Genomic DNA, 128,461 nt, shown 5'->3' with positions numbered 1-128,461 from the left:
GTCTCAGAGAATGTGTTCCATGCAAAGAGGACCTGTGAGTCCAGGGTGGGCCTCGGTATATATATATTAACAATAATCACTAGCACTGACCACTGAGGGCTTACCATGTGCCAGGCATTGTGGCCAAGCCCTTTGTATGGATCATCTCAATCCTTCCAGCAACCCTTTAAGGTCAGCAGGAACCTGCTGTTTGGTGAGATGTGCTGCTGCTCTCCTTGTTACCCCCCCCCTCATAATCCCCCACCATTAGCTCAGAAAAGAGGGCAGCCTCCCAATTACCCCTACCCCCGGCTCCAACAGCCAACTCAAGCCTTAGGAAGTCATGGGTAGCTTTTGAACCATCCCTTGCTCTGAGAAACAGGTGGGCCAATTTTTCTCTCAACTTGAAGAACGTAATGCACACACTATACATTTCTGATTCCTCCAAACTGTATTTGAAGAGACATCGTATTCTAAGAAGAACTTTTTTGTGCTCTTTTATGCTGCATGGAACACTTTGGTCCTGGCAAATCTAATGTGGCATGTTGATGGCAGCATTTTTATCTGCTAAAGGACAGACTTGGTGCACAAAAAGGAAGAGAGGACTTGAAGGTCACTGCCTGCATGAGAAGCCAAGCCAAGAATAGCAGGCAACTGTCCTTGCTCCAGACTTAATGGTGTCATTTGTCGTGTCCACTGAGAAAGCCCATCCCTCATGTTCACAGAGCTACTTCTAAGCTCTTCAGACCTCAGGAGCTGAAAGAGCTACAAGAAAAATTGTAGTCCAAAAATGGTTTGAACCATTTATGAGTCCTGCCAGGCCCCCCAGAGCTTCCAGAACAAAGTCCCTTTGGATCAGCTCACAAGAGCTTCAGCATCTGGTCCCTGGTGATTTCTCCAGGCTCATCTCTTGCTAGGTCCCCTACCCACTCCCTTAGCTCTGGTCATTCTGGATGACCTGACAGCACCTGATACACTATGTTCTTCTTTTAATCTTACTGCAGAGGTTGCATGTAGAAAACAAAGCCAAAGGACCATCAGAGGAGGCACCCAGGTCCAGAGTTTATAAGCAGAAAGAACTGGAAAATGATGAAAAAACTTTTGGAGAAAGACAATTATTTAAAGTACCAGCCTGGCACATTCAAGATCATCTTGACTTACCAAGTCTTAACATTAAAAAGGAACCTAGAGACTGTCCAGTCACTAGTTTTCAACTGGGCTTCAAGAAATCCAAACTGTTCCTTAGAGGTAGGTACCCTGGGAGTGTAGTCCTTACCCCCAACTCAACTAAAGAGGCAGTGTTTTATTTATGGGCTTCCTATAAACTATCATTTGAAGAAACAGTTCCCAAGAAAGATTTTGAAAGCCCTGATCAAATTTAACCTCCCACCTACTGCAGCAGCCCCCTCTACAGCTTCCCCAAGCCATTGGGCAACAGTTTAGAAACTTCCAGGGCCTTGAGCTCTCTACCCTGCTTAGCTGACCTGTGCTGTCTCCACACAGCTTGAGTCATAGCAAGTTCTTCCCAGCCAGAACTTAAATCTAGCCACCTTTCACTCCCCTCACTGAGCTTTGTTCTGCCACCATTGCTAAAACCTTCCAAAAAAGTCTATCCACTCTTCTATCTCACAGCCTTGGTGATTTAGGATGACAGTTCTCAAGTTGGATTGGAGTTTTTTCAGCAGATTAAACAATCTTCTGTCTTTCCTTATATGACTCAAAGCTCCAGCCCCTGCTTCTGGACAGACTAACTCACTGGTGTCTGCCATATAGTTGAGGCCTGAAGTTGAACCCAAGATAGCCTTGTGGAGCAACCAGAGTAGGTTTAGGATGGCAATCCTTTGGGAGCTGGCAAGGCTCACTGGCAGTCATCTCTCCACATGACCACTCACAAGATTGCCTTAGTAACTCCTCCAACTTGACCTTTCCTCACCCTGTCCTCATTCCCACCTTTAGCTACCTGGCTTATGACCTGCTGTCAAACATGGCTTTTCCCACTTGGAACTCTTAACTTTGGGGCCTCTATATATAGATCCCAATTTCATTTCCCAGTGTTCCCATCACATCTTGACTTGAATTGACTCTGTTACCCAAAACCTGTATCTCTCCCAAAAGATATGATACTCACTTTTCCTTGGTCTTCTGCATCTGCCATGGCAGTAATCAGAGGTGTTGTCTCCTCAAGTAATTCACTTACAGTCTCCTACCCCAAAAAATCCTTGCCTTCATTTGAAGCATCTCTATTGAGTCATATTTGACTTTTGGTCCACTATGATCCCCAGATCACTTTTGTGGTTGCTGTTATTGTACCCACATTTATCATGTGGCATGAATCCCCACCTTGCATTCTTATTTCTTCAACCTGTGCTTAATCTTTCATTTTGCCTCTGGTCAGGTGGGAAGTAGCTGACAGATCTTATATTTTCACTCGGATTTTGTCAGGCAAGGGAAGAAGCCGAGCGGTGTTTTGATGAGCCTTGCTAGTTGAATGAGCCTTCCTTGTTGTTTTTCCATTTGCACCATGATACTGTAAGGATAACATTACTTTCATTTTACAAATGTGGACCCTTAAGAGAGAGCATCATACATGTAAGAGTAAGGTCTAAATTAGAATACCATTTCTGCCTTTGGAAAGTGTAACTCGATCTCTCTGAGCCTTTGTGTCCTCATTGTGAAATTTAAAAAATAGTCCCATCTCAAAAGTTAAGAAAAGGATTAAATGATATAGTATAAATAAGGTGCTTAGCACTATGCTTCACACATAATAAAAGAGCAAAATAGTAGCTGCTAGATTAAGTATTTTACCTGTCCAAGGCACAAATCTCCTATATAGAGGAGATGGGAACTTCTGCTTCTAGAACATACATCTACTTCTAGGCCTTATTCCTTCTACTTCTAGAACAAAATTTTCTATTGTGATATTTTCCTGTACAATTTGTTGCCATGTTCAGAAATTCTCTACCAAGAATTTAAAGAGACTTGAACAATAGTAATCATGCCAGAGAAAATGCAGTAGGAAATGGAAACTCTCAAGACTGAATTCACAAGCTAGTGTAGGTGCAAGGTGGGAGAGGCTGGTTAAGTCCAGACCAAAGCACACAGGTTGGAGTGAGCACTGTCTCTCTCTCTCTAACCACCAGCTGGCTGGCCCCACTGCCCACACCTGAGCAAGGGAAGGGAGGAGTGAGGGCAGATGCAGAGCCTGGGTGCTGACATCTGGTCAGGAGCCAGGTGACACTTGGAGTTCCAGGCCAAGGTTCAGGGCCTGCCTGACTATTTGTGGATGGCTTATCTGAGACCAAGATTATAGACCTCTACTTATTTAGTTCCTTGTTGACTCATTAGATGGAACAGTTTATAGCTTGAAGGGACTAAAGCCTGTAATTTTCCCACCTGGATGAAACCCTGAAGAACTTGTCAAAGATGTCAATTCTTAGGTCCCACCACTGAAATATGGATTCTTTTGGTCTGGAGTGAAGTTGGGACACCATAAAATAAATTTTTTAAAATCTGCAGGTAATTCTGAGGCTCATCCTGTTTTGCAAACCCCTATAATAGTTAGTGACTTTACAGAGGAAAAATGACTTCCCTAATGTCACAGGGGGTGTTGGTAGCAACATTCCATCTATCTCTTCTATCTCTGTTGAAAATTTTCTCTGCCCTTTGGTCCCAGGCAACCCAACTGGAATATATCTGAAAACAGGGGTTTGATTATTGTCTGCTTCTAGGGAAGATTTCTGGTCTCAGGTGAGGACCTTCGAGGACAATAGAGGAAAGCAGAGGCCTTCTCAGACTCTTAGAGTCCAATGGCTTCCTTGTTTGTGAGAACTGAGAGCTACCCAAGCTCATGATTTCTGGAGCCAAATGCTGGATTAGTTATTGCCCTGGATAATCTGTGCATGAAGCTGGCCCCACAGCTGCATGAAGAATTGTGGGTTGCCGGTCCAGGCTGTACTCTCCATCCATCCTGTGTGCATTTGCTCTTGCCTTTGGTGAGGATGCAGAGGGGGATGATGTATGCACAACTGGGCAGGGAGCAATATATGAATGGGAACTCAGCTACAGAGCTCTGTTGGGAGACTCACACCCCACTGGAGCTGGGATTGATTGGCCTGGAACTTTCTTGTGCTTCTCAGTTTGTCTCAGAGCCAGCAGCGTGCACTGTGTCCTCTGGGTGCCCCTGAGGAAACAGCATTGCTGTCAAGGTCAGGGAAGCTCTTGGTGTCTCAGTGATGGTCTACCATGTGCCTTCTTCCCAGAGGCAGGTGATCCTCCACTCTAGAAACTAAGTGATCCTCAGATTGCCCTCTGTTGTCTGAACCCCTTCTCCTCTTTGTATGGGGTCTCCTTCCTCTCTTTCTCCTCTTCCACCCTCAGCTCACACTAAATGACTTTCTCTCATGGGTGCTGTCTGTAGAGTGTGTGGAATATGATCTGTACCTGCAAATTTTGCAAGGGTTTCAAAAAAGTGAGCGAGAAGCCTAAGGTGGTGTCAAGGGTACCGAGGACGGGTGACGAACTTCATGCTGGTAATTGCTTCAACATGGATCCAGGCACAAACATCTGTGCTCTCATCTACTTTCCTAGGAGAACATTTTCACAAAAGTGTCTAGCCCCTTTTCAAACTGATTTTTTCTCCTTTCCCTAACTTACTGGATGGGTCGCATGAGATAGATAGCTTTCAAGCAGAACATCTGCTAAATGCTTAGGCTGTGTGAGGCACGGGGCTGGACTGTGATCGGGCTGAGGAGGCTTGAGTTTGAGTCTCAGCTCTGCCATTTTCAGGCTGTGCCTCTTGGCCAAGTCCTTCTACCTTTTGGAGCCAATGGTTGCCTCCCACTGTTGCTGCAGAACTCAAAAGTGACCAGAGCAGTGAGAGAACTTTGTAAACCAAAAACTTCCTTACAACTGTCAGTTGTTGCTACAAGATTCCATGGGAGGAGGGAAAATAAAAACGAGCCCACTTCTCAGAGTTTACAGTCCACAGGGAAGACAATCTCATGGGCTCAACTGAGTAGCCTATCTGCAAAGCACTAAGAACTTCCTGGGCCCATGGTCCCCCCAGAGGAGGGCTGGGTGCGGGCAGCTAGCGTACAACAGACTCGCAGACCCCAGGAGAAGAGCACGCCCTTAGTTTCCTTACCCTTAGGCAAAGCTGTGCTCCTACAGCTGCTTCTTGAAAAACTTCCTAATGCAGCCCCTTGACAAGCAGGATTACAACTGTGGGAATTCACAGGCTGTACTTGCTGTGGAATCCAGACCCTGTGTGGTACAGGTGAGTCTCCACTAAGCAGGGGACCCCACCACTGCCTGAATTGCTGCCTCCAGGCTGTGGGGGACACAATGTTCCCCACCGCCAGGAAATGAAGCCAAGGTGGGACCTAAGCATCCTCCCAGAGAGAAGAGGCAGAGCAAGACAGACTTGGGTGTCATCCTAATGTGTCCAATGCCATCTTACCCCTTAGAGGAACTGTTTCTTTCTTGCCCCTCCATCCCTCCCTCTGGAGGCAAGGACAACTTAATAGCTCCTGAAAGACAAACATACATCCTTCCCAGGGATGATGAGAAGAAGAAATGAGAAAATTCATCTCAAACATAAGTATAAAGAAGGTTCACTGAATGGCTTGTTTTATCATTATTTACCTTTGGGCCCATCCCTTTCACTCCCTGTGCCTGAGTTTTACCCTGTGCTCTGAAGAGATTAGACTGATAACCTAGGACCCTTCCCCTTTAAGAGCCACTGCCTCTCTACCACATTTCTTGTAATGATCTTCTGCAGCCTCAGTTTCACGAGCTATGAAGTGGGGAGCCTGGGCCTAGTGGAAGTTCCTCAGAAGACTGAGGCCTTTGTCATGACTCACAAAGGGTAAGGGCTGCACCCAAACACAGTGCCTGACATCTAATGGGCCTTCGGTAAATACTTATGGAATGAATGAATGAACAAATGAGTGAAACTGAAGTACTGTTTCCACCTCACCAGGCTGTCTCTGTGAGATACAAGAACTATACTAATTTACACCCATTATTTCTAGAAGACATACCCCCAACCCTCAGGGAGGTCCCCCATTTTTATCACAACCCACAGGTAATATGGAAAACAGGAAGAGGTTGTCTTAGTCCATTTGGGCCGCTGTAACAGAATACCGTAGACTGGGTGATTTACATACAACAGGAATTTATTTTTCATGCTTCTGGAGGCTGGGATGTCCAAGATCAAGGCATCTACAGATTTAGTGAGGATCTGCTTCCTGGTTCATAGATAGCCATCTTTTTGCTGTGTCCTCACATTGGTAGAAGGGGCAAGGGAATTTTTCAGGGTGACTTTTATAAGGGCACAGAATCCCATTCGTGAGGGCACCACCCTCATGGCCTCATCGCTTTCCAAAGTCCCCCCTCCAAACACCGTCACACTGGGGATTAGGTTTCAGCATATAAGAATTGTGAGGTGATACAGGCATTCAGTCTATAGCACAGCTTCTCAAATCTTAGTCCTCTGTATAACTATCTCTTGGGGGCTTGCTAGGAGTGGGTACATAAACCCATCTCAGAGATACTGAAACAAAATCTCTGTGAGAAAGGCCCAGACATCTGCCCTTTGTGTGGTTTCTTTTTAAAAAACTTTCATTGTTGAAATGTTCAAATATGTGCAAAAGTAGAGCCAATAGTTTAATGAACCCAAGTCCCTATGATCCAACATAAAAAAATTTCAACACATGACAATCTGGTTTCATTTATGGCCCCACCCCTTTCCCTTCAAATCCTGGACCTCACTTTCCTACATCCCTACATACTTCTGTTTATAGTTCTTTAAAAAATACATTTAAATACAAAATACTTTTAAATACTCTTTTAAAAAGTTCCTCACATAAATAACAAAATTGCTTAATATCATCAAAAGCACAAGTATATTCAGATTTCCCCAGTTGGCTCATAACTTTCTTTTTACAGTTTGTTCAAATCAGGATCCAAACAAGATCCATAACTTGTGACTGGATGTCTTTTTTAAGTCAGTTTTTAGAAAAAAATTTTTATTTCTTAGTAATTTAAACTCACATAGAAGTTGCAAAAATGACAGAGCTCCTGGGTATCCTTTTACAAGCTTCCCCCAATGATAACATCTTACCTAACCATAGTATAATTAGCAAAACCAGGAATTTGACATTAGTACAATACTATTAAAACTAGACTTTATTTGGACTTCACCAGTTTTTATATGCACTCAGTTTTCATTTTTTTCCTTTTGCATATAGTTCTATGAAATTTTATCACATGTATCAGTTTGTGGAACCACAATCAAGATACAGAACTGTCACCAAGAGAAAGTCTCTTGTACTAAACAACTCTGAACTCCTAGCAACCACTGATCTGTTATCCAGCACTATAATTTTGTCATTTTTGAGAACTTCTATAAATGAAATCATATAACATGTAACTTTTTTAAATTGAATTCTTTTCTCTCAGCATAATGCCCTTGAAATCTATTCAAGCTGTTACAAGTGTCAGTACTTTGTTTTTACTGCTGAGTAATGTTCTGTAGTAAGTCACTTTTAACTTACAGGTTTCCCCTCATCGCTTTTATTGTCTTGCCATTTATTTAACAATCTGTCCTATAGAATTTTTCTCATTCTGGATTTTGCTGATTTCATACCCACCATGTCACTTCACTTGCTCCTCTCTTCCCAGTCCTTCCTGTAACTGATAGGTCTCCAGGCCTAGTCAGAATGAGCTGGTGCTCTGTAAGGAACCCCATCCCCACTGGCAATACTGAGGCAGGTGTTAGGAACACACCTGGAGAAAGGAGGCTGCGGAGGATGGCAGGGAGAGCTGTGCAGACTGGGGCAGCCTAAGGAGGCTTCCTGCAGGAGAAGGGCTTTGAACTGGGATGATGCTCCAGGCAGGCAGTGCCAGAGGTTGAATATGAGTCACCACAGTGGCAGAGGAGGGGGTAGGATTAGGCAGAGCTTCCTGTGCAGGCTTCATGCTGGGTTCCGTGGAAGGCGAACCCAGGACACTGGTGAAACCTCCCCACCCCCATACCCCACAGCCCACACTACGGCCCTCTCTCACCTTCACTCCTGGGACACTCCTGAGCTGGGAACTAACCCAAGTGATTGGAGGGTGTGCACCTGGGGGAGGAGACAACACCTACCAGGCTATGTTAGGGGTCAGGTTGGAGGGCTGTGAAATTGTCCTAAAGCCCTTATGCACACCAGGAGTCCAGCACAGCCTCCAGAGGTCTCCTTCCCAAGATGGAAGACCTGAAAGCTGGAGAGGTGAGGGGTATGCCTCCAAATGAAGGGGTGGGCAGGGAGCCGGGAAGGAGGAGGACCTTGGAGCCCAGACACCTGAATCTGTGGTTCTCAGGGTCAAGAGGACTCTCCTGCTTTTCACAGGGACTGAAACTCTCTGAAGCCTGTGTCCCGGGATCTGTGCCACTTTTGCCTGCACGCTTCCCTCTCGGAAGTGAGTTCAGCCACCCAGGCTGCATGGACAGCTCTGATGTGCCAAGCATCTCATATTGTCCTGAGGCTCTGCCCGCTGCCCCCCAGAGCCAGAGGAACACCAAGCCTTCTGCATGTACAAGGGCCATCACGTCTGATCTTCACAGCTCTTCTGTGAGGCACATATAGTTGTTCTTATTTTACAGAAGGAGGCATGGGCTCAGAGAGAATAAATGCCTTGTCCAAGGTCGCACAGAATGTTAATGTACATCCTTTTCAACCTTGTCTTCCCCTGTCACATTCCCTTGAACCTTTTCTTCTTCAAGTGAAAGAATATCTAACCTCAATTTCTCTTACCTCCATGAGGGTGTCCTTTGTTTTTTCCTCAATGTGCAAGGGTGAAAGACACAAGATGGGAGATCCTGCCTTCTGGGAATGGAGGGGCAAAAGTAGAAATAGAAACTTTTTCTTGAGAGAGTGAGGAGAAGGTAGGCCCCATCAGGCTAGAGGAGCTGCCAGAAATCTGGTGGGGAGAGCTAGGGCACTGTAGTTCATTCTGGGAGGAATGTGGGGATGGGGGCCCTTTCCTGGCATAGGAGGTGCTGTGGAGTTCCCAGAGACAGGTCACTCTGGGTCAGCAGAATCACTGGATACAGGCCTACAGGGACAGAGGCGGGAAGCTGGTCCCAATTAGGCACTTGGAATAGTATGGCTGGAAGAAACTTTTGTGGTGCAGATGGGGAAGCTGAGGCCCAGAGAAGGGAAGAGGCTTTCCCAGAGACACACAGCAGTGCAGGAGCCCAGGTCTGAGCACCACCCAGCTGCCAATTGGAGCTCCCATCAAGGAGTCATGTGCCAGGCTGTGCACTGGAAGAGGGTTTATCCTCAGCTAGGTCCTTGCTGGCTCCCACCAAGCTTCAGAGACAAGGCCTTATTTGAGTCACTTATATGCAGGACAGAGTGGCATGGAACAGGGCTTGCCCTGTGTAGGCATGCAGTGCTATAGGGTTAAGCATGCCATCCGAGAAGGCAGGAGTAACCTAAGGTCACACAACTAATATATGGTAAAGCCAGGATCTTGTTCTCCGAGGTCTGGGTCTTCTCAGTCCCAACAGAGCCTCCTGGGAGAACCTGACCTCTCCAGCCTGTTGTGGGAAACACCAAGAAATGACTACCAGTTGACCTATGAGCTGGACCCAAGCAATTAGAGACTCCCCCCCCACTTCCCCTGGCCTCAGAATGTGGGCTCCTTTGCCTTCCTGGCTCCCAGAGGCTGCCCCAAGGACACAGCCACCAGATAGTGGTGTGGTGTTGAGACTATCTGGATGTGGTTGAACCCAGTTAAGGCATCTTTATAAACGTCTAAGATTTGATGGTAAGGTACAGAGATCTACTCGTCTTGTGACCACCCAAGACAAGGTGCACATCTACGTTCCCTTATTTATTAAACCCGCCACCTGCCACTCAGGAGTGGTCTGCCTTTTTTTTCAGTCTCTCCCTACTGTTCACATAGCGGCGCCAGCTTCAGATTGCTCCTGGGAAGCTCTCTACGAGTTTGCCATCCAACATAATCCAGACTGAATGCTTCAGGAAGGGGATACAGGTGTTTGAGGGATCTGGGTTATCTCTGGTTTCTCCCAGTCCTTCCATTGCCTTCCATCCCACCAGCCAGCCTGTCAGCTTGTATTGAGGCAGACACCTGGGGGCTCTGTGAAGGTGCTAGGAACTTCAAAGGTCTTTCAAAATGGATCATCTATATTTCCCCCAACATAAGAGTCTGTGCTTTTCACTCATTACCAAACTCTTGCCCATCCTATAAAACCCAGCTCGGAGGTAAAGCAAATGACCATGTACAAAGCCACAGAGAGAGTCGCATCACATTCCAAAGAATCTTACAGACCATGATCTTTGACCACAAAGTAATATAATTAGAAGTCAACAAGAAAAATATAAACCTCTCATGGGTTAGGACACTAAAAACCACACTTCTAAATCATCCATGAGTGAAAGAGGAAATGACACTGAAATTATGAATATTTAGAACTTAACGATAAGGAAAGCAGGAGCAGTTCTGTTTCCTTTGTGAAGTCAACGTCCCCAAGCCCATGTGCCAGTAGCCTGCCTCCCTTGCCCCTCAAGATACACTCTCCACCCTCGTCCATCCAGCTATAGGCTCCAGGAGGCCTAATCTACAGGCTACATCAACAGGTTGCTTTGTCCCTGGCTTCTGGTTGGAACGGGCAAACAGGGAAACCTGGCCAGAGATTGGAGGGAGGGAAGGAATAAGGCCCTTTTTTAGCCCCGCTCCTTACAGTATGATTGCTGTGGGCTGGGTGTGTCCCTCCTCGAAGCTCCCACTTTTACCACTCCTTCCCGGCACCCCTCAGCTAAGGGTGACAGCATCAGCCCAGGGTAGACAGTGGAGGGCTGTTCTCGCCCTTTGGTGATAGGCTATCCCTGTGGTTTCCCTACCCCTCCCGACTACATCTCTAAATAGCACCTTCTTTAAACTCTTCTCAAGTGCCCAGTTGGGCTCTTCCATGTGTTTCCTGCAGATAAACCTACCTTTACAGCCTGCTCACCATCGACCATAACCGTGTTCACACTTCTAGACAATGGAGCTCTGACCTCGTGTTATCTCCATGTCACCCCCCTGCTGACCTGTCGTGACTGGGTGAGTTTCATCACTTGGTCCCCTGCTCTCAGTAAACAGTCATGTTCAGGAAAGGGTATTAATTAGGATATCAAGCAAATGAATTTGTTTTTAATTCCTTTTGCATACACTAGAGCATACAAATGTTTGCTTATAGGGAATTTGGGGCAGAGTTATGACTTAGACATTAAAAAAAAAGAACTCTAGACCAGGGCAAAAATAGGTGCTCAACAAAAACTGAATCCTCAGTTTTACAAGCTGGGATTTTTTTTTTTTGGTGGTCATTGTTATTTTTTTCTTTTTTTTTATTAAGGTATCATTGATATACATACAATCCTATGAAGGTTTCACATGAGCAACATTGTAGTTTTGACATTCACCTATAGTATCAAGTCCCCGACACACAACCCATTGCAGTCACTGTCCATCAGCATAGTAAGATGTTAGAAAGTCATTACTTGTCTTTTCTGATATATTGCCCTCCCCGTAACCTACCTATATATATGTTATGAGCTGGGATTCTTAAGGATCTGGTGTTCTCATGCCATTAAGCAAGCAGGAGATCTAGACACAAGAGGAGCCCAGTGAGGCATCTATGGGTAAATGGCCCACCTCCTGTCTCCACCCCTCCTCTTCCCCTGCCTACTCACCTTCTGCACCTGTGCAAAGTGACTTCTGCAGCCTGTCTGTCTGCCTTAGCCCTCCCCACCTGGAAGGCCTGCAACCTTCCCTCCCATCCCATGACAGAGCCAGCCAACTGGTCCCTGGGTCAGAGACTAGCTAGTGAGACTAGCTCACTGGCCAGGACCCCAGAGTTGCTGTGAGGGTATGGGGGAGGCTCAGTGTGTTGGGGTAATGGGAATTAGGTTGGTCTAATTGGTAGGAACATGCCTCCCCTTCTTCCTTCACTCCCCTCCATGACCCCTCCACAAGATCAGCAACCAGCCAGGGCAGGAAAATGGCCCTTTACAATTTGTCTTGGGCTAAGTCCCACTCTATCCCACTTCCCAGTTCTGCCAGTGGAGATTCCCTGTCTGTAACTTGCTATGTGAAGCCTATCTCCTCAAGTCCTCTTTCTGGGCCTTATTTTCCCCATCTGTACAAGAAGCATGTTGAGTCAGCTGATTTCTCAGGGCTATTTCAACCCTAAGATCTTGATGCATTGAGTGCTTGTGGGGTATCTGTCTGCTCTCGGAGGCGGGGGGGGGGGGGGGGGAGGGGGACCCACACAAAAAAGTGAGAAGAGCAGATCAGTCTCCAAGGGTTTGTATTTGGTTGGCAGGAAGGAGGGGAAAATGATATTCCAAAGGGGAACAGCTGATGGGGGAAATGGGGTGACTTTGGGTGAGGAGGAAGGAGAATCTGCCCAGCCTAAGCAAAGCCCCCAGCCATGATGTGAACACTCTTTTGGGACATTCCTTTAGTGCTGGGGTGAGCGACTCAGCTGATTCCTAAGGCATTCATTCATTCATTCAGCAACTGGGTATTCAGTGCCTGCTATGTGCCAAGCACTGTGCCAGAAGTTGAGAGTATGGGAGTGGACGGGGCAGACCTGATCCCTTATTGAGCTCTGGGACGAGTGAGACCGAGGGCAAGAAACAATTATCTAGCAGCTCTTTTGCTTCTGCTCCAGACAAAAGCCGGGCTTGTCCCCATTTTACAGTCGAGGAAGCCGAGGCTGCCTCCTTGGCAGAAGTCCAAAAAGACGCTGAGAGGGCCGGCTGCTCAGTTAGTCTTTCGCCCAAGGGGAAGCTGGAACACGGCAGGCACTTTCCGGAAGGCTGGAGTGCGAGCCCCAGGAGGGGGTCCCCTTTCCCCGCCCCTTCCCCGCCCCTTGGCCGCAGCGTGGCGGGGCCCAAGAGGGCCGGGGCGGAGCTGGCGTCGCCTCGGGGGCGGGAGGGCGACCGCGGCCCGGCTGGGAAGACTGGAGGACAGGCAAGAATCGGCACACCAGAAGGACGGGAGAAGGAAGCGACCCTGAGCGCTGGGGATGTGACCCCACGGACAGGGGAGGACCGTTGCTAACCCTCGAGGCGGACGCCGTGAGTGAGCGCCCGCCCCCCCCCCCCCCCACCCCGCGCACTGGGCCCAGTCTTGCTTCCACTTCCATTTCTTGGGCTGTCCGACGTGGCACTGTCCAGAGGGGACCTCTGTTCGAAGGCAGGCTGACAGCATTCCTCTGTCCGGGGTCCGAGGCTCGGAGCTGAGAAAGCTGGAGCCGGGGGTGGTGGCGGTGTTTGAGGGGGGCGTGTCTTCGGGAGCGGAAATGTCAGCCCTGTGCCTCTGGGTCCTTCCACCGGTTGGTCGCGGCTGCTGGGTGAGAGCGAGGAGGGAGTCTGGGAGCAAAGGGTAAGGTCAAGGGCTGGGCTTGGGTGGCCGAGCGTCGCGGGAAAGAGCGTGCAGAACCCGCCTCTACTTTTTTCTTGGACCTCTGCCCTCAGGGCACCCCCACATCGCACAGCCCTAGGTTGGATTCCAAGTTCATACTGGGGCCAGCTGCCAGCCAAGATCCTGGGCCAGGCCCCGAGGAGTGGTAGGTGTGGCTTTGGCAGGGGGCTGAAAGTCAGAAACAGGCGTGGTCTTCATGTGAGAAGCCCAGACGCCCATCCCGGGAGTGAGCCATCCCTGGGCACTTTAGGAGCAAACAGATACCCAGAGTTAGGAAACGGGCTAGGAGGCAGTGTGGCCTTGGTTCCAGGAGGGGATAGAGGTCCTGTGAGGGATGGGATGGAAGGGCATGAGAATGGGAAGTGGAAAGCGGCATGGATAGATGCCACCCAAGCTTACACTTTCCTGGGAAAAGACCCAGACCTTGAAAGTGAGACTAGCTCACTGGCCAGGACCCCGGAGTTGCTGTGAGGGCATGGGGGAGGCTCAGTGTGTTTGGGGTAATGGGAATTAGGTTGGTCTAATTGGTAGGAACATGCCTCCCCTTCTTCCTTCACTCCCCTCCACGACCCCTCCACAAGATCAGCAACCAGCCAGGGCAGGAAAATGGCCCTTTACAATTTGTCTTGGGCTAAGTCCCACTCTATCCCACTTCCCAGTTCTGCCAGTGGAGATTCCCTGTCTGTAACTTGCTATGTGAAGCCTATCTCCTCAAGTCCTCTTTCTGGGCCTTATTTTCCCCATCTGTACAAGAAGCATGTTGAGTCAGCTGATTTCTCAGGGCTATTTCAGACCTAAGATCTTGATTCTAAGCTTTCCTTAAAGCCTGAGTATCTGTTATGTCCAGGTCCTGACCTAGGCTGGGGAGTGGTATGGTAGGGACAGCAATGACCAAGAAGCAGCCTCCACCCCAGGAGAAAGAGATCTGAATTCAGTAGACAGGCCTGTGGGAGGAGGTAGCATTCAGCCTGACCATGTATAGGCAGGCAGAGAGAACAGTGTAAGAAAACACACAGAGTTGGGAGAGTGGGGGGCCTGTTCAGAGGTCAAGAAGCAGCCCAGGGTGGTTGCCCAGGGCAGAGGCACAGGAAAGGTAGGGTGACGTATGGAATGCCAGAGTGAGGGTTTGCTGGTAACTGCAGTGAAGGAGGCCATATGATGGTGGAGAGCCAGGAACCCCACCTAAAGCAGTATGAGTGGTTTTGGAAGCACCTTCCCCAAGCAAAATTCAGAACGCAGCAACAGCAGCAAATGAAGCATGGAAATCTCTTCTTGGGTCAGGAAATTCAGGTCCCACACTTGGGACTTGGGGCTAGAAGTTGAGGGGCAGGGGGTAGATGAGAAGAACTGCCACATCTTGGAGGGTTTTTCCCAAGAGGACAAGATCCTGCTGGGAGACCTGCCCCTACTTCTCTGAACTCTCCTCATTTTACTTGACTGTCCCCATCCTGGCCTGCCGGTTATGGGTACGAGGAAGAGCCCTTGTTCTAAACTTCTCCTCTACTAGCTTGACTTGTTGCCTGAGGTGACACCTCCCTCCAGCCCACATGTGCTGTGCCTTTGGTCACACCCACTGTCGCCTTGTTCCCATCCTCCTTCCCCAATCCTGTCTCAGCATTACTAGAGACTTGAGTAAGGAAAATGTTCCAGTGCAAGCTTTGAGGTCAAGCCGGGCTTTGTGGCTTATTTCAAGCCTCAACCTAGGGCTAGAGTCAGGATTCAAATTGACTAGGGTCAGGGCTCAGTCAGAGTTCAGCCTGGAGCCAGAACTCAGTGCTTAACCCACACCTTAATGCTCAGCCTGGGGTCAGTGTCAGTGCTCCATCTGTGGCTAAATTTCAGACTCAACAGGTACCTAGGTCTGCATTTTCCAAGAGGCCCCACACTCACAGGGGAGAAGAGATGACTACCCTGAGAGTCCCAGAAATCTGGCTTGTATCAGAGAGCCCTAGGAAGTTGCATGGGCCAACTCCATGCCTACTAAAAGGGTCACGCAGTTGCAGTAGAGTTGGTACTAGAACCAGGATATATGCCCCCAAGCCTGGGGCTCTGATTGTTGCCCCCAAAGTCTGTTCAGAGTCTGGGATCCTTCAATTCTAGGAGGCAAATCAAATTTGTTTGAGTTCTAGATGGGCCCAGCTGGGATCTGGCTACATTCTCCTACTTCCTGATGTCAGGCACATGGTGGGCGCTCTGGGAACTCTGCTGAGTGTCATGTGCAGGGGGAGGAGCCAGTGGCTTGTTCGGGTTTGGGGCTGGAGTAGCCTGGCTTAGGAGGAAGGATCTCCAGCCACTGTTGGAGGAAGTGACACCGTTCTAGGCCTACCATCTCCTCCTTTCCAACAGCACCTGCAGTCATATTCAGGGGCCACCCAGCTGGCTATATGAGGGCCCTTTCCTCTTTCAGGGTAATAAAAGGAAAGTACATTTTCGGTAGAAAAGTCCCTCCTGCTCCCTGGGAATCCCCCGTGGCGGGATGGATCATGGGATATCCCAGAGGAAGCCGAAGGCGGGGCCCTCCGCCTCCCCGTAGACAATGCAGCCAGGTTCTCCCACGCTGCACCAGCTGGCCTGTGGGGCCCCCTAAGGTCATTTTATCCAGGCCCCTGCCTTCTGGTGGGCGTGCCTGCAGGAAGCCTTTGCCACCTCTCTAATGGTCCACAGCAAGTCTGAAAAGCGCTCCAGGCCTCTGAGATGCAGTGAAAGTGGAGAGGATGGGAGGGCTATGGGAGCTTGACAGGGGGAGGTAGGGTAGCCTGGAAATAGAGCAGGGCTGCTGGACCTAGGGATGATTTCGATGCCAGGCAGGGGTAGCAGAGGTTGGCCAAAAGCTGAGAGGTGAGACGAATGATATGTTGGGAAGTCAAAGCCCATTTGACTGACCACTGTGTTTTCCCATACCCTTGGCTCTGGCATCCAAGTCCGTACCCCTGGACACCTGGCCTTGGATCCAGCCTGGCCATGGCGCTGTGCCTGAAGCAGGTGTTCGCCAAGGACAAGACATTCCGTCCTCGCAAGCGCTTTGAGCCCGGCACACAGCGCTTTGAGCTGTATAAGAAGGCTCAGGCATCACTCAAGTCGGGCCTGGACCTGCGCAGTGTGGTGAGGCTGCCACCTGGTGAAAACATCGACGACTGGATCGCCGTGCACGTGGTGGACTTCTTCAATCGCATCAACCTCATCTATGGCACCATGGCCGAACGCTGCAGCGAGACCAGCTGTCCAGTCATGGCAGGAGGGCCCCGCTATGAGTACCGCTGGCAGGATGAGCGCCAGTACCGGCGACCTGCCAAGCTCTCTGCACCACGCTATATGGCCTTGCTCATGGACTGGATTGAGGGCCTCATCAATGATGAGGATGTCTTTCCCACACGTGTTGGTGAGTACCGCCCAGCTGGCACATCAGGCCTAGCCAGGGAGGGAGGGAGCCGCTGAGCCCATTCCACAGCCCAGGCATTTAAATGATTTAGCAATTCTGTAAGGGGGCAGGGATTTTCATCCCCATTTTGTAGAAAAGAAAACTGAAGTTCAGAGAGGTTAAGGGAGTGCTCAAGATCAGGCATCTGATCCTGACTCCCAGTTTGGGGCTCTTCTTGTCTAAAGCTTGAGTGTCCCTCCAGGGACCATCCTGGCAAGACCTCTGTGATTCTCAGAACCTTCCAGAGCAGGCACCTCAAGGGGCTCCTAGCAGGCGCTCTGATTGGGCTGATCCGACTTGCAGCCTCCTGGGAGCTCCCTCTTACTCCAAGCCCCAGGAAACGGAAGGAGGTGAAGATGGTATCTCCTCCTCAGGGGTCTCTGAGGGCAGAATTTTCCCTGGTCGGGCCCAAGCCATTAGGCCTTTTCTTACCTCAGCTGGGCAGCCTGGACGTGTGAAGGTGGAGAGGAGAGATGAGTGATGTCACCCTAGCCCTGCTTCCCCACCCAAGGGCAGCAGGAGTGGATGTTGGCCCAGAAGCTGAGCAGGCATGACACTGTATTCATCACAGCAGCCCCACCCCCACCTGGCCTCACATTCATGGTGTTACAGTTAAAGGAATCAGAGGTGGGTGGGGTAGTGTAGCCCAGCCCAGAGGAAAGAAGTCTGAATGCGAAGTGAAGCTGGGTACTGAGTCACAATTCAGTGCCCACAGCTCCTCCCCAGAAGGTGGCCTGCCATTTCCTGCACCATCATGCCCTCCACATGGGGGGAAACTGGGCCAAGAGACAGACAGTGTGTGGAATCAGGGATTCAGAACTGCAGCTCAGGTCTCTTGGGGCCCTGGGCCCCACATCTAGATGGGCAGGACAAGTGTAGGGCACCTGGGCTGGGCCTGGAAGGGCCCACAGGGAGGTGGGACTCAACCCCACTTGAGAGCAGTGAGGAAAGAGGGCTCTTTGGAGTGAGTGGACTGGTGGGGGTCTGCACCAAGCTCTTATTCCTTTCTTGCCTTACTGCCCAGGCCTGTGAAACCCCAGGTATCTGTCCTTATCCCTGGGATGGCTCTGCCACAGCAGAGAAGAGTGGGTAGCCATCGGGTCTCCACCTCACTGAGCATGGGGGCTGTGCCGGAACTGTGCCTTCTCTACAGGTCCTGGGGCTTCTCTTGTGGGGGATCTATGGTATTTATCTCTGAGGGGCACTGCAGTGCTGTGCAGAGAAGGTTTGAACCCTGCCTCCAATCTGTTCCAATTAATAGTTACATGGCCTTGGGCAAGCGACTCCACCTTTATGCACATTTTATCCTGTCTAGAATGGATGTCATACCAGGCAAAAGGCACAAAGGACCCAGCACAGGGCCTGGCTCATAAATGGAAGGTTCTTTCTGTTATTGAATATTTGAAGGAATGAGAGTTACCTGAACTAGTTCTTGAAGATTTAGTAATTCTCAGGATTGGGGATCTGGGGGCCTGCTGTGTGAATTAACTGTAGAGAGGAAGGAGTTGGTGTGGGCCTGGAGAGGGAGATCAGGATCAGATCATGAAAGGCCTTCAGTAGGTGCCATGCTGGGAAGATAGGACTCAATCCTGTAGGCCCATGCTTTAAAAAATGGACCCCAGTTTTTGAACTCTCCTTGAAATTGTATCCAAGGATATCACGTGAGTACACCTGCTGATGCATATATTTTTGGGGAGAGTTTGGGCATAACTTTTATCATAGTCTAAGAAGGGTTGGTCATAACCCCAATAAGTTTGCAGAGCCCTGCTCAGGGTGATGGGAGAGGGTTGAAGATTATTTGTATTTCAGCAAGGGAGATTTATGCATCCTTCAAAAGGGAGGTAAGAGAGAAAGCAAACCACGATCTCTCTCTTGCACAGGGAGGGGTCCTAGACCATCTGCAGCAAAGGCTGCCTGTGTCGGGGAGGGCAGGGCTTCATCACCAGGGTGCTGATCCCCCCACTTCTGCCTTTCCCTACCCCCTAGGAGTTCCCTTCCCCAAGAACTTCCAGCAGGTCTGCACCAAGATCCTGACCCGCCTCTTCCGCGTCTTTGTCCATGTCTACATCCACCACTTTGACAGCATCCTTAGCATGGGGGCCGAGGCGCACGTCAACACCTGCTACAAGCACTTCTACTACTTTATCCGCGAATTCAGCCTGGTGGACCAGCGAGAGCTGGAGCCACTGGTGAGGCCAAGCCCCCACCACCCTCCCCGACCAGGGCTAGCCTCTATGAATTTTCAGATCAGAAGGCTACTTGCTTTAAGAAAATCCAATAGCCAAGTGGATGAATTAGGAGAAGGCAATTCATTTACAATGGATTCTGTACTTTTAGAGAATTCATTCAAGTGTCAACTTACAAACCCAAATCTTCAGCCTGTAGTTGGGGTGGGGGTGCTGGAAGAGGCTAGGTTCAGGCAGAAGAGCAGCCAGCCCTATGGTTTGGGAAGGGGCTACCTGGCCAGTTGAGCCCTGACTGACCCCTTCCCACCTGTGTTTCTGCAGAGGGAGATGACAGAGCGGATCTGTCACTGAGCCCAGGCCTGGACGTTGTTGCCTGTCAGATGGACCATCTGAACACAGAGTGGCTAGGGGAGGGGACCCGCAGGAATCTGATGGCAGAGGAGGCTGACAGTCCTGGGACCCCTCCGCACCCAAAGTCCCTGAACTTCCAGGTCTAGGGAGTCTGCACACATGTTCCCCTGACTGCTGATGAATGAAGAATGAGAGACCTAAGGGAGAAACAGAAGGAAAGGAGGAATTAAGGCTCTGGCAGGAAGCCTAGGGCTGGGGTAGGCTAAAGGGTTTCTGCTCTGATACTTGACCCATCCATGGTGTTCCCAAGCCTACCAGGGGGATGTGGATGTGGCTGAGGTGATGGCAAGAAAGATAGAAAAGAGTGAGCAGCCTGTTTGTGAGTAAGCGCATATGTCAGGGTGTATGTGTGTGTGATTTTAACTGTGGGGTGGGTCTGTGAGAGCTAGCTGCCTTAGACCCTCCCTGGCACACAGGAGGCCCTCCGTAAATGATAGGTAAATGGTTACTGCACAGAATGGTTGGGTGTTTGGGACCATCAGACCATGACCACTGTATAAGTGATGGTAGGTCAGTGTCCCCTCTCAGTGCGTCTGACCGAGTAAGTGCACAAATTGTGGTTATGGATGTAGTGCTATGTTTGAACCTTTCAGGCTACTGTCTTCCATAAGCATGAATTCTAGGGAGCTGGAGAGAGGTTGGAAGGGGAGCCTTGCCCTGGGTACCTACCCCTCACCCGTGACAAGAGACAGGTTCTGATTTGCTCAGCCAGAGACCCAGGAGTTGTCATTTCAGCTCATTCCTCTGCCTCCAGGAAGGCCTGATTATAGACAGCCTGGTGGTTGGGGATGATCCCTTATGTCCGCAAAGGTCCCTGGTCTTTAAACTGAGAATCATACACTCCAATCTAGCTCCCAGAATCTATAGACTTGGCTCCCAGGATTGAAGCCCAGCATAAGGTAATCCTCCAACCCAAAGAGCTAGTGGAGCTTGAATCAGGAAGCTCTGGAGCCTTGTCTCCCATCCCAGGACACTGAGGCCCATGAAACTAGCAAATGGACTCTTCCAGGCTTGGAGAACCACCATCTTGCAAGGATCTGCCTGCTTCCCTACCATCCCTTAGACATCCTAGCTGACTGAATCTCAAAGCATAGCTGTCCACAGAGAAACTGAGAAGCTCATTCAGCACTCCATTACTCAGCACCCCCATGCCCAGCTGTGTTCCAGACCCATGGGTGGGGAAACTGAGGCAAGGACAGGTCTGTTACCTCCCAGAGCCACCATGCTGGGAGGCCAGGACGGAGAGCCAGAAAGGATTTGAGGATCATCTGGTCTCACTCACAGAATCATCCATGTACATAGGAGGAAACTGAAGCCAGAAAGAGGGGAAGGACAAACTGTCCAGGGCCTCACAGCAAGACTTCGTGGAGCTGGAATAGAAACCAGGAGTCCTGACTCCCACCACAGGGTCAGTGTATTGCTTCACAAGGAGATGAGATGCAAGTGAAAAGAGGGTTTGACGGCCCTTCTCTGGAACACAATTGTTCCTGCTTAAAGTAAAGATTTCTGGCCTGATTCTAGAGTGTCCCACCAACTCTCAGGTGTGCTGGAATTGTCTGAACCAAGCCTCCAGAATAATGCCCTGTCCTTGGCCTAGCAGCTGCCTGATCTCCGGAGAAGCAGATGGGACCCCTGACGCCAGCCAGCTGGACCTAGGGCTGCTGCCTACAGAGAAGTTCCCAAGAGGAACATACAGGCCCAGTGGATTTGCCAGAGACTCTGGGGGTGGGGTTGTCCGAGATTCCCCCACGGAGGACAACAGATTGGATAGTGCATTATAAACTGTGGCCAGTGCTGAGGGCGGTGGGTTGGGGGTGGAGGAATCTATTTTTGTGAAACAGAGCTAAGACTTTATTGTTATTTTTTTTGTAAAATAAAGGAGGCAAAACAAAAAATAGCTGTACTGGTGGGAAGCTGAGGTCTGGGTGCCACATGGCTCCTAGGCAGGCTGTGGAAGGAACTGGGCCAGAATGGGGCAGGGAGGGCTTTGCGTTCTGAGACTGCGAGCCATGTGAAGGGCTGGCCAGTGTGGTCATGTCTGGCCCAGCTCTCTAGAGTGAGATGCCAAGGTTTTCCCAGAGCTCTAGGAATTCTGTGCCCAAACTTCCTAGGCTACTCTAGGACCCTTGGAGTAGGGAGGGCTGGCCCTTGCCTTTGGAAGAACTCAATCTCTAGGGAGAGGCTTTAAGCTCAGGTTACCTGGCACTGGCTATTCTTACCCCACCCCCTTTATCTGGGTAGTTTATTGTAGCTAATGGATTGAGGGACAGGGCAGAAATACAGGCATACCTCAGAAATATTGTAGGTTCAGCTCCAGACCACTGCAATAGAGTATTTCAATAAAGTGAGTCATATGCATTATTTGGTTTCCCAGTGCATATAAAAGTTATGTTTATACTATAATGTAGTTTACTAAGTGTGAAATAGCATTATTTCTAAGAAAACAATATACATACCTTAATTAAAACATACTTTATTGCTAAAAAAATGCTAACCATCATCTGAACTTTCAGTGAGTTGTAATCTTTTTGCTGGTGAGGGTCCTGCCTTGATGCTGATGGCTGCTGACTGATAAGTATGATGGTTGCTGAAGGCTGGAGTGGCTTTGGCAATTTCTTAAAATAAGAAAACAGTGAAGTTTGGTGCATTGATCAACTCTTCCTTTCATGAATGATTTTTCTGTTGCATTCAATGTTGTTTGATAGCATTTTACCCACAGTAGAATTTCTTTCAAAGTTGGAGTCAATACTCTCAAACCTGGCTTCCACTTTACGAACTAAGTTTATGGAATATTCTAAGTCCTTTGTTGTTATTTCAACAACCTGCATAGCATCTTTACAAGGGGTAGATTCCACCTCAAGAAACCACTGTCTTTGTTCCTCCATAACAACAACTCATCTGTTGCAAGTTTTATCATGAGATTGCAGCAATAATCAGTCTTCAGGCTCCACTTCTAATTCGTTTTCCATTATTTCCACCACATCTGCAGTTACTTTCTCCACTGAAGTCTTGAGCACCTTAAAGTCATTCTTGAGGGTTGAAATCAACTTCTTCCAAACTCCTGTTAATGTTGGTATTTTGACCTCTTTCCGTGAATCACAAATGTTCTTAATGGCATCTAGAATGGTGAATCCTTTCCAGGTTTTCAGTTGACTTTGCCCAGACCCATCAGAAGAATCATTATCTATGGCAGCTTTGCCCAGACCCATCAGAAGAATAATTATCTATGGCAGCTATAACCAATACGAAATGTATTTCTTCAATAATAAAGACTTGGGAGTCAAAATGACTCCTTAATCCATGGGCTGCAGAATGGATGTTGTGTTAGCAGGCCTGAAAACATTCATCTCATACATCTCCATCAGAGATCTTGGGTGACCACGTGCATTGTCAATGAACAGTAATATTTTGAAAGGAATGTTTCTGAGCAGCAGGTCTCAACAGTGGGTTTAAAATATTCAGTAGACCATGTTGTAAATAGATATGCTTACATATCCAGGCTTTGTTTTTCCATTTTCAGAGCACAGGAGTAGATTTTAGCAAATTCTTGAGGGTCCTAGGATTTGGGGTATGGTCAATGAGCATTGACTTCAATTTAAAGTCACCAGCTGCATTAGCCCCTAAGAAGAGAGTCAGCCTGTCCCTAGAAGCTTTGAAGCCAGGCACTGACTTCTCTCTAGCTATGAATGGCATATAGCTAAGGTGGAATCTTCTTCCAATATAAGGCTGTTTCATCTACATTGAAAATCTGTTTTGTGTGGCCACATTCATTATCTTAGCTAGATCTGGATACTTACTGCAGCTTCTAAGTCAGCCCTTGCTGCTTCACCTTGCACTTTGATATTACAGAGACAGCTTTTCTTAAATCTCATGAACCAATCTTTGCTAGCTTCCAACTTTTCTTCTGCCGCTTTCTCACCTCTCTCAGCCTTCATAGATTTGAAGAGAAATAGGGCCCTGCTCTGGATTAGTCTTTGGCTTACGGGAATGTTGTGACTGGTTTGATCTTCTATCCAGATCACTAAAACTTACTCCATATCAGCAATAAGGCTGTTTTGCTTTCTTATCATCCATGTGTTCACTAGCGTACCACTTTTAATTTCCTTCAAGAACTTTCCCTTTGCATTCACAGCATGGCTAACCAGTGTAAGAGGCCTAGTTTTTGGTCTGTCTTGGCTTTCAACAGGCCCTGCTCAGTAAGGTCAATCATTTCTGGCTTTTGAATTAAAGGAAGAGACAAGTGACTCTTCCTTTCACTTGAACATTTTGAGGCCATAGTAGGTTTATTAATTGGCCTAATCTCAATATTGTTGTGTCTCAGGGAATAGGGAGGCCCAAGGAGAAGGAGAGAGACAGGGGAATGGCCCCTGGAGGAGTCAGACCACACACATTTATCCATTAAGTTCACTGCTTTTTGTGGGCATGGTTCATGTACCCCAAAACAATTAAAATCATAGCATCAAAGATCACAGATCACAGATCACCATAGCAAATATAACAATAATGAAAACGTTTGAAATACTGAGAGAATTACCAAAATTTAACATGGAGACATGAAGTGAACATGTGGGGGACATTGCAGTTTTGAGAAACCTGGGTTGGAACATAGGCCTGAGTAACTCAAGACAAGTTGGCTATTTAGACATTCAGGGACACAGAGGGGAACAGGCCAGTATGGTTTCTAAGGACATGAACTTTGGGTGGAGCCTAGTGGTAATAGGTGGGAGAGGTCAGGATATACAGGAGCCTTCAGGTTGTGCTGAGGGATTCTGGAAGTGAGAAGAACCCGGAAGCTTGGGAGAAGGCCTCCCTCTTTAGCCTTCACCCAGACTATGAAATCTAGAAAAGCCCTGAATATCCCCCCAATGTTGCAGATTTCCTTCCATCATTGATGAAACCACTGAGCCCAAAAGAAGAAAGGGAACAAATGTTTGTCAGGTGGATGATAAAAAGGAAGTCCAAGAGACTCTTTAACCAGCATTGCTCACCAGACCCACACAACAATCCAGACAGGCAGGGGTTGGTGTCTGTCTACTTCCATTTATCCAAGGAGGAAACAGACTCAGAGTCAGGACCTGAATTAAAACCAAGTCCATTCCCTTGCTACACTTACGGCCTGGGGGTTGGGCCAGGGGGTGGTTGAAATGATAATTTATTCGCAATTGGTGTTCTCCAAGAAACGTAACTTTTAAATGTTTTTAAACTACTGCTTTACTCAAGGAGAAACTCCGTGAAATTACAGGCAATCTCAGGCAAACCTTTTAAGAAATCTTACAGAATTAGCTCTAGTTTTAGAAAAGACTGGCAGCATTTTCCCATAGTAAAATGAATTTTAAAAATTCCTCCCTGGCATGCAGAAGCTCTGGGCAAGTTAATTACACTTGGCACTCTCCCAGCTTTCCACCTTTACTTGTAAAATACACGGTCGAAGGCGCTAACCCCAAATGTCCCACTATCACGTCTGCGCAGTTCCTAAGCTCTTCCCCATCCCTGACTTATCGAGCCGGAGCAGGCGCAGGCGTAGCTCCACCTCCTGATGCCCCGCTCCCGTCGGGCCCGCCCCTCGGTTTTAGTACCGCCTCTTCCGCGTTCCCGGCAGAGTGATCTGTAGATGGGGGTGCGCGCGACCGGTGCCGCCGGGAGTCGGCTGAAGTAAAGGAGACGCGGTGAGGTTTCCCTCCGAGCAAAACGGGGCGGGGGTCTGTGGGTGAGTCAGTGTGTCAAGCAAGGTAGTCAGGGCCTCAGAGCGGCCCGAGGTGACGACCCGCCCCTCCTGCGGAAGGACGCTGAAGTGGACGCTTCTTTAGGGTTCTCCTCAGAGCTCTGTCTGTGACCTGAGCCCAGGACTCCGCCTGTGCCTAGGGTCGGGGCTGGAGTAGTGACAGGTGTCCGAGGTCGGAGCTCAGTCGGTGGCCAGTTTGAGGATCAGGCTCCACTAGGCTTATGGCTGGGCTCAACGCTCAGGCAGTCCATCATGAACAGTTTTCCATGTGAGGGATTTATAATTGTATATTACGTTATTTTAAAGTTAACTGTTTTCATGTTACAGCTCCTGACATGTGTTGGTCGCTGTACGGTGAGAGATAATCGTGTCAGGTGCAGTCTCTCTCCTTCGGGAGTTTTCTGTGATATGGTGGTAGCAGATCCAAGGCCAGTGCGGTGACAGGAATGAAGTGTTTGAAATGCTTGACTTTGGGTCAGGCAACCTTGGGTTTAGATCTCTCTTCTGCCACTTCCTAGCTGTGTGTGCTTGGGAGAGTCATTTCCCCTCTCAGAGCTTTTCTGTATAAAAAGGGCATAATTAGGGCCATTGTGAGGGTTGAATAAGATTATATGTGTCACCTGGCATGGCACTGTCACAAAATGGGTGCCGAATACATGGTAACTGTGACATGTAGAAACTAGGTCATTTTGGACTAGAGTACATTAAAGAGGTCCTGGGGGAAGAGTTGAGGTGACCTAGCCTCTGTGGGGTTTATGGGTGGAACTGACCTTGCAGGATGGGAAGAGAACTAACGTTTTTTGACTGTTGACAGTGTGCCAAGTGCCAAGCTGAGCAGTTAGTGTATATTGCTCAAATCCTTAGCCATTAGCCAGGTGCTTTGAGACCCGCTGCCTTAGCTTCAGCCCCTCTAGAGAGGGCTAGGCTGGAAGTGATATAAAGAGGAGATCCAGGGTTGGGTTTTTATAGAGAGCTGAGCCAGCAGGAGGCTTTGGTACCCCTTTCTCCAATTTCTCCCACCTCAGCTCTTAACTTTCTGTAATCCAGAGGGTTAATCAGGTTCTTGACTTTGTTTGGACACCTGTTACTCTAGTGCTGTAGAAGATTTTGATGGTTAGAGGGCCTGGCAAGAGAGCCCCTCTTAAACTCAGATTACATGAAGCTGAACCATAGCAGAGAGAAGCTATGTAAACAGCTTTTAGGGTTCCAGCACATGCTTAGGAAGTGCACGTGGTCTCCTGTTATGTGGTCCCATAGTGATTTAGTTACATGGTTCCCTTTGCATCCTCTTCATGGGTGCCCATGTGATCTTCCTGAGGTGACATCTTTGCTTAGAAATCTTCACAGGCTTCAATGGCTACTATATAGTAGAGTTTATATTCCTCAGCCTCACAGACAAGTTCCTCCATAAACTGTTCCCAACCTCTCCCCTGCCCTGTTTCCCTTTGTTCACTCAAACCTGCACCCTGTGCCCCAGTCAAAATCAGTTTTTGTTCCTCAAACATTCCCTGCACGTTTCTTTGTTTGTATTCCCTCCTCTTTCTCATCTTTCAAGGCCCATGTCTCATGTGACCTCATTAGTGAAGCATCTTTGATTCCCCCATGGATTAGTTGTCCCTTTCCATCTTCTGTAGCAGAAACTGAATCTTGAATATAGCTCCGATCACAGTCTACCTTGAAGTTTGTCACCCCATATGTACTCTGATCACACTGATGGCAAGGGACCATGTTTGTTTCATCCCTCCTCTGCCTGGCACATAGTAGGTCCCTGCAGTGTTTGTGGTCGAGTGAGTCAGTGATGTTTTTTATTTACTCACTTTGGTTCTTGTTTTATAAGCTTCCAGGTTCAGAGTGGGCCTTGTGTTTCCCTTATCTTTGTGCCTAAGGAGAACCTTTGTTTAGATTGGTGGTACCCTAATTACAAACAACAAAGGCAAGAATTCTGCACAAGGTAAGATTCTTCATTGCTGCTAGTGTTTTCAGGCTGTTTTGCCTTTGCTTTGAGTTTATTTGGAAGGGAGGCAGTGCTCTGTTCAGGGACCTGCACTGAGTGTGATACAGTTCACGCCAGGGAAAGCTCACAGGTGGTTTACTAGTCAGTTATCCTACCCTTGGCCTTGGCTCTGTCCGTTGGAAACCAGCAGCTGCAAATTCACATTTTTCCATGCCGAAACTTCAGCATATGGAGCAGACGGCTCTTTGTTGATCACAGAAAATTATACATCATTGAAGGTAGAAGGAGCTTGAGAACCACCTCTTTCTACCTCTGTAATTTAACAGATGGGGAAAGACCCAGAGAGGGGAAAAGATTTGATCAAGATTGCACAAAGAATCAGTCAGTGATAGAGTACTAGAAGTGAAAAGTCATGACTGTTTTTTCCTGCTTGTTAATATAGTATCTAACATTTATTAACATTTACAGTGTGGCAGATAATGTTTTAAGTGTTTTGTATGTAATGTCTCAAAATCTGTTTTATAGACTTAGAAACTGAGGCAGATAGACATCATTCAGATATACTTTCAGATTCCACAACTCTATCTTTCAACATGGTTTTAGCGGCAGTCATCTAACGAGTGGAGTGGAACCATTTTCCAAAGTGCTTGCTCCCATATTACCCTACCTCTGTGAGAGACATACTTGAGAGTATGTTTTCGTGTATATATATATATATATCAGTAACAATATTATACACAGTAGTAATAGTAGTATAACTCCATTTGAGTTCTTGGACCCGGATCCAATGTGTGTTAAGTATGTGGCAGGGGGTCTTCCCACACATAACACCAAGCAATTTTTGAACAGCAGCAGGGTGTCCAAGAACTCAACTCAATCAATTCTGATGCTATCTGCCCAGAGACAGCACCAGATTCCCCAGGTTAAGGGCTCTGTCCCACAAGACTGCCCTCCACCCCCAACTCCAGATGCCAGTGGCAAGCCCCAGGCAGTTAACCTGTGCTTCTGACCTACTAGCTACAGATTGGAGGTTCCCACGACTTCCGCCTTGGGTTCAATTAATTTGCTAGAGCAGCTCACAGAACTCAGGAACTCTGACGCTTACCAGTTTAATAAAGGATACCGTAAAGGATACAAGTTAACAGCCAGTGAAACATGCAAAGGGCAAGGTCCCAAATAAAGGAACGTCTATCCTGGAGTTTGGGGCCTGGCTCCGTGGCATGTGGAGGTGTTCTTGTTCCCCAACCACAGAAGCTCTTCCCGACTGAGAAGCAGGATCCAACCGAGCAGAGATCAACAGTAAGTTCTTCTCAGGGTTTTGTGTGAGGGCTTCATTGCATAGTCATGATTGATAGTTATTCGCCATTGGCTGATCCAACCTCCAGCCCCTGCCCTTGGGTGGGGGTCCAAAAAAATCTCTCATTAACATAACAAAACACCCGTTTCACCTTTAAGACTGTGCTGTTTTCGGGAACTGTGGTTGACGATCAGTATACCTGACCAAATATGTATTTCTTATGACTTATGACAAAGATGTATTTCATATAAATGACCAAGTATGTATTTCTTATGACTCATTATATTGCAGTACTCCAGTCATGTCTCCCTATATCCTGGAGAGATATCTTGAGAGGAGTCCAGAGTGTGTTGAAAGAATGGACAAAGGAATGAAGCAAGACAACATGAGGATTAGTGGATCTCAGTTTAAGAATACTAGTATACTTTAAAAATTGCATGTTTATCAGTCTAGGATATTTCCGTGAAGATTCCCAGTCAAGGATAAGATTCAATTCAAGGAACACATGTTGAGCTCTTGCTATGTACAAGACCCTGGACTGAGAAATAGACACAGTGGAAAACAGCACATTTCCTGTCCCTTATAAGTAATTGTCTTCTCAGAGCCTTCTCCTTCCTGTGTATTTGGTAAGATAGATAAGTACATAAATAACAAATCAGACTATGGTAAATGTAGTAAAGAATGTAAACAAAGTGGGTGTTTGGGAAGAGGAGAAATCAATCCCAGCATGACCAAAGTGGGTCTATAGAAGGATTCTTGAAAGTGGAAAATTTATGCTGGGACTTGGAGGAAGTTCATTCTTATGAGAATCTCCAGCTTGAGCAGTGGTTTAGAGATGAAAATGAACAGGGGTGTGTTTGTGTGTGTAGAGGAATGGAGTTGGTGAAGAAGGGAAATAAGCTGAAATGGTGGATTTGGGACATTTCTGCCAAAATGTAGAGAGGGAAGTGAGGAGAACATTAGCATTTATCAAGTGTCTGCTCTGCTTTATGACTTGCAATATGCTAGATGCTTTACATATTATAATTTTTTAAATCTTCACAGTCCTGTAATATGGGAATATTTGTCCCCAATTTAAAGATGAAGAAGCCAGACCTCAGAAAGATTAAAGTGACATTCCCAAGTTCAGATAGCTAATAAGTGGCGGAGCTCAGTCTAAACCTACTAGGGTTGGATTCAAAGATACACATTCTTTCTACTATGCCGCAAGGCTCTGAAAGCTATGACTAGGCTTTACTATGGCTGCAGAATGGAGGCTAGTCTGGAGCAAAGAAGATCACAGAAGGGAGACATCAATGTGGAGGTGGTTGGAATAGTCCAGTTCAGGCCTAAAATGTGAACCACTGACCTAATATGTAAGCTGCCTGGTCTGGGTCTGCTTGATTTGTTTAATACGTGAGCATTTTGGCAGCTCTGGCAGTACCATAAATCAGTCAGTGCCTTGCCATCCTAGAATTGGTTTAAGGAGGCTGCAGGCAACCTTGTATTTCACATGTAGGTTCTAATGTGATACAAGCAGTTGATTACAAAATTGTCTGGGGAGGGAACTCTTTTGGCACATACTGTTCCTTCATTTTCTTACCCTCAGTTCAGTAAGAATCTGTAATGGAGGAAAGAGGACTACAGTGGGAGTCAAGAGGCTGGCATTCAAGTCCTGTTTCTGCTCGTTATCATCTGCGAGTCCTTGATCTCAGCTGCTTTCTCTGTAATATGAGGAGTACTTTGGTTCACTTCTGAGATCTTTTCTCTTGCTAGTGGCAAGTGCTGCTTTGTTCTTCCTGGCTTGGGGCAGTATAAGAAGTGGCTGAGACCATGAACTGGATTCAGAGGAACGAGGGTTTAAATTCCAGCTTCTCATCCTTCTTATAGGGAGATAGTAGCTAGGTGTATAGACTCCAGAGTTGGACTGTCTAGGTTTGAGTCTTGGCTCCATTACCTGCTAGCTGTGTGACTTGGGTGAGTTATTTAACCTTTCTGGGTCTGTTTCTTCATCTGTAAAGTCAGGGTCCAAATAATACCGACCTTATGGGGTTATGAGGATAACTTAAACAGTTAGCATAGTGCCTGGCACATAGTAGGGCTCAATAGATGTTACGTTTAATAGTAATACATAAACAATTATTATTAATGTCCAGCTAGGCATTGTTTTTATAGCAAGTATATTTATTAGGGCCGTTTTCCCTATTGTTTTACTCTGACATTGTTGCCTTCTCTTTCCTTCCATTGCCCCATCAGGAAACTTTGAAATACTAGATTGCTCCATTACAGGACTGCAAAGCATAAACATGACACAGTGCCTGTTAAAACTTAGTGCTCATTAGAAAATCTTACCTGACTTGTGTTTTCACACACCTCTCCACAGTAAACAGGAACAGAGCAGCGTATTTATTCTCTTTTGCACAGCCTTTAACAAAAGTGCTAAGCAAGAACCCTCCCATTCCTTGCCATAATGTACAATGACAGTATCCCTGGAAAAGTGGCACCTAGTTTGGTTCTTCTTTCTCTCCAGCTTAAACCTCTATGGCCTTAAGCCATTTCTTCTTGTCCCACTTTGCATGAATATGGAAAAGTTCCTTCTGATCATAAAGGAAGGATGAAATCAAGATTTTCTCATGAGAACTTTTTGTGTGTTTAAAGCCAGAATCCAGTTAGGCTTCATCTTCTCTTCTCCAGGCTGAACAGCTTTGGTTTCTTTTACCTCACTCTTAAAATCTATTTTCTGTTGCTTGGATCACATTGGTCACGCTTCTTTCCTTTGAGGTTTTCTACTTCTTGGCAGTGACCCAAACTTGTGCTTAGTCTGCTAATAAGAGCCCAACTAAAACAGTTTAAGGAGGGAATAACTTCAGGTGTTTCCATTCATTCATTAACACTTATTGAGTGTTTGCCCTGAGCGAGGCCCTATGCTAGTGTAGGGTCTATGAATCAGACATAGTCCCTGTCCTGTCCCTGGCTCTTGGGGGAGATGTAAATAAAATGTTGCAGGTGCTGTGATTTAATTATGCAGAAGTGTGGGAAGCTGTAAATTGCTTAGGGAATCTAGGTAGAAACAGATAATCCATTTTGCATGGACTGTAGGTCAAGACTTTTATGGAAGAGTAGTAAGATATAATGCAGGAAAAGGTGGTCTGGGGAAAGATTGCGACATCCTTGAGTGACAGCACAGAAGCTTAGTTATTCCAGTGGCAGTGGACAGCCATTAGAGGTAATTGAGTAAGGAAATGACAGGCTCACATCTGGCTTTATGGACCAAGGACAGAGATACCACAAGCCTTAGTCTGATCTGTCCCTGACTGATATTTTCTGCTTTGAAAGTAATATGGTGGATCCCTTGTTTGTATACTCATCTTTTTGGCTTTAAAATTTCTATAGAAAGACTAGTTTTGGGTCTCATTGAACAATTTCATTCCCTATACAGCAGAAAATTCATGAAGAATGGGGAGAGAATTGGATATCTAGCCTATATAAGACCCAGTGGCAGGCAAATCTGTGTAGGTTTGATCTGACCACATTTACCCTATCCCAGTCTTAGAGGTGCAGGAATGAAGAGAGGACTCCAGGGGTCATTTGGGTATTTGGTAAAGAATGTTAAGAAGATTCAGTATGGTATTCATTGGTAGTATGAGAGTCAGAAGTTCTTTCAGAAGAGGAAAAGAGGCCCAGAGGAATTTGGAATGTTGCCAGAGGAATCAGGGCCAATCAGGCCCTTAGAATCCTGGGTCATGTACCTGCAAACCTCCACAAGTTCTCTCTGCCTTTGTACTTTGCTATCAGTTTACTCCCTCCTGCTGCCCCATTGTGATTTACAGAGGGCCATAGCTGATCTGGGGAAGCCATAGCCCAAGCTAGAATAGTAATTACAATTTTTTGAGTGCATACTGTATATCAGGCATTTGATATTTGATATTCATTAGCTTGTTTAATACACAAGAATCTTATGATGTAGGTGTTATTTTCCCTATTTTATAGGTAATGACAATGAAGCACAGAGAGATTAAAATTATATTCAAGGCAACCTTATTAATGGATGGTAAGGCCAGAATCTGAATCTAGGACTAATGTTCAAAAGCCCATGCACTTTTTACCTCTCCAACTCTAAAGTAGAATAGTTCCAAGCAGCAGAATAACACAAAGCCTATAAAGGAATTCTGAAGGTTGTTTTTACTATAAGCCTATCATAGGTGGAAATGAACTAGAGGGGTGGGTATATGTGTGTGTGTTAGGGAGAGGAATGGAGTTGGTAAGGAGGACAAATAAGGAAATAAGCTGGATTGACAGACAGACTATGGCCTACAAGCCATATCTAGCTCACCACCTGTTTCTGTATGGACTGTAAGCTAAGAATACTTTCCACATTTTTAAATGGTTGGGGGAAAAAAACTCAAGAGAAGATTAATATTTTGTGACATGAAAGTTATATGAAATTCAAATTTCAGCAACCATAAATAAGCTTGAAAACTTATTTCAATAGTTTTATTGAAGTATAGCCACAACCATTCATTTACATATTGTCTGTCTAGGCTGCTTTCGCTCTACAAAGGCAAAGTTGAGTAATGTGACAGAGACCAGGTGACACAGAAAGCCTAAAATATTTACTATATGGCCCTTTACATAAAAATTTGCCACCCCCCTGCTATAGGCAACAAGAACAGATCAAGGGATTTAAAGCTATGGCAAGACAGAAGGTCTAAGGTGTTCAAGATTGTTCCTGGAAGTGTTGTGGCCATAAGGAGAGAGGGTGTAACCTGAGCTCCTTTGGGCCCTGGAAGTAGTTTCACTGGGCCACAGACATTTGTTTGGGAATAAAAAGCACAATAGGAAGGATTATTATATGTGCTAACATTCTCTGTTGGACAATAAAGAAATATTTTATGGATGAAGTAATTCAATCAGATATTTACTGGAGCCCTTTTTTGAACCAGATACTATGTCACATGCTGGAAATATGAAAATGAAAAAGATTTTGTCCCTGCCTTTGAGGAGCTTATGGCCTAGCAGGAGAGCCACATATGCATGTGTATTGCCAGCTCTATATATTATAATAGTACACTGTGGGTTCCATTAAATGCTGGATGAAGTAGAAAACAGATGGACTGCCTCTATAATTTGTGCTAGTACTTTCAGTTATTTGTGATGAGCCTTAAAGGATGAGTAGAAATTCTTTTTCAAGGAGCTGCATACCAGGCTGGGGGAAAGCCTGACAGTGTGAGTATTTGCAGTTTATGAGGTTGGAGGAGAAAGAGACATTAGAAGTGATATAAAGGTTCTGTGGCTCGGTGACTGCAGGATGATATAATCTGATAGAGAAGAAGGGAAATGAGGAAGGACATGGTGGATGGAGGTTGAAGACAAGTCTGGTTAGGGATTTGAGGTAATGGTGAAACATACCTGGTTTCCAATTAGAAAACCATTTTAGAAATTTGGGCGTGAGGACCCAGAAATTCAGATTTAAACTGCATTTTCAGAACTTCTCCACTGGGAAAATAGGAAGTACATATTAATCTCATAAAGAAATTGACAAATCAACTTTGGCGCATGATAGCTAGAGCCACAAAATTAAAAACAGCAGTAGACATACAGAAAATGAAGACATCAGATGGGAAGCAAGCAATAATTAATCACTTGCTCCCATTCATGCCACCTGCTGCTCTCAGCATCTACCTTATCTTCTGACTCTGTTACCTCCTGCCTGGAGACTTGGACCTGGCCACTGGGAGATGGAGCCAGAGCTCATTCATCTCTAAAGGAGTGGAAAACAGAAAAGCTTTCACCTCCCACTTGGGATTCCTCAGTGAACAGAAGTGTCCATATCTGTTATCCAGGTCTAGTTATGTCTTTTTGGGTCTGGAATCCCACAATAAAAACAGAATCTGAAAACTTTTACTCAGCCCCTTGTTAAATCTACAGATGTTTATTGTCAGCATTTTTCAAGTCCTCAAATGTCTAATTTTAAAGACTGGGAGCATCTGCGATTGCCTTGTGTTTACATGCTGGTGTAAAGTAGAGGTTTGGGGAATACTTAGGTTAATCTTTATCTTCTCTGGTCTTTTTAAAGAAGTCAGCATTTTTAATATCTATTTCTGCTTTTGAAGATTTTCATACTAGATATGATGAAGCAGAGGCCAGTGGAGGACTGAAGGATGTCTGCTCCATACAGAAGCCATTGAGACATTTCCTGTTGCTAAAAGAGAACAATCTTCTGACAGGAGCACTATTTCATTATTTCATTTCAAGTTTACAGAGGATTCACTTCTCAAAAATTGGGCAAACCTATAGGTAAATTTGGATATACATTTTACTTAACCTTTTAGATTGCTTCCAGGTGAAATTATCTGATTATTTGCAGAGGAATAGGGGGGTTCAGACATTTGGGCATTCAGCTGGGCAGCTAGGATTAACTGGCTTGCCTGGCAATGCCTAAGACAGTTACTTAGTAGGGAGGAACATATTTCTACCAGAATAAAATGGCAGAGCAGGTCATGAGGAAAACCATGCAGTAAGTAAAACATATTTACTTACTTCTAATTATAAAACAACCATATTATAACAAAGTCAAATACAACAAAGGTATGAAAAGTAAAATTCTATACCCACCTAATTCATTCTTCCAAAGTAACAATTGAATATTGGCTTGAGATATATCTTTTCAGGTTTTTGTTTTTAACTTACATGTGACATATATGACATTTTGAAGTCTGTTGTATGCCCAAGGTTTCATTGTGCCTGGCCCTTTATAAATAATGCCTCATTTGCAGATTGAGTCAGGTGAGGGCTGGGTGAGAGTGAGCTTAGCCTGACCTGTGAGTTCTCATACTCCTTTGCTGCTATATGTCATCCTTCTTCCTTTGAAGCTTCCCAGTAGCTCACTGTCTCACCCCCCGCCCCATCCACAACCAGCTCCCCTTCCTGAGCCCTCCCCTTCTTCCATGGTACTACTGCTCTATGGTTACCTGACTTTGATTAACAAACAGATTTATAAGCAGGTCCTCCTCTGTGCCTGGTTCCATACCAGGCAATGGAGATGGACCATTAGTCCCCATGCCTTCCTTCAAGGTGGGTAGAAGTTTTTGACTCCACCATCTCCATCGCTTGGCAGGTCTAGAACCAGTACTGTCTCTGTGGCTTCATTCTCTCCTCTCTTTCTCTTTCTTTCTATCTCTGCCTCTAGTTACAGGCCCAGTTTTTGCAGCCTCAGCCTCACTTCACCCTCCAGTCCCTCTCCATCCCAGTCAGTTTCGTGGCCCTGAAGCACACTGCAGTCATATGCAGCCCCTCCCCATTTCTTGGAACAGTAGTTCACAAGTGTGCTCTGCAGAAACCCTTTCAGGGTATGTACAAGGTCAAAACTATTTTCCTAATAGTACCAACATGTTATTTGTTGTTGCAAAGCAACAGTGGGTAAAACTGTTGGTGCCTTAGCACGAATCAAGGCAGTGGCACCGAATTATACCAGCAGCCATTGTATCCTTCATCTTCACTGCTATGCATTCACAGGTTTTTTAAAATGCCATTTTCACTTACAAATGTCCTCGATGAAAAAAAAAAGAATTTCTTTGAGGAAGCAGCAAAAATTATTAATTTTACTGATTCTCAACCCCTGAGTACACATCTTCTTAATATTCTGGGTGACAGAATGGAAACGCTCATAAAGCACTTCTGCATACCAAAGGACAACGGCTGTGTCTCGAGGAAGAGCACTTGTGGGATTGTTGGAATTGCAGCTGAGCTAGCCACTATTTTAATTTCACTTGATAGAATGACTGATGGTTGGTGAGGCTGCAAAGAAGATAGGGACCAGGTATTGGAGGGCCTTGTAGGCTGTATTAATAAGCATGAGTGATCTGACTTCAACCTGCCTATTTCAGTTTTTATACTTTCCTGCTTACACAAATCCAATCCTTTCCTCCTGCTTGCTGTTTCTTAAGCACACACTTCCTTTACCCCTCCACCCTTCCTCTTGTCTTTCCTTCCACCAGGAGATACAATGACAGCTCCTAGGCTGCTTGTGATCCCAGAATCAGAAGAGAGGAAGAAGATGGGCCTTTTGCCTCTGGGAGTCTTACTGTCCCAGCCCGGTTTGAAGCCTGTTGTGAATCACCACCCTGCTGGTAGCCTACTAGCTTTCACCGCAGCCGAGTGAGACATTGCAGTCTGCACACTGCTGGCCAGCCTTACTACACGCAGGACTCTTGGGGAAAGCCTGTGAAATATTTTAGCCCCTTGGAATCGCCCTCACAGACAGACTGTTCTTTGATGGAGCTGATTTCACAGGTGGCTCCTTTCACCCATCGTGCATTAAATTTGACTGGCTTCTGTTTGAGCGTACCCTTTCCTTGACCTCGTCCTGTACCTAATAATGATACCATTAGAAACCAAATCAACCAGCTAATAGAATGTGGTTGGACTGGTTTAGATATATCCTGCATATTATGCCAGAACACAAAATACCATGCTACCTCAGAGCAAGAAGAAACTTCTGATAAATCAGATTTTAGATTAATATAATAATGATAATGTAGTAATAATGCCCTTGTAATTATGTAAGCCAGAGAACTACTGCCTAACCTTTTTGACATCATAGCACATACAGAAAATGATACTGTTCAGCCTGATGAGAGGATCAATATTTCATTCACAGCACATTAGTAGGGAAGCTCTGTGCTAGGTTTCTAAATAAGAGCAGTTCTTATTAGGGCCTGGTTAACTATGATTAGCTCCCCCCGTCTGCCTTTGATCATTAATGTTTAATATTAAGAATATTAATAGATTCAGTAATATTATATATATTATTATTAATAGTGTAATACTTAAAAGTTTGAATCCCAATCAGGACTGTCTATATTTAAACCCCAGCTCTGCCACTTCCTATCTGGGTGACCATGAGCAAATTACTTAGTCTCTTTGTACCTGAGTTTCTTCATCTGTAAAATGTGGGTAATAATTATACTTAACCTCACAGAGTTGTGAAGATTAAGTAAGTCAGCATTTGTAAAATGTGGTATTTGTAAAGTGCTTAGAACATCTCCTGCACATCGTAAGTGGCATGTGAGTGCGTGTGTATACTAGCAGCAGCAATGGGTACTAACTGCTGTCGCTACTGCTTCAGAGTAGTGATGTTCTGGGCTCAGTCTCCCCAGGCCCTCCTCATTGCTGCCTCCTCTGCCTCACATTCCTTAGTCTTGGCTCTCCAATAAGAGTGTCTTCTCCCTTTGTTTCATTTCCTCAGTTCTCCATTTGTTTGGGGGCCCTCCACCACCTGAGGACTAGGAGGACAGCTAAACTGATAACTATGCTCATCAGCTTGCTCCCACCACTATTCCTTGTCTAGAAAGCTCTTGTGATAGGGAAATAACTCTTACAAGTTGAACAGGAGCAAATCATCGACCTTGAAAAGAATTCCAGAGGGGTTGGGAGAGGAATGTGAACTAAGTTTGCCTGGCTGAGTTAGCCAGCAAGGTCTTGTTCTTAGGGGGAGAATGATATTCTTTGATCAGATGCCAGATATAGGAGCTGGTTATTTTCTCTGTAGGCTCTACCACAGCATGGAGAACAGATCTGGTGACTTTGGGGCCAGTGTAGCTCATAAGACTGAAGAAATGAGAGTTTTTTCAGAAGGCGGGCCTTGGGGTCACCTACAGGGAGAATGGTGGATTGGTATTTGCATGTCAGGAATATCTGTTGTTGAGAGACTCCTCAGCCCCTTCTCATCTGCTGTGTGAGTTAACTGGCCATACTGCCTCTCCTCAGGCTTGGCATATGCTCTTCCTCCATCTCTCTCCCTAGCCCTCACCCTAGCCAATTCCCACTCATTCTTCAGGTATCAGCTTAGCTGTCCCTTCCTCTAGTTACCAAACTGTGGGCCTGTCTTCTGCTCCACAGCACCTGGAACTTCCCTATCACAGCACTTGTCCCACTGTATTTAAATTGTTTTACATGTCAGTGGATTTAAATTCCTTAAGGGCAGAGACTGTGTCTTCTCTTATATTCTCCCTGTCTAGCATTGGACAGTCAGTAGGTACCCAATAAATACAGTATTTGCTGAATGAATAAGCAGTCCTTTCACATCTAATTTCTTATTTGACCCTCACAACAGCCTAGTGATGTAGACAGCTCAGGCCTTACTCTGACCTCATGTTGTATATGAAGAAACCCATACTTACAGAGAAGCTAAGCCCCTTGCCACAGTGAGATCCTGATGGAGATCCAGGATTTAAACTGGTGTTTCTCAGGCATGAATGTTCAATACATTGTTTTGTTTTGTTTTTACAAACTTTTTCCTTTTAAAAAATAGCATTAAGTTAAACATTAAAATAGTATTTGTTGTTTTTCAAGATTACAAAAACAATATCTTCAAGGCACCAATATTCCTGCAATGCTTTTTCCTTAGTGAATTTTGAATTTCAATACAGAGAAATCTAGATAAAATGTTAAATGCTGTATAATCAGATTCTAAATTCCAATGTGTATTGCAAAAAAATTATTGTGCATTTTTCTTAAAAAGTAAAACTTGACTAAAAATAATAGCATAAAAAAGTAATAATTTCATTGTATACAGTTTAGAGAATACTGAAAGATGAAAATCACCCCATCACACAGAGAAAACTTCTATAAATTAGAAATGGCCTGAACTTAAAAGGGCAACATTGAGTTTGAATCCTAGTCTAACCACTAACTAGATGTTTGGCATTTGGCAGATTAATTTTGAGCCTATTTCCTCAACTGATATATGATGAAATACTTTGGGGATTATTGTAAGAATTATAGATAACGTACATAAAATACCTAGCACAGTGCCTGAAACATAGTTGGCCCACTTCCAAATTGTAGCAATATTAGCCTTTTTGTGTATTTCTGTCTAGTGTTTCTACTCTGTTGTGTGTGCATACCTACCTGTATATATATATATATATATATATATATATATATATATATATATATGCTTTCTGATATATGTTATATTAAGTTGTCATTGATAGGGTTGCTGGAAAGGGCAGGTATTATTTTTAATCCTATTCTGTAGATGAGGAAACGGAGACTCTAAGAGGGAAAATAACTTCGCCTTGGTGCTGTATCTCATAATACCTGAACAAGGACTTGCACATGGGTCTCCTAATGCCAAGCCCATGTGCCTTCCCTGTCAACAGCACACTTCTTCTCCAGCTCCACCTCCACCAATACACAATGGTAGACCACAGATCCCTGCTCAAGAGGAAGGCAGGGGCTGGAGGCAGTAGAAGTGCAGGGAGCCTCTATACCAGCTGATGTCTGTCTGAAAACTTAAAAGAAGTGCTTATTTCCTCTGAAGTGACAGACATATTGCCCCATCCCTTAGCAAGGACCAGGCTTCTGGCTAGAAAGTTAAGAACTTTGGGGTCAGAGGATTGTTTTTTAGAGGGAGTTTGTCAGGGAACTCAGAACTGAATAGCCTTACTCCATGTTGTATGCAAGGGAAAGGTATACCCACATTTCTTTCAGTGTGTGCATTTGGTACTTAAAGGGCCTGGATGCCATGCATTGCACTAAAGCTAAGTATGAGCATCATTTCATATCATTTTCATCTCAGTGCACATTTTCTGATGGCTGGTGTCTAACAATGTGCCACTACCTATAGGAGATACAGAGATGAACATGTGACAGTCCTGGCCTTTAGAAAGAGCTCAAGGCCAAATAAATCAGTGCTTTTATAGAAAGAGCTTCCAGCAGGGTGTTTAGAAACAGACTATGGAACACTGGATATTAGTTCTGTGCAATACCATCTATTTGCATAGTACCTACCTGATCTACAGTGTTGGCATAAAGCTTAACTCATTCAAAGGTAAGGAGACTTATAAGCTAGATTTTGATGGCTGAGAAGAATTCTTAGGCCAAGGGAGAGAGGTGAGCCAAGGACCACCATGATTGTGGAGCCTTGCTCCCTGAGGAAGCTTTTATCAATAATTGCAGGCATGATAAATTAAGGTCCCACAGACCCTGCTAGTGGACTGTGATAACATATACAGACAGGCTCCACATAGGGAACTAGCAAGCCTTGGTAAGATTATGACACTTTTCGTCACCCCTTACCCCTTAACAGACAGGTTAAATGTGTTTCTTTCACTTCACTGTCTTCCTACATTTTTTTTCCTTCCTAGTTTCAAAAACAACTCTCCTTCAGCAAGTTGTTTCCAGGAAAGTCTTAACCATCTGTCCCTTCTGGCATACCCTCTTCCATTGAAATCCATGCAGAGTAGTCCAGGTACTCTATCTTTTTGTGTGTGAAGCCATTAAATCTAATATTGAGTATGTGGCAGTGCTCAAGGGCATGCTTCTTCCACAAGAGGCTCCCTCAGCCCTGCTGAGGTAAAAACTGAGTATAAATTGCCACTAACAGAGTTTTCCAACTAGAGCCATAAGTACATCTGAGCATCCCCTATACATTATGGTGCCATCAGCTCTCTTGCCACTCCTCTGCACTGCCTGCCTTTTGGCTGTTTTGCTTATCCTTAGGCCCACCATCAGAGTGTGGGCAGGAGAACAAGAAAGGGAAATGAACCCCAAATCAGTCTGCTGTGCACTTAGCTCACAGCACTGATGATAAAATAGACAGGGATGAGGGTTGACACTGGGCAACACACAGGGCAGGCCAAGAGGATCAGTCATATCTTTCTCAGCCCATTGTCCAAAGACTGGGGCCCCCTCCCTGAGCTCCTGAAAATGAGTGGCCCTGTGTTTTCTTTCTGTAGAATTTCTCACAATATTGGATAGCTTTTTTCCTTCAAATTTACCATGGTAAGGATGATATTTGGGTGCTGATATTTAACTTTAATTCTTTGAATTCATAGCATGTTGCAGTCCCCAGATATATCTTGTGCTTGAAGCTATGGGCCAAAGTAATATATTGCGATCCTCAGTGGATTCCTTTTATCCATGTGTTCATCTGTACTCTAAAGTTTAATTGAAAATCTGCTGTCATCAGATCCAAAAATGGAAGGCAGAATGCACCTAAATTGAGGTGTCAGACACTTGGCTGCCTAACTATGCTTTCTGGATTGTGGTGTTGAGAAGCGCTGCCATTCTGTATGCTTTCTCCTAATGGCTGTTGTGTACTTGCTTCTGAGAACAGTGTAAAGACACGCATGGGCTCTAATCAATCTTCCTGAGCAGACTTGCCATTTCTCTGATCGTGTTCAGCTGGGGTCCTCTGAGAAGAGAGTGGGCCTTTCCCCTCAATGGGCAAAGAGCCAGCTTCCATTTCAAAATCTTTCAGAAAAAAAAAAAATCCAACAACCCAGAGCCTGTATTTATTGAAGATTGGTCTAAAAGTCTCTCATATTGTATGCCCCATCAGCACTCAAGTGCCTCTCTTTTAGAAGGATGTAAAGGTTTAATCACTCTGGTGGGGATTTAGACCCAGAGACTTCAGAGAAATCTTATTATTTCTAACTGCAGGCAAAGAGTATTAGGGCTCCACTCTGGATCAGGGGCATGACATGTTCTATAAGTAATTTATCTTTAACGGGAAGGGCCTTCCTTACCAGACTGTCTTAGAAACAGTACTGTGACTGGGCACTAGTTCATTATTCCTCCTTTTCTCTTCCCCTCCTCAGTCTTCTGCTTATTCTTTCTGTCCCTACCCGATCCTATCCAATCTGTCCACCTCACAAATCCTCCCTTTAATATGGGAAGCCAGGTGCTTGCCAATTAGAGTAATGTTTTTGCAATCAGTGACCTCATTCCAGCAGCCTGATGTAGAGCTGTCAGCTGCAAACTTCTGAACGGACCCTACCTGCAGCCTCTCAAATAACTAGCTGAGATGAGGAGAGTTTGCTCTAGGCTCCACATGCACTCAAGTCTGTGCTCTTGGACATGAAGTAATTTAGGGCCATCCTCAAACACATCCCCTGCCCTATTGTACCTTCATAGAGGCAATATTCACAGAAGGCCTTTTGAATCCCTACACAGAGCCACAGGGATGATATTGAGCATATGGTTTCATTTGCATGGACCCTTCCCAGTCCCTGGGTCCTGCCTTCCTGGTGCTGAGGCTGGAGAATGTCACAGGTGGAATTCTGCTTATGGATTCATTGTTTTGCTTGGGGACTATAGTATGGTGGCAGATCAAAATCCATGTTCTAATGAGTTTGGTTAAAGCAGTCTTCTGCTCTTCTCTTTTAATCTGGCCTATCTGAGTTCCTTTCCACAGTTAATGATTCCTATAATGGTTTTGCCTCCTGGGTCAAAATAAATCAATAATCCACAGATATTTAAAAACCATCAGTATAAAGCTCCTGAGTAACCCTTGCCCCTTGTCTTCCTTCTGGGTGAACTTACAGCTTGATCAGTACAGTGATATGTCCCTTACATCTCCTCTTTTCTCCCAGAGATGGGCAGCAGTGAACCCCTTCCCATCGAAGAAAGTGACAAGAGGAAAAAGAAGAAACGGAAGGCCCGGGCCACTGACTCCTTACCAGGAAAGTTTGAAGGTTGGTCACTCAACTCTCTTAGATCTGGACCTGTGGCTCCCCAAGCGTGGGAAGAGCATCCTGGTAGCCCATGGGTCTAGATCCTGGGCTGCATCATCTTAGAGCCAGCTCCTGGCTACCTGTGTGTAGGGATCAAAGATATGGGTGAGAGCTTACACAAAGGAGTAACAGAGAAAGAGAAGGCAGGGATGGGGAAAGACTCTGGATGATGCACAGGCCTCCTCTCAATGGTCTGAGTACTTCATAGGGACAAAAAGACCGATCTGTTGGAACTGTACATGGAATGAGATTGCCTGGTGTGTTTCAGCCCCTTTTCAAATTTGATCTTTCCCTCACCTGTTCCTGGAGGAGCCACTGAGAGGCAGAACAATCATGTATGAGGGAGAAAGAACACCAAGGGCCATGACTGCAAAGAAACTTAAATCAGCAGAGATTTTGGCCCCTAGAGATTGCAGCTACTTGTGCTGTCTGAGTTGGACTCCATTTAAGAGTGCATGTTGTGTTCAGAGGACATGATGTTGGGTCATCAGGCATTTTGAACACGGGGTGAGGCATCAGGCTCGGTCCAGGTCCTGTCGTCGCCAGGCATGTGTTGGGATGAAGTCGGTCCCTGGACACTTTGGCAAAGGACTGGAAGGATCAGTAATTACTCCTAGGAGCGACATGCCCCCTTAATCTATTTCCTTTCTTTCATTGTGAGACCTGAAATTAGCTTCCCCTATGGTCCCTCTTTCCAACATGCAGATACACTAGTTAATTGATTGTTCTGATTGTTCTGTAGAGTGGTTCTTATAACAACCCCTTTATGAATCAGGAATATTGGACCTCTATCCACCAGCCAATCCTGACACATGTAAGAGGCTAATACCAAAGTATGCATATGATAGGAGCATACTTACAAGCAACTGTATGTATTCTTATAAGTAGCCCCAAGACCAAACTGATGGAACCAAGAGAATAGTGTAGGGTTTTGTCTGTGCATTTGTCTTTAACTCAAACAGTAAATGTGTGTGCGTGGGGGTGGAGGAAGGTGGGGAAGGGATAGACAAAAGTCCCAAGGTTTTTAGAATAGTTTCCAAATCAACAGGTCTTTCTCTTTCAATGAAAATGAGAGTATTTCCTGTTATTCAAAGATGGCTTGTGCAATTATAAGGCTTCTCATGCTAAGAGTGATAAAATCTCATTTCATGGTTAAAATATATTCTGGTCAGTCTGTGGGTTTAAATGCTTCGTTGTCTCAAGAGGAGCACGTGAAGAACAGATGCCAAGGGAGGAGGAGGTCAGCTTGGCAGAGCCACGATAGAGCTGTGGCTTCCTTTGGAAGGGGCTCCAGTTGTGCTATTTTGTGAGCTTGTGCTATTTGTGAGCTTGGGTAGGTCACCTAAATGTTCTTTCAACCCAGGCCTGTTACTGTTAGAACAGCTCTGACTCAGCACTCTAAAAACTTCGAGGCATCTGTTTGCATTCTACTTCTGCTTCCTGTGGGTGACTTCTGGAAACTTCTCAAAAACCTCCAATAACTTCCATTGTGTGCAGTACAAACTTAAACAGTGCTTTACTGCCCTTTGTATCACCAATGCCCAGCACAGAGCTGAATACCCAGTATGTGCTAAAAAAATGAGTAAGTTAATGATGTTCATTCAAGTCACACCCCTTCCTTAAGGACCCCCCAGATTCCCTGAACAGATCTAACCTTTCCCTTTCACTGCCCTTTTTTACTGTGTCTTGTCCCTCTGTGACAGTACCTACCACTGCCTTGTTTATTCTGGGGTCACTTGCATATATATCTCTTTTCTCCACTGGACTGTGCCCTCAAAGGGCACGGATTATATTTCATTCCTCAGTCTCTATTCTGAGTCTAACATGCTCTCTGGGACAGTAGTTGGTACTCAAGAAGTGTGTGCCAAATTGAAACCCATACACTGACCTCATCTCTAAAATGAAGAACTGGATGCTTTCGATGTGGTCTGGTTGTTGAGAAACTGAATCCTGAGATGGCTGGCATTGCTAATGGTCCTCCTCATCACTGAGTGCTACAGAGGCATCATGTGCCTGTGTTGTCAGACTAGGGAAGCTGAGTGACAGAAGCTCTTCTTGCCATCTTAGCTTGTGAAATGGCAACTCACCTTGTTATTCCTCTCATCCATTTCACTCCTAGATATGTACAAGCTGACCTCTGAATTGCTTGGAGAGGGAGCCTATGCCAAAGTTCAAGGTGCTGTGAGCCTGCAGAATGGCAAAGAGTATGCTGTCAAAGTGAGTGTCTCGTCTGGATACCAGGCTTTACTTTGCAACTTGTCCTAGCTTGTCCTAGACCAAATAAATTTTATATTCTGCAATGTGATGGCTCAACTAGCATGGGGACTCTGAAGCTGTATGTACTGGATTCAAATCTTGGTTTCCCTACTTGCTTGCCACATAACATTGGCAAATTACTTAACCTGTCTTCCAGTTTCTTCATCTGTAAAATGGGTATAACAATAGACCCTATATAATATTGTGAGGAGTAAATAAGTTAATATGTATAAAGTGGCTTGAACAATGCCTGGCTCATAGTAAGCTGCTTCTCATTCTGACAAATGAAGTCCGCTTTAGTAAGCAGACAACCAGATGTGGAATTAGAAGGCCTACCTGAATCTCTGCGGTGACATACTACTACTGACTTTGGGAAAGTCACTACACCTCCTTAATCCTCAGTTCCCACATCTCTGAAATGAAGATGATAAAACCCACCTCTCTGTCTCATGGCATGAGATGAAGATGAAAATAAAAATGAACTGATAGGAGTAGAAACACTTCACAGATTACAAAATATATCGTGATAATGAGGACTGAGCACTCAGCTTTGGGACAGGAGAGGTGGCTACTTGCTGCATGATCTTGGAATAACTCCTTCACCCCTCTTGCTTCCATTGGCCAACTCCACATGGAAGAGGGATGGCTGTAGAGCAGTGATTCTCAAAGTGTGGTCCCTGCACCAGCAATGTCAGCATTGCTGGGAACTTGCTACAAATACAAATTATCTGGTCTTATCCCAGACGTGCTGCGTCAGAAACTCAGAGTAGGGCCCAGCATGATTTTAATAAGCTCTCAAGGTTGTTCTGATGCTAAACTTTGAAAACCTCTGATATAGGGCAGTTTTAAACATTAGTGTATATCAGAATTACTTGAAGAGCTGACAAACTGTACAGAGATCCAGTTTTCTTGATAGAGATAGGACCTGGGTCTTTGTATTTTTATGATGTTCTCCAGATGATTCTGATACCCACCAAAGTTTGAGAACCAGTGATCTAGAAACAAGGTCTTGTTAAATCCAAGGGGCCAGTTCAAGCTTATTTAAAATCATCCACCTGAGCCACCAGGTCTGTTACCTCATACAGGAAAACTGAGCCAAATTGGCTCCTGAAAGAAGTGTTTCTTCTTTTAATCAACTGGCCATAGTTTCAGCTGTGGATTTAAAAACGCGAACACATCTGCTAAGCTACATTCCGTTTTGCTGGAGTGCTGATTCCTATGGTAGCAAAAGCACTACCTTGATACCTTTTGGAAACATCAGTATACATTACAAGTAATTTTTAAAAATATGCTTAGGTGTGGTAAAAATTCACAAATATAAATTGATTTTCAAAGGTTCAAATACATTTCTAGATGAAAGACCTATTTCTTCAAGGTTGGATTGCAAGAGGAAAACCTAGCCCTTCCTCCATGCCCCCCTAGCATCTTTGGGCAAACACTGGACCCTGGCTTGGCAATTCTTTGGTTTCAGCAGTTCTGCCATGTCTTATATCTCCCCTGTGCTTTGAAAGCTCTGTAGAGATGGGCTACTTCTCCCAGCATGGCTCCACAATACTTGGTTTTTATTAGGACTTTCCCTACAGATGTCCACCTGATGAATCCTAGAGTCTCAGGGTTAGAATGGAATTTCAAGATAATCTGATCCTGAATTTCCTCTAACTCCTCCAGTGGTTGTCTGCATCCTGCTTCTCCATCTCTGGTAGCAGGAGCCCATTACCTCCTTGGAGAAAATTATGCCATTGCTGGATAGTTTGTCTGATACAAAGTTCTTCCAGACTAAGATCTGGAATGCTTGGTGAATGAATGAGTTAAATAGCTTCTGTGTCCCAGCACTGCATCTCTTTGCTCAGAAAATGGGTCCACTTTGGTTTCCTAACAGATGTGGACTTAGAAAATTATATTTGGTCATGGATGTTTGATCAAGCTGCAAAATATTAGAGAAATTTGAAATATTCTACACAGGAGTCTTGGGATGAAGGAATAGGATGTCATCTGTGCCTACTCCGCAAGTGGGACTGTAAAGCACAGCCAGCGTTGCAGAAGACTTGCCCACAGGCTCTACTTCCAGTGGTTTGGGGCTCTGGATAAGTCCCTAGAGATGTTCAGAGTCAGCCAGTGCCTACATAAACTACCTGCTCATCTATTGGTTCACCCATTCCTTCAGTCAGTACTTGCCAAGCATCTCTAGGCATAGGCAGGAGATACACACCTCTAATTCTCTGAGAGAAGCTGTGTAGAATATAGGCAGGTATAGATAGGATAGCAAGGGCTTTGGAGGCAGCTCTAGGTTTGAATTCCAGCCCTGTCATTTATCAGACCTGTGAGCAAAATATCTTACCTCTTCCTATCTTTTGGGATTATGTAATAGATTATGTGCCTAAATTACATACCTATGTATTAGCTGAGATTATGTACCTAAATTATGTAATACAGTACCTGCCAGAAACTAAGTTCTCCAAACTGCGGAGGTGGCATCTGAGCTGGGCCTTGGAGCTTTAGTTCCTTTCCACTTTGTCCTTCATCCCCCTTGCTCTCCTTCTAACACCAGAAGGTCCTTCTGTAAAGTTGTAAACTCTTACCCTTGAAGCAGAAAGGTGCCTTCAGGACAGGAGCTGGGTGGAGGTAGTGCTTTGTCTCACTGGCTGGGTCTCCCTTGCGCAGCTGGGGGCAACAACCTCATAGGCTTCTGTGGTGTTGTATTTGGGAATCACACAGGCCAAGCCAGGCTGGAATGCCCTGGGGCCAGTTTATTGCTTTGCTGATAGAACCACGGTGCCAGTGTCACCAAGGCCTTCTCCACAAACTTGTGTTTAAAACTGGATTGGGCTGAATTTGGTCTTGTATTCTCCCAGAGAGCTCCTGCTGAGGGCTGTTTTGAGGTCAGGTGGGTGTATATGACAGATTTTATTCTTCCCACAGATCATTGAAAAACAAGCAGGGCACAGTCGGAGTAGGGTATTTCGAGAAGTGGAGACGCTGTATCAGTGTCAAGGAAACAAGTGAGTATAGGGGTACGTTATTGGCTTCTTCTCTGTGGGGATGCTTAGCCACAGAAATGGAGGTTTTTTCTTATCATCTCCTGACCCCAGCATTTAGCTCTCACTCCTTCTCGACAACTGCATCTCCTTGTTTTTCAATGTTTAAAAAGAAAGAGGAGAAGCAGAAGCAGCAACAAAGAAGCTATCTTCTGTTTAGACTGAAATGCTGTAAATATCAGCAATTCAGGCATGTTAGAAGAGTGAGCGGTCTGAATTAATGCCTGCAAACAAATGAGGTTTTCCTTCTTTCAAGGGCCTGTGGAGATTATATTGACTGGGAGTTGCCTAGCAGAAATCTTTTGGGACCTGCTTTAATTAAGTAAATGAGGATGATGAGACTATTAAAAATATTTGCTGCTGTTTTCTGCTCCTGCCATATTCACATCTGTGCAGCTACTAGTAAGGGTCCTAAAAGCTAGTCTAACACTCTGCTTGATAACTGGGCCAAGGTAGTCTCTAACCCTTCTTAGTCGGCTCACCACTAGCTCCCAGTGAGTGGTTCTCCCACTGTGGCTTTAAATCAGGGTCACCTCTAAGGCTCTGCTTTCCCCTCTCTCCTTTCCCAGCAAGGTCAGTGGGGAGCCAGTGGCCCAGTATTGATGGCTTTGTCATTAAGCTTGGAGGATGGGGGCTGCTGTTGATTTAACTCCAGGCACTGCCTCTACAATCTTCTTTCAAATTAGGCCATTTTGGCCATCTTATTTGGACGCCTTCACACTAGTAAAAGCTTGGTGTCTCCCAAAGTGGTCAGCATTTTTTTATGAGGGATGGATTTTTATTTTCAGCCCTGCAGCTTCTGAGTTGAGCATTAGAGACTCTACTTGGTTTATTTCTTTCTTCAAAAGAAAAAAGCCCCCAACACCCCCGATACCCAGGCTGGTGACTTCCCTACTGAGCTACAAGACGACCTTGTTGGCAGGGCACGTAATGCTCAGGCAGACAGAGAGTGCTCACCGGGGAAGGCCACAAGTGCTCCGGTGGCCAGGAACGCGGCTGTTTCATTAAGCAGCGCTTAGCAGTTAGGGTCTAGCGGTGCCCACGTTAGGCCCCAAGTCTATTTGACAGATGTTTCCATTTTCTCCAGGCAATGTAAATACTGCCCCGTGATTTATGGGCAAGAGGGAGGGCAAGTAATTATTTGCTGCTTGCCTCCAGGACACACACCTACTATTCAGTGTTATTAGCCGCAATTGCTTCCAGTCGGCTGCAGATTTTATTCAGTTTAATGTGACCGGGACTTTTTTATAACTCTACCTAGTGGGTTTTAGGGTTGGGGTTTGACAGCACAGACTTGGTGAAAACACCAGAGACTGAACATTATGGAAAGATAAGGTGACCTGAATCTTGCTAACACCATTGGCTACTTCTCAAACATGGGTCTTTAATAAGAATTCTCATTTCAAGTTGATTTCTACCCTGCTATAGGACATTGTGTATTTTTTTTCATTGTATTTTGTAAGTGGCCTTTAATATATAATACCTCCCTTTTTTTTCCCTTTCCTCCTATTTTTCCCTATTTAAGGAACATTTTGGAGCTGATTGAGTTCTTTGAAGATGACACAAGGTTTTACTTGGTCTTTGAGAAATTACAAGGAGGTACTTACTGTTGAGTATGTGTTTGGATTTCTGATTAAGACCCAGGGTGTTGATCATCCATCATGAATCCCAGAGACTTCTAAAATGAGCCAAGCTAATAAAAAGGATGAAGGACTTAAAACTGCCCTTGATTTGGGAGAAGGAAGGCCAGAGGGAAAGATGGTAATTAGCATTTTGCAGAGTTTAGAATGTCACCTGTGTGGGCATTCTATGAATGCCTTCTCATTATGATAGGTCTCATATATAGATACATTTAATCATCAATTTATCAATACATTGTTTTGACATGTTCACTATTTAACTAAATTCATTATGGAGTGGAAGCTCTTGCATACATTGTGAAGTCTGGAATGGCTCACCAGAGAGGCAGGTCCCATTATTTAGGACACAGGCCCAGAATAGAGAAGAGGCCTGAGAAAGTGCCATCCTTCTGATGGAAAGATGCCATTCTTGACCATCACCACTACTACCATCACTCACACGCATAATCACAGGAGGTATACTGAAGTTGCTTCTCTGACATAGAGAAGGGGATGGAGAAGCCCTTGCCCTCCCTGTCACTTGCCCAACCCTAGGACACATTTGCAAGGTGAAGGTTAGGGAAGATTTCTGGAGGTTAGGGAGGGCTACATGGAAGGGCTTTGATGGTTAAGGGGTCATGCATTCAAAATCAACAAAGTTAAGTTTAAGTCCAGCTCCATCACTTACTAGCTGTGTGAACTTGGACAAGTCACATAGCCGTTTGTATCTCATCTGTAAAATAGGGATTAATGATATCACCTACCTCCTTGGCTTACTGTGAAGATTAAATGTGATAATTCATGTGAAATGCTTAGCACAGTGAATGATCTATAGGCACTAAGGGTTCAATAAATGTCAGCTATTAATCTTATTTAAACAATTGGGTATGCTGAGGGCTATCTTAGAAGTTTGCAGAATGTTATTCTCCACCTTCCCTTTTAAGAAATTTGGAAACAAGAGACTCACTACAGTAGAGGAAGCCTGAGAGCTAGCCAGGAGCCAATTTTCTGGGAATATTCCCTAGCACATTGGGATCCTTTGATTGTTTAATCTGGCGAGTGAAAGATCTTTCATCTCCCCATACCAAAAACCAGCAATAAGAAGTACACATGTCATTTTTAGGACACAAAGATGATACCTTCAGTCCAGAAATAAAGGCTTCCAGTAGTGAGTGTGTGTGTCACATGGAGCCAAGCCATATGTTCATACCTGTGCCTGCCCTCACCCCACCCAACAACAGTAGGACTGTGAATTACATGTTTGAAATGCTAGATGCAGCTGGGGCCATCCATAACCATAGTGCTTGGAATGCATCTCTACTGAGACCAGACCCCATGGATAACGAGAGCGTAGTTAATGACTTAGGGCAACCATTCCCCCAGCATTCAGACCACAAGTCCTACTGAGGGGAAGTCTGCATAAATTCTGAGGCCAAACTTACTGACTGAGCTTATGTCCTGATGCCAGCACTCCCTGGTATGGGATCTTGAGCAAATTGCTTAACCATTCTTGGCTTTGGGTTCCCCAACTGTAACCTGGAGATAACTGTGGTTTGTATATTTTATACAGTTGTGATGAGGCTAAGATAATTTATTTAAAGAGTATTACATAGTGCTTGGCCACAAGTAACTACTAACCATTGCCAAGAAAATAATAACAATAACAATAATAATAATAAACAGGAAAGGTTAGGGGAAAAATAAGTATTTCTCTTTTTTTAGATCATTACGTATCCCATAAGGGTATGGCATTGCCATTGGAAGGCTTGTGCTCTTGTTTGGACCTGAAATCAGATGGAGAGGAAGAAAAGTTCTACAGAGAGGCCCATGACCCTGTGTGGATTCACTTCTAGTTCTTTTTGATTTCAGAAGCCAAATCTGTCCCAATGGCATTAATATTTTTGGTCATTTAAATAGTTCTCCCTTCTGTGCTCATCTTAGGTGCAAAAGATAGAAGTCCTGTTCAGTCCTCTTTGGGGCTGGTTCCTCCTCTGTGCCAAGTACCACACGTAGTGCTGGACGTTTAGTGATGCATGAACCTGTGTCCCTACCCCAGACCTGTGAACACTTGGCCTGGGGAAGTTACGCTCAGTAAAGTCTGAAGAGGCTTGTCTGTATGTCCCCTCTGCCTTCCAGGCTCCATCTTGGCCCATATCCAGAAGCGGAAGCACTTTAATGAGCGAGAAGCCAGCCGAGTGGTGCAGGATGTTGCCGCTGCTCTTGACTTCCTGCACACCAAAGGTGATCCGAGCCTTTGCCTTAGTGGGTGGGTGGGGCTGGCCAGCCTCTGGGGACAGCAGCAGGTCAGGCAGAGAGCTGGGTCACGAGCCGGGGCAGCTGGCAGGCCCACCTGGGGTGACGGGGCAAGCCAGGATGGCTCCTAGGCTTCTCATGTGGGCAGTGTGTAGATGTGGAGCTGTTAAAAAGGATAGGGATATAGGGAAAGAGCAGGGAGGAAAAAGAATGTATTTCCTGTTGAACATGGTACATGTGAGTGTGGATGTGGATGATTCCTTTTCCTTTCCTCATGAATGCAAAACTCGTGCATAATGTGAGCATTCTGGTATAAATATTTAGGTGCTATTCCTTCTAGTCTTTTAAAATACATCATCTGTATCTCTCTTCAAAATTGGCTCATAGTATATATATAGTTTTATATCCAGTTCACAAAAATGGAAAATGCATTTTTCTATTAACATGGTACGTTTGAGGTATCTGTTGAAATAATGGTAAACAGCAGGTTACTATTGCTTGAATTATACTTTGGTTTACAGTCCCTTATCTAGGACTGATTATTGAAGAACTTTTGTAGTATAGTAAATCTTTTTGCAAATTAACTGTTTTTACATTTCCATTTGTTTGACGATTACATACATTTTTTAAATTTACCTACCATCAATGCCATGAAAAAAATGAATTCTGGCTTTACCTTTTTCCAGCTATGTGCTCTCTTAGTAATAATACCACAGAGTTATGGCAAGAATTAAGATAGTTACATCATCAACAGTAGTTAACACTTACCGGCACTTGTGTGCTAGGCACTATTCTAAGCCTTTTATATATACTTACTCATATAATTGTATGTATCTTATATATATGTTACTTTTATATTTGTAGGAATATATATAAATAGGAATATTTATAAAATATATAAATTTTATATAAATATAAAATATATATAATAGTTGGAGCATAGTACCTGGCGCATAGTAGTTCTTCAATAGTGTTACTTCCTCCCCTCTTACCCCCACTGGCAGAAAGCATTTTTATTCTTAATATTAATTCCCTTAAACTAAAGCATTCTGCCTGGTGAAGGGTGGGGTGGGGTGGAGGGAGTAATTTGTGACTTAGCTCTGCTGCCTTTAGTATTATGGATATTGGCTGGCCACACTGGCTGTGGGTGCACAAGACCACCTGTAGGCATATTCCACCATGTGTCAGCAATGCAGTGCAGACCAGTGTGGCAGCTCCATGGAAGGCTCAGGTTCATTGATTCTACTCGTCTCCTCCAATGGCCAAAGAGAGATCCCCACACTGACAGTGTCCATGTTGGTGTCTGACTTGCACATATGATGAAAATCCCTAGAAGGGGGTATCTGTACTTTCCACAGCATGATGAATAGCAGTACTTCTGCTTCTGAAAGCTGGGCTGCATGGAGGTAACACCTGCCTGACAAAAGATTTACAACTTCTCCTCAAGCTGCCTCTGTAGATTGCAAAACTGGGTCATGCTTTCTACACGATTCATACCTTACAGGGGGGTAAATGTGGTTTTATTTTTTACTTATTTATTTATTTATTTATTTATTTTTACAAGAATGCTCTAAAGGGAACAGAGGCTGGTGATATCTTAGGACTTCTGAAGTGCTTGTTAACATCTAGCTGGCCAGCTGCCCATGTGACTAGAAGTTGGAGGGGAAGAAAAACGATTTCCAGCTGAACTTGGCTGTTTTCTAAATAACTTCACACTAGGAAGATGAATTGGGCAAGAATGGGTCAGTCTTGAAAGAAGTTCCATACTTTTAAATACTGGACACACTGCAACTTAACCTCTGGGAAATGAACAGAAGCAGCTCAACGGCTGGTATGCTCACAGAGGCAGGCCCATTATTACAGCATGGCTCTCAGTTCTCAGGCTGGGGGACAATCGGGCCATCAGCACCTATTTGGAGAGCAAGGTGCTATGTGTGGCTCATGATCCTTCTGTGGGAACACTTGCTGTAATGGAAAATATCTTTCACTTTTAGTGTGGAGAGCTGTAGCCTGGCTCAATTTGTGCAGCTGGACTGAGTTGCTTTGGGTTCTCATTCAGTTAGGTGACTGATGAAGTTACTTAGCCTGCTGGAGCTCAGGTTTTCCCTCTAATGAAGTGCCTCAGGTGGGCTGGCCCCTGCCTCTTACTGGGGAATCAAATGGCAGCCTGAGAAGATGATCATTTAAGGGGGTTTTAGAAAAGCAAATTCTGCTTTTCCCCATTACCCTAGAATCCTCTGCTGCTCTCTAGTACTGAGCAGTAGCTGTTCGGTTCACTTGACTTTCCAGCCCTCTGTCTCTGTGCCATACATTCTACAGGAGGAAAGAGGAGTGGGTAGTTTCTGTGTGTCTGGTGAGACGGTGGTTTTCCCTAGTTGCCTTCTTGGCCAGGCCAGCAGGTTTTAAACCCTTGTGGGGTAAGCTGCTATCTGTGGTCTCCTTCAGGAGGTCTGGCCAAAATGCAGGGGAGGTATCTTTAGAACAGCATCCTCAGGCCAAAGCAGTCCTTGGGGTCCTTCTGGCAGGGCTGCCTTGGGCATGAAGAGCAAGTGAGAAGGGAATCAGACAAGCTTCAGGAGATTTGTTAACTAACACTTGATCCTCTGAACACTCAGAGTCCCACTGAAGGAATCATTTTTTTTTTAATCAACCACACAAGAAGAAATGAGGTTAGAGCAGTCCCAGCCCCCTGAGATGCTCTTAAACAAGGCACTAATTATTCCTGCATTGCTGTTGCAAGCATGGCCATTTGCAGAGCTCTTTGCTTCATATTAGGCTTCTTATTCTTGGTTGGCACTGCAGTGCTGAGAGGTAGGCTGGCTGGGATTCATTTAGCCCTTATCCCTGCCAGACTGGTAAAGCTTTGCTTCAAAAAAACTTGCAGAATCCACTGTGTTTTTGGTTTGTGTCTCTGGCTACTTCTGTCTCCTGCAGCTCGTTGATTTTTTAATGTACCATAATTGGAAATTAATCTGTGAACAACAGCATTTGGGAAAAATTAATTGTGTGTGGAATGTTTGATAATTACGTGCATATGTTAACCATTTCTTGGCTCTTTGTCATATCAGGCATTGCTCACCGCGATCTGAAGCCAGAAAATATATTGTGTGAATCTCCAGAAAAGGTACTTAGGCCCTGACTTGGAATGTTTATAGTTTACCCTGATGTGGGGAAGCCACTCCTTGCTTTCAGTAGAAGTTGTTAACAGTTCTGTCAGCCTCAGGTACCAACTTGAATGGATTACTATGGACACATGAAAATGTTACACCTAATGCATAATGTTTCTACATTCCAAGTAGGGTTAATCCTTGTCCCCTCATTGCTCTTTAACAGCAGTGTACATAGTTGGCTTAAGACAGAGACATATATTTGTAAAATATATGAGACCTGTGCAAAATGAATGTTTTCTAGTCCAATACACTACCTACCTTTAAAGTAATTGATGTGAGTCATTAACAGCAGCTCTCAGTTCAATCTTATGTGAAGCAAATCTCTGCCTATAAATGATGTTTATGTTAATAGTATATATGCCAGCTGGTGTCCACCACTAGAAGTAATAATCAGGAAGGAAGTTCTTGAAAAGGGTTTTTGTTTCCATTTTTATTTCCAAAGGTGCCCATTAAAAAGAAAGCATTTATACTTGGTAATGAACAAATGCAACCTATTTAAAACATTACCTTAACTCAACCTATCACTCAGTGGAAGTGTTTGCATTTCCATAAGCATATATGAACCTGACAAATTCTGTGTTTGTTAGGCCCAGGTGGTTTTGAGGGCCCACAGTCATAGCTCTGTGTGTATGAATGGGTATGTATGCATGAACACAACTGTCTTGGTTTGAATTAAGGGACAGCTCAAAAATAGGCTATGTGTGAATATGTGAGTCAGCCTGCTGCTTACAACTTTTTGAGGGGAATAGTAATGTTTTAGCTCAGATATGATCTTGTGATTCTCTGTCAATGGCTTGGCATGAAACTTCATAATATTATTATCATTATGGTTATTAACAATAATTATAGTTGACATTTTTTAGAGCTTACATTGTGCCAAGAACTTATTTAGTATCTATAAAATGTTATGAAGTAGATATTATTATCATCTTCATTTTATAGATGAGGAAACTTAGACTAAGGAACTTGCCCAAAGTCCTATTATTATCTTCATTTTATGGATGAGGAAACTTAGACTAAAGAACTTGTGCAAGGTCACTCAGCTGGTAAGAGTATAGGTTAAAACTAAGGTGGTCTGACCTCAGAACTCCATGGGTGCTGAGTTGCTCTGTTGAATACCTCTGATCTAAAGTATTCCTTTGTTTCATTTCATCTTCATGGCACAGGTTTGTTGCCCCATTTTTCATAGCTGAAAAACTAAAGTTAATTTTTGACCAAGTATCAAAAGACATTATCAACAAAGTGAAAATACAACCCACAGAATAAGAGAAAATATTCACAATCATATATCTGATAAGGGTTTAATATTCAAAAAAAATAAGGAACTTCTAAAACTCAAAGAAGACAATCCAATTTAAAAAATGGGCAAAGGACTTGAATAGACACTTCTCCAAACAAAGTATACAAATAGCTAATGAGCATATGAAAAGATGCTCAACATCCTTAGTCACCAGAGAAAGGCAAATCAAAACCACAATGAAATACCACCTCATACCTACCAGGATGGTTATAATTTTTTATTTTTAAAGGAAAGTAAGTATTGAGAATGTGGAGAAGTTAGAACCCATGTACATTGCTAATCAGACTGTAAAATGGTGCAGCCACTGTGAAAAATTGTTTGGCAGTTCCTTAAAAAGCTAAAACATAGAATAACCATACCATTCAGCAATTTCACACCTATGTATATACCCAGCAGAAATGAAAACAGACTTGAACACCAGTGTTCATTGCAGCATTATGCACAATAGCCAAAAGCTGGGATCAACCCAAGTGTACATCAACGAGTGAACAGATAAACAAAAAGTGGTCAGTCCATGCAATGGAATATTGTTCAGCCATAAAACAGAATGAAGCTCTGATATATGCTGCAACACAGATAAACCTTGAAAACATTATGCTAAGTGAAATAAGCCAAACCCAAAAGGACACATACTATGTGATTCCACTTACATGAAATATCTGGAATAGGCAAATTCATAGAGACAACAAGTAGATTAGATGTCACTGCGGCTGGGGAAGGGGGATAATAGGGAGCTATTGCTTGCTGGTACCGGGTTTCTGTTTGGGATGATGGTAAGTTTTGAAAACCGATACTGGCAGTGGTTGCACAACAGTGTGAATGCATTTAATGCCAGTAAATGGTACACTTAAAATGGTTAAAATGGTGTATTTTGTGTTATATATATTTTATGACAATAAAGAGAGGGTAAGTGAAAAATAAAAGTAAGAATCTAAGAAAAGGAAGGAATGGGAGGAGGAAGGAAAGAAGGAAAGAGAAGTCGAAAGACTTGTCCAGGGTTCCCTGGAAGGTCAGTGGCTGAGCTGGGACTCACAGGACCAGCATTTCTTCTTGCTCACTGTGCAGCTTGCATCATGCAGACCGTTCTCTGCGTGCATACAAACTGCGCTCCTGGATGGCTCCGAACACATGCTGTCTGTGGGCTCAGATGCGGCATCCAGTTCTGGTGCGCTTGGCTGCTGTGTCGATGCCACCTAGAGTGACCAACCATCCCAGCTTGCTTGGGCCTGAGGGGTTTCCCAGAAAGCAGGACTTTTGGTGCTAACTGATGGGGTCCCAAGCAAGCAGACAAGTTGGTCACCCTGAGCCACCTGAAGTGGTCAAGGTTTTAGTCAAAATTCTTTGTCCTCCACTGAATGGGCTTCAAGGAGTCTTTCAGGAGTGCTGATAACTTCTCTAATGTCTGTGTGTTCTATACCATTGTTTGTGGCGAGAGTTCCAAAGGTTTGCTCTTGTTTTGTACTAAGTTCACAACAAGTATGACACCATGTAGTACACACATTTTCTCTTAGCTGGGAAATAAGGAAAGGGCATGGTGCAGACGATACCTTAGGATAAATCCTCAGGTCATTTCTAGTTAACCAAGGAGAATAAACATGACCTGAAAGATAAAACTGGGTTTCAGCATGGCAGCCACATAATTATGAGCCTGTATGTTAAATTAGTCTCCTCATACCTGTTAGTTTTTCCTATTCGTAGCCTTTTGCTTTCTGGTTTCCTTTTCAGGTGTCTCCAGTGAAAATCTGTGACTTTGACTTGGGCAGCGGGGTGAAACTGAACAACTCCTGCACCCCCATAACCACACCAGAGTTGACTACTCCAGTACGTATGGCTGGGCAAGCTATGCCACCTCCTTCTGGGCTCCTTTACGTTTGGCATGCCTCCTGGCCCAAGCTTTGGGGTCTGGAGCCCCGGGGAGGGAAGGAAAACCAAATGTATCTCCCCAGCTTCTGGCTGCCTGAGTTGTCATTTGGCTCACTGCTTTGTATGGATGAGTTCTCTCACCCCAACCCAGGGCTAGTTGCTAATGAAACTGACATTAGGGCTTTTAGTTTGCGTTGGGTCCTCTGCCAGTGCTAATATAAATTGTATGTATAAGAACAGGCTGAGCCCTGACTCCCAACCCAGGTAAAGTCAGGCACTACTCTGGGGCCTGCCCTTCCCATATGAGCAGGCAGACAGCTCTGAGAGTCCCCATGCCCACTGCCAGAGTGGTAGGACCCCCACCATGGGATGGAGGACGGAGAGGGTGGAGAACTGAGAGGCTGGGGACTTTGCACATAGGATTGCTTGGCTGAGTTACTCTGAGCTTCTCTCACTTCATGTTTCATGCCCCGATGGTGCTGCTGAGAGCTGTTTCTTCCTTATACGTCTCTTTTACATACTTGATATACTATAATTATGATCCTTTTGAGATTTGCATGCTTCATAAGTGAATTTTCCTAATAACCTTTTTATAAGACCTGCATTTCAGTATGCCCATATCTTATTCCAAGCAACATTATTAGAAATGTTTCTGCATTAGTGTCTACTCCACTGAGCTACTTTGTTCATGAAGTCATTAATTCTAATTGCCAATTACAAAGAAAATGTTCTTTCTCCACTTGTACCTTCCCATCAAATTAGTTGTGTGTGTTGGAGGGTGGGAGATTATCTCAGTAAGACTGAAATAATGAAGAGGGGAGCAAAAAGAATTTGTTTTATTGTTATCAGCAGTTTTCTATGCAAGGATGAGAGGAAAGAAGCCTGGAGTATTGTCCTAGGTTTGCCCTTGATGCGTCTGACCAAATCCGTGTCCCATTTTAGTCCTTGGTTGCCCCATCTATAAATGGGAGAAGCAGGGCGATTGGGTTTATTCTCAGAGCTCTCCTAACTTTGATGATCTGTTAATTCTAAATTCTCCCTTACTTTAAGCTAGCAGGGAAGCTTGGCAGGACATCACTTGAAGAAATTACTGCTGTATGGAGTTGGATCCCCACAGCTCTCCCTCTCAGGGCCATGGTCCTGGTACATTAAGTGACTGTTGATAGCTGAGGCAGGGAGAGATTCCCGGAGTTTCTTGAATAAGGGCATCTGCCTACTGGAGAAGGACCTGAGAAGATAAGAGGACAGCCTAGAACTGGTCATGTGGATTGTGAGGAAAGACTGATAAGACAGTTTACAAATGGTTGGCCTAGCTTTTCTGAGTGCCCTGGTATATCAGGCAAGCTGTCCGCTAACTTTCCTGACAACTTCTTGCTCTGCAGCACCATACTTTTGCTCAAGTCCCACATTCTGCTCTTTGCCATCTCTGCCTGTGACTAAACCTCTCTTCTCTGCCATTTTTCCTTTCCCAACCTTGGCTCCCACAGTGCGGCTCTGCAGAATACATGGCCCCAGAGGTGGTGGAGGTCTTCACAGATGAGGCCACTTTTTATGACAAGCGCTGTGACCTGTGGAGCTTGGGTGTGGTCCTCTACATCATGCTGAGTGGCTACCCGCCCTTTGTAGGTCACTGTGGGGCCGACTGTGGCTGGGACCGGGGAGAGGTCTGCAGGGTGTGCCAGGTGAGTGCAGCTCGTGCCTAGGGCCCACGGAGGGTCAATGTGGTTGTGGGATGCCAAGCAGGACTGGGCTTGGGGATCATTCCTGATTAGAAGGCGGTTATACTGCCCTTCCTTCTCTGTCCAAGGGCAGCCACAAGGTGAAATAGAGATAGGCACTTATCCCAGCTAGGAGTTCAAGGGAGGATTGTTAGAGATGATACCTGAGCTTGGTCTTAAAGAATAACCCTTGCTGCAGGGGAAGAGAGGCAAGCAATACAAGTAGGAGTAACAGCATAAGCAAAGACATGGAGGTTTGACACAACTGCATGTGTACCAGGAAAATGAGTAGAAATAGAAGTTTAATGGTGGCAGGAGGTGAGACCTGAGAGGTTGCCAGGAGCCTGTTCATGGAGGGCCATGTAAGAAGGGCCAAGGAATTTAGGCTTTGCTCTCTAGATTATGCCCTCCATGAAGCCCCCACCCAGCCCTCCAAGTAGCATAGCCATCCCTGCCCACCAAGGGCATTCTGTGTGGCTTGATGTTTTGGAGAGAGGAAAGTCTGAGAGGGGGACCTGGTCTGTGGTATACCCAGGCCATGAGCTGCAGCTGAAGTCAGCTGGATATGAGTTGACGAGATCAGTGACAGGCACATCCTGCCCAACCCCTGCAGTGGGCCTCAGCAAGAATCTTCTTTACCTAGAACAAGCTGTTTGAGAGCATCCAGGAAGGCAAGTATGAGTTTCCTGACAAAGACTGGGCGCACATTTCCAGTGAAGCCAAAGACCTCATCTCCAAGCTTCTGGTTCGAGATGCAAAGCAGAGACTGAGTGCTGCCCAAGTTCTGCAACACCCATGGGTGCAGGGGGTGAGTAACCCATGGATGGGTGGCATTCTGCCTCCTCAGGCCTACAGCATGGCCCTGAGGGAGCTCTCATGCCAGCAAGTACTGAACAGCAGCCCAGGAGGCTTACTTCAGCTGGAGGGTAATTATCTGGCAGCTTTAATCCCTGTGCATGTAACCTAGCCCAACACTGAGCCCCTTACTCGTCACTGGTTCTAACCTTGGCCACAGACTAAGCTCCTAACTGACCCATGTGTCTCTGGAGAGGCAGAGGCCTTTGGGGGCTTTGGCACATGCATCCCATTATTGGCAGAGGCACATAGCTCAGAAAGCAGCCTGGCGTTCACATTTGAGGCAGGTACACATCCCCTTATACAAAAGTATCATTAGCTGAGAGCACCCAGGAACAAGGCCTTTTTGCCCTGCTTGCTTTGTAGCTGCTCTTGGGGCACATAGGTTCTCTTCATGGTCCTGGGGATCTGGGTGCATCTTGCTAATGGCAAATGGTTGTATTTTCCCCAAACTAAGGACCCAAGTCTTCATTAGAAAATATTTTTAACCATCTTCCTTGGCTAGTCATGGTACCTGATTTCTGCCCCTCCAAGGGATCTGCCAGATCTCCTGTGATTTATTGTGTCTCCTTGGTCTGCCAGGTCCTAGCCAGCCTCAGTGGCCCTGCCAGTGGAAGGAAGCAAGCATTGACAGCCCTATGTTACAAGGGGATCCATTCCAAGAATATCTGAGTGGCTAATTCCAAGCCACCCAAGTGTTACTATCTTTACTGAGCACCTACTACATGCCAGACACTGGCAATACTGGGATGAGTAAGACCCAGTCTCTGTCTTCCTAGGGACAGGGAGGTAAGGGAATAAATGACAGGACAGTGTAACAAAAGCTTATCAAAAGTGCTAGGGGCACCAAAGGTGGAGGCTCTACCTCTGCTTGGGACAAGCGGTAGGGAGATGGCAGGGGAGAGGGACTGCTTCACAGGGGAAGCTGGGTCTTGGAACATGAATAGGCCTTTGCCAGGCAAGGAGAAGGGCTGTCCATGCAGGGGCAGTGGGGTTGGTGGCTGTGCTTTGCTTGCTCTCTCCTTGGTAGGTCTGACCCTGCAGGCAAGCATGGCCAAGCCTGTGCTGGGCCCAGAGCCTCTGATAACCTACCCACTCTGTGTTGTCATGGGTGGGAGCAGCTCTTGAAGGAGGGAGCAGTGCTTACCCACTCGTCTGTCCTTCCCATTCTAGCAAGCTCCAGAAAGGGGACTCCCCACGCCGCAAGTCCTCCAGAGGTAAATGTTACCACCACACCCAGCACCCCTCTTTCTTGGGCTTTGGCTTTCCCTCAGGCTCTCAGCCATGCTGGGTTGGAGATGGGGTCAGGGAGCTCATCTCTAGGCTCAGGTATCCTCCTCTTGAACGGGCTTCCTGGATGCCTTTGCCCCACATCTCCTCCCCACTTTTCCCTCTAGAGTAGGGCTGTCTTCCACTGGGATGGCTTCCCCTGCCCTCCAGCACCTTTCAGGCCCCTCCCGGTGCAGTTTGTGTGAGAAAAGTGTGTTTTGCATATCCACTGGAATCCTAACTGGAAATCAGCATTTACAGCCCAAAGAAAACCTCATCTGTGGGTGATTCACACCAAGGTTTCCTTCTGCTGCTGGGAATTGGTGCAAGTAACAGGAATGGGGAACTGTCAGGCAGTGGGACCAATTGTCATATATGCTACTAGATAAATAATAGTAATACCACTGTGTAAACAATAACACATGACAGATATGGTGCAAAAGACTTTATGTATATCCTAACCTTTATGATAAATCTACAAGAGAGGTATTCCTATTATCCCATTTTGTGGATGAGAAAACTGAGTAATAAAGAGATCAAGTTAACTTCCTCAAGGCCACACAGTAGCCTTGGGTGTTTGACTCTAGTCCCTTTTAACATTAGATCATGTTCCCAAAGGGCCAGGACTAATGCACTGTGTGAACCCCTAGAAACTGGAACCAACTTCACATCCAGTTTCTAGGGGTTACACAGGGAAGTCTTACATCTTTATAGTCTCAGTTCATTTGAGCCAGAATGCTATGGCCCAGGTTGGGTTCTACCCAATTCTCTAGAGCTTCATCCAGATGCCCTGAGGCTCCAAAGCACAGCTCCACCTTAGATTTATTCAGAAAACCCCAAGTGCCAGTTATATGCTAGCCCTGAGCTGAGTTTTGGGAACACAGACACAAAGGTACGGTGCCTGCGCTTGGAGCTCCCTGCCCTTACGAGAAAGAGGGCTGTACAAGGGGGACTTTCACGTGGCATGGCCCTTCCCCTGGCAGAACTGTGTGCAGAGCAGTGGCAGCTCAGTGGAGGGTGCTGTGAATAGAAAGGGGCATTTGTCCCAACTCTTAAGTCCAAGGACTATAGGTTCAAAGCCATTCCCACCTCAGTAAGGTCAGATTGCAAACCCATGCAAGAACTACTTTGGAGAGAGCAGCCTGTGCAGGCTAGAAAAACTGGGGGGGAGCCTAGAACTGCAGTCACTGGATGGGTGTCAAGGAGCTGGCCTGGCTGATCTATTGAGTTGTGCCTCCCTCTTTTCTGTGCCCCACCCCTGTCCCTGCAGAAATAGCAGCACAATGGACCTGACACTCTTTGCAGCTGAGGCCATTGCCCTTAACCGCCAGCTGTCTCAGCATGAGGAGAATGAACTGGTAAAGGAGTCAGAGGCACTGGCCAAGGGCCTCTGCTCTGTGAAGCTTTCCCCTCCCTCCAAGTCACGCCTGGCACGCCGGAGAGCGCTGGCCCAGGCAGGCCGCAGTGGAGATGCAGGAACGGGCCCAACACCCACAGCACTCTGACCCCCTCCAGTCACATCTTCCAGGCCATAGGCCTGTCCAGGCATTTCTCCCCCCACTTCCCACCCCCTGAGAAACCTGTGAGGCCGAAGTCTGCAGAGCAGGCAGAGGGGTTTTATAGCTCCATCCAGGAAGGCCCTAAGGTCTCCACCCACATCCCCCCATTTCTCCAGAGTCCTCAAGGAAAAAGCTTTTTCCAAAGGGGTTGTCTTTGAGAAGGAAAGCAATCACTTGTCACTTTGCATAATCATCTGCAGCAGGGACATCTCTGCTGGGCTTTAGCCCACCTGCTCACCCTTCTGCCTATCCAGGATCCTTCCCGCTCTCACTGGCAGGCAGCAATGGCAACTGGGGCTCTAGCCTTCAGGGAGCCAGCCTTGAGAAGCATCCGATGACAGAGGCTCTTTCATCTCTCTGTACCTTCACCTGCCTCTGGCAGTCCTTCCACCTTCCTCTGTCCTCTGGATGTCCTCCCCCACCTTGGCTGAGCAAAGCAGTCCCCTCAATTCAGGGGAGGGCAAGAAGCCTTCCACATTCAGGAAGCCAGATCAGTCTTCCAGTCTGCAGCACAGAGAAGCAAGCACATAATCTTTCTTTGCTGTGACCGAAATGTATCCCTCATTTATCATCCTCTGCCTTGTTGGGGATTGCTGCTAAAATCAGTATTATTTTGTTTTTTAAAATATTTGTTTTTTTAACCATGCTCTCCCAGCAAAGATGGGACTTTAAATTCCCATTGCCAACAAAGGCTTTTCAGAGTATGTCAGGCTCACTCTTGTTTCCTGAATCCATGCATTTGAAAGGTTTTAATCAGCTGTTTCTTATTACTCTAACTGGTTTTAAGCTGTAACCATGAGACTGCTGGCCTGATGGGGCAGGCAGCTCCAGTCAGGGCAGTTAGGAGTCACGTGCCTGATGTGGAGCCACATCGCAGCAGCGGGGCCCCTCCTGTCTGAGCACTGACTGCTGCTGGAGACAATGAAGGCACGTCCAGGCCGGATAGGCTGAGTTACCTGAAGAAAACCCATTTGTATAAGTCAGACATTTATACAACACAAGGATGGTATTATACATCATGCTTATTTTAATAAAGCTGTTTTAAATTCTAGCTATGGCCTTCCTGGTGGTACTTTCTTCAACTGCAAACTCGAAAAAGAGGCCTTCCAGAGAGGGGCTGAGTCCAGCCCTGTGAGGAGGTCTTTATAAGGACCTGTAAATCTGGCACCTTATTGGGTCTGTAAAACAAAGCGAAGGAGATATCATTGCTTCTCTTTTTTAGGTGAGCAAATGAAATTCACCAAACAGTTGTCAATCTCCAGTTCTGTGGCAGGTCCTGAGGTGACTGAGAAACAGCCTCTGTCTTTTCATATCTTTCCCATTAAGTGGAAGAGGTAGTGTCAGCAACCATCACAAGCTGGCTTCAAAAGGTGCTTTAATAGGTGTGCCCTGTACCCAGGCCAGCCCACCCACCCAGCAGAACAGAGTTCCTCTCTGTTTGGAGCAGCTCTAAGCCTTTCTGGAGGATTCACCTTGTGCCCAGGACTGTGCTTGTCCTGTCAGAGTTGCCAACACAGAAAAATGTCACCTTGCATCCCCAGGCCCCATGTTCATCATGCAGAGGGCCTTCCATGTGCCTTGTCCCATGTAATCCTCAGAACTGGGCTGGGGTGGGAAGGGCCTTTATAAGTTCCCAAAGAGATGGCAAGAGGGAGGTCTGAGTGTCTGGACAGTAGACTGGGTGCTACTGGCAGCTTTTCTCCCAAGGGAGAGCAATGAGTGGAGATGGGAGCAGGAGCTCTTCTCTCTGGGGGTAGGTAATGGGCCAGGCCACCATCTGTGCTCACCAAGATTGTCTCCATGTTGATGACAACATTCTGCTGACCTTTGCAGTGACCCTTACTACCTTCACATCCCTCTTCATCTGCCCAGAGTGGGATGGGCTGGTCTGCAGAATCTGAGCCTTTCATCCAAAGTCTCCCCAGTCCCTGGGGACTTGGAACGAGGGCATGAGTTTTGTCTTTGAACTCCAGCCTGGTCAGTCCTCCAGGTTGGTCCAGCAGGGACATGACTTCCATGGGCTTCCTGCACCAAGCACTCCCCACCCCCACCTATCCTGCAGCTCCAGCCAGGCTCTCACACCTCTGTGCCTCTGCTCAGGTTGTGCCCTCTACCACCCTCCACCTGAACCCAGCCCACCTGGCGAAGCCCTTCTCATCCTCCGTGGCTTTGCTCAAGTGCTGCCCTACCTACTTTGGTTTGCTAGCATTATTGTACACTTACCAAGTTACAGGTGCTTTCTGAAAAGTTCACAAGGCATTATCTCATTTGATTCCCACAGCAGGCATATAAGGTAAGGCACTAGTATTTTATCCCCACTTAATGTGAGAAATTAAGCAGAGAAAGGAAAAATTGCTTGCCCGGGACTCTACAACTGGGAAGGTGGAACCGGAATTCATCCCAGAGAGATGTGGTACCCAGAGTTGTGCTGCCCACATTCAAATCCCAGCTCCACCACTTACTAGCGTTGGGCCTTGAAGAAGTTACTTAATCTCTGAGGGTCAGTTTCTTCAGCCAAAAACTGGAAATGCTAGTGCTTACCTCATGGTGCTGTGTGAAAGTTACAAACTAATGTAAAGTGTTTAGAGCAGTTCCAGGCACACAGAGCAAGTGCTTAATAAATGTGAGCTATGATAGTTGTTTTTATTGTCTCCTGGGGCAGAATTACTCGACTCATCCCAGTGAGAGAGATGAGCTTTCCCCCCTTCCCTCGGCTTGTGTGGGAAGGACTTAGGTGGGTGGAGATGGTTCTGGGCTTCCCAGATGAGCCTGGCCTCTGGTCCTTTGAGGGATACTCCTGCCGACAGGCTGCTCTGCCCCTCTGGGCTGGGGTCTTTGTTCCAGAGGGGCGATGGTGGAATCAGAGGAAGAATTTGAGGTGGGGACCAGGGGCCTTGGGTTCTAGTCCTTCCTCTAGTCCTTATTCACTAGGTAACCTGGGGAAGTCCCTTACCGTTTCTGAGGACCAGGCCATGCGCCTGGCTCTGCTGGGCAGAGGCAGATATGTCAGACACACTAAACGAGGCTCTGGGAACTGAAACTGAACTGTCCGGGCAGCCAGTTCCCTGGTTCAAGGCTCATGCCTTACCTCACGGGCTGGGCCTTAGGAGAGAGCTGGGCCCCATCAGCCAGAATGTCCTGGAGCTCAGGCCTTTTGCTTCAAGTCCAGTTAGCAGGCCTCAGCCCCAGCCTGGGGACCGCTGTCTGAGCCCCATCTGGAGGCCCAAGCACAGGGATCAAGTCTTTCTCCCTCCAGCTCTCCACCTGCTTGAGCTCTGGGTGCTCCTTCTCCCCTGGCTGACTGCCCCTCACCGAACCCATTTCTGGGAACAGCAGTGCCCTGATCCTGTGCCAGCTGCCCCAGCTGCTTAAGTCTGGAGGAGAGTAAGGAGCAAGGTCTCCCCCTGCAGCAGGCACTCTTGTTGCCATGGTAGCAGTTGCCTTGGAAGCCGCTTCCAGACTTCAGCCTCTGAACAGCCTGGGAAAGCTGCTGGTCCCCCAGGGGATCGGGGAATTAATCACTCTCTTTTACAGGGTCCTCACCCTCAAGGAAGATAAACAGAACAAAACCAAGCTGAGGCCTTTTTGCCCACTCTTCCTCCCCACCCCCATGCCACCCTTGGACTTGGTGCTTCTGTGAGGGAAAGAGCATAGGCAGGCATCCACCAGCCGAGGCCTCGCCAGGAAACGAAGAGGAGAGATTATGACAACTCAGCGGTGATGCATGGCCTGGCCACACCCTGAGTCCAGGGCTGGGAGGACAGGTCTCAGCACCCTTTGATACTTGTCGAGTGGGGAACAGGTGTGGTAGTTGCGCTCTAGTGCCTTGGGCCTCCATCTCATTTACTTACAGTAAGCACATTGCCCAAGGATAAGTATGTATTTTCTTCAGAGATGATACAGTTTATATGGAGGAAAGAATTGGCAAATCTCCCTCTACATTTGTTGTCAGTGGAGGAGCTGGGTCACAAAACTTTCAAATAGCCTTTAATGACACTCGAATGATTCCTTAGAACGAACACATCGTCTCTCTCTGACGGAGTTGCCAATTCCTCCCAACTCGAATAAGACAATTTAGAAATTCAGGGGCAGAGATATGCTAGAGTACTCCCAGCTGAGCAGGGAGGGAATCTGGACACTGAGATTCTACCCAGGACTCTGAGGCAATCCTGCTCCCCAAGTCTAAGTTTCTCCGTCTGTTCTGTAAAGGACCTGGGACAGTTCTGTGATCTAATAAGTGATAAAGGCTTAATGTGTCTCCCCTCGAATTTCCACCTCTGACTCTGTGCCCTGAAGGATGCACAGAGTCAAAAAAAAGAATCTACTCTAGAATTCGGTCTCCAATTTTTAGAGGTCAGAGTATTCTGGAATCTAGAACTCACAACGCACTGACATCCCTGAGTCTGGCCTCTGCCATCCCCAAAGGAGCAAAGTGAGTCTCAGGGAGGTGGGACGGCTGGCCCATGTCCCTCAGAGTGAGGTGCCTCTGTCTCGCTGATGGTTTGGGAGTCCTGCCGCAGCCTTACACTGTGACAGGAGCCTGCACAGGCCCTGCTGGCCAGAGGCATGCAACCTCGTAAGGGGGCGTGGGTGGGGGTTGTGGAGGGTGCTGGGATTCCTAAAGCTCCTCATCTTGAGAATGTGTTTTCATGGACAATTATTTTAACAGCTCTTTCTAAAACTAGTCAGAGAGGATCAGTTACATGTGACAGAGACATGTCTGTCATTTATGCCTAATTAGAGGAATAATCAGACCTCATCCTGATGAGGCACAGGGGATGCCAACAGCAGTGGCTGTGGCTGGGGAATGCTCACCTCCTGGGGTTCCTCTCATGGGGGCCGGGAACACAGCTAGGGGGCCATCAGTGCTCCTCAGTCACCCCTCTTCTGTACATACCTCTGAGTTAACACCTGTCCTTGCCCAGCCCTCTCCCCAGTCTCCCTCAGCTGAGGCTCAGACAGAGCACTCTGGCCTTCTTAGGCCCCCACCCAAGGAAAGCCTCTTGTTAGGGACAGAGGTCCCACCATGCCTATGGCCCTCCTCTTTGCCAATCCAAGGGGTTCTGCAGGTCCAGTCCCTGCCTGCGCTCTGCCTTGTGTCTAGAAGCCTAGCCCAGGTCCCCTCTAGCCATGGCTGTGGCACACTCCCTGAACCTACCCTTGAGGGGTCACAGTCTACAGAGGAGACAAAATGAGGACAGATGGAAGGCACTTCAGCATGGTGACATGGGAGCAGTGGTAGGCAGCCCACCCACTCAGATGCCATCAGGAATTGCCTCAGAGTGGGGTCTGGCTGAGAAGGGTGCTGAAGGATGAGGAAGCATTCTCCAGACAGTAGGGACCAGGCAGACTCTCAGCAGAAGGGCAGCAGAAGAAAAGGGGAGGGACAAGGGTCGGGGGCAGCTGTGGAGGCAGAAGACCTTGCACCTGGCTATGTCAGACTACAGACATGGTGGGAGAGATGGTGAGATCTAAAGAGAGGCCAGCAGGACTGGTAACGGGAGCTCAGGTGCAGGGCTAGGGCAAGGGCCAGGTTCTGGGGTGGGGATGCTTTGATCCATAACAAACGGCCCAGAGGAGGATGCAATCAGTGATGAGGGCAGGAATGGAGGAAGAGCTGGGCTGGGCTACCACTACCCAGCCTCAAGTTGGTGATCCTGCAAGTAGGGCAGACACACTAGGCAGAGGAGCTCAGTCCAAAGGTCGGGAGGCACCAGCTGTATCCCAGTCTCCTGACCCTGGCTGCTTTCACCCAGCTCCTGCCAATTCCTCTGCCCAACCCTGGACTTTATGTGCCTTCCCCCAGCCCCTACTGATGGTCCCTGTCAGCACCCAACCAGGGATCCTGGGCAGCTGGAACGGCTCACCCTCTCAGCCCAGTGAAAAGGTAACTGGAAAGGGAGTGGGTACTGAGTCTACCTGAGGCGAAGGAGATCCCCTGAGATTTGCTTCAAGCTAAGACCCCCTCAGCCCTGCCTGGGAGCTCAGGGGTTGGTGGGCCGGGGGAGGGGCAGAGGGAGAGAGTGGACTTAGAGGAATACCTCTCCCTCTCCTCCTGTCCCAGTTGCTGTTCCTGTCTTTTGCGCCTCCTCCAGGACTCCTCCCATGCCTCTGTCTCCAAGTCCCCAGGCAAGATCCCCAGGTGCCAAATGGCAGAAGACAGCAGAGTGGGCCCTAAGCATGTGGTGGTGGGGGGATGGGGGTCTCCTCACATGACTGCTGGGTCTCATGTGAGGCCACCAGCTCATTCTGCTCCCTCAGGAACCAACAGTGGAACCTGGGCTGAGTGCCCTAGTGGGCCTCTGGGACCCAGGCAGCAGCTCACATTGCAGCCTCATGAATAACTCAGCACTTCCCTGCTGCCTGCCTCTGAAGAACCATATCCCTTGGACCACCTCCCCCACTGCTTTAAATTTTTAACAGGCTGAGGCTCAGTGGCAGCTGGGCAGGCTCCAGGGAGCCAGGGCAGGATATCCTGGGCAGGGGGCTCAAGCTGAGCTCTCCCTAGAGGAGGCTAACAGGGGAGGACCCCAATGGCCAGGCACAGCTCTCCAGAAATATGTAACCAAGGCAGGATGTGCAGGCAGAAATCCCAAAAGTAGCCTCCAGATTCAGGGGCCCTTAAGGAGGAAGAGTAAGCCAGGGTGACATGCGGCTGGGGGGGCACTTAGGAGAGCTTTGGGATAGGGTTGCAGATAAATCCAAGGGTTACCAGCCCAGAATCTTTCTGCCCAGAACTCCCACCCTCAAGGTGGAGCTCCAACAAAGGGACGTCCAAGAGGACTGATACCTCCAGGGCTCTTCTGGGGACAGGCCCCTCTGGCTGGAGGCTGTACCTGGGTAGGCCTACATGGACATCCCCAGCAGCAGCAGAGACTTCCACTGCCTGCAGCTGGCCTGTGTGGCCCTCAGCCTGGTGGCCGGCAGCATCATCATCGGTGTCTCCATGTCCAAAGCTGCAGCTGCCATGGGTGGCATCTTTATTGGCGCCGCTGGTCTGGGTGAGCAGTGCTGGGCTCAGAGGGGGTGCAGGGGCATGGTCAGGGAAAGGGGAAATGTGGAAAGGGCAGAGTCAACAGGGATGGGTGTTGGAGGATGGAAGCTGGAGAGAAGCAAGGCAGCGGGGGCTGCAGAGAGGGAGAGGAAGGCTGGGCTGAGGTGCCTTCTGCGGGAGGGTGAGGGGACCGTGGAAGAAGGAGCTGGTTGTCACGCTCCTCTCTGGCCGCTCTCCCTCCAGTTCTCCAGTCCCAAGCCCTGTGCGCTTGGGTTTGTGGTGGAATTCATAAGCCCACTGTGAGAGGGTAGTTGGGGGGCAGGTAAAAGAGGACGGAGTTCCCAGCTGGACTCTCCTTGAGCCAAGACAAAATCCAGCTCAGACAAAAGGTTTTCTTTTCTTTCCAGGTATGACTTAGCAGCAGATCTGTCTGTCCAGGCGTCTGTCCATCTTTCTATCTGGGCCAGTCTAACTGATACCCCCACACTGATGCCATCCCTCATCCCGCTCCACCATCCCGGGCCAAAAGCAGAACCAGAAGGCCCAGGCTGGTGGGCTCTGGGCATCCGTATCTGCAAACTCCAGCCAAGAGCCACAGACACTTAGTCTGGGGATAAAGTGGGAGTGGGTAGGGCAGGGCCCACTCTTCTGTTACCCCCTCTCCAGGGTAGGGTGTGGGGGAGGAGCATGCTGAGGAGCCCCCTAGTCCTGCCCTGGAGGCCCTAAGGGAGCATGGGGCAGGTGGTGGTATCAGCTGGACCCATTTCCAGATCACTGAGAATGAAGGAAGCCAATGTATTCCCCACCTGGGCATGGTGAAGCCAGGAGCATGGACCTTCCCCAAGTGTAACCCCTTCCCCAGACAGGTGCTGCTCCCTGCCCTCTTCTGTGCTGGAAAGCCGCTCTGCGTGTGTACACACACACACACACACACACACACACACACACTCCCAACCTGCACATTTGTGTTTCCCCATGCACACTAGCACTCTCATCAACTACCGCCCAGGCTCAGCCCACCCACAGCTTCATGCAGCTCACACTAACCAGGCTCCCTCCCCATCACAGAACCCCTCTGTGTCTCTCTTCTAAGGGCTTCTCATCTTGGCCTACCCCTTCATGAAAGCTAGATTCAACCTGGACCGCATCCTGCCTACAATAGGTGAGTCCTCTTCCCTGCCCCTAGCATACCCTTCTGCCAAAGAATGTGCGAGACGCACTGTGTGGTGGAGCTGAGCCCACGTGTGTGACTGCTCCTGGCTGTGTGTGTGCTGGAACTGGTGTGTGTGTGTGTGTGTGTGTGTGTGTGTGTGTGTGTGTGTGTGTGTGTGTGTGTGTGTGTGTGTGTGTGTGTGTGTATCACCATGACTACAGTGCAGCGGCCTGCTGCCTGCCGCAAAGGGCCTGAACCAGCTCAGAACACGGAGAACTCCCATCTCCCCTGAGAGATTCTCCATCTCCCCCAAAGCCTCTGAGATCTACAGATAAGCCCATTTCACCCCTGAGCCCCCATAAAGACCCTCTATCTCCCCTCAGACCTCAGGACCCTCATATATATCCCTAAATCATCTCAGCTCCCCACATACATGCTCCTGTCCCATCAGCCCTGCAGGGCTCTACATATCCCTAATTTTCCCCAGGACACCCACCCTCTTAAAAAATCTGCATAGGCAGTCTTATCCTTCAAGGTCCCATTTCTTCCACCCCACCCCACCCAAATCAGCCCAGATCATGTGAGAGATCTAAAGGAATGCCGTGGAGCCAAGGCAGCAGCAGGGATGGAGATCAGATAGCAGAAAGTACTTCCTTTCCCAAAGCCGGATTAGGTTTGAGAATGGCTTAGTAACCAAGGGGCTTTGGGTGATCTCATCCTGCAGGGAGCCTGAGAATCCACCCCCACCCAGGGCCAGACCATGGGGAAGGAAGATCCAGCGCCAATGGCAATAAAGAGGGTAAGTTCCAGAAATGCCAGATCCATCTTCCATTTTCCTCTCTGGCTGAGCAGCCTTGAGGACCCCAGGAAGAAGCCTTGAGAGACATGCAGAAGGGGTTTCCCCAGACACAGGGAGCCCACAGAGTTGGGCAGTTCTTCCCTGTGTTTAGTCAAAACCCTTCTTGTTCCAAGCTGAGCTGAGCTCCTCCCGTTTGTCCTCAGAGCATCTCTGTCGTACCCGGCGCAGACCTGGGAACAGATGGCTCTTCCCTGCCCCTTCTCCCCTCCTAGGCCCCATGCCCTGGTTGGTTTTCTCCCTCTTTTCTCCCATGAATGAATCTACCTCTCAGAGCTAGTACCTGAAACTGAATATCTTCTGCCTCCCCCTTCCTCACACACTGGAAAATTCCAGGCAGGGGTTTTTCAAAGATGGCCCCAACCCAGTGTCTGCCACCACTGGTAAGATGCCTAGTCTCAGCCAAATATTCCAGACACTGTTCCACTTTACATATATTACTTTGTTCCATTCTCAGAACAACCACATGAGGAAGGTACTGTAATTAGCCCACTTTCTATATGGGACAACTGAGACACAAGGAGATTAAGTGATGCAGCCATAAGTGGTGGGGCCAGAAGTGAAACCAGGCAGTGGCCCCAGGGTCCTGCCTCTAGCTACCTCCCAACCCCCAACAAAGCTACTGTCCTTTTGAAGGGCCATTCTGACCGTCTGTGCCTCTTCAAACTCAGCAAAACTGCCCCCTGGGTCTTCCCTTTCTCCCCATTCTATCCTGCTCTGCCCCCGGGTCCTTCTGGGCTGTTCTGATGCAGGATCTGCCTATTCAGGTGGCCCTGTCCTGGTCTCTCCCCCAGAAGCACGAAGCAGCCTGTCTACTGTGAGCAGAACACTGGAGAAGCTGAAGATGGGGTCCCGGGGGACTGGGGAGAGCTGAGGCAGGGGCTGAGGAGCTACTCCTTGCCCTACCCTCCCTTCCTGCCTGCTACCCTGATCTCACAGCCCTCCAGGATCCAAACCAGAGGTGAACCAGGCCCTGGAGACATCAGATCAGCATTCACCCAGGCCACAGCTCTTGGCAATGGATTCCAAGGGGCACAGGGCAGGGCCTAAGGCAGTGCCACTGGAGGTACCTCAGGGGCTCTTGTTTCAGGCTCTTGACCTGGGTTTTACCTCTGGACTGCAGCTCAGTTGCATTCCTCTATTCCTCTAGTTCCTCTGGAATTTGGGGCCCAGGGATACCTCAGTCACTTGCTCCAGCCTGGCCCCAGAAGTGAACCCCAAACCCACAGGAATCACAGACAAGGACCTGGCTGTTGGCCTCTAGAGCTCACCAGCTGGATAGAAAGCTGGACCAGATTCTTTTCAGGATACTGGAAACTCTGGGAAACTCCTCAGTGACAGGGACTTGGCAGCAGAGATCGGGACATATCCTAGACAAACAAGATAGCCACTGCTATGACAGGAGCCCTAGTGAGGCACAGACCTGGAGGCTTCCAGGAGGAGGTGGCTCCTCAGCTGAGCCCTGCCCTGAGACTCTTGGTGTTCAACTCCAACATTCAAAGCTTTTTTGTGATCTGGCTCCAGACAAGACCTCCAGCCTTCCCTCTTCTACCCACTTTCTCATTGCTCCTGAACAATCTAAATGCATTCCAGCCCCCAAGCGCTGGCCTATGTTCTGGAGGACCTGGTCCAGGAATGTGTGGCTGTCAGAAAACATTGCTCCTGCCTCCACACCTGAACCCTCAAGGTGGAACAGAGTTGTTTGACCTCTACAGAGACATCTGCTCCATGTGGCTTTTGTCCTGGTTTGGTGAGCAGAAGACAAACTGGACAGAATCTCATTCTTCAAGGATCAGTGCAGACGACACCTCGGCTCAGAAGCTTCCCCTGATTTCACTGTGCTCCCACAGCCCTAGGGCTTCCCTTCATCACAGCCCCCACCACTCTGAGTGGCCCTTGTCTATTTCCCCCTGTCCAGAGTTGGGGGAAGAGTGCTAGGCACACAGAGGGCACCCTGTGGATGTTGGTAAACCAAACCTCAAGTGGGAGAGACCATCTCATTGTACAGATGGGAAAGCTGAGGTCTTGCAGGGAAAAGTACTCAGTGAGGCCCGTGGTGAGAAGCTGTGGAGCCAGGTCTCCTTTCTCCCCACCCGAGGCTCTGTGCTGTGCACAGGCCACAGGCACCAACTGTCTGACCACGGTGGGACAGGCCTCCGTGAAGGGGTACAGTTTCACAAATGCTGGCAGCGTGTAGAGGCTTTGGTTCTTCCAGCCCGAGGGTAGTCAGCCTTCCCTCCTTGAATCTCCCTCCTCTCCAGCTCCCTCCTGCCTGCTCCCTGCCCTTCTCCTTGCTTTCAGCGTTATCACCATCAACAATGACAGGCCTGAAAGAGTGGATCTGTGGCATCTTACTACACTGATGGGACAGCGACTGCATTGGGGTATAGGTGGAGACTTGATAATATGGGTAAATGTAGTAACCACATTGTTTTTTCATGTGAAACCTTCATAAGAGTATATATCAATAATACCTTAATAAAAAATTAAATAAAATTTAAAAAAACCTCAGGCCTGGTGGCCCTTCCTTGATTAGTAAGGAAACCCTTTCTACTATCCACCTTCAGTCCTTATCTGCAGCACCCCAGAAAGATGCCCAAGTGTGGAAGGGGTGCGAGTGGAGGATGTGGAGCCTGAGCTGTGGGGCGGGTGCTCCCCCTTGCTGACCATCAACCCTTCCCAGCTACAATCCCCCTAAGGCAGGCTGTGGTATCCCTGATGCCTGGCAGGGCCAGGCCCAGACCCAGAACGGTTTGGGGATCAGAGTGGAATATATTAAGCAACAAATACCTAAAAAGGCGAGAGCTGTGTCCAGTTCTTACTGGGTGGGGGTGGGATTCAAAGGACCCCTGAAACTGTGGAAGTCCTGGATGCCTGAACCTCTGCTGCTTTTCTTTCCCCTGCCATGGACTTCCCAAGACCTCCTTCCCCCCAATCCAGATAAATGTCCAGATACCTCCTCCCCAGGTATATCTCTACTTCTGATCTCCCACCCTCTCAACCTGTGGTCACAGGAGGGTCCATGTGGAGACACATGCCTTCTTCCTGTCCATGCTTTGGAAGAAGGTGAGACTGCGCCGAGCAGGTAGGGGTGGGGTGGTGGGTGGTGTTAGCGGGAAGCACCCTCTCACCTCTGAGCAGCTGTAGAACCCTCCAGTGGTTCAGCCCAGGAGGGGTTGTGGGCAGGGACAGGTCATTGGACCCAGCTCTTCCAGCAAATCTGTTCAATAAATGAAATTAGTTCTGTCCAGAAGTCCTGTTCCGACCTCAACTGTGATGCTGTCCACCTGGGCCCAGGACAGGTGCCGATAACACATCGACGCTGGGGAGTCCTTGGTCCAGGCGGCCCCCAAAGCCACTTCCCTGCTGGCCAGCCTGGAGGACTGAGCAGGCTGGGGCTGGAGTCTGGGGATAAGACTCACATCCTCGTCTGCCCCTCCCCCCAGGGGCTAGGCAAGAGGCTGTGGGGGCTTGCGCCTCAGTTTCCCCACCTGCAGACGGAGGGTGAGTGGAGCACCTCCCTCACAAGGCCAGCGTCATGATGAAGGCTGCCTGGCGCATGGCCTACATCAAGGAGGGTTTATGAACGGATGAGTGGATGAATGACAGGAGAGGCTGAAGGTGAGGCTCTTCCTGCTGAACTACTCCAGATTCTGAGAAGTCGTCACCTCAGACTCCCACCCCTCACCCTTACGAATCCCAGCCGGAGACGGAGTCGGCGTCTGCAGGGGCGCGTGGCCACACCCCTCTGGGTGCGGGATTGGAGGGAGGAGGGGAGGGGATTGAAAGCAAGCCCCGTCCCTGGGAAAGTCTCCCTGCCCCCAGAGCACCCCACTCCTCCGGGGGTGGTGAGAGTCCGTCTGAGGCTGAAGACGCGCCGGTGCAACCTGCAGCCTTCGCTCTGGAGGGAGTGGCAGTGTCTCCATCCGGACTGGAAAGTGCAGCCCGGAGCCGGGGCGGCCGGGACTTCACTGCCCGCCGCCCCCCACCCGCCACCGCTAACCCAGAGGAGGGAGGGGAGGGGGCGGGGCGGAGAGGGAGAGGGGAGGACGCTTCGTGGGATCGCCGCTCCTCCGGGGTCAAAGGGGAGACCAGGGGCAACAGCGAGGCTCCGAGAGGGGCGCCCCGCCTCAGGGGCTGCTCCCTGGCCGCCGGCCCCGTCGCGCGCCTCCCAGGCCCCCACCCTCCCGCCCAAGCCGCATCTCCGAGCCGCCTGCGGGTGAGTGAGGGGGACGCGCCGGCCAGTGCCTGCGACCCCTGAGCCTTCCGCGAGCTGAGCCCCGCAGCCCTGCGCTCGCCGGTCCCTCCCTCCTTCGGGCCGAGCTCAGGGGGCCACCAGGCAGGACCGGTCAATAAGCGCCCACCGGACTAGCTCAGGCAAGTGAAAGCCACACAAGTTGGGGGAGGCGGGAGGGCGGGCATGGGGGTGAGATGAGAGGGGTGAGGGTGGCGAGGAGGGGATTTTGTAAAGGAGAACCCTCATCCAGCCCCAAACCCCAGGGAAGGAGAAGTGTCCAGACCAGAGGCCAGGGACCTGCAGCCTTGAGACGGACTTCTCAGAAAGGAGATGAGAAGGACAGACAGGGAAACTGAACGGGAGACACAGCACGGAGTGGCTGCCTTGGACCCCCTCTGCTCTGCTCCCAGCCCAGTGGACTCTTTAACTCAGTAAGAATCTGCACCAGAACCCACCTCTGGTCTTCACCCAGCTGCCCACCACACCCTGCAAAGGCCCAAAGTGAGGAGGAAATCAGAAGTAGACACAGAGCAACTTCAGACCCAACACACAGATGAAGCCAGGAAGGCAGGAGACCCCTCTAACCAATTCCTCCCTTCCTCCTTGTTCAGCCAGTAATCTCAGGGCACCACCCCCCGTGATGCAGTAGCAAACAAGGTGGTCCTCAAAGGAGACTGTTGGGGGATGCAAACCTAAGTTGGGGAGATAAGGAAAGCTTCTTGAAGGAAGTGACGTCCCAGCTGCTCTCTGAAGCCTGAGCTGGAGTTAGCCAGGTGAAGGGCAAGTCCCCTACGGTTCAGACACAGGGAGAAGCCTGTTCACCTGACCACACCTGGTGAGTTCAGCTCCACTTGAGCAAAATCAAGAGGGCCACCTGGAGGGAGCCTGGTCTGGGATGGCAGCAGGGGAGAGCCCAGGAGGGATGTGACCAGTAGGGAACGATGGGGACTGAGCGAGTAGAGTGACTGTGAGACTAGAGAGGAAACGATGGATTCTAAACACTTCGGAGGGAAGCATCTGCAGGGTTTGGTGATAGCGTGGATTGCAAGTGCATGGAGGAAGCCTGAGGGAGGAGGAGCAAGGATGAAGTCTGGGTATCTGGGAGTCTGGGCTTTGTGGAACAAGTTTGAGGAGCTTGTTTCTAAGAGGAAGAGAATCTTTCCAGGAGGGAGGGCTCAGTGGGGCCAAAGCTGGGCAGAGGTCAAGTTAGTTTAGGGCTGAACAGTGTCACTGAATTCAGTGACAAGGAGGCGGCTGGTAGCCTTGGAGAAGCAGCATGATGAGGCAGCAACCGACTACAGTGCATTGACTCTTGAGAAGGAGGTAAAGTAGGGAATGTAGACAGCAAAATTCCAGAAGGGAAGCTAGTGTTAACTAGAGGCAGATGTAGGGTTGAAGGAGGGTTTGGTTTTAAGGTGGGAGAGGCTTGAGTGCATCCAGACAGAGGTGCAGTCACAGTGAGAGGAGTGATGAGCACTGACTAGGAATGGGGAGGTTTCCCCAGGGCAATGCCAGAGACATGCCAGCGGGTGCGGTGATTTCTTTTCACCTATGAGGCTTAGCAGTTTAGGCAAAGACTTGGAGAAGCCAGAAAGCCGGAATGATGCAGGGTGGAGGCTTTGCTGGAAAACCTTGACAGAAGGACAAAGAACAAGTTAAGTTGCAAGACAAGGTAAATTGCCAGAGTAACTGACATGAGGCAGTGTGGGTTCTCAGGAGGATGCAGAAAGAAGCAGAGGCAAGAGGGCCATGGATCCAATGAAGAGTTTCAGGATTGCATTAGATCAGAGAATAGTTACAGCAAGAGGCACTGTGGGGTTGTGATGAAGAGCACAGGTTTAGAAGTCATGCAGTCTAGGTTTGAATCCCAGCTCTGCCACATGTTATCACCACATCTGAAACCTTGGGCAAGTAACACAGCCTTTCTGAAACTGTGTCCCTATCTGAAAATGGAGATGGCATTAGCATCTCCCTATCGTGTTGTCAGGGAACTTAAATGAGATCATGTATAGAAAGGGCTTACAAGAGTGTTTTGCTGTGCAGGTGTTTCTATAGTGATAGCAATGGGTTATGGTCAGGCATGGGACATCTGGGCTTCTCAGAGGTGGAATGATGACAAGGGTGATGAGGACCGAGGGTGACGAGGGGGGTGGGGTTGGATGGAGGAATTGGCATTGGAGATGAGGAGCCAGGAACCAGGAGGGCACTGGGAGGGGCAGTTGTGCACAGGATGCTGAAGTCTGGAGTAGGATTTAGGCTGGAGGAGAAAGTGCTCATCCCAATACCTTGGAAGGAGGTGGGCAGGAAGGGCAGCCCCACCCCGGGCAGCCTCCAGCCTCCCCTCCCCTGGCCCACTCCACCCCTCAGCTGGCTCCAGGCAGCTGAGTTTTGTGTTGTGGAGACAGAGGCCCAGACAGAAGCTGGAGATCCAAGTCTGGCCCCAGGCATGGCCCCTGCTGGAAGCTGAGGCCCCAGGAGTCTGGTGAAGGTATCAGAGAGGACCAGAAGAGAGCCGGAGGCCCAGGACAGCTGGGGTCACCTCACCTGGCTGGGTGCAGACTTGATCTAAGGAACACAGAGCTGTGATTGCTGCAGAGTCCTGGGTCACTGGGGCCCCTCAGCTGTGCCGGAAGCTAAAGCCTACAGGACCAACAGCAGAGACCAGTTAAACCAAACTCCCACTTTACCAGTAGCAGAACAGCTCCCATGAAGGGAACTTGGAGTGCTTGCCTGTTGTAGCCATGGGAACCCATTGTAAATGGGAGGGAACCATCAGAGCAGCTGGAATGGACCTCCAGTCCCCTTCTCACCCTCGGAGGGGCTCAGCTCTCCTTATCATCAAATTACCTTCCCTCCACCCCCACACTCCCAGGCAAAGAGAAGTCTCCAGAGGTACCTTTGCTGGGCAGCAGCTCATTCCCACCAGATAGGTAGGAAACCGAGAAGAGTGTCTGTCTGCTGTTTCTGGGTTGGCCTGTCTGCAGCGCTTGGCATTCACTGCACCCGTGTTTTGTATTCCTGGGCCACTGAATGTGCGTGCATGTGCGCTCAGAGCTAAGGACGAGGGGCCCAGGAGTCAGATGCAGGGGCTGGGAAGACACAGCACAGACTTCATCCTCAAGCTTTGTTTCCAGCCTGGAGACTTCACTCTGTGTGTGTGTTGCAGGGGAGGAGGCTGTGGCATTGGCTGGGCTGGGGAGGGTGGCAGCTCTCTGGGCTCTGGGGAAGCAGAATCAGCTGGCAGAAGCCGAGAGCTTCCAAGGTAGTGAATAAGCCGGCAATGAGTAATGGTGGTGTGGGAGGTTCCCTGCGGATGGGGATGACTGGGGGATGGAGAGAGTGCTGGGCCTGCAGGGGGCCACAGGAGGGCTGGCTCAGACTTTCAAGAATTGAGGGAGAACAGAAGGCTAAGATTAAGGGGTGAGGGCTAAAGAGCCAGACTGAGCAACAAGGGACTCAGTCCCACATGGGGGACAGGTGGATGTTGGGCTTTCCCATCACCCATGGGCTCTTGGGCCCTTGGAGCAGGCATCTGGGGCCAGGAGATCTGGAAGCTTCCCTGGTCAAACAGCTGCTCTGGTACAACACTGACATCCCAGATCTATGGACTAAGCCAGGGATGGTGGCAGGCTGACTTGAAGGAGCTTCAGCCTAAGACCCAACCCCCCAACACACACACACAGCAGGAACTCTTGCCTCCATCTACTGAGGAGCACCCTTCTTGGGCCCCAAGCTTGTTGATAACTGGATAGTTTCAACCAATTACTACATTTTTAAAATAATCAAATATCTCTGTAACTTCCAGTAAGCAGAAATTCTGGTGTAGCAGAAACAACAGAGGCTTTTCAATCTGACAGACCTGGGTTCAAATCCCAGCTTTACCCATTGTAACTGAGTAAGCCAGGGGAAGTTCCTTCACCTTCCTGAGCCTCTGTTTCCTCACTGCAAGATGGGTTCAGGACCACAACAGCTCATAGGGTCGCAGTAAAGATGAACTGTGTTAGTGTAGGGAAAGTGCTTACCGCAGAGTGGCTGTTCAATGTGAGCATCCCTCCCTGATTATCAGAACCCCTGTGCAGCAGGTGACTTCTCCAGGGAGTGAGTTAATCCCAGCCCAAAACAAAGAACAGCTATATTACAGATAAATGTTCCATTTTCATGAGCACTTCTGCAGTTTCTGAACAGGCTCCCATTTCCACCATCAAAACCACAGGTAGTTGAGGATGAAGCAGCAGGCTGACAAGTTCAAAGGCAATATCCAGGTTTAACCTTTCTCTTTACATTCAGGCAGCTGAGGCCCAAAGAAGGGCCCCAGCCTCCCCAGGTGCCCAACCAGACCAAAATCAAGAACCCTGGTCAGCTGAGGCCCAGAGTCTGCCTCTGCCCTTAACTGCTTCTGGCCTAGATGCCCAAATAGAGACCGCAAGGCCTCCTTGGCCAGAGTCAGTTCAAGAGGGAGAGTGACTGATTGACCAGAGTCATGGGCAGCTGAATGGCAGTGGTCAGAGCCTTGGCTGGGTGGGGAAAGGCCTGGTTCTGGTCTGGCCACAGACTCCTTCATGATTTCCTCATTCCAAGCCTCAGCTTCTCCCCTCTGTAGATAAAGGGATTGAACTAGGTGATCTCCACAGGCTTAGCAGCTTGGAGCGCTCACTACAGAGATCTGTTTCAATCCTAACAACTCAAGATTCAGAGGAGTGACCTTCCTTCCCACTCAAGTGATGGAGTTGAGGGCTGGGCTTGGGATGAAGTAGAAAGGGCTTAAAGGATTTGGGATAACAATAGCATCAATTCAGAGGGGCCTGTTTATGAAATTAACTACTCCAGCCTAGAAGTGATGCATGTCACAAGTCATTGGCTGGAACTAGTCACACCATCCACCTAATCACAGATTAGCCAGGAGGTGAGATCTTAACACGTGTTCAGAAAGCAGGAGAACCGAAAAGATTTAGAGAACAGCACCAATGACACCCTGGAACAGAGCTAGCCAGAGCACCCACAGCAAAGCAATCAATACTGCAACAGTCCCTACTGAGGGGCCACAGTCACCAGATGGAAATGGTGGTATATACTGAATTGCATGAATTGCAAGAGCTGAGCTACCTCAACACCTCACCCCTGCATACCCCAGATTTCAAGTAACCTGGGTGGAGGCACCCATCTGCCCTTCCTCTGTTTGGGATGGAGACGAGACTCTGGGAGTAGTTTTGTCTGCCAGTCAGTTCTGCCTCCCAGGAGCAGATAAGAATCATTTGTTGGCATTTAGCACTTAGAAGCTCAGCCCCTTGGTTGGTATTTGCTTTTGTGGAACTGAGCATGCTAAACCAAGGAAGAAGCAAAGTGGGTTTACCTTCTTTGAGAGACACAGAACACATCCTGTCCTCTCTTCTGTTGTTGACACTTGAGCAGTGTAAGTGCCAATTATAGGAGCTTATCCACAGGGCCTTGAGGAGAGCCTATGCTCCCGGCTTCGGTCATTCAGTAAGCATTTAGCAAACCTCGCACTGGGCTAGTTTGCGAGCTCAGGTTTCAAGTTCAGAACACCAGGTTTCAAATCCTGGCACCACCACTGCCACTGAGCCATCTTGGGTGAGTTTAGTTCATCTTTCTGTGCCCCAATATCCTCATCTATAAAATGGGGATATAACAGTAATGCTTAATCTCATGTTCTGAAAATTAAATTAGATGTTACTACAAAGTGCTCAGCATTGTGCAACTAACTTAGTTAGCAATCTGAAAGTGCTAATTTCAGATTCTCAGCTAGACTTGTTTCTGGCTAAGATAGACTACTTGTATCATATCATCTCACTCACTGAGGATAACTAAAAAGGCTGGATGAAACATTTAAGAAATCTCTTTAAAGCCATGGGAGAGCTACCAAAGCAGTGAGGACTTGAGAGGCCAAGATCTCAGAGAGAAAAGTCAAATTTGGTTTCTCTTTTTCCCCTAAGGCATTTTCCAGTTTGGAGAGGCAGTATCCATGGAGTTGGGAAGTCAGAGTTGGGACTTAGGGCTTAAAAAGGGGTGAAGCCTTGTTCAGCACTTCTAGCTTTTAAATGGGGAGCCCACAGGACTATGCTCTAGAAGTAATAATTAGCCAGATGTAGACTAGACTCAGGAAAACAGAAGCACAGCTTCCAGTCAGGACGATCTCCAATTGGGTTAAGGTGGCCTGGAGGGAGATAACATCATCCAGAGCCTTATGTTATCTCTACATTTTTCATACATAATGTTGGCCATTCAATACAAAATTTTCTGACATTCCAGAAAAGACTAAATAACCAAAAACCAAGAGCAATTAGACAGTAGAAAGAGGAGATCCAGATATTGGCGTTTTTAGACACAGACTTTAAGGGTTTTTTAATGTGTTCAAGAAAATAGATAAGAAGAGGGATTCTTTCAATAGAAAACTGGAATCTGTGAAAAAGAATCAAGTGGAAATTGTAGAACTAAAAAAATATAACAACTGAAAAATTAAGAGCTGAATGGATGGATTTTACCACAGAGAAGACACAGGTAAAGAGAGGCTTAGTGAATTGATTGTAAATCAACAGAAAAACATCCAGCCAGAAACAGAGGAAAAAAGGCTAGAAAATACAGAATTGAGTCTAAGAGACATGTGGGACAATGTCAAATGGTTGAACACGTACACAATTAGGGTCCCAGAAAGAGAGGAAAGAGAATGAGGAAAAAGATAATGGCTGAAAAATTTCCAAAACTAGGGGAAAAGTCAAGCCACAGACTGTAGAAGCACCAGGGAGCCCAAAAAAGATAACTACAGAGAAAATAACACCTAGGCACATCGTAGTAAAATTGCCAAAACCCAAGACAAAGAGTTTTCCCTATAAGGGAAAAGAAAAGAGAGCACTAGACCCTGTATTCACCCTCAGCCTCCCCTCTTACTGGTCAAATGTGAGCTTTCAAGAGTTGCTGTGAGGTAAAGTGAAGAGTCAGACTCCATCCCTTCCGCAGCCTCTGACCAAGTCTGCACAATAGGAGGGAAGACCTGCCATCATCAGATAATATCAGATGTTGATGAGGTGGGGAAGAGCTTGAAAAGGGGGAGTGGGAAAACTTGGGAATCTCACAGCTCCTCTTGAGGACAACAAGAAAGTGCTGGGATTTTCCTCCACATCAACCCTACAAGGATCAAACTCTTCTTTCTAAAATGAAGCAAGATTACATATGATGTCACCCAGATCATGTATTGTCTCTCTCTGGTTTTGGAATGTCTTGTCTTCTTTTCCATCCAGCCACGAGGGCCCAGATACACTTCCCTCCCTGAGCCTCAATTTCCTCAGTTGTAAATTGTGACTGTTAATGAATATCAAGCAGTTGTAGGGATTCAGTGATGTATGGATGTGAACACGCTTTGCCAACTGTAAATTGCTATACCCCTTCAGTGGTTGCTGTTTCTGCCTGGCAGAGCCAATAGCTGCAGGTTAAAGAGAGCAGATGGTTCATGCAAATGTGGAGCTTCTGAGGAATCCAAGGTCTGTAAATGCGCTCAAGGGTCAACATGTGCTTGCTTTGCCAGGATTTGGGGGTTTCTGACTTCCTGCCAGCTGGGTGTGTCAGCGAGGTGCTTCTTGCTGGAGCCCTGTTTGGAACTTCCACCTCACCATGGTGCCAGGGGAGGGAACCCTGAAGTAATCAGATCTGGTCAGATGTAGAGGTGGCCCTCCAGGCCCTCTGATTGGGCCAAGCTGACATCCAGAGTGAGTATGCACCCTGCTGCTCCCTAGCACTAGCCTTTGTTTACACTCGCCTGTCACCAAATTCTCTGCAACCCTCTGTGTGCAGGCTTTGGACACTCAGGAAGGACAGCTCAGGGCCTGTCCCTGGGGCACTTTCACCTGAGGGACAGACCAACTGTTCTCTTCCCAAACTCCCCATGACCGATGGACCTCCTGGATCTGAGACCTCAAAGGCCCTTCTTCTGTCAACCACCACCATGATAACAAGGCTAACAGTCACTGAATTCTATGATCCAGCCACTTGATTTAATTTAAGCATTTGATTTTCACAACTTCCTATAAGGTAGGCTCTCTTATTAGCTTCACTTTCCAGGTGTTAACATTGAAGAATAGAGTGTTAGCCCACTTGTCCTGGTTAGGCTCAGTTACTTATCCTGCATGTGCTGCTCCCACTGTGGTACCATCCATTCCTCCCCTTGCTTTCCCACTCAGAGACCTATTCTGACATTTCTTTCACAATTCTAACACAGCTCCATACCTATGATCTCATCCTTTGGGGGCCCTTTATACCTGTGATTTCATGTTATACGACAAACTTCTCAAGTAGAAGTCACAAATCTTTAGACTCTGATTACATCACCCTTGCTTCTCCCTGCACTCCCAGAATCAGCGCACCCAGCAATAGATCCCGGAGCCAGATATAACTGGAGAATCCTAGGGACGCCCAGCTCAGGCGGCAGGTCGCCTTGTAAATTGCTAGACCTCTCTGGGCTTCTGTTTCTTCATCTGGACAAGGAGAGGCTAGACCAAATGATTTCTAAGGCTTCTTCCACTTGGGGGAGGAATGTGTCTAAATCCCATTAGCTGCCACCTGCCCCCTAATTAGAACTGATGGTGTCATTTAATGAGCACCTATGATTATGGTTTAATGAGCACACCTAATGCGCTGTGTGGTCCGCTTTACAGCCATTGACTCCCTTGACTCCCTCATCAGCCCAAGGAGTCTTCCTGGAGGAGAGGAGGTGGAGGATCTGCCTACGTCTGGAAGACAAGAGGAAGCGTGGAGGGAGGGAGGGTGGCATGATGAGCCACAAGGGACTGAAGGGACTGGGTGGGGAAACAACGGGGGACGCTTCCTACATGGGGTGGGTTGTTGCTTCCCAAAGGCCCAGGCAGGGGCTTGCCAAAATGACCTCTGCACTGGGGGTCAGCGAACGTAGCCACAGAACTGAAAGTAGGTTGGAGGCTTAGATGCCCTGCTGATCCCTTCCTCTTGCTCTCTGCCCACAGGACGACGGTGAGCTCGACCCCCTGACACGTGAGCTGGTCCAGGCCAGCAGCAGGAGGGAGCCTGATGAGCGCCCAGAGCGCCCAGGCAGATGCCGCCCCCAGAGAGGAGCCAGGGAAGCCCCGCCCGGACGCCGGCGGGCCGCGCCCCGGGCCGACTGCCGGGCCTGCCGTCGCCCGCGCTGTTCTGCGCCTGCGGCCTGTGCGTGCTGCTGGCGGGGGTGAACGTGACGTTGGTGGGCGCCTTCGCCTCCTTCCCGCCTGGGCACAACGCGCCCCTCATCGTGGGGCCGGCGCTGCTCCTGCTGGCGCTCGGCTTCTTCGCGGCCTGCTGCGCGTGTAGCCGCCGGGGCCCCGGGCCCCGCACGCGCTCGGGAGTGGCCGCGGGCCCAGGCCAGGGCGGCGGCAGCGCGGGGCGGGTGGCCCTGGAGATGGAGAGCAGCGAGCGCACGGCGCAGGACACCACGGCGGTGCAGCTCAGCCCCGCCGCCTCGGCCGCCTCCTCGGGCCGCTCCAGCCCTGGCTCCGGGCCCTTCTCCCTGGACGCCCCCGAGCCCGCCGTCCTCTACACGCCACGCACCAAAGGGGTCCGGCTCAACATGCCCCGGGAGCGCGTCGCCCCCTAGCGGACCGGGCGCCTGGCCTTGAGGCCCCTGTCCGGTTCCCTCGCTTCAGTGCCCTTTAAGGAAAAAGGAGGAGTCGAAAGAAAGAAAAGAAAAAGGAATTTTTAGTACGGGTCGGGGGCCGGGCACAGGTGTTCTCATCTGTTCCATCTCTGGAACCGCTGAAGAGGTGAGAAGGGTCGATGGTGTCAAGTTACATCCCCCAAAGGAGGGAGCAGTACCTTGGCTCTTTAGGTGGGGTTTGCTGGGTCCTGCTTACCCCACTCCCCAGACTTGATGACACTGGGTCGCTGGGCCTTCCAGCCCTGGCACCACCGCTGCCCGTGGCATTTGGGCGCTGTGAAGGGAGCCACTCTGAGGGGGGCTAACTGCCAGCAAGGCCTGTGACCCCAGGGGATGGAAGAGAGGGGGAGACAGGAATGTCAGCCTGGGTGTTCTGATGCTGCACGCTGCGATGGGCTGCCAACTACCCCTCCTCCCCTTCCTCCCCTTGTCTCTACCCCAACATGACCTTTCGGGATTAAGGGGAGAGGGGTCCTGATTTGAGCCAGCATAGTCCCTAAGGTAGATCTGGGTTGGGCACACTCCACCCCTTCTGCCAACTAGAGCAGGGGGGTGAGGAGGGGCCCACGAGTGGTGAGAAGCCTCCTCCGACCCTGAAGGTCTCAGTGTGATCCTCACCAAGCATTCCCAATGTGCCTCGCTTTTCAATAAAGCACCTTTGGAGTCAAGTCCTCTGCGGGGTGCAGCCTGGGAGGGAAGAGCTGACTATGGGGCCTCTTGGCTGAGCACCCTGGACTCTGGAGTCATCCCAGCCTCTGGCCAGGGCTTCATCATCACGGCACCAGCCCCTCCTGGAGACCTGGAAGGAGGCCCCAGGGGAGAGGAGAGTGTGACTGAACAAAAGACCATCTGAGACTGTGGGTGCCTGTGAAGGTCCGTGAGAGCAGGTGTGTCAGATGGGGGCTGGATGAACATGTGAGTGTGCCTGTGGGTGACAGTACCTGGCTACGTGGATGAGATGAGGAGGGTGGGAGTTTGGGTGACACTGTTTGACATAACACCTGCTGTGGGAGTGTGAGGGTGGTTGAGAGCTGGGTCACCAGGTGGGAGTGGTGGGAGAAGAAGGGCTCCCCAGGGCTGTACAAAGCCTAGACGTTTCACCTGGCCTGTCTGGGCTTGCAGTCTAGGCTCAGCCTGTGTTCTCTCCAGGGGTAAGGGCATCTGATAGAGGGATGGAGGCCGCCTTGAAAGAAGAAACAAAGGGATTGGGGACTCAGGAAAGGCACTGTAACAGAGCCAGACCTTCTCACTGCAGGGACCCAGGCAAACAGTGCCCAGTCACTGGCCCACCACCCCTTGCTGGTCATGATTCCCAGGCCATCTACCCTTGGCTTCATCAGCCTCTTTTCTTTCTAGGGTGGGCTCTGCTGCTCTTCTGCCCAGGCCCAGGCACTTCCACCAGCCCTGGGGTTCTGTCTCCCTTCTTCTAAACCCTCTCTGCCTCTCCCTCCACTGCTGTCTCCTCCTCCTACTGGCCTGGGGAAGAATGATCTCAGTAGGTACTGAACAGACCATCTCATTAATTCACATGGGTCAATGGGCCCTAACCTTCGAAGCATTAAGAGACCCTGGAGCTGGTTGCCTCTTCTCAGAAGTGTGTGTGTGGCCAGATTCCAGTCCTGTCTTGCCCTACTTCACTGGTCTGCAGCCTCAGACGCCACCTGCTGCCTTAGTAGAGTAGGAAGTGAGAGGGGCCACTGCTGGTACTGCCTTGAGGTGTGGTCAGGACCACCCTTCTTAGGAGAAAAACCCCCAGATTGTAGGCCTGAATGCTGAAGGCCCAGACCAAACCCCTCTCCCACCTGCTGGCAGAGCCTGGAATCATAGCATCAGGCCTCTTTCCTCAGCTGGGGGCAGGAGGACTTCAGATCCTGTCTGGGAGCCCAGCTGCTAGGGAGGAAGAGTGTACATGGGATGTACATCTAGGCAATGGCCCTAGATGGATCTTATGAGTGAAAAACATGGGAACTGGGGACGGGACAGTGGCTCCCTGGAGTCTCCCTTACTGCCAACCCCAACTGAAGGTCATCATTTGTTCCATCTGATGTTCCCTCGCCCTCCACAGGCACACCAGGAGATAGTTTCTATACCCCAGCGCGCACTTTGCAATCAGCCAGCCCTGGCAAAGCCTGCTCCATCTCTCCAGGCCTGCCACCCTGGGAGGCTCCCCCTTCGGGCCACTCCAGGGCAGCTCGCCCAGCCACCCAGGAGCCAGTGAGGCTCAGATGTAACCCCACTCTCCCCACAGGTGGAGGCTGGAGGGTCAGTCTGTCCCCATCCCTCAGCAGGCCCCTCCCAGACAGGCTGTAGTCCCTGAGGACAGATCTGGGGCTCCAGGGAGCCAGCAGGAGGGGATGGGGGCAGGTTTCTGTGGAAGGTGAGGACACAATTCTCACCTCCAGGTCTTTGAGCAGGGTTGGGCTACTCCTGCAGAGATGCTGCAGAGCGGCCCTGGGATGAGGGCTGAGCCCTTTCCTTCCCACTCCTGGCCCTAAGACTCTAGAACTGAGGCACCAAGGCCTGTCCTCGGGGGGCCCAGGGGCTGCAGTGGATACCCAGCTGGTCCTTCTGGAAGGATAGTGCTCACTAAAGCCTGGGGGAGCTCAAGGGTGTGCCACAGCGAGCCTCCCAGAGGGGACTACTGATGGCCTGGACCAGGGAGGCCACTAAGGGGCCAGGAACCTGGATCCCCTCCCTGTCTTCCTGCTAGAAAAAATAAACACAGCTACTTAGGGCCATTTGAAAATAATTAACTCAATAAATGACTTTCAAACCCTGTTATGTGCCCAGCATTGGGAATATAGTGGTCAACAAACTCTGGGGGAGCTTGCGTCCTACTTGAGGAAGACAGACAATAAAGAAATAAGCAGGAAGCAAACAAGACAAAAAATATTAGCTAGTAGACAGTGCTGTGCGGCAATCCATGACAGGAAGGCATGACACAGGGACTCGTTGGATGCCTAGGGAGGTCTTTTCTGAGATGACATTTAAGCTGCACTCTGACAAGAGTCAGCCACATAAAGGTCTAGAGCAAGAACATTTCTAGTTCAGGAATAGGCCAGTGCAAAAGCCGTAAGGTGGGAATGAACTTGGCATCCGTGTGTCAGGCCAAGACAGGACTATAGAGAGAGGGTGGGAGATGAAGCTGGGGATGGGGTGAATTGCTCCACTCGTATAAAGCTTAGTAAAGCAGAGTGAGGAGTTGGGATTTCATTCACAGTGAAATGGGAGCCACTGCAGGGCTTTAAGCAGGGAGGTGACATGATCTGATTTATGATTGTAAATTACGCTCTGCCTGCTGTGTGGAAAATGGGGGCAGGGGTGGTTAAGAGTTTACTGCTGTGAGGTATGCTGGCTGCTGGGACTGGAGTGGTGGTTCTGACATGGACAGAAGTCTACACCCATATTTGAGCTCTCCCTATTGTGGGAGTTTAGGAGGAGTCAAAGAAAGGAATCCAGGAGAAAGTTTTAGAATTTCAGTGTGAGCAGCCGGTGTGTGGAAGGGCTGTGGTAAGACAGAACCAAGACTAGTCTAACCTCTGGATCCACGGGAGAGAAACGACCTCAAGTTGCCCACGTCTGAATCCCACCTAACCTTCTGCTGATGCAGTGCCTTTCTGATGAAGTCTGTAGACTAGGAATTTGGGGTTAGAGGGGAGTGGAATGTGAGCTCAAGACATTGGGACTTCTGGCTCATCCAGAGCTGTGCACTCAGTGCTTACCTGGCCCAAGGTAAGTGCTCAATAAGAATTTGTTGAGTGACTGAATGAGTAAAGGGTATGAATCTTATCATGCAGCAAAGACTCCAGGTCCCCAACAACAGGGCATTATCAAGATGCCTGGTTCTGCGCAGGAAGGGAGAAAAGGTCCTCATGTGTGAGGGAGTTCCCCTAACCTTTTTCTTCTGTGTGGGGAGGTGAAGTGATGCAGAAGTGTAGAGCAGAAGTGTACAGGATGGATGTGCCTGATGGATGTGCCTGAGGGCCAGACTCTGAAAAGTAGGTGGCCAGGTTGGCCAGCCCAAGGAGATCGGCACTGCTAAGGAGTGCCACCAGAGGGCACCCTGGGCACATGACAGGGGACAGAGACAACAGCCCAGCCAGACTGAATAACTGCAGTTTGGTTTACTGAGCGCCAGGGCCCTGAAGAGTGGGGGGAGCAAGAAGGTGGGTGCACACTGGGTAAGGGGTTGTAAATTTCCCAGATTTACTAAGTGATACCTCCAACACTGGAACCTGACCTTATCACAGAGGGAAGCCTGACCCTGGACATAGACTTAGCCTTTATCAAGGTCCCAGGTAAATCCTGAGTCTGGTCATAGAATGAACCCTCACCCTGATTTAGATTGAGCCCTCATCCTGGTCCATACTGAGTCCTGACCTGAGCCTGATCCTGGTCACACTTAGAGCCTTGGCCCTGCCGGGTCCACACACTGAACCCTGATCCTGATCTCAGACTGAGTTCTGACTCAGTCCACAGACTGAACCCTGACCTTTATCAAAGATTGAACCCTGACCTGGACACAGACTGAGCTTTAATCACTGACACATATAAAACTCTTATTCTCATTACAGATTGAGCCCTGAGCCTGATCCATACACTGAGCCTTTATTCTGATAACAGACTGAGCCTGACCCTGGTCATGGAGCCCTGAATCTGGTTCCAACCTGAACTCTGACCCTAATCCATACATTGAACCCCAACCTCGAACAAAGACTGAGCTTTCATCATGATCACAGACTGAGCCTGATCCCTAAGACTTGCTCCCCAACACCCCACTGACATAAGTACCTTCTACGCTTTATTAAATTCTCATCCAGGCAAGGCTTCAGCTCCAGAAGGAAGTAACTCCTGGAAATGCTTTTGAGGGGAGAGAAAGCATTCTGGGTCTCTGAATGGTTCAGAAACCCCTGGATATTAGACCCCTGAAAAGCCAGGCAGAGAAAGCCAGTTCTAGGCTGTTCATAAGAAGAGGAAAGAGGGATAGCTGGGCCTTCCTGCTGCATGTATGTCTGGGGAGCCTCAGGCTGGGATCGTCTCTGTCTGCACTTCTGACTCCCAAGGACTTGGGCAAGTCCGGCCCAAGAAAAGGAGATCCTCTGTGTGAAGGGAGAGGGACCAGCCCCTGTGTGAGGACCCCAGTCCCCACTCAGTTTCCTGGCAGGAAAAGAAGCTCCCTTTTTCAGGCTGGTCACTCCAAATAGGCAAAGCAAAGTGAATCATGCTCAAGGTGGCACCAGCCTGGCCTCAGCCTCAGGCTGGCAGCAGCCCATGAGACAGGAGCATGGAGGTAGCATGGGTCAGGAAGTAGATGTCTCAGAGGTTCCTGTACATTCCTGGGGTCTGTGTGTGTGAGGGACAGGCAGTCAACAAGACCACACAGCCCATCTCCAGGGCACACTGACCAATTCAGTTTCAGCCCTTCCCAGGGTCTGGCCTGGGTGCCTTGCCCCTGCAGGGCCAGGCTGGCCTTGGCCAGGCTTACTGGCCTCCAGCTCACCTTGGGAGGCAGCGAGGGCGGGGGTTAGGGGCTGAGCCAGGCAGGAGCCAGGCGGGGAGGGCTTGCGCTGCTCCAGTCAAAAACGCTGACGCCAAAGACAATGAGCTCTCCGAGGCTGAGGCGACTCATTTGGTCCCGGCCACGCTTTATTAAATTCTCATAAACCTGTCAGGGGGGACAGGGCTCGCTTCAGTTTACCTCATTAGCCCGACACAATGACAGTGGGGGGGTGGGCAGAGGGAGGGGGTGGCAGGGGAGGCCTGTACTCAGCGCTGAGAACCGAGCCAGCCGGGAAGATAATTGAATTAAGTGGCTTTTGTTAATGGTTTTTAAGACTCCAAAGTGTAAATAACATTTAGGGGCTTTCTTTTAATGGGGCTGGGGTTTTAGAGACCCAGTGAGCTTAGAGAAGGCCCAGCGGGGTACCGCGGCTCCCCCACCACAGGGGAGTTATGGAGGGGACAGCCACTAGAACTGCCAAGGGGGCCTGGAAGGTGGGCTGGGAGGAGCGAGGGGAGGGGCTGGAGAAGGGAAAACAACTTCCTGGTGGTCTTTAGACAGAAGCAGAGGGGTCTGAACTGGAGACTTAACGAGGAAGGGGCTGCCTGTGACCTGCTCAGGGCTGGACTGCCCCACTGGATGAAATGGCCAGGGATATCTCTGGGGTGTTACCAGAGGCATGGCCTGCAGTGTTCAGGAGACCTGGCCCCCTGGGGCTGCCAGTTTCTGTTCCTCATTGGGGAGTCAGTGGGACTAGGAGGTTATGGCTTTATTGCTTATTGCCAATGGGAGGGAGTCCCCCAGGAGGGAGGGAGGCACCCCATTGCAGGCCATGTGGGAAGACTGTGGCAGTGGATTAGACCAGACCCCAGGCTTCCTGAAGGACACTGGACTTGAACTGAGCTATAAGAGAACCTTCAGATTACAGGTGCAGAGCTTTCTTCTTTTGGGGCATTAAGGTCTGGGGAGAACTGCGTGCCAGGAAACAAGGACAGGGATAAGTTATTTTGGAATGCATTCTTGGGCTTTTCTCAATTACAGCCTCTCCCTCCCTGCAGACATGACCAGGTCCAGGAGTTGGCTGGGCTGCAGGCAAAGGGCTCTGGGCTAGGTCCTAAGGAACTGGAGGTGAGATGGGGTGGGGCTGGCCCTAGGCCAGCCCATAAGGGGTTAAGGTGTAAATCGCCCTGCATGCGACAAAGGGAAGTGGGTTTTCTGATCCAGAAAGGATCAGTCCCTGGGATGCCCCATCAGGTCCTTCAGCGTGAAATTACACCCCAGCAGGGGGGCTCCCCCCCACTACCGGCCTAGGCCTGGCACAGGATTAGGGCCTGGAGTCATCAGTTTAATAATAGATCTTACCCCCTACCATGAAACCCTCTCCCCTGGGAGCCTTCAGTCCTGCCTCCAGACCAGGGCCAACCTCTTGCCCCACTGGCTGTCCACCAGGCTGTAGATCTGTCCGGCCATCTTCAGCCTCACCCTTGGTCTGGTTATGCCGTATGTCTCCTCAGCGGAGCCCTGGCCCCACTCCCTATTTTAGTTTCCTTGTAAGATTCAATCAGCTCCCTAAACACATTCGTTCCCTTGCTTATCTATTTGTTGTCTGTCTCCTCACTAACACTAAGCACCTTGGGAACAGGGCAGTCTTGTTAAGCTCTAGGTCCCCAGTGCCCTGGTTGTCTGGCACATAAATGGTACTCAAACTTTAGTTGACCAAGGCCCCTCCCATCCACCTCACAAAAACTGGGGTGTGGTCCCTAACTCTGGACACTGGTGCTCAAGACTGAGAGGAGGGAGCAAAAGGCTGTGCCAGGACAGGGCCATGTCCTCAGGAAAAGATGGGGATTGTGCTATGGCCTCTGCCTCAGCCCAGCCTCGTCTCTTAAGGATGCCATGAATGAGGCTAAGCAGAGAAGCAAGAGGCCTGCATACAGAGTGCTTCTTGGGCACCAGCGCTGAAGGAGCTCACCCCTACTGCCTCAGGCTGCTGCCAGGTATTTGCTGTGCAAGTGCCTCTGAGCCCCACCTGCACCCATAGGAGGGTATGCCCAGCATGGGAAGAAGTCCTGGATGGAACAGTTTGGGAAACAGGGGTGGATGTCACACAGAGGAAAAAATCCATCAGGACTTTCAAAAATCAACGCTGTCCAAGGCAGGCAGGTAGCCTGTGTAAACTAACCTCCAACCGCTACACAGGAAACAGAGGTCCAGAAAAAGCCAGGGCCTACCCAAAGTCACTCAGCCAGACCAGACAGGCACAGGTTCCTAAGGCCCTAGGTAAGGCTTGTCCCTCATACTGCTCCTCCAGTTCAAAGCAACGAGTATGGTATTGGTAGGACACCAACTCTGAGCCATCCTGTGGGCTGTGCCAAGCCCTGCTCAGGAAGCCCCATCTGCGGATGGATAAGGACTGTATTTGCAGACCAGAGAGGGAGGGGGTTTCCTGGAGAGGGTGGCCTGTGGATGAGTCCTGAAGGCCAGGCTTTCCGCAGAAGAAGGAATCAGCAGAAACAAAGGCAGGTGGGAAAAAACATGGTGAGTATGGGAGGTACCACATGGTCCAGTTTGTTTGGATGTCACAGAACAGTGCGAATAAACATGTTCTATGCACTCTCCACACCTCTCCAGGTCAGGCTTGATGAGGAGGTGGCAGGTTTCAGCTCGAAAGGAGGAAGAACTTCCAACAGTCAGACCTGGCACAGGCTGCACTGTAAGGTAACGAGCTCCCCTCCCTGCAGGTTTGTGGGCAGGGGCTGGGTGTTAGTGACTCTGTCCTGAATGGGGGCTGATCCACAGACCCCTGAGGATGTCTGTTCTGAGAACCATCAGCAGGGATCTCCAGACCATCCACAGGCCTGGCCCTCTGGCAAGTAACCCCCTACCCAGCCCCTGTACAGTCCCTTGGCTTGGCAGGGTCCTGGTGGCTGGAACGGGACAAAGGGGGTGGGAAAAGGCAGAAAGACTCCTTTTGCAGTTTCAGCTCTTCCAGCTCCCTCCTGTATATCTGTAGCTTCTACCCAGTCCTGTCTGAGGGACTTAAGTCCAAGCATGACTTAAAAATAGGACTGAGGCTCAGAGAGAGAACTTTTCCATATCCCACAGTCTGCGAGGAAGATAGGGGCTTACCAGCTACAGTCTTTCTCTAGGTGACTTACCCAGAGCAGCCTGAAGGGAAACCTGAATGAGGTGAGCCTTGCAGGCCATCTTGTAGGCCCTGCCTCCAGAGGGGCTATGTAGGCTGGGGGAGACCCTGGGCTCTGGGCTCCCGTACCTTCTAAAAAACTGTAACTCCCTTCCACCTTCCCGTGTCATAAAACACGCACCTAAGCCTTGCCCAGATTCTTCCTGACGTAATGGGGCTTCTGTTTCTTGAACTTCTCTCCTTGGAGAGAATCTTAAGGTAAAAAGAAAGTGTTCCCTCCTTCCTGGCTGCCCCACACATCTGTGTGGAGGCGTGAGGACAGACTGGGTGACCAGTGAAGGACCCAGGCCTCCAGGTTGGCCAACCTGCTCGGGTGGGGACGGCAACAAAGAGCGGCTTTGTGCACACACACTCACACTCACACGCACCTGCACACGCCCCACACAAGTTCTTTCCAAGAACATCTCTTCAAGCCAAGATAAAGGAGCCACTGGGCGGTCAGCCCCCAGGAGGAAATATCGCTCCCTGGCCTTTGTTGTTCAAAGGCTCCTCTTGGAAGGCATCCCAGGCTGAGGTGGTGGCTTCCTGCAGCTGGAGACATGCGCAAGGATGGCACAGCCTCCAGGCCTGGCTGGGGGAGGACAGCCCCAGGGACCAGGCTCCCAGTCATTAGCAGCAGTTTAATCCTTCACTTCCATTGTTAGCTCACTCAGTTCCCCAAGTCTGGGGGCAGGCAGAGAGCTCCCCATTTTACAGATATAAAACAGAGGTTCATGGAAGCCTAACAGTTTACTAAATGGTCCCACAGAGTTAACTTTAGAAATGAAACTGACTTGGCACCAGTCACAGATTTAGCTCAGCTCTGCCCCAAACTGAGCCCTGTCATGATCCCATCCTGAGCCCCAACTCTGAGCTCTGACTGAGCTGTGACTTGCCTAGACTGAGCCCTGCCTCAGGCCCCAACTGATCCCTGATCCAAGATCCCAGCCACACACAGAGCTTGGACTCCGTCCCCTACTCCAGATTGATCCCTGACCTTAGCGTCAGACTGATCCCTCTCCCAATTCCAGACTGATCCCTAATCCCAGTCTCTGCCTCTCCTGTTAGCTGTAGCCCTGAGAGGTCAGAGGCCTGTGCTCCTCATTCATGCCTGCTACTTTACATTATGTATGTGATTATTCAAGTAATTTTTATTTTATCCAATATATAGCAGCAGGGGCTGAGTCTATTTTGTTTGCCAGCACTTAGTGTCATAATAGCCATGATAACAAGCGTTTGTTGAGCATTTACTAAACCCCAGGTTTTGTGCTGTTTTACAGATGCTATTTCATTTAATCTTCACAAAGAACCCTGAAGTTGGTGTCACTCTAGCCTATTTTACAGAGGAGGACACAAGCTCTTGTGAGGGCACAAGCTCACACTGCGAGGAGGTGTGGAGAAGTCAGTGTGTCCCTACCAGTTGCCTGGTGAGTGTCAGGGTGGACAGCTGTAAGGGAGGGGAGACTTTGGGCAGGTGGGAGAAGCTGAGGGCTTTCTGGAGACTGAGTTTGTGAAGCCACAGGAGGGCCAGGTGAGTCAGACTGAGGGAAACTGAGACGAGGGAGTGAGAGCAGCTATATAATTTGTAGAGTTCAATGCAAAAGGAAAATGCAAGGCCTCTTGTTAAAAAGTTAAGGATTTCAAGATGGCAACACCAGAATATTATGGGGCGTGAGCCCAGGGCTCTGTGTGACTACATAGGTCACATGCCAATGAAGACAGGGAGGACAGTGCATGCAGACAGGTGTGGGTCAGGAGCTAGGATGTGAAAGCGGAGCTGGGCCCGGCATTCGAGCAGTCTTTTCAGCAGGGACAGGGCGGCGATCAGGGAGAATCTCTGGGTGCCAGGCCGGCGGTGTGGCGAGGGAGGACTGTATGTTCGGGGGGCACCTGTCTGGAGTATAAGCCAGGAAGAATGCATGTCTGGACAGGGGGTGTTGGGTGGAGCATCCAGGTGACAGACTGTGGGCTGTGTCCAAGGCTTGTTTGGGGGTGTGTGAATATGAGTAGGAGACACACAGACACCCTGAGATTGTGTGATCCAGTTCAGAAGTCAGCCTGTCACAGTGTATGAGAAAGGGGATGTGTGGGTGAGTGTGTGTGGTTGCAAATGTGGGGAGGCTGTGTATAATTGGAAATGTGTGGATCATGTGTGCGTGGCTCTGTGTGAGGATGGATGAATCTCCCCACCCACCCTCCTGGGCACTGGCCTGTGCTGCCTTCCCTGTTCTGAGGGGCTCCCAGGTGAAGCTGTCCCCAGCCTGCCCCAGCCCAGCCCCCAGGCCTTCATGGGGCCAGGAGCCCTCTCAGAGACATTCCTGCCTGCCATAGGGTAGGCAGGCCCACAGAGCCTCCTCCTAGGCTGCTGGGGTGATGCCGGGCCAGTGGTGTCAGGTTCCTAGTGCCGGGCCCTCCCTCCACAGCCTTCTGAGAGCCTTTGTTGAAGTTCAGACAAACTTGTCAGGAGGGCGGGCAGGAGGCTGCCTCCTAATCGGCTTTCCCAGAAGACAGAGGCGAATGAAAGACTGGGGAGGGGTATCTGGTAGTGCTCAGTCCTGGGCAGCTCTGTGGGAAAGGAGGGGAGAGGGGGTGCCCAGGGGTACCTGCCCTAAAAGGGTCCATCTCCAGGACCCTCTCAGAAGGTGTCCCTTCCCCAGAGTCCCTGAGGTACCAGACCCCTGGACTAAAAGAGCACTGGAGCCGAGGCCTCAGAGAAGGAGGTGTGAGGTGAAGCTTCAGGGAGCCCCTTGCCTCTCATCTCACCCACCATAGGCAGCCTGAGCACCTACTGTATGCCAGGCATGCAGCCCCTTGGCCTCCCCCAAGCCCTTCTCCTCTTAGTCATCTGAGCCTCCCAGGAAGCAGGCTTGACATGGTTAATGATTCCCATTCAACATGAGAGGATACTGAGGGCCAGAGGGGACTGTTCTCAGCCCACAGCAAAAGCAAGCTGGAGTAGCTTGTCCCAAATCTGCAATGGCATCTTCTTTGTTTCCTGGCCAGTACTTCCCTGAGGCCGGCCAGAGTCACACCTCCATTGCCTATTACTAGCTGTGTGGTCATGGGCAAGTTATTTAACCTCTCTGTGCCTCAGTTTCCTCATTTGTAAAATGGAGATAATAATATTAAGTACCACAGATTTGTTGAGGATTAAGTGACTTAATATTTGTAAAGTGCCAGGCACAGAAAAAGTGCCCATAAGTATTTGTTAAATAAATTAAAATCTGAGTCAGCAGTGCAAATAGACCTCTCTCTTGAGCTCTGATTCACTACATCCCAACATCTTCCCTTGAATGAATGGAAGGCTTCTCACATGCAGCAGATGAGACTGGCCTGAGCGCAGGCTCACTGCCTCACCTCGCCCCAGTCCAGGGTCCCCATCTACCAGGTTGCCAAGCCCGAGGTTTCGGCACACCTTGAGCCCCTCAATGCCTACAGTCACCACAGTAATTTTGCTTCCTAAATCTCACACCCGTCTGACCACTTCTCCCCTCCTCTTCTCCCCCAGGCCAGCAGGACATGACAGGCGCCTCCCACTGGGCTCCCTGTCTCCTCAAGGAACCGCCACGCAGCCAAGATATGGGGTGGAGAGGATTTACTAAACTACAAGTCTGATCACTCCACTCCCTCACTGGGATTAGCTTCCAGTGTCCCCCATAGTCCTGTCCATCTTCAACCCCTGTCACTACTTCCCCTCAGAGCCCCACCTAGACAGGCCCCTTGCTCCTCCAGGCTCAGGGCCTCACCTGCCAGTCAGTCCTGCCACCTTGTATGTGCTGTGTCTGTCCCGAGACACCCTTCTCTCTTGGACCTATGGCACTCAGTTCAAAAGTCTCCCTCCCAAGGGGCCTTCGACCCCACTCCCCAGCCTGAGCTAGGGCTCCCTCTTCTGTACTCCAATAGCTCTCTATTTTCGAACCCCAAATTACCCTGTATTGTAACTGTCTTGAGAGTAGGGTTTGTGTTTTCCTTAGTTATTTCTATATACCCACCACCCATAACAGGGCCAGGCATACAGCAGGTGTTCAGAAGTGCTGAGTGGATGAGTGATTTGAATTGCAGGATTACCAGGTCACCCTCTACACCAGGGAAGGTATGAAATGTGGGGCTAAAGTGTGTAGGAGGCATGAAGTGGCTCAGGTCTGGCAGTTGGAGATTGGGGCAGACATTTGATCTGCCAGCACCCCCAGGGAGGTAGGGAGGCAGGTGAATGGGGGTGCTCCCACCCTAATCCTCAGCCCCCCTGGGGAGAAAGGAATGCATCTCCTGGGAAATGGGAAGGTCAAGCCCTCCCTGGATTCCTGCAGCCTGAGGCCCATACCCCTCGGAAGCCCAGCTCAGGTCGGCTGGGTGGGATTCTCCTACGAGGAAATCCCCAGACGGGACTCTCACCCTCCACCCCTCCAAACCTCGGCCCCAAGCTTATGCCACCCCTTCTGGCTCAGGGCCCAGTGCAGACACTCTGGAAACCTTGGGAAGGGTGGTGAAGGCTGAGTAGGGCAGATCACCTGCCATCTTTTTCTTGGAATGAAGCAGGAAGGACCAAGATTTCACAGCAAGAACTTCCTAGTTGCATCCTTTTTCTGCAGTTATTGCCTATATGCAAAGTCTCAGTCTCCCGCTCCCTTTCTTGCTCATGCATGGTAACACACATGCATGTGTCACACACCCCCGCGCGCGCGCGCACACACACACACACACACACACACACCTCACCCTGAGCTGGAGGGACCTTTATAAATCTCTAATCCATCCTGCCATGGGAGAAATCCCTATTTTCACTCTCTGCCTGCTCATCTCTGAGGACAAGGAGCTCACTCCCTCCAGAGGCCTCCCATCCCATTGGAGAGCAGCTCTGATTTTAGATCCAAATGTGCCTCCCTCTCGTTCCCTTTGGCCCAGGCTTACTGGCTGTTTGCTACAGAATCCTCTGCCCCTCGCAGTCCCGTGTGGCCACCCCCCACCAGGCTCCCTGAATTCCCCAAGGTACCTTCCCCGGCCGCTCTCTGCTCCATGTGCTTGGGTAAGGTCCAGTCAGCCCGGAGAAGAGGGAGCCATCCTCTCGCCTGGTCCCTCTGCTCCCTGAGACCACTCCAGAGGGGCATGTGAGCTGCAGACAGGTGAGGGTCATGGAGAGAGCAACAAGGTGGGCTCCGGGGAGCCCATTGTGAGGCAGCCTGGCTCCCTCCCCACTGGAGAGGCAGTGAACAGGCCCTGAGACACGGCCAGTCAGCCCACTGCGAGCTTCTCTAGGAACGAACCTGGAACAAGGGCTGTGCTGCCAGATTCTCTTTTATTAGCCAGGTAGGACAAAGAACAGGCCACAACATCACAGGAAATCAGACAGACAGACGGATACACGGGACAGTGTCATGCTGCACTACGCAGAGGGCGGGGCAAGGGAAGGGAGATTTGAGTCTTGTTTTTTCAGCCAACAGAATAAATAAATATGGTACACAGTGTTTTTGCCACGGCCCGGCATGACCTCTAAGCACAAATGGTCACAAAACAGCTGGTTTGGAAAGCAGTCTACACAGGCCACTGGCTGCAGAGTCCAGATGGGGGCCTGGGCCCCTGGACCCAGTCGGGGGAAGTGAGGAAGCAGGGAAATGGAGACCTCAAATAGGAGGGAGAGGTGAGGAATGAGGCTCTCCTGGAAGGAACATCAGAGCTCAAGCTTCGGGGTGTCCCAGCAGCCTGGAGAAGGCTTTCAACTTCAGTCTCAAGTTCAGTGGGCACAGCCCAAGCCCATACCCTCTGCCTCCAGTAGGACATGCGTGGGATACTCTCCTCTTGATCTCTAGCTGCTTTCAGTAGCAGGATGGTCCCGTCAGCTAGGCTGATCTGAGATCTGACGACTGCTTTTCCTGGGTTGGTGGAATTGGGCCAGTTGAGTGAGGAATTACTGACAAAGATCAGTGGGAAGTTGGGCTAAGCCTGAGTGGGTCTGGCTCCAGCCATGAGAGAACATGACTCTAGAGTGGGCTTGCCCCTTAGGGCACTGGAGAAGGCTTCCTGTAGAGCTGGTTATCTCTAGAGCTATTAGGTTCCAAGGCCCAGTGACAGTCATTTGCATCCAGTGAAAGGCAAAAGGCTTCAATCCGCAATGCTTGGTCTGCATGAGATTCTTTTCATTTCAGAAACGGACCTTCCTGGACCAGAGCCCAGAGGACAAACCCAAAATCCCTTCTGCTCCTAGAGTTCCCACCACCCTCTCCTCCCCTTCCCCATGACTTTCCTCTTCTTTCTTCCTGAGGCTATGGGATTCATTTTCCAAATCCCAGATCCTAAGTCAGCTGATCCCCCCATTCCAAAACCCTCACCTGCCTGCCTTGGTGCTTGTCACAGTGAGGCTAGGTCTTTAGCCTGGATTCAAGGCCCTCAGCCCCACCTCTCAGGAAGCCACCCACCGCTTCCCCATCATCCACTTGGTCTCATTCCATTGCTTTGTTCAGACAGCTCTCCTTGCTGAGGCTATCATCCTTCTCACTTTTTTCCCATCCAAAGCCTTCTCCATCTGTGCCAGCCCAGATAGACACCCCCAAAGATAATGAGAATCCATTGTTCCACAAACCAGTCCTACCAAGGTACCAATATACTCCACTAGGACAGTGAGACAAGCCTGGACAATCACAACCGTTGTGTTCAGATGCAGCTTCTCTAAGCAGGAAGTAAAGGGTTCCATGTTGAGCCACAAAGAGTTGGGGATCACAACCCTGAATCTGTGCAAGCTACTCCCCTCCCCTTGCCCTGAGACCACATGAAGGCATGGAGATGGTGACCACAGAGGCTGGCACTGAAACTCAAAAAAAGCAGGATCAAATCCAGGTCATCTCAACTAGAAGAGACCTATTATACCTATTGGGAAACTAAGGCCCAGAGACTGTGGCTGTGTACAAAGAGGCTTGCACACACAATACCCATTGCTTCACAGCAAAGCAACAGTAATTTTCTAATTTATACATTGTGCATTTGAGAGCCCTTTTGCTGTTATTGTTGTTGTTTGACTAAAAACTTCTGCCTTGCAAGAAGTTTTGTAAGTACAGACATGCAGAATGTTAGAGCTGGACAGGATGTCACAGGCCAGCTGCTCCAGATGGGGAAACAGGCCCAGAGACGCTATAGGCTGACTCACGGTCACACTGCTTTGAAGGGGAGTTTACTGAGCTGGGTTCCTAGCCATAAACAGGAACATGCCTTTCTGTGCCAGTGACTAGCTGGACAGAAGACCTTGCCTCAACAATTGGCTCTAGGAGAAGATGCCAACAGAAGCCTGAGACTACGCATCACTGTGTGGTTTGCACTTACTGTGATCAGGAGCTAGAGTTCAACCTTCCTTCCGGGCTTGGATGCACCCCTGCAGTGGACACACTGCCGGGTAGGGGGTCCTGCCCCATTCCTCTGAAGAGACCTGACTTGGGGCGCACCCTTTCCCTTCATGCCTCCCTCCAGCCAGGGAAGTCTCACCAAAGAGAGGCCTAGAGCCCTGCAGTCAGTCCTGGATGAGTGCTGGCAGCAGGCCTCTGTCCTGGTGGGCTTACAAAGACGGAGGCTGCCATTCTACAGCCTGCCTCAGCCTGACTCCTGCCTCTGCTTCCCTCCTCCTCAATCCTGGGCATGGGGCCTCAAAGCTGAGGAAAGAGAGAGAAGCAAACGTGACTCAGGCTCCTTCTAGACCCCAGGCCTGGGGGAGGGTGGGTGTGGGGCCAGTGCCACCTTCTGCCTGCAGCTCCTGGCTACAGGGTCCCTAGCCAGGGCCTTTCTACCTCTGCTAGGGATGGAAAGGGACAGCTGCCAAGAGGGTGCCAGTGTGGGGAGCAGACGGGCAGGCAGGGAAGAAGGGGAGGAACAGGAAGAAGCAGAATTACTACAGCTAAAAGCCACAACCCCAAACAAAACATGTTTGGGAATTGACCACACCAATAAAGCCAGCATGGAAGAAAGCAAGCAGGGCCAGGGAGAAGAGACATGGGGAAGGTCCAGAGAGGGGAGGACAGGCGCTGGGCCGAGGGGGCAGGGAGCAGGACTAAGGCAGGGAGAAGGAGGTCTGGGAAGAAGGAAGGGGAGGGAGAGAAGGGAAAGCCTGGGAGGGAGAAACACAAGTCCTAGGCAGAGGCCAGGGGGCCAGAGAGGCAGAGGGCAGGGGGCCCGGGACAGGCAAGGGCCTGAAAATATAGTGTTATATATTTATACTTATGTCTCACATTCCACGCATCAACTTACTAGGGGACAGAGGTGGGGAGGGAAGGGAGGAGGCAACACTGAGGGGGAGATCTAGCCAGTGAGAGTCCCTCACTCCCCCACAGAAAGCGGGGGGCACTCCAGCCTCCCACCCCCTCCCATTCCACCTCTGTGGGATCCAAGCAGGGCCATGCAGAGGGAGTGAGGGTGTGGCTTCACCTAGGGCTGGGATTTTGGGGTGGGGAACAGGAGCAGGACTCCAAGACCCCAGGGTCCCTGGACTCATAGACTTAACTCCTGGAGAGCCATCTGGGGATAACCATGGGGCTGGGAGGGAGTATCCAAGACCCCCCGGCTGGGTTGGAGGCCAGCAGTCAGTTGGGCAGCGTATCCAGTCCCAGGGAGGCTGCGTGCTGTTTGGCCCGGAGCCGCAGGTTCTCAATGCTTGTGGTTTTACTGTTCAGGGCAGCTGAGGCAGGTGCCAGGCCAGCTGGGGGTGCAGGCAGCAGTGGGGACCCCCACATGCCCTGGTGGGCAGCAGCGGCTGCTGACAGGGACTGGTAGTAGGATTGGCAGTGCAGGGAGCCCAGCGGGGCCATGTTGACACCCAGGTAGGGGACAGCGGCAGCGGCTGCAGCGGCTGCAGCAGGGGCCGGGCCCCCAACCTCGAAGGACGAATAGTGCACCAGGTTGTTGCTGGCAGCCATGTGCTGTCGGAATTGCTCCTGCAGACGGAAGAGGCTCAGCGGGGATGAGGAGTAGGAGTGGGAGGGGCCCAGAAGGCCAGCAGTGGGGGCTGCAGGAGCTAGAGCCAAGCTGCCTGGGGAGTCTGCAAGCAAAGAACCAAGAACCAGGACTAAGGGCAAAAGCCTTGCCTGCCCCTCAGCCTTCCCACCCCCTTGGTTCTACAGACAAGACAGGCTTTGACTAAAACCATAGCCACTCATCTCAGCCAGTACATCCCTTGAGGCACTTCTCAGAGCCCTCAGACAGAGGGACACAGGTTTCCAGGGCAGCCCCAGGGACTCTGCCAAGGTCCCCAGATCCGACTTCTTGTGGAGACGCCTATTCTTTGCAAGGGCTGTCACCTCCCCCTTCCCTCTCCTGTCTGTGGTCCCCATCCCCCTCCAGCTCTCAGATCACAACCTCATTCCCTCCCTGCCTAGGCTCAGGGTTTGTGTCTGAGGTATACCTCATGCCAGAGATCTGTTTAAAAAAAGAACTCCGAGTCTCTGCTGCATGTGGGAACCTCTGGTATCCATGGTATTCACCCCACATGCACTGGTATGCCTGTACTGGTTGTTAAAGTACCAGAATATTTCCATAATGGTTGACAAATAGTTTTTGCCCTGAGCTGCCCAAGTACCCCTCCTCTGCCACCCAACTCCTCTCCCAGGACCCCCAAACCCTTCCCAGGATTCAGCAACTAAAGGGTGAACACGTGACACAAGCCTGCTCTGGCCAAGTCCTTTCAAATGTAGTCTTGCAGAGTGCCAGGTGTTAATGACTGGCTCTGCCCCCCTGTCCCCGGCCTCTGCCCCGCTTGAGCACCCAGGCCCCTGTCCAGCTGGACCTGGCCGTTCTCCCTGGGCTGGGTGCCCCCGGACCCGCCCAGGCTCACCTGCCTTGGGGCTGCTCCTCTTGCAGCCCAGCCCCTTGCTCTCGGCGCCAGGGCTTTTCGCGGTTTGAGGATCCTCGGAGCCTGCCCGGGGGTCTTCCTCCCGGTCTGGCTGGTCCTCGGGAGCTGACTCACTGGCTGACTGCTCAGACAGACTCAGGTGAAGCTCAGCAGGGGGGTCCCTGCTGGGCAGGCTGGGGGGCTGGGCAGTCTCCAGCTGGGTGTCTGGGGTTGGGGCCTCAGTCTTGCCCTCCCCATGGGAGCCCTCAGCCTCCTTCTGCTTCTGGAGCTGCTCCTTCTGCAGGCTGCGCTGCTTCTTCCGGAACTTAGCCCTGCGGTTCTTGAACCACACCTGGAGACAGGAAGATGAGCAGTAGGACGTGAGAAGGAAAGAAATGGAGTTGTGGGAGGAGAGTGGGAGCTGTGGGAGAGGATGTGGGCAATAACCTTGCCCCGCCCTCTAGGGAACACGCGCCTTCTGTCCCTTCCAGAGCTCCCTCCTATGGCCAAGAAAAGACATCAGTTACACTTGGCAATGAGGGATGAGGCTGATTTTTGGACAAGGGGAAGCCAGACTGATGGGCTGGTGATTTCTGCAAGGTCTAGTTAGAGGGACTAGGCCCTACCTGCACCCGGGCCTCTGGCAGGTTGGTGCACATGGCCAGCCTCTCACGCATCACCACATCTGGGTAGTGAGTCTTCTGGAAGGTCTTTTCCAAGGCCTCGAGCTGCTGAGCAGTGAATGCTGTGCGGCTGCGACGCTGTTTACGATGCTGGGAGCCATAGCGGGCCTCCAAGATGATGTCTTGAAATGTACAGCCGTTGGAGGGCAAGGAGAGGGCGCCCATTTAATTATGGGAAATAGGGTTTGAATCATACATTGCTCTAACTCATTGCAGACACCCAGGGTCCTGTGGAGATGAACCCTGGCCCTTTCCTCTTGGAAATCACCTACCCCATCTCCATATGGCTGGGATCTCCAGATCTTTCCACCCCGTCATTCACTATCAGGAGGTCCAATTCATCCCCATGAGTAGCTGTCAGGAATGTGAATAAGGAGAGTCTTCCTTATTTGGTTTGGGGGTAGCTGGGCTGGTGGGTAAGCATTACCCTAAGATCCTAGGATGCTATGAGTAGAATATTCTGAAACTACATGATGCTAATAATCTTTAACATGTCACAAACATTCTAATATCCTACGAGCCTTAGATTCAGGATATCAACAGAATATTGTCGCCTGACCATGAGAATCCAGGCTGAACTGGGATTTAAGTACAAGGTCTAGTTAGAAGATATCTGCCTGGGTAGACAGAATTCACTGGCACTTGATTCTGTATCCTCTGGGTATGAATCTCATCACTCTGCTTGGTCTATGAGTCTCTGACAGCTGGACCTGAGGCTACTGCTTGCTTTTATGACTCCTCCACAGAAGGCCTAGCTCTGGCAGGGCCCTCAGAACAAAGGAAAGCCTAGTTGCATCCAGTCTTGACCCTTCTGGCTGCTTCCTCAAGGAAGGGAGGAAGGAGACCAGGTTCTAACCACTGCAGCCTTGGAGCAGATACAGGGCTGTTAGACCATTGATTCCACAGTCCTGCCCACATGCTGGTGACATTAAAACCATCCAGATGTCTGCCTAGGGTTGGTATCTAGTTTCTAACCCTTCTGCTTGACTAGTCCTTGAAGAATGGACAGCAACCTCTTTTCCCTGCCTCCCATCACCCATAAATAGATCCTGGACTGTCCCTATTAAAGAAAACCTGAGCTAGGTCAGCCTCTGCTGACTTAGCTGCCAGAGTGCTTCCCCTGGGCTCCAGGGGCTGGAGAGTCATCCACCACACTGAATGAAAAAGAAGGTGGCAACTGGTTATCCAGAAAGCCTCAGACTTTGGGCTATTCCTTCTTCAGTCTAAAGAGGGAGCTCTGAACCACTTACAAACAGGGGCTGACCTAGCCCAGACTGACCCCCAAGCTCATGCTGGTCACCTGAGGCAGAGGAGGGAGTGGGACCCCTCAGTCAGCTGAACCCTGGTTGAGGGAGAGACAGCTCAGCATCCTACTGCTGCAAGAGGTGGGTGGCCACATGGGAGGCCTGGCTGTCTGTACCATCAGCAAAACCTCCTGCCAGAAGGTGAGGCCTCCACACAAAGGCCCACTTGGAGTTTATGTCTCTCCTTCTTAATATTTAGAGAATTGGGATGGAGTGCTGAATATTCAAGTTCCTCTGTCCCTGCAAGTGGAGGTGAGCCTCTGTCCCTGACTTCCCGTCTCTGGGTCCAGAACACGGTCAGGGGCTGGCATCACCACCAGGTTAGGCCCAGGGAATTCACTCCAGACCAGTAAACCATAGCTGGGGCAGGACTACACCTACATTATCATCCTGGGGACCAGTGCCCCACACTGACCTACAGAGGGTGACCAGGGCCTTAGTGTTATTCACTGAGCCCTTCCCAGAGGCCTCATAGGGGCTAAAGGAATGGAAGTGGCTGCACCACCCTCCCCGGCTGGCACCTCCACCCAGGCGGTGTCCTTATATCCTATCCCAATGCTGTGCCTCTGCTCATGCTGGTCCTCTCTCCTTGCCAGGCCTTTTTAAGGTCTGGCTTATGATCCAGGGCCTTCAGAGGCCTCCCTGACTACCCAGGCTGATCATGCTGCTTGCTGCAGGCCCGCCCTTGGACCCCAGCTGTACTCCTGCCATGCCCTCTCATGGGCCTATGGGCACCTGGTTTCCCAGGAGATGCCCTGAAGTCCTCTGATGGCCACCTGGCACAGGGCTAGGCCCACACAAGTTCCCCAGCTGCTCAAGGGTTGGCCTGGAGCAGGATGGGGCAGGTGGCATTGCCTCCCAGGAATGTTTCCCACCTATGCCATCAAATCCTTCTCATGCTCACTGAGAGACCGTCAGGGCAGAGCAGCCATCAGCTGAACCAGGAGTTGGGGGCCAGACTGCAGCTCCCTCATGGTCACTCACTTGACTTCTGAGCACCTACCCATCTCTGCTGGATATTTTGCATATGTTATCTCAAATCACTTCCCAACCATCCTATGGGATGGGCATTGCCATTGTCCCCTATCTACAGAGTGGGACACTGAAGCTCAGAGAAGAGAGGCGAGTGGACAGGCCCCACAATGACTGCATTCTGTGACTTCAAGGCTTATATTTAGAGTTATAATGTCAGTTCCAAGTCCCCAACCAACCCCTGCCTAGATTTAACCTCTCTGAGCCTCAGTTTCCTTGTCTATAAGATGGAGATAATAACCTCTCCTTATCAGAGTTGACTGACTCAATGCACAGAGAGAGCCTCACACAGTGCCTGGCACACAGTCAGTGGTCAAAAATGGGAGCTGTTATTATTTATATGACTCCCTGTGCCTGAAATACTCTCCCATGGGCGCTCTAGCCCTCTGTGCCAGTCCCTTACCCTCCTGCTTCAGTCTCTTCAGCTATGAGCTAGGCTGATGAATCCCCCTTCACAGGGTTGCTAAGGGAACTTGAAGGCACAGAGCAGCTCCAGTGCCCAGCACAGTGCTGGCAAACAAGGTGCCCTGGATGGTCACACATAGATTTTGAGCTGACATCTCTCTCTGTTGCTAAGTGACCTGGAACTTCCTGAGCCTCCCAGAACAAACTTACTCTTACTCTGTGCTCCCTTCCTCCTGTCTTTGCCTTCCCCCAGACCTCTTCTCCACCCCCAGCCCCCACAGTCCATCCACAACATACTGTCCCCATGGCCCTTACCAGCCAGGCGCTCAGCCAGGGTAAGTGCGTGCACTGACGGCCGGTAGTCTGGGGCGTGCTGGGCCTGCTGGGCTGCCTGCTGGTGCAGGTTGTACATGGCACTGAGCGAGTTCATGGCGTGCAGTGAGTAGCCATTCACTCCGTAGTGCTGCATCGTGGCGTGTACCTGCACACAGGGACGAGGGAGAGGGGTCATGAGGCAGAGCATCACACTCCACCCTGGGGCAGACACCCCAGCCCAGACCTTGGATGCCTGCCTCACCCACAAGAGCATCTCCCTCCCTGTTGCGAAGTGGCCCATACTCTGGGCTCTGGGGTCAGACTGCCTGGGCTGGAATCTCACCTCCCCCACTCAGGGGCTTTGTGGCTTTGGGTAAGCCCGTCTCTGATGCTCAATTTCTCCACCAGCAAAATGGGGCTAATGATACTACTTATCTCATGAGTTGTCGCAAGGATTAAGAGAAGCTGAAGCCTTTACAATAGGCCTGGCTCGTAGTATGTGCTAAAAACTGGTAGTCATTGTCTTTATCCCTTCACTGCTTAATGCAGTCATCTCTTCGCTTAATGACCCAGGCACTTACTCATTTGTACATTCATGGATTCACTCACACACTTTTTATTCCACAAACACCCATTGAGGCCCACATGGGCCGTGTCCAGAGGTAGACTGTGGACACTGAGGCATTTCCTCTGATGAGATACTGGGTTAGACCCTAATGTGCTGCAAGGACACATGAACACTGTTGCTATGACTATCATACATTCACTGCTATGACCTCCCTCTTTTTACCATTTCCCCAAGATGCAGCAGGCCAAAAGCAATGAACCCCACTTACAGATGAGTCTACTCAGGCTTAGAGAAAGAGCAGTGTCATCTTGAGACCACACAGCTAATGCAGGGCCCGACCTGCCCCATGCTACTTCAGCTTCTGTGGCCAATTCATCACAGAAGGCATCCTTCCTACTGGGATGGCTCAGGGCAGCATGGGGCTGCCAAGGTCCCATCAGCCCCAGGCCTCCTCTGGACCCTCCTAGTCCTCGTCTGAGCACCCAACCTGTGTCAGTCTGCAATGTCATTTTTGAAATGTTGTCCAATGTCTGCAAGCTCCCCTGAGACACACAGATGTCGGGTGGGGAGGGGAAGGCTGGGGTGTGGCAGGTCCCTTTGATAGGAAGAAGAATGTGACCAGGTGTCTCAGCTCCCCACCCCTCACTGAAACAGACACAGACTATACATAACCAAACGTGCACAGCACACACACACACACACACACACACACAGATGCAGACAAGCACACACACATTTCATGTACTAACACACATACAAGGACATCCTCAACAGGGCATTCACAGTAGCAGTGAAATTCACATACAAACTCAGCAATATTCACAAATTCATCGTCATCATTCCCACAGTTCCACACACATACATTCTCACAGGTATCTATCCAGGTAGCAGATATATCTACACATGAACATTACACTCACACACATTCATATACTACATGTATTCACTCAACAAACATGCCTTAAGCTCCCACATACTGAGTACCAAACCAAGTTCTTGCCTTCATGGAATTTACATTTCAAGAGAGGAGTGGCTAGAAAACAACAAATAAATATATGTAACAATGTCAAACAGGAGTAAATGCTCTGCAGAAATATAAGGCAGAGGAAGAGAATACCAAGGGCAAAGGGGAGATTATTTTAGAACATGTGGTCAGGAAAGGGCTGCTGGATACTTGAAGTCAGTCATGCCAAGCTCTGGGGAAAGGCTTTCCAGGCAGAACGAACAGCAAGAACAAAGGCCCTAAGGCATGAACAAGCTTAGTATGTGTGTAGAGCTGCAAGAAAACAGGGGTACCCGGAGCACAGAAAGGGCAGGAGCACGTGGAGGAGATGAGGTTGGAGTGAGAGGAGGGGGCCAGAGCTCAGAGAGCTTCGTATCTCATTGTAAGGAGTTTGAATTTTACCCTGGAATGTGATGGGAAGCTGCTGGATGGTCTTGAATGGGGAGTAACATGATACGATTTGTTGTTAAAAACTCACTTTGGCTGCCATATGGAGGACAAACTGCAGAGGGTCAAGAAGAAAGGGCCAGACCAGGCCAGTGGACAGGTGCCCTCCACTAGGGAGGTAGGGGTGGAGATGCGGAGAAGTGGTCAGGTTCAGAACGTATTTCGAAGGTAGAATCAAGATGATTGCTGATAGGTTACTCATAAGACATGAAGAAGAGAGGGCAAATATGGATGACTCAAGTTTTTGGCCTGAGTAACTGAGTGAAGATGGGTTTTTTTTTCCTGAATCAGGGAGAAGCAGTTCGGGGCAGGAGTTCAGGGGAGGGAGTCAAGGTGTTTTAGGGACATGGTATGTGTGAACTATGGATCTGACTTCCAAGGAAGAATGAAGTGGCAGGTGGATATATAGGTCAGGAGCTGAGGGCTGGATTCACACATTTCTGAGTCAACACTCACACATAGCACCTGTCAACAGCATTCACTTACAGAAGCCCATTCCATGGACCACAAACATGACTCCAAAGGTAGAGAAAAGGATAGACATGGTGACAAAAAGTTTTTAAACACTGTACAGTAGAATGTGCCATAAACAAAGCTAAAAGGCAAACAACAAACCTGGAAAATTTTTTATCATATATATACCAAGAGAATATCCATAATATATAAGGAGCTCTTATATAGATAAAAAAGATGGTCACGTTCAAAAAAGATGGCTTAGTAAGTGAAGAAACAACTTTTTAAGGAAGAAACACAAATAGCCATCTGACATATGACCAAAAGCTCAGCCTTACTTGTAACCAAAGAAATAAAAATAATAACCATAAGATACCATTTTTTACCAATCAGATTAGCAAATAGAAGGAAAAATTATTACCCATGGTTATCTCAGGGAGCAGGAAATGGTCCTTATCTTACCTCACTGACAAAAGAACTCTTTAGTTCCTGCACCAAAAGCCTTTAGAGAGTCTCCTTTGACTCAGCAATTCCATTTCCAGAAATTTACCCTTCAAGCACGCATAGATATGTGTGCAGGAATTTTTGTTTTTATCATAGCTCTACTTATGATGGAAAAGGATTCGAAACCTCACTGTCCATCCAAAGAGGATTAGTTCAGTAAAAGAGAGGACTATCGTGCCCGCAATGGAATTCAGTGCCACCCTTTAAGACAATGATGTGTCTCTGTATGTGCTGATGCTCACAATATACTGAGTGGAAGAAAAAGGTAACAGTCTGCATGACGTGATGCCATTTTTGTAATGCATGTATAAATATGCATAGAAAAAAGGTCTGGAAGGTTATACCCCAGACTGTTAACAGAGGTTATCTCCAGGAACTAGCAGATGGGATTACAGGTGATTGTCACACTTACATTCTTTCTTTCTTTCCTTTTTCTTTGAGGGTGGGGATGAGGAAATTTATCCTTGTGTTCTGATGGATGTGGGGAGGGAGCCAGGCTCAAAAGGTGTCACAAGCTCCAGGTGGGGAAGAGGGATCAGAGTTTAGAAGTAATTTGATCCTTCCCCTCCCCCACCCCCACTGGGCTGGAATGCCCCTCCTCTGCCAAACTCTGGGGCTTTGTTGCTTTAAAACTCACTGCTGTTGATGTGGTGACATTTTAATTGACTTAATTATTGCTGATCTCACAGTTTTTGATGCGAGACAAGGCTTTATTAACTGAATCCAGGAGAGGTACCCCTCTTGGCCCCACCACTACTCCAGCCCACTGGCCCTCTGAAGGTCTCCAGGACCTTGCCAGTCTGGCCTCTGCCCACCCCTCCAGTCTGCTGCCCCCACCCCCACCAGATTACCTGCCATTCCCTCTTGTCACCTCCATGCCTTTACTCCTGCTGGGCCCTCCACCTGAAATGCCACTCCCCTTCTCCCCCTTCACCTTAAAAATTCCTCTCTCTCCATTAAGGCCTAATTCAAATGATACCTCCTTGGAAATAGGGCTTCCCCCAACTCAAAGTCAGACTTCCCCAACTCCCTAAGAAGGCATCTCCCCTCTCCAGGCTCCAGATAACTAAGCTCAGGTCATAGAAATGATGATGGTGATACCACTAGTAATGGCTACCATTTACTGAGCACACACTCTGAGCCCTAGCTCACCACACAAAGCACCTTACATAGATTTTCTGAACTCTAAACACCTGAAGCAGAGTAGTACAATGATAATATGTCATACTATCTCCCCCATCAGACTGAGCAACTTGAGGGCACGTATCTCGTCCATTTTTGGACTCCATACCCCAGAGTGGGACTCCACACTCCACACACTCCAAATTACAGAGTCTGGAACAGAGGCAGGACTCAGGAGATGAAGATCAGATGAATGGATGAATAACAACAACTATTTATTAAGTGCCTCGGATACATCAGACATCTCCATCAATCCTCCCAGTGCCCTAGGAGGTAGGGACTGTTATTATCCCCATCTTACAGATGGGGAAACAGAAGGTGAGAAAAACTGGGTAATTTTTTAAAGGCCATGCAGCCAGGAGGTGGTGGAACAGGTTTCCACAGGTGAGCCTCCTTCCAGCAGCTAGTGTTTCCAAGCCCCAGTTACACAGGCTCTTTCTTCAGTATGTTCCATCCCCTGACTTCTAGCATCTCTGATTTGATCTAAGGCAATCAGATGACAGTAAAGTAAAGCATATTTCCCCTGGTGTGTATGCTCATGCATGCACGTGTGTGTTGTAAGGCTGTATGTGAGTCCAAATCTTCCCAGCTGACCTCCTCTCCCCAAGCCTCACATACCTCTTCCTCACTCCAAGAGCACATCAGGGCCCCAGATCTCCTCGGAGGCCACAGAGGGGCTCTTGTCTGTGGATGCTACTTAACATCCAAGCTGCACATGTGACACCACACAGTCACATATCTGCAGCTTATCTCAGTGTTCATGTGTGGCCATGTCTGCACATGACCTGATTGCAACTGTCCATGCAACTGTGTGCATCTGTGCTTACCTGGGTAACTATAATTATTTATGTGTCATCATGGTTATGCATGTCTGTGGGCCCATGTGTGTGAATCACTGTGTGTGTGTGTGCACATATGCCGGAGGAATATATACTAAATAGTACCCTCAAAAGTCATGTGGCCCTGAATAGGATCTGAGCAAGATGAGAGAGAAATATAAAAAGAACGAAAGAAAAAAAGCAAGGAGATGGAGTTAATGGAGAGAGATAGAAAAGCAGATCAACACAGAGAAAATAAATAACTCGTCTTACCCATTTTTTGTTTCTGCAACACCTAGCACAGAGCCTGGTACACAATCAGTGTTTAGTAAATAATAAATGTGAATGGATGAGAAATAACCATAGGGTAAGAGATGGTAAGGGAGGCAGAGCTACTATAGCCCAGTATGGTCCTCAGAGCAGAACAGACACTCAGAACCCTGGTCCCACCACCCACTCTGTCCCCAGGAGTACAAGCCTGGGTTGGGGAGAGCCCTGCTCAGTGGACACTTTTCCGGCAATCAGGCAACCTGGACATCCCCTCTTTGGTCTTCAGCCAGGCTCAGCTGCTGGAACCCCATCCATATCCAGTTCTGAGTGTTATGGGTCCTACAGGGAGGCCAAGAGCCACCCAGGCTGGGGTCCTGCAGAGCCTGCCGGAGCCTCTACATAGGGCCTTGCACTCCTGGCCCCAGGCCCAGCGCTGCCTGGGCTCAGCCCACTGCACACTCCAAACAGAATCAATTATATATTTAAAAGGTGCCGCCCCGCAATTCCTGGCGAGCCAGGAGAGCCATCCATCATGGCACAGCCGTGTTTCACAAGCTGTCGAATTGTGCTTACATTGGTTAAAAGAATCTTTATATTTCATTAAGCAAGCAGATCGGCGGATCTCCCGCCACAGGCGCCATATAGATGGCTTTAATTTTCCAAATCTGCAAATGCATCCGTTATGTCCCCGCGTCGCTGCTGGCTGCGGCCTAATGCCCAGCCAATCGAAGAATCAAGCAGAATTTTATTAGGGGGCATTTTTTATAAATTAACAGCAGCACTGCTGGGAAACCAAACGCAAGGCGTCTTTGACTAAAAGGAAAGTGGACCCCTCTTTGGCCACACCCGGCTCAGCCACCCACAAGCCTGCCCCAATCTCTCTTCACCACTTCCTCTCCTTTTTTGAACTTTTAACTACCCCTCAGCTTCTTCTTATCCCCACACACAACAGGGAACAAGGCAGAACAACTTTGTTTAAAGGAAAGGAAAGAAAGCCAGAGGGGAAGAAACCAACATTCTCTGAGCAGCTTGCCCCCTTTATTCCAAGCATGGGCAGACACATTATGTCAATAACAATGCCACCTTGTACTGAACATCTACCATAAGCCAAGCCTCTTCTACTCATTGACAAGCTTCAACACAACCCTGTGAGGTAGGAATTATTATCCCTACTGTATGCGTGAGAAAACTGGGACTCAGGGAGGTAAAGTCACCTGCCAAAAGTCCCACAGGAGTAGGCGTAGAAGCAGGACAGGAACCCAGGCCAGGTCGCTGAGATCTTATGATCAACCTGCTGTCAAAGTGCAGACGAGAGATAGGCCCTATGAGGACTAGCACTGGGTGTCAGCGGCAGTATGGCAGTACGAGGGATTAAAGGCAGGTTGCTGTCATGTACTTCCTTCCCTGAGAAATGCCGCTGCCGTTTCAGCCCGATTCCCCAGTGACCCTCTGGGGAAGAGGCTCCTGCACCTGTTTCTGCCACCCAGCAGTCTGGAGAAAAGGACTTGTACTTGACAGGTAGAAGGACACAAATACACAAGGAGCACAGGTGAAGCCTCCTGCCCAAACCCCAGGCTGCTCTATGACCTTGGTGAGGGTTTGACCATTTCTGACCTCTTCTGATACAACACTACCAGTGGTGGGAAGGAGAGAAATCCGTCATGAGAAGCGCATAACCCAGGGCCGGCCAGCACCTGAGGGAGGCTGAGGAAAGGTTCCTTTGTGTGTGTGCCTGTGTGCGCACATGGGTGTGTGTGTTGGAGGTAGCTGAACAAGATGACCTACAAGACTTCCAGCTCTGAGCCAATGGCTCCAAGATTTTAAGAGAAGCTCTGTGCTTGGCACATACCAGATAGTCAGCTGTGGTAACCTCATTAATTTCTTACCCTGACTCATTAATTTTTAGTCACCCTTAGCTAGCCCATTTGGGAACTGGAAAGGCTGAGCCCCCATCCTAGCAAGTTCCCTTATTCTCACATCTGTGCTTAGTCCTAAGTTGCCAGCAATCAATAATTGGAGCACTGATGTAAGGGGGTACTGAGACCCCTACCAGCCCCTGACCAAGGACCTTGAAGGCACCAGGTCTGAGGGCAGGTTTGAGATGTGGTTACCCCCAGCTGCTCCCTCTCAGATGCTGTTTGTTTCACAGGTCCATCTGCAGGTCACTGCTGAATGCTCCAAGCTCCCCAAATCTCCACTGCATCAGGCACTCAAAGGTACAGAATGACCAGGAACCAGCCTCTTCCTCCCCTTGTCAATGGCCGGAGGGAGTGGGCCAGGGCACCAACAATTCAGTGATTCAGTGTGGCCAGCAAAGCCACAGGGAATGGCCAAGGACACATTCCAGAGACACATACAAGGGTAATAGCTGGAAACGTGGCATCATTTCCTTGGGCATCTTATACACAGCTCTTCTGTGCATAAGAGCTGGGAAATCTAGAACACATCCGTCTCCCTCAGATCCTCATCCCCTAGCTTGCTAACCACTGCCCCACTGCTCCTATCAGTGCACATTTTAAACCTGTTTCCATCTCACACATTTAAAACAAATGAAGGGACCAGCTATCTCTGAAATTATCTCTTCAAAGACAAATTTCTTTAAGGTCATCTTCAAGTGGTCATTTCCACTCTCTGAGCATTTCCATTTCTCCTCCTAACCTACTGCGCTCCCCACCCTCCCACCTGCCGCTGAGACAAAGCTCTCCAAAGTCACCCTGCTGCCTCCTCATCTGGGAACACTGCCCTGCCACCTACATTACCTGGAGAGCTCCTGATCCCTCCCACAGGCTTAGGCTCCCCCTTCTCCAGGAAGTCTCCAGATACCCCAGCCTGAGTCAGGTGACTCCTTTGAACTCCTGTCATAGCATTACCTCAGCAAAGTGTAGTTGCCTGTTTGCCTGCCTTTCACCCAAGATATAATAACTATTTTTACCAGCCATCATGACAGAGACCTGACAGGCAGCATCTCATTTAATCCTCACAACAATTTCACAATTCCCACTTGACTATTAAAGAAGCTGAGACTTAGAGAGATAAAGTCAGTTGCCCAAAGCCACACAGCTAAGCAGCTTAGCCAGGATGGAATCCAGGAAGTCTAACTCCAAAGTGTGAACTCAGGGCTCACCTCACCAGCCCAGGGCTCCTGCAGGGCAGAGTCTGGCTCCAGAGTCAGTACTCAGTACTCAGAATGGAAAACGTTAGACCTCCATTCCACAAATAAAGAGAGAGCCACTGTTTGTCAGGCCACAGTCTCTGGGGTAACGTAATGAATTCCGGCTCCAGGGGCCCAGACTGAAGGGGAAGGGTCAGATGGTTAGATGTCCTCGATGAGGGGAGACCAGCTCTGGGCAATGTGAGGGCAGCAGAGCCCAGAACTGAATAATCCGAGACCCAGATCTCCTCATTTGCCTGCCCTGCCCTACCCAAAAGTCAAGCCATCTTCCAGCCATAGCTGCAGCCCTTACCTTGCCGAAGACTGAGTCCTGACTCACACCAAAGCCTGGCCACTGCTCTCACCGTGACTCAGTGACATTTGATGTGGCACCATGAACCCCACATTGCCACCATTAACCCCACACTGCTGGATCCATGTGGGGAGGTAATGGGCTGTTCTTGAAGTCCAGAATCTCTGGCATTCTCCTTCCAGCTCAGCTGAAGGCCCTCAAGATGTCCCTGGAGTCGGAGCCAAGGACCACTGACAGGTGGGCTTCAGGGTGCATGGCTTCGCTAGGCTCAGATCACATGGGGTGCTAGGCTCCCAGCATGAGGAGTCGATGGATTCCTCAAAGGAGATTCTTGTCTCCCTTCTTGGCTTAGGGATGGGGGCAGCGAGGGGAGGGGAGCCAGTGGGGAGAGCTTCCAGAGTCCTGGGTGGGTCAGACAGATCCTGCCCCCGCTGCCCTCTAGAGCAGCCCAGGCGCTTAGTTCCCTACACAAACTGTTATCCATTAACATCCAATTATCCCTCGGTCCGAGCCATTAATTATAAATCAGCTGCTAATTGGGGTAATTAGCCCCCCGCAGGCTAATGGGCCGAGACTGAGGGAGGTCCCTCTGCCTGCCGTTCTTGGTTTTCTGAGGTGCTTAATGTTGGGGAGTGCAAAGAAATCAGGCGGCTGGAAATTTTTTTTCTTTTTTTTTGTTTTTTAAGGCAGTGAAATGCGGCAGGGGGAGGGATAGATGCTGAAAAAGCCCTATTTTTGTTGTTTTCTCATATCCCGCCTGGCTTGGGCTCTTGAGGACAGGCGGCCTGGTGTGTGTGTGTGTGTGTGTGTGTGTGTGTGTGTGGTGTGTGTGTGTGTGTGTGTGTGTGTGTGTGTGGTGTGTGTGTGTGTGTGTGTGTGTGTGTGTGTGTGTGTGTGTGTGTGTGTGGTGTGTGTGTGTGTGTGTGTGTGTGTGTGTGGTGTGGTGTGTGTGTGTGTGTGTGTGTGCTGTGTTTGGGGGTGGGAGTGCGCAGGCCCTGGGAGTAGAACTGTCCGGATAATTGCTTGATGCTCCGTTTCCTTTCCAGCATAGATGCAGCTTGGACGCAGTGGGAGTGGAACAGAAGACAGGGTCGGACCCCAAGATGTTCCCGCCCCTCACGGGGGCGATGGAGGCTTCCTTGCTCGCCTGGTTCGTCCAGGCCTGGAGTCCGGCGGGGACCAGCTGCGTCGCTCCAGGCTTGTCCAGACCTTGGCAGGACCGGGTGCCGGAAACTGGGACTGCAGAGTCCTTACACAGCCACTGACCAGGCCCACGTTTGGGCCTCAAACTAGTGGAGGGCTAGAAGAGGGCGGTTCCCGCCCTGCGCGCGGACAGACCTAAGGATAGGTAGAAAGACGCATGGCAGCGGGACGAAAGGCCTCGGGGACGCAAACAAACCGTGGCGGATAAAGCTGTGAAGGCTGGAACAAGCCCCGAACCCCGGGGGGCTCCAATGACCTTGGGGCCTGCGGAAGCAACGTCCGCAGTGGCGGTAGCCAGGGCGCAAGGAGTGACCCAGTCTGGGTAAGGCACTCCGGCCTGGCGACCGCGGATCGAGGGGTATGTTTACTTTGCCGCTGCCGGAAACCCGACGAGAGTACGAGAAACTGTCTGGGCCAAGGCTGAGATTCCAGGTTTGTGCGAGTTGGAAGTCTGCCCAACGGCAGCACTGACTCAGAGCCAACTAAGTTGTCCGAAGAACGGACGAGTGACTAAATGGAAAGAGAGACCGCTGCATGAAGGCAGGGTCGGCAGGACAAGAGAGCCCATCTCAGTGCCCCTTTTACCCAAGGGGAAACTGAGGCGCAGGGAGGCCTAATAACTCCCCGAAGGTCAGAGATGAGGGGTAGTCGGTGCAGGACGAATGTCCAGCCCGAATCACCTGCTTCCTCAAAGCTCACCCGCCCCCCCCCCGCCCCCATCCGCAAACACCCCTCCCTACCCAACCCGCCCGCCCGGTAATGGGCTTTGGCGGGCGGCGGCGTCGCCCGGGGCCTTGATTAGATATTTATTGCTGTCATTTACATGGGCACCGCGAAGCGGCCGAGCGGGACCGTGGGGAAGGGGTGGGATGGGGATGGGAAATGGGGGGAGGGGCCTGGTTCCTCATGGACTGGAGACCGGGAGAAGGAGCAGCGAGGCCCGGAGAGAGCGACGGGTACAGGGAGCTGAGAAGCCAGGCGGACATCGTAGACCGGAGAGCCCTTGGGCTGCGCCAGGCAAGCAGGGGCAGTGAGGCTACTGTGCCTCCCAGCCTTGCCCTGGGGAGTGTCTGTGTGTGATGCGCCTGAGGGTCCATTTGAGTTCAACCTGTGTGAATATAAATGCGTTTGTCAGAGGCATTTTGAGAGTGTGTCCAACGGATCTGCCTGTGTGCCCTATCCATGTGGTGTTCCTCTCTACCTGTGTGACTCATCTGACGGAGCTACCCACAGCACAGGTGAATCTAAGGGGTCGACTGACGTTGTATGTGTGTCCCTGTGTGTGGTCAGTCTAAAACCTGTGTGTTAGCTCAGAGATAGGGGTGGGTGGGCTGTGCCCCTCAGTCAGATTCCCTGCTTTGCCCTGGAAACCTGCAAGCAGAGTCTGGGTTCTCCAATCAACAAATCCAATTAGGTATCCTCCAGACCCCAGACCTCCAGGAAGCTGGGCAGAGGGCTGCAGCATCGCCCTGTTACAGGCTGGACAGGGCAGAAGTACTGTCTGCCGGGGGTCCTTGGAATCTGTATCCTGCTCAAGATCCGCTAGACCGTATGTGAATGGATGTCCGGGGCCAGGTCCCCAGAGCAAGTTATGTTTATATCGAAGCAGAGAAACGGCTCCAATTTGTTACCACAGGGGATCCCGCGTGTGAAAGTGGCGAGGATGGGGGTGCAGGGGTCCCCCAGACACTCACCCATCGCCCTTGAAGCTGACCCGCAAACCCGTTGTCAGGCGGAGCCCATCCTGAGACCCCGGAGTGCTCGCCTCCAAGGTTGCCTTCGCCTGGGGCGGGTTTCCACTCCTCTGCACTTTGCCTTTAGGTTTCGATTTCCACGTGGGGTCTGTCTGGGTGGCTGCAGCCAGGTTCCCGTGGCCTAGCAGGAGTGGGCCGCATAAAGTCTTCTGGAGTTGGGGAAGGTGTTTGCCCCCATCCTGCGTAGCGTTTCCTTGCTTCTTGTCCAATCATTGTGTCTATCCCCGCCGCAGACTAGAGAAATTTGAGCCAATTATTCGGATAATTTGCCCTCACTAGGCAGCAAATTCGATTTTTTGCTGACCACCTACACACATATTAGCACAGCTGGTATGCAGAGACGGAGGTAGGGACCAAATTCACCAACTTTTAGATGGCACTGCTTTCTCCTTCTGGGAGGAGGACTGGGAATGCGGAAAAATGAAACGCAAATCCCAGCAAAATTGAAAACAACTCTCATCCCACCCCACCTAAAACTGATAGAGGACAGGACCTCCTAGGGAAATGCTGAGTCAGGCCAACCCGCCTGCAGCGCACAAGATTCCGAGCTCAAGTGAGGGAAAGAGACACCAGCCACTCCGTTGTCAACGCGGCGAACTGGAAACTTGCACAAGTTCCGCGGCTGGGGTGCTAACAGACTTTTTCTCCCCCCTTTCCATCCGGCAAGGCCCATGGTGTCAGCAAACCCTCCTTCTCTCACGGACGTCCTTAAATCCGGAGCCAACTCAGAACACCAGCACTGACTCAGCCGGCACAGGGCCTCTGCAGACTTTTCTAAAACGAAAAGGATCGTCCCGTGCACCGGGCGGAACCGGCTCCAAGGCTATGCTCGACGCTCTGCGGGTTCCTTGCGTTACGAGATTTCAAACACGAAAAGAGGTCGAAAGGCCGCAGGTCCCGGCCCCCTCCCACCCTCCAATCCCGGACTACCTCTTCGGACACATCTTAAGCCTGGATCCGGGACCTACCCCTGCACCAGAATTCAGGAAACGTTCGGGCCCCAGATACGAGACAAATATGGAAGAGAGGTTCTGCTCGGGTCCCCTATGCATATCACCACCGGGGCTGCCGCGGCCCCTGCGCAGAACCCGGGAACTAGGGACGCGCGGAAAGTTCAGACGGCGGTGTCCTGGACGTCGCCTGTTCCCGTCCATCCGGGTCACAGCCCCCCCGCGGTGCGAGGCCCAGAGAGGAGAGACCCTGGCAGTTTCTCCAGATCCTTGGCCGTTCCGCCCGTGCAGGGCGAGAGCAGCTCCAAGGGCTGGCCCCAGGCTGAGGTCCTCGCCGGAGCTCACCTGACCCACGCCGGCTGAGGCCCGGGGAGGCAAAACGAATTCCAGAGGACAAGGGTCGCTGTGCTCCAAACACCTACCTGGGGGACCCCAGCCAGAGGCCACGTTTACGAGGACAGAGGAAGGTTGATCTCTGAACCACCCCCAACTGGAAAATTTGTGTAGAATCGCAAACCCGAGAGAAAAGGCGCACTGGCCGGCGGCGGAGTTTGGGCCGGAGCCGCGCGGACCAGACCAGAGCCAGATCCCGAGTAATGTAGTGCCCCGGGCACCTCGGGGTTCGCCCGGCGGAATGGACGCGGAAGCTGGGGAGGCGTGGACGGCCCTTGCGCTACGCGGGCGGGGACCTGGGGTGCTGGCCGCACCTCCTCCCCAGTCCCGGCCCGGGGCTCCGCAACGCCCGGGGTGGCATCTGCTACGCATTACCCGGGCCACCTCCTCCCCACCCCCTCCAAACTGAGAAGGATTTGTCTCCGCTTAATATCCAAACCTTTTTTCGTATATTTTTTTTTCAGGAATGAAGTAATATCTTCCAAATGAGGCAAAACCGTGACGGATCCGAAGCGTTCTCTGCGGGTGCCTGCGTCTCCGCGGGCAGAGGCTTCTGTCTCTGCCTCGGCGCGTTTTTGCCCACGGCTTTCTTCTGTTTTTCTGCCCCGGAATTTCGCTCTCTGTGCGCTTTCTGTCTCCTTGGGTTGCTCGCTCTCTTTGACTGCCTTTTCAGCCCTGTCCCTCTGTCTCCCCCTTTGTATATCCTTCTCTCTTCCCTGTCTCTGCCTCTCTGGCCTTGCTATCCGCTTCGTCTGTCCTGCGCAGTTTGTCTGCAAGTCCCTGGCCCCATGCAAACTTTCCTATCTTCCAAGCCGGTACGGGACTGCGGACCCACAGAGGGAAGGCGGTCGCCAGAGCTCTCGGCCCACGTCCTCCCCGACCCCCTCCAGGCTCGGCCCTGTTGGCCCCGCCCGCTCGCACCTGATCTCCCCGGCCGCGCCGCCGCCGCCGCTGCCATCTACTCGCGCCGCTACCGGGTCTGGAGTTTTAAACCGCGTTTCCCGGGCGCCCGACTCGGGCCCACGCGCTCCCTAATGGCCCCTATGGCTGCCAATCACGCGCCGCTCCCGCCCCCGCCCCGCCCCGCCCCGCGGGTGCTGCGAAGCGGTTCTCGGCCTAGGCGGCCGGTATCCGACCATCGGCGGCCCTGAGGGCCCGGCGAGCATCCGTCACCTCCTCTGAAACCCCGTCTCTTTATCTCCCGGTGCCCATTTCTCTGTCTCTCTCGGCCGATCCCTGAGGCAAGAAGGGTTCTTAAGGAACCTTCCACTCCCAAGGCCTCACCCATGACTCCCACCCCCACCTTCCCTCCAAGATTAGTCCCAAACTACACACACACACACCCTCTCCCCACCAGTCCCACACTATCCGCAGTCCTGCTACCGCCGGGCCACCACACCACCCCACAACCGCAGTAACTCACCGCCCGCACAGGCTACACACACAGGATAGCGCTCCTTGCAGCAGGTCACCTTTCTGCGAGCTGGAGGCCTCCTGGAGAGGCTGCGGGCGCGGGACTCAGCTTCACACGCAGCACAGGCACCTGTCTCAAGGGGGACAGGCACACAGTGCCTGGACCTCATGGGGAAAATCCCTGGCCTGAGGCCGGCCTCTTCCTGCCTGTACCCCTCTCCCTCCGGATAGGACCGGTTCACAGGAAGACCTAGAGGTTCTGGAGCTGGCTCTGGGGCCAGACCATGATGTAGGCCGGACTCCTGAAAGGTGTGTCTGAGGTGTGCGCCAGAGGGGCAGGTTACCGCCCACACTGTTGGCAGTGCCAGGGTGGCAAGTGACTTGTTTGAGGCTCTGTTGTGTGTGGCTGTATGGAGGTGACTGGAGAGGCACTTAGCCTAGTGTGTGTAGGGTGTGGGGTGCATATGGTGTGTGTCCTTATATGGCTAAGATTTTGTGTGGCCTGCCTTTGGCCACAGTGGCAGCGACTATGAGTCTCATGTGGAGTGTGTCTTTGTGACCAGTATTCCCATGACCAGAAATCCATGTGTAACTGTGGAGCCTTATATGACCGTAAGTCCTTTTGTATGTATAAACAATCCTTGTGCAATTGTGAGTTCAAACACGGTTGTGAATCCAGGTAGCTGAGTGCTGGACAGAGAAAGGGCAGTTACATGGTCTTACACTTGGGGCCAGAACAGCTGGACCCTGGTTCTGGCATTCTGTCTGGTCTGTAAGTGAAGCTCCTGGGTCTAGCTCCTGGGAGCTGGTCTGTTTGTTTAGGGGCAAAGGCATGGCAAGGTGGGAAGTGTTGGCCACTGAAACTGCCAGCAGATTTTAGAGTCCTGGCTTGGGTGGAGGAGATCAGGAATTTTGGCCTGGGCAGGACAAAAAGGGCTACAGAAAGATTTGAAGGTCGATCCCCTGGCAGAGTTAGGGGCTGAGCGCCTGCCGGGCAGTGGGGGAAAAGGAGCAATGGGCCTCAGAAGGGAGGGGAGAAGAGCGGGCTGTAAGAGGATTAGGCCGCTTAGACCCTTCTCTCCCACAGGGATCCCCCACCCCCATCCCAAAGCTCCAGAAAAGATTTCTTCTGCCAAAGCAAAACCGTTTAGGCTTCATTTAAAGGGACAAGAAAGGTGGAGGCGGGGTCTTTAAATAACCTTTTAATTTCCCTTCAGGGATCCAGCCCTGTGAGGGAGGAGAGGGATAAGAGGGAAGGGAAGGGAAGGGTAGTGAAGGCTACCTCTCTGGTTTACATCATCCAGACAGCGGCCAGATACCGCACTTGCAGGAGAAATGGTGGGAAGGACACTGCGCCCCCACCTGGCTGCCCACCACACACAAATGCATGCACATAGACCATCCTGGAGAATACTAACCCCCTCCACACATATACAGTCATGCAGTCACACACACAGACCTGGATGCAGGTGCACAGATGGAGGGTCACACTTAGAGACACACAAATGAAGGGGAGTCACCAGCATCCCTTCCACGGTTGTACAGATGTAGAGTCCCACCCTGCCCCTAGCCACCTAGCTATCCCTACTTGGTGGTGCCAGGAGGGTTTGCTGAGGGCACTCCCCCCAGGAGGGATCCTGGCCTCAACTGGCCTCAACTCCCCTTCCAGAGGAAGGAGCATAATCTTTCTTTGCCCAGGCACCCAACTCCAACTCCCAATAAAAACAGGTCAGGAGCTGCTGGGCAGATTGGAGGGGTGAGGACCCCAACTTAGGCAGGCCCAGACTTGGAGGACAGGGCTGTTGAGGACAGTGCATGTTCTGCTGGTGAGCTGAGGACTACTGAAGGCTCCAGGCTGTGGGGCACAGGTCCCTAGTAGGTACTAGCTCTTTGAAGGAATTCTGCCACAAAGACTCTGTGCCCCGCTGGGGAAACCCTTGCTTGCCTCCTATCCCATTCCCCTTCCAGTGACAGCTGTCCAAGTTCTGGAAGCCTAGAAGTGGAGGCTAGGTGGCCAGTATACCTCCAGCCTCATGGTACACACTAGGCCTCCATAGACCAGAATTCCTAAACTCCTGGAGAAGCCCACACTACCAGGCTAGACTCACCATTGCAAGGACACACAAGCCTCTGCATAAGAGGCCACCAGGGACAGAGAGAGCAGCATTTCTCAGTCACACTCCCACCCCTGTGCACTTCCACAAAACTGCAGCACAGTGCAGGGCTTTGAGTTGATTGTGGATTCTGATGGGGAGCAGGGGTACAAAATCCCTGGCACATGCTTAGAAAGAAAGTCAGAGAGGAAAACAGGCTAGGAGCGGTAAGGGGAAGCTGTCCTTTAGGGAGGCCTGGGGCAATGGGGACCTTGGCATGCCACAATGTGGGTGGGTTATACTGATTTAACAAAATGATTTCGAAGGTGCCACGGTCTAGACAGGAGCTAAGAAGTGGAAATAATTCAGGGCCTCCCTCACAAGCCTGCTCCCAGAACCTCCCTGCCCACCCACCCTGGGGCTGTGGCTGACACCTTCAAAGGGCTTAAAAGGAAGCCGTCCCCAGACTGGCTGGGGACCCGCCCCCAGTAGACTTTCCTGTGCTACTGGGGCTGGGAGTGTAAGCAGCAGTGCATTTCGGCGGGATGTGCTTGTATGTTGGTGTGCATTTGTTGTCCTGTGAGTTGTGTGTACGTGAGTAGTTACAAGTATATATGCCTATATTTGTGTGTAACATATGTGTACACGTTTAAATGTATAATATGTGGTTGTAGACTGCCTACGTGGATCCTACTGGTGGGTGTTGTGGGAGATGTTTCTAAACTGAACCAAGGTGGTAGGTAAGCAAGGAATGAGTTAACTTGGGAACTTGGGAAAACTAGGTGCTCAAAGGGCTTGGGCAGACCTGGAAAACTCGGAGACCACCAGATACCAGCTGTCTGTGCAGAAAGATCTGGCAAATGAGGGTCTGAGGTTCCCTAAAGTCCGAGGGCGGGCCCTAGCCGTACCATCTCCACCCCTCCCGTCACATACATACATACATACATACATTCTGAAACAGAATGCAGCCTCCGTAGCCACTCACAGCGCTGAGCTGGAGAAGGGGACAGATGCCCCCATGGGGCCACTCTCTAGGACCGGCAGGGCACACCCTGTAATTGCAGGACCACCCCGCTGCGCCTGAAGAGGCTCGCCGGGGAGCCCTGGAGACCTTGCCCCGGCACGCGCCTTCCGCGAGGCCCACTCTCCCCCGCGTGCTGACCAGCCGGGAGTCGCGAGGCCTGGGTCTGGTTCTGGGTGGGGGCGCCAGGCCCAGGCCCCACCTCAAGCCGCTCCTCGTGGCACTGGCTAAGTGGTGGGCGGCTTAGAGCTAATTCGCCAGTTAATGGCTGCGGCCGGGCCCCCCGCGGCCCCCTCCCAGCCCCCGGGCCGGTCCGCGGGCCGCCTGCATCTGCGCGGTCCGTGGCGATTCATCATCTTGATCCATGGCGCGCGCTGACGGCGGCCCGGCCGCGCTGACAATACTAACAAAGCAATTTGCCACGAGCCATCTCCTGGACAGGTTATTAGCGCTGCTGCCGCTTAAAGAGCTCTCCCCCGGCCCAGCCCCAGCGTGGGGCAGCTACCTGCTCTGTCTCCTCCCTCAGATGGCTACTGCTCCTCACCGCTCAGAGACACCTCGGCTTATACCTGGTCCCTCCGACCCCTCCCAAAGAATCCCCCCCAACACACACACCCCTCTTAGTTACCCCTTGAGTTCCTTCCTCCCCTAGCTGGGGTCACTACCAGTTTGCCCCTCTGTTCCTCCCTCAACCCCCACCCACACCCCCATCCCCACCGCTCCCCAGATGCCCCACGGGCTCCTGGCCCCTTCCCACCATCTCTCAGCCTTTCCTTTACTACCTGACTTATCCCCTCATCTTCTGACTCCACCTGCCTCACCTTCTCTACCCACCTTCTTCTTGCCATGAGAGTGGAAAACCCTATTTATTCCCAGTTTAAAGGGGAGGGGGCAAGAGTGAGTGGGAAGGAAGGAGCTTTACTGTGTTTGGAGGGGTGGGCAGAGAGGCCCTAGGCCAGCTGGGAGGCTGTGGAGGTGGGAGGACACTCTGGCTTCTTCAAGCATCATGCTGAGTTGGGAGGACTTTCTCTGAGGGGAGGCCATGAACGCCAAGGGAAAATGTTGGGCCCCGCAAACAAAGGCTCACAGAAAGGAAGGGACTTGTTCAGGGCCACACAGCGGGTCAGGGCAGAAGAGGTATGGGAACCAGGTGTGGCCTTCCAGGCCTGGGCTTCATCCCTGGCTGCACCCCCTTTGGGAAGTAAAGGAGGCCCAAAGACCAGGGTACCCTCACTAAGCAACTCCCCTCTCACCTGCAGTGAGGGGTGGGGAGAGCTCTGTGTGCAATGGGCATGGTTTGGTCAGATTTACGTATAATAAAGATAATGAGGGAGAAGAGCATGCCCCATATTCAGGTCCCCAAAAGCAAAGTAACTATTTGGTCATTTCTGACATAAGTATATTTCTTGAAAGAATTATCTGGGTAGAGTAGTGTGGTTTGGTTCTTTAGATGTATGCAGGTCTGTATGAGCGATCTGGATGTGCCCTAGGTGAGCGCCTGGGTGTATGTCTGGGTTCAAGGATAAAGCTAAATGTGTACATTTGTGCACTCACACAGGCAGGGGGATATCAAGTGTGACCCTCTAGGTATATATAGGAGTTACTCTGCGTATGTGCATGCACACTGGAGGTTAAGTGTGTCCCTTTGTCTGTACATGGAGGCCTGGGAGGGGCCAGCATGTGGCATATGTGTGAACATGTCTGTGCACACCTAGGGTAACTGGGCTTCCCTAGGAGCCCCCACCCCTATTCCCACCTTAGATCCATCTTCAACATTCCCAAACTGTCAGCCTCCATAGCTGGGTGGCAGGGAGAGACATGGTCCTGCTCTGAATCTGGCTGTATCAGGGGACACTGTATCTGCAAGGCTGGTGGTGTTGAGCCTCCACCTTGACCCAGGTTGGTGCTGAGCATCCAGGGGGAGCAGGGAAATGGACATATGCCAG

General features: G+C 49.6%; 4 protein-coding genes across 30 annotated transcripts; 3 read left to right on the top strand and 1 right to left on the bottom strand.

The window, feature by feature from the left end:
* The first annotated feature begins 12,953 nt into the window (after positions 1-12,953).
* On the top strand, positions 12,954-64,898 carry LOC108404949 (MAPK interacting serine/threonine kinase 1). 26 transcript variants are annotated; one of them, XM_073233871.1, is made up of 17 exons: positions 25,070-25,142; positions 25,526-25,572; positions 27,036-27,149; positions 28,404-28,451; positions 34,542-34,725; positions 40,581-40,684; positions 42,810-42,911; positions 45,070-45,167; positions 48,126-48,205; positions 49,767-49,840; positions 51,997-52,101; positions 55,182-55,237; positions 58,309-58,404; positions 59,934-60,128; positions 60,808-60,972; positions 62,193-62,236; positions 63,559-64,898. In XM_073233871.1, exons 6-17 carry the CDS (start codon positions 40,669-40,671, stop codon positions 63,791-63,793), a joined length of 1,266 nt encoding a protein of 421 aa, XP_073089972.1. In that variant the 5' UTR covers positions 25,070-25,142; positions 25,526-25,572; positions 27,036-27,149; positions 28,404-28,451; positions 34,542-34,725; positions 40,581-40,668; the 3' UTR covers positions 63,794-64,898. The 26 variants fall into 26 exon arrangements, with proteins under 26 accessions (XP_073089965.1, XP_073089985.1, XP_017528292.1 ...); XM_073233867.1 differs by lacking the exon at positions 25,526-25,572 and having other exon boundaries at positions 25,000-25,142; XM_073233876.1 differs by lacking the exon at positions 25,526-25,572 and having other exon boundaries at positions 25,066-25,142; positions 27,043-27,149.
* A 3,496-nt stretch (positions 64,899-68,394) lies between these two features.
* Positions 68,395-75,656, top strand: KNCN (kinocilin). The gene is made up of 4 exons (XM_017672789.3): positions 68,395-70,848; positions 71,935-72,003; positions 72,719-72,793; positions 73,645-75,656. Exons 1-4 carry the CDS (start codon positions 70,698-70,700, stop codon positions 73,722-73,724), a joined length of 375 nt encoding a protein of 124 aa, XP_017528278.3. The 5' UTR covers positions 68,395-70,697; the 3' UTR covers positions 73,725-75,656.
* Positions 75,657-79,642: 3,986 nt separating this feature from the next.
* Positions 79,643-88,890, top strand: TMEM275 (transmembrane protein 275). 2 transcript variants are annotated; one of them, XM_037021911.2, is made up of 4 exons: positions 79,643-80,017; positions 84,625-84,805; positions 84,891-85,127; positions 86,075-88,890. In XM_037021911.2, exon 4 carries the CDS (start codon positions 86,164-86,166, stop codon positions 86,695-86,697), a length of 534 nt encoding a protein of 177 aa, XP_036877806.1. In that variant the 5' UTR covers positions 79,643-80,017; positions 84,625-84,805; positions 84,891-85,127; positions 86,075-86,163; the 3' UTR covers positions 86,698-88,890. The 2 variants fall into 2 exon arrangements, with proteins under 2 accessions (XP_036877806.1, XP_036877807.1); XM_037021912.2 differs by lacking the exon at positions 84,891-85,127.
* Positions 86,614-122,903, bottom strand: DMBX1 (diencephalon/mesencephalon homeobox 1). The gene is made up of 6 exons (XM_073233863.1): positions 122,428-122,903; positions 108,982-109,145; positions 105,867-106,062; positions 105,244-105,592; positions 100,432-104,451; positions 86,614-86,750 (listed from the first exon to the last, which is right to left on the bottom strand). The coding sequence occupies exons 2-5, from the start codon at positions 109,131-109,133 to the stop codon at positions 103,997-103,999; spliced, it is 1,152 nt and encodes a 383-aa protein (XP_073089964.1). The 5' UTR covers positions 109,134-109,145; positions 122,428-122,903; the 3' UTR covers positions 86,614-86,750; positions 100,432-103,996.
* Between the last annotated feature and the right edge of the window lie 5,558 nt (positions 122,904-128,461).

The sequence above is a fragment of the Manis javanica genome, chromosome 4, assembly GCF_040802235.1.
Source record: "Manis javanica isolate MJ-LG chromosome 4, MJ_LKY, whole genome shotgun sequence".
NCBI classification, from domain to species: Eukaryota; Metazoa; Chordata; class Mammalia; order Pholidota; family Manidae; genus Manis; species Manis javanica.
The sequence above is the reverse complement of the archived record's forward strand: the minus strand, read 5'-3'. Positions and strand labels throughout refer to the sequence as shown.

Bases quoted from the DNA above. Each gene is read 5' to 3' on its own strand.
- LOC108404949 (XM_037021746.2), top strand. From the start codon at position 13,340: ATGTCAGCCCTGTGCCTCTGGGTCCTTCCACCGGTTGGTCGCGGCTGC. The intron at 52,102-55,181 runs GTGATCCGAGCC...TTGTCATATCAG, and splicing joins TGACTTCCTGCACACCAAAG to GCATTGCTCACCGCGATCTG. The intron at 58,405-59,933 runs GTACGTATGGCT...TGGCTCCCACAG, and splicing joins CACCAGAGTTGACTACTCCA to TGCGGCTCTGCAGAATACAT.
- KNCN (XM_017672789.3), top strand. From the start codon at position 70,698: ATGGACATCCCCAGCAGCAGCAGAGACTTCCACTGCCTGCAGCTGGCC. The intron at 70,849-71,934 runs GTGAGCAGTGCT...CTCTCTTCTAAG, and splicing joins TATTGGCGCCGCTGGTCTGG to GGCTTCTCATCTTGGCCTAC. The intron at 72,794-73,644 runs GTAAGTTCCAGA...TCTCTCCCCCAG, and splicing joins CGCCAATGGCAATAAAGAGG to AAGCACGAAGCAGCCTGTCT.
- TMEM275 (XM_037021912.2), top strand. From the start codon at position 86,164: ATGCCGCCCCCAGAGAGGAGCCAGGGAAGCCCCGCCCGGACGCCGGCG.
- DMBX1 (XM_073233863.1), bottom strand. From the start codon at position 109,133: ATGCAGCACTACGGAGTGAATGGCTACTCACTGCACGCCATGAACTCG. The intron at 105,593-105,866 runs GTAGGGCCTAGT...TCCTGTCTCCAG, and splicing joins TGCCAGAGGCCCGGGTGCAG to GTGTGGTTCAAGAACCGCAG. The intron at 104,452-105,243 runs GTGAGCCTGGGC...CTTTGCTTGCAG, and splicing joins GAGGAGCAGCCCCAAGGCAG to ACTCCCCAGGCAGCTTGGCT.